Source organism: Panthera onca, chromosome B2 (genome assembly GCF_046562875.1).
Source record: "Panthera onca isolate mPanOnc1 chromosome B2, mPanOnc1 haplotype 2, whole genome shotgun sequence".
Lineage (NCBI taxonomy): Eukaryota > Metazoa > Chordata > Mammalia > Carnivora > Felidae > Panthera > Panthera onca.
Window position 1 is genome coordinate 105,548,331 of NC_138343.1, and position 144,179 is coordinate 105,692,509.

Below are 144,179 nucleotides of genomic sequence, written 5' to 3' on the forward strand. Positions count from 1 at the left end.
TTGCGGTTTTAATTTCAATTTTTAAAAAATTTCTATGTTGATTCTTTTTCAAATATGCCTTTTTTTTAAAACACTTGCAGTATTTTCTTGGGCTTTGATTCCTTCGTTTAATCATTTGAAACATACTAATTTCATATCCTCTTTCTGATTGTCTTGTTTCCTTCATCTCTGAGTAAGAGCCACAGTGTACGATGATTTATAAGGCTCGGTCAGTGCCGTGCAGTAGAACTTTCATAATGAAGGAAACATTCTCTGAGTCGTTCAGTGTGGTTCTCGTTAACTACACATGGCCATCGAGCACTTGAATGTGGCTGGACTGAGTGAGGAAGACATTTTTGGTTTCCTTGAACTTCAGTTTATTTGAATGTAAATAGCCGCATGTGGCTACCGGCTGCTGTATTGGACAGGACACGTCTGTGACGTGCACCCCCCCACCCCATCATGTTGCCACCCGTCAGACCTTATCTCCTACTTCTTTGTTCGCCCCACTCCAGCCACACAGGCCTCTTAGCTGTCACTGGAACATACCAGGGACACACCAGTCCTGAAACCTTTGCATGTGCTGCTCTCTCTTCCTGGAAAGCTCTTCCCCCAGATATCTGCATGCATTCACTTCCTGCTAGTCTGCACTCAGACATAATCTCCATGGGGTCCTCTTCCCCCCCCCCCCGCCGTGTAAAAACTACAGAGTTCTCCCCCGCACAGTTCGTATCTCCCTTCCTGCTTTACTTTTCTTCCGAACATTTATCGCTGTCTAACACAGTGCACATTTGTGTTTATTGTTCTCAGTCTCCTGCACCAGGTGATATCCCGTGAGGGACAGGAGTTTTGTTTTGTTCCCTGCAAGTCCCCAGCACCTAGAACAGTGCCCGATAAATATTTGCTCAATGAACGAATGAGAATTCTTGAGGCTCTGTCCTGTTGTTCCTACTGATCTCGTTCATGATGGTTTCTGTCTTTGGTTTCACGTTTCTTCTTGTGACCCTTCCCGTAGCAGGGCTTTTTCCTCCTTGTGAAAAACCTCATGATACTGTCCTGGCTGGGTGGTTTTGCATCTCTGGCAGGTACACCGGGTGGGGCTGCCAGATAAAATACAGGATATCCAGTTAAATTTGAATTTCAGAGAAACAACAAACAATTTTTTAGTGTATGTTCTGTGTAATATTTGGGGCATATCTATACTAAAAATTATTCATGTCCTGTACTTAATTTTTTTTAACGTTTATTTTTGAGAAAGAAAGAGTGCGGGCAAGGGAGGGGCAGAGAGAGGAGACACAGAATCCGAAGCAGGCTCCCGGCTCCAGCCCCCTACGCGGGGCTCGAACCCAGGAACTGTGAGATTATAACCTGAGCCAAAGTCGGACGCTTAACCGACTGAACCACCCAGGTGCCCCACGTGTCCTGTATTCTTATTTGCTAAATCTGCCAACACTAACACCAGGAATATCAACCCTGCACCAGTTTTTAGTTTAACTTTTGGGTTGGTGGTTCCTAGACTGTGCCAAAAACTTAGACCCAAACCTGTGTGAGGCACAGGCCCTGGGTTTTAGTCTCTCAGAGTAGACTTCCTTGTCCTCCAGGGCCATTCATCCTTTGTTGTCTGTTTTATCGGGCAGATTTTTTTAGGTTCATCCTTTCACTGTTCCAACTCCTGTCATGCCTAACCCCAAATCTTGTCTGCTATCCCTTCAAGGAGGTTAAATAGCACCTGACTAACCAAAAACCTCCCACCATCTGGGGATGTCCAGAGCCTCCACTCCAGTGTTTGTCACTCTGTTTTAAAGTTTCTTCTCTGAGTAATTCCCTTCTTTCTTTTCCTTTTCTCCTTTTCCTTTTTTTCCCTTCCTTCCTTCCTTTCTTCCTTCCTCCCTCCCTTCCTTCCTTTCTTCCTTCCAGGTTTATTTATTTTGAGAGAGAGAGAAAAAGCATGAGTGGGGGAGGGGCAGAAACAGAGAGAGAGAGAGAGAGAGAGAGAGAGAGAGAATCCCCAGCAGGCTCCGCACTGTCAGCTCAGAGCCCAGTGTGGGGCTCGAACTCAGGCACCGTGAGATCATGACCTGTGCCGAAATCAAGAGTTGGCCGCTTAACCAACCGAGCCATCCAAGGCAGCGTCCCCTTATTTTTAAAAATTAGCTGGACCTTCTAGAGAATTTTGGTTTTCTTTTCTCTAACATCCCTAGGAACTTATAGACAGGTTTTTATCTCATCTTGCTTGGAATGATGTCTCCCCAACAGGTAGGGAATACCATGTTTATTTCAAACAGTACAGGATTTAGAACTCAGGTCTAACCTGGGATTTAATCTTTTTAACCACATGATTTCAAGCGCATTTTTGGTGCTCAGTTGAACAAGAAGCCCATTACTGAGGTGGCTGTAATGCTATGGTGGCCTACGTATGCAACCCAAAGTCTAAACCTGTAAGTGTCCCAAGGTTTCAAAATCAAATGCTAAGGACAACCGGTGACGAGCAGCCAACTAAGATTTAAGCTACAGCCAATGAAATAATGTCCTTTCTTTGCTCCCACACGTCCTCTCGGTCTTTCGTTTCTTTGGTGGAGCGCTCCTAAGCACTCCTGGTTTGGCACCCCCCCCCCCCCCCGACCAGCAGCTAGAAATGATCAAACTTAAAATTTTTAGTGGGGCCCCAGTTCACCTCTTGACATTTGTGATTTCTGAACCCACTTCTTAATCCCAAAGTAGAAATGATGACACAAGGGCTGCCGGGAAGACTAATTTATGTCGGTCTTTTGCGTACAGCAGGCGATCAATACCTATTAACTCCTTTCTCCCCACCCAATTTGAAGCCTAAATGCCCTCCGACACCATTTCCCTTAGAGTCCTTTTCAACCGGAGGTCACCTTGTCTCCTCAACAGTTGGCTGCACTCGCTGTGGCCAGGGGGCATTACATGCCTTCCTCTGACACCCACTTCCCATCCATTCACCCTCTCTCTCCGGCGTGCAAAATCCTCTCCCTTGGTGACACCCATGCCCCCCAGCTCTGCCACCTTCTTCCCTCCCCCCCCACCCCCCCCACCCCCCCCGCTGTGGCATCTAATATCTTCCAAACCAGGTGCCCCATTCACTGAGGACTTTTGCCTCACTCACGGTCTTCCCCGCTCCTTCCCTATAGTCACACTGAGAGGTCAGTGTCCAGCATGGTCACTTGCATGGTTTTCTGACGTCTCCTCTAGTAACCTCCACTCCATTGAAACTACCTCCACACATGTCCACACTCTTGTTGTCGGATCTGAACTCTTACTAATTCTGTCTGCCCCAAATCTCCTATTCTTCGGATTCCTCACCTTTCCTCCTACTTATTCGTGGACCTCATGAAGATATTGGATGCCCAGATATCATTTGCCTCTGGTTGTTAAACTTTTTTTTAATATTTATTTTTGAGAGAGAGAGAACATAAGTAGGGGAGGGGCAGAGAGAAAGGGAGACAGAGGATCCAAAGTGGGCTCTGTGCTGACAGCAGAGAGCCCAGCCCGATGAGGGGCTCGAACTCACAAACTTGAGATCGTGACCTGAGCCGAAGTCAGACGCTCAACTGACTGAGCCACCCAGGCGCCCCTGGTTGTTAAACTTTTTAAGTTGCATTTCCTTTCCATCCGTCACTTGAACTGTTCTGTCTTAGCATTTTCACTCTGTTGTCTTCCCAGAAACCCCAATCCTTCAGGACCCCTCAACATACCATCCCCACATGTCCACAGCAGCAGGAAAAGATTCGCACGGACTCTTACCAACTCCTAGTTTCCTCAACCTTATCCAACTGATCTTTGATCCGCTTCTTTTCCCATCCCCCTCAGCAACTGTTCCAAAGCAGTGCCACTCTCCGCACCTTCCCCTTACTGAGGCCTCGCCACGCTCCTTCACCTAGTGGCCATTAAAATCTGATCCTATAACTGCCTCTCCATCCCTCTTCCCACAGAAAACTGCGTCCAATCCAGTCCTTTTCTTCTCCCCTCTGTCTCCACGGGAAAGGCGTTCAAAACCTTCACCGGTGACCTAATCCCCATTGCCTTCTCCCTCACCTCAGACTTTGCTCGTTATCTATCCCCCTTTCCCTTGTCTTCATCTTCTCCCTCTCAACCGATGACTTCCTCTTGGCCTATAAACTTGTTCAAATCTCTCTCAAGTGTAAAGCATTCTCCCTTAACATCCCAAGCCCATTTCATTACCTGTCCCCTTTCTTCCCAGAATGATCTCTTTGACTTAGAATTTCCATGTGTCTCAGCTTCATTCATTCTTCATCTGATGTAATCGTTGGTCACACATGGCTATACACTGGTTATATGTCCAAAACGTAGTAATCTTGTCCATTTGTCCAAGGCTTCTTTTGCATCCCTTCGGGGCATTTTAAATGGTTCTCATGTAAGTACTGCACACTTTTTGTTTAAATTATGTTCAGGTGATTTTTGTTGTCGTTACCATCGTGAATGGTAGCACGCCCCTCCTTTTATAGATCGAGGACCAATATGGCTTTAGAGGGGAAAAGTATGAATTCTGGAACTGGACTGCCTGCGTTCAAATTCTGCTGTAGTTATATGACCAAGAAAGCATTATTTTACCTGTCTCTGACTCCATATCCTTATTTCTAAATGGAGATGGTAATAGAATATACCCCCATGGAGTTGTGAAGATTACACTGGTTCTTACATGTAAAACCCTGAAAACAGTGCCTGACCCATAGTAGGCACCATGTTGGTATTAGCTATTGTATATATATGGGTATTTTTTTAATTAAAAATACCTTAAATTATTAATTTTTTTTCTTCCTCTGATATTTTTTAACATTAAAAAAATTTTTTTTCATAGTGCGAGCAGGGGAGAGGGGCAGAGAGACAGAGAGAGAGAGAGAGAGAGAGAGAGAGAGAGAGAATCTCAAGCAGGCTCCATGCTCAGCACAAAGCCCGACACAGGGCTCCATCCCATGACCCTGGGATCGTGACCTGAGCCGAAATCAAGAGTCAGATGCTCAACCAACTAAGCCACCCAGGTGTCCCATGATTTCTGCTTATATTCTCCTTTACTAAATTTCCTTGTTTCCAGTAGTATTTAGCTAATGCTCTTTGTTTTTCTGGGAATGTGATCACATCTGCCAATAGGGTTATTGCAGCCTCCTTTACAACATGACATGTACACTTAGTTCCATTGGCAATACCTCCCCTACCATGATATTCAATGCTTCTAGTATCTCCCTACTCGGTATGATGCTGGCTTAGGGGTAGTAATAGATGATGTTGAGGTGTATATTAAAAATGCATCCATTCATTCCTTTTTTTCCTCACCAAGAATTCGTGTCGGATTTTTATCAATGACTTTTCGGCATCTATGGAATTGGAAGCAAATGATTTTCTTGCCTAGAATCCCTTTCTAGATGCAGCCATATGATTAATTATATCATTGGATGTCCTACATAGTTATGGCATGTGTGTCTATGCTGAATTCACATCGGTAACATTTTATTTAGGATTTTTACATGAATGTTCTTTTGAGAGATGGGTCTTCTCATTTTCTTTGTATCAAGCTTTATCGGGTTTTATTAGCTTGACAAAAACAATTTCATTTTCTTCTTTTAGGTTCTTCTCTTGCTAGGCACTGAAATTATCTGCTCTTCAAACATTTGGTAGCATTGCCCCATGAAACCATATATTTGTGGTACTGGGGGGAGGCAAGCACTGACAATTTTTTTCCACGGAGATCTGTTTAGATTTTAAAACTTCGGTTTTGGAGAATGATAAATCACACTATCTTAGAAAAATTTTCAAATTTGTTCATGTGGAATTGAACAAAATAGTTTTTTATTATCTTTTCATTTTCTGCTTTTGTTATGGTGATTTCTCCCTTCCTATTTTGTACATTTGCCTTTAGTCTCTTTTTGCATTATTAGTTTAGCCAGCAGTTCATCTATTTGTCTTTTTCCCTGGAAAATTCGTTTTTGATTTTTTTTTTTTTAGTTCTATTTTTCTGCTTTCAGAAGCAGACAACTCATTTGTTACAGCCCTAGGCAGATGTAAAAAATGCCCTTAACAATGGTGAGAATGACACAAATTGTCACAAATACCCTGTTGCCACCTTGCTCCCTAGAGATGGTGGGAACCCTGTGCAGAAGAGCAAAGAGCGGGGGAGGAAATGCTGGAGTCTGAAGGGTCTGTGGCTCTGCTGTGTAATGTGAGGATTTCCTGCATTCTAACAGCCACTCAACTGCAGAAAAGCTATTTCTAGTGAAATTCAAATCCAGTTCAACCATCACTCTTAAAAATCAAAACTGAATCAATCCTAGGCTCCATCAAACCTTGCACCATTTTTAAAAAATAGAAATAGGGGCCCCTGGGTGGCTCAGTTAAGCATCTGACTTTGGCTCAGGTCATGATCTCCATGAGTTCAAGCCCCACATCTAGCTCTCTGCTGTCTGCACACAGCCTGCTTTGGATCCTTTGTCTCCTCTCTCACTCTCTCTCTGTCTTCCCCTCTCCTGCTCATGTTCTCTCTCGAAAACAAACATTTTTTAAAAAGAAGAAGTAATTACTGGGGGAGAAAGACTGAAAAGCCAACAATTTTACCTGTATTTCCCTTTCTCCCTTTCAACGTGGCCTATTAAATTAGAATCAAGAGAGGGGTTTGCCTCTGACCCTTACTAGCTATATAACCCTGCACAAATAATATAACTTCTCTAGTTCTCACTTTATTCATCCTCCCAAGAGTATTTTATTTGGCAATCTTCATAAAGCCTTCCAGCTCTAATAGGCAGTAGAATATCACATTTGGAATCTGCTGCCCCCTGCTGGCATTTTGACAAATTGCAGCCTTTACCGTTCCAAGGCATAGAATCCCAAGTTTGTGTCTATGTGTAGTTTACACTTCGTGGATCTAATTTTCTTTCTTACAGTTCCATTCATTCATCTCCCTACTTATAAGCCAGAAGTCTTTTACAATCACATAGTGTCTTAACTTGAACTTTAAAACAATCTTGTTACTTTTGCTGTTCAAATCTTCCTTCCTTCCTGAATTCTTTGGAAGTTTTGTTGCAACCTCCCACTGCTGTGATGGCTTTTTAGAATTTTCTAGTGGTTGTTAATTTTTCTTTTATATATTTTGAGGCATTTTTAAATTTGTATATACAAGTTAGAATTATTTTAACTTTGTACTGAGAGTTGATTCTTTAAGAATTTAAGTAGATTTCTCTATCACTGATAATGCTTTTTGTTCCCTTGAAGCCTATTTTCTCTGATTTGAATAATTATCTAAGCTGGCCTCTGGAATATATGCCCAGTGTTATCTTCTTGATCATTTCACTTTCAAATGTTCCGTATCCTTATGTTTTAGGTGTGGATTATTTTTTTCAATTTGAATTCTTTTAACAGTTTAGTCTTTGATCAAGCAGTCTCAAAATCCAACCCCAGTAGCACATCCTTGGCACCTGCCAGTATATGCGAGCTAATTCCTACACTTTTGATTTCTAGTCTCTTTTCTCCCTTACCAGACCCAGCACATCCACAGCCAGGCTATGCTAGGATTTAAGCCTGTTACTGGCCAAGCAGCCAAGAGTAACAGTTACGGTCTGAGGGGGAGGGGGCGCTTAGAGGGGCCCACAGCACTAAGCATGGAACTACACTCGCAACTATATTACAAAGAACACCAAGCAAAATCAGCAAAGGGAAAAGGCATATGAACAAAGTCCAGAGGAAACCAGGCACAGGCTCCAAGAATCTCCTTCCAGTTAAGTCACGCAGAATGAGCTTAATTCTCCAGCAGTGACGTGTAACACATAAAATACTGTCCATCAGGGAAGCTTACCTGAGCCTGGGCATGGAGTCCAGGGTTTTTATTTGGCTCAGTTACATAGGCACTGCCTAGCATGTATCAAAATTCCAGATTCCCAGAAGGAAAGCTGGTGTTCAACCTAAGTCTTATTGTTTGTATAAAGGTTTCAGGCACAGTTCTTACCAGTTACGGAATGGGGGTGAAAGCGGGGGGTACACTCCTGAAATCCAAATTGCTGGACACTAGCCAAAGGTGAACTTTGCAGGTAGGCCTTTCTAAGGATAACAGGTTCAGGCACACCATCTAAGAAATACTTAGTAACTGAGCCATGACCTCATGCCAAGGACTATATGTAGCCCCACTTACCGAGCAGGTCATTCTCTTCATCCTCTGGGTGGGACATGAGCCAGTTCCTAATCTATTAGCCTGTTTCCTCAGATCTCACTCCTGGTCCACTTGTGTTAGCCGGGGGTCCTCCAAGAAGCAGACACCAAGACCAAGAAGGGGTCCACTGTGTAACAGATTAGGGGCAACACTGGTGAGAAAAACTAGAACAGAAGCTGGGTTTAGGGGGAAGCTGGAAGCAACTAGACTCTGATGCAGTTATGAGCTCAACTGAATGAAAGGAAGGAAGGAAGGAAGGTTGGGTGAAAGCAATTCAGGGGCACCTGGGTGGCTCAGTCGGTTAAGCATCCAACTTCGGCTCAGGTCATGGTCTTGCGGTTTGTTGAGTTCGAGTCCCGCATAGGGCTCCATGCTGACAGCTCAGAGCCTGGAGCCTGCTTCAGATTCTGTGTCTCCCCCCTCTCTGCCCCTACCCTGCTCATGCTCTGTCTCAAAAATAAACAAACATTAAAAAAAATTTAAAAAAAAAAAAAAAAGCACTTCAGATGATCATGTAATTCCACAGGAGTCTGGCAAGACCGTCAGGGAGTCCTCAAGCCAAAGTCAAGGGCTCATGATACCGGCGTCATGGCAGCAGCTGGAGAAGCGGGAGTCTCGGTGTTAAGGCAGGACTGGATTTCAGAGCCCAGCAGCCGGCAGGGCGGCCTGGAGTCGCTGTGCTCCTCTTGCTGGAGATCCAGGAGACACATTCTCCTGGCTGCCATCACAGGGCTACAGCTCTCCAAACACACCTGAAAAAGATTTATCATCAAATATTTAGCACCAACAGCACATGGTAACTAGCAACACTTTCAGTTTAAAAAAAAAAGTTGTAAAACCACCTAGAATAGAACACTGGTTAAGAATGAAAAGGTAAATAATCTTTTACCTTTCATAAACTAAACATGCTATGCAGATGAATTCTGGGGAAAAGACTTCCAAACTGCTTAGTGAACTGGGAGTTTAAGCTGACAGCGTATCGTATTAGAACTAAATCAAGGTTAGTCAACGACCAAAAATACGTATTTCCAAATGTTCATAACTCAAGTAATTTTCCGAAATATGATTTGTATTCATTAACACTTAGAGGAAAATATCATTTGTAAGTTTATCTTCCTGATTGACCTCAAAAACCCTTTAGCAAAGAAAAGGTATTTTACCCCCAGTTCTTAGGCTGACTGTAAGCGACCACATGTTAAACTTCTGAGACAAGGAAACGGAATAATGTTTCCAGAGGTTTCTAAAGGTTATTTTACACATAATTTGGGAACTTCCAAACCTGTAGGCTCAGGTGATAAAATGGAAGACTGTCCTCTTACATGGTGTATCTAAGAGGATTGGTTTTCTAGTTTGTTTCAATGTTATCCTCTGAGATAACCGTTGACTATCAAGATTTGCAACACAAAACTAACCCAAGGAGGCTGGAGTATTTGCCATCTGCTAAGTTTCAACAAAACACTGGTCCCACAGTTGCTCTGACAGATCTGACAGATCCTGCCAACCAACATGTTTTTAACTAAGCCAGAGTAAACAGTTCCTAAGATCAAACAGTTAACTACTACAAAAAGAAAAAAGAAAAAAAAAAACATTTCAATATAGGAACTGGGTTTCATCCTTTACATGGACTTTAGGACCTCTTGGTGCAAATGACAGAAGTTACTAGAAGTAAAGAAACCAAAATATTGAATGTGAAAGAAACTTAAAATGTTTATTTTTTTAAAAATGAGATCAACACATTTTAATGTAGAAGATGCCATCTTTATTTACAGGCTAATAAAAAAATATTAAACTCAACTTAACTAGATATAATACATTTGTCATAAATCCTATAGATCTGAGGCCAACCGTAAGTGGAAGACTGAACAGGTGGAATAGTGGATTACATAATAAAGATGTCAAATAATGTGCGGCTTACACACGAATCAATATATTTTGTTTTTAACAGGAAAACAAAGTAAGTCCACCGTGTGGGGAATAAAACCAGCACCAGGCACAAGCTGTGTTACCTTGTGACAACTATTCAGTTGTAATTACCGAGACTCACAACATTTTCATCTCTCTTAAACCTGCTTTAACAAGCCTCAAGACCCAAATGGTTTTGCTCCATCATATTCACAACAGATACCACCGAAGAGAATTTTAGAGGCGAAAGTGTAAACATATATACGCACATACACACAAGCCTCACGTTCTGTCGAACATTTTTTCTCAGCTATTCCACTTGTGAATGTGTATATTTTTCTTTTTCCTTTTAACCGTGATGGCTTTGCAACAGTTCTTTTCTGTTTGGTTTTGCCCTAGAAACTTGAGTGTTAGAGATTTCTTCCCTATAAATGTGAAAATATAAAAGCCGCTTCTCATTAGTTTATAATTCTTAGCTCACCCCCCAGAGACCATATATTCTAAAATGAACTTTTAACTGGGTACTTTCTAAACACCTGCCAGGAAGCTCACGGTAGCATCTGAGCAACAGGGCTCTCACGTAGACTTTGCAAACCAAGGTGAAGCAGGAATGAAAAGGGACGGACTTGTGCAATTTTAAACTATCGGGGAAAATTTTCATTCTGATCTTCAATCCTTGAAAGGAGTTTATGTCATAACCACCCCATAGGATTCCTATTAAGCAGCGTCTAAGTAGAAATGCCAATTGAAGGTTCTTAGAAAAACTCTTTGTGGACTTTCTAGATTGTTCTTGAAAATCAAAAGGTTTCAGCTAATATTTCCTAAGGATTCTACCTAGTGGATAAAGGATATTCTCCAAAAAAAATGCCATGGTCATCCCATCCCAGGCTGCATTTTAAAAAAATAAGAATATGGTTTTGAGTCACAACAAAAATGTTTTCAGATACGCTACAATGTAATTTTTTTTGGCTAAATGAATATACCGGCTGAAATCTAGTTTGCAGATCCCATGTCAGTCCTGGGGTATGTGTTTGGTACAGGGGGAAATGCATAAGGGAAAAACTCTTTTCTTCTTTTAAGAGGCCTAGCCTGTCAGGAACAAACAATAACATATAGCTTGCTTATTTGGTTGTACAATTAAATACTAGCTTCCGCTTGGAGGCAACGTTACACTATAAGGTATTTTAATATCAGTAACAACATACACTAGGAAGTGCATTTCTATTATAAACTAACATGGTGATATACAGATGAACAAAACCACCCAAAACAAACCATAAAGGAGCAATAGTTAAAACATCAAATTTATAAATAGCAAAACCACCAAATAAAGTATATACATTGTAAAGATTTACCTATGAACAAATATATAGTGCATCTAGGAAAGAAAAAAAAAATGTGTTTTACATCACATAACATCTGACTATTAGACATGAAGGTACTGATAATACTCTAAAGCCTGCAGGCTTTCCTCCACTTAATATTCCCTTAAACATACATCCTTTAAAACTGTGATATTGGCAAAACTATCACCTCTTTAAATGCAATGTTTTCACTTTCCCCAGCAAGGTACAGTGTGGCCTCCAAGAGCAGTAACTAAGAAAACAGGCCCTCCATGCTTAATCCCGGGATAAGAGAAACAAATCTGTAGTTTGCATATGAGAGCACTTCAGTCAAACACTGAGATGAAAAGCCAACCAAAACAATTCCGGTATTGAAATGTCTTCGCCTTATCTTGCCCACCAGTGCCTTGGCTTTTTAGATGACTGGCAAATTAGTTACTCTGAGAGAAAACTGCTGTTTGAATGAAATGCACTTCACTGACAAATAAATTTGAGCTTTTACTGCCAGAAAAATGTATCTGTAAGTGCCAAGACTATCACAACAAGACAAACTTTATGAACAACTCAAAATGTAGAAAACTGTCTTTCGTGGATTCCAGAAAAAAAAAAAATCTGACTCTAAACATTAATAATGTAATGCTCCAATACCATGCACACAGATCAACATAATTGAGAACAGATATTTTATACTCATCTGCATTTCTTTTAAAAACCAGGAAAAGTACAATGTACAATAACTTTTCAGGAAGTATTTCTAGTGCAGCATTGATTGATAAAGGATTGCTTAAAGAAAACTATTTTGTACTGCATTGAATAAAGCTGAAAGGCAAACTCATTACAATAAATGATCATTAAGAACTGATTTAGATATCAGGATGCACAATAAATTAAATAAAAAAACTAAAACCATTCTTCTAGTTTAAAAAAAAAATTAAGTCAAGCCTACATTTCTGCAATTCATTGAGTTAAGTTCTGTCCTCTGAAATACCACACTTAACATTCTGGAATATATAATATGGATTCATTTATTCTTGTATTTAAAGGCTATTTCTTATAAATGCCGGTTAGCACGGTCCTTCTACTAACTAGAAAAGGAGCCAAATAAAACAGTAGTGCTTCATTTGGTACTTAAGAGCCTAGTAATATCCCTTTGGGAAACACATGCTTTGGTGCTTTACAATTTTAGGAAAATCAAAATCGCTTTACATGCAATAGCTAATTATGGTATACCACAGAAAACAGGAGTTTTATGCATTTAGAATTGTTCACATGAAGCCCTGAGGTACCCGCCTTTCATTTAGGCTACAAGCCTCCCTTGATCTTGTATAGTCTCTGTCACCGTCTTCCCTAGTGCCCCAAACTCAGAAGAGTCTGATTAAGAATCTTGTCTGGAGAGACAGTCAATTTAGTAAGATTTTTTGTGATACAGACTGTGCAGATCGTCTAGTTTAGAAGCACTGTCTTCTACAGGAGGTTCACTTGAAGTTCCTAGATCTCCATTTTCATGTCCATCAGTTACTGCCTTCTTATTAAATCCTGAAAGAAAGAGAAAAAAAAAAAAAAAGATAGAACCTTTCTATCTAATCTGAAAGGAGTCTTGCAATTTTACTGAGCAAAAACAAAGGAGTACCCACTATAACTAGTAATAGTAATGAGGTAAATAATGGGGCCTAAATTAGTCAAGTTAGCAATTTCTGACAGAGGAATTCTTTCTTCTTACAGCAGATATCAAACACTGTACAGATTTTTCATATTATTTATTGGACCTATCAAAAAATTGTATAAAATGTCCTACCAGAATTTCCGTGAAACTTGGAACTGATACAAACAATCGTAAAATTCAGTTAATTCCACTTATACAAATATATATTGAACAGTAAGTTATATGTTTCTTTTACATTTTGCTTTCAGATTATTTAACTACAGTGCACTAAGGCACAGGCTAGCCTACTGCTAAAAATCTAGGCTGTTGGCAAGACAACGTCCAGATAACATTTAAAACAAATTTTGGTAAATCTAAAAAATACATACTCGGCTTGCAAATAAATCAGAGTTGATTATGTCATCTACTTAGTGAGCTATGAAGTCTGGACATGTGCTAAACAGTAACCAATGGATATATTTTGTGGTTTGAGTCCGTTAATAGTAATATATCATAAGAGCATACATTTTAGTTATATGAGTCACACTTTCAGTGGTCTGCAATTCACACAGGTGACAGAGAAGTCTTTTAGCCTCAGCTGCAAAAAAGGGAGGGACAAAGCCTTCTAATCCCAACAGATAGTAGAAAGGATAAAAGACAATGAAATCATAGGGAAAGCAGACCAACAGTGTAAAGTTTTGACATACTGCCACAATAGTTTTGATCAAGATGCACGGGGAGAACACAACTGCTACTGCTGTGTCCACGTAGAGAATTCACAAGATCCAGGCTTATCAGAAGGGCATCCGTTCATCAGTTCACTAAAGAACTCTATACCAGACGTTCTCAATTTTTTTTTGGTGTTAGGATGCCTTTCCACTCTTAATAGGTCCTGAGGGCTCCAAAGACTTTTGTTCATGTGGTTTATTAATGTTATGTGGGTTAATGGCGTTTACCATATTAGTAATTAAAACTGAGAAATCTAAAAAAATTATTACTTTGTTAAAAATGAAAATAAGCCCAACAAATGTTAACATGAACAGCATTTGCCTTAGGGAAAATAACTCCATTTTCTAAAAATTCAGTCAGAAGAGGAGCATAATTTTCAATTCTACAAATATCGTTAAAGTCTGGCGTTCTAGAAGCTGGATTTTCTTATTTGCCTCTGTTCCATCTGTAACAAGTGTATAAAAAGTTCATCCTCACACAGATATATAGCTGGAAGAGAAGACTAGGTTTGGTTTTTTTTAATGTTTGTTTATTTTTGAAAGAGAGAGACAGAGCATGAGTGGGGGAGGGGCAGAGAGAGGGGGAGACACAATGCGAAGCAGGTTCCAGGCTCTGAGCCCAACGCAGAACTCAAACCCACAAACTGCGAGATCATGACCTGAGCCGAAGTCGGACGCTTAACCAACTAAGCCACACAGGCACCTGGAGAAGACTAGTTTTAATAGCCTTTTCAGATAACTGTCAATATTCTTTGATATTATACCAAAATTTGACACCATAGACTTGAAACCATATCAGTAAACTGTTCACATTCTGTTACATCAAAATCCCTTGGTCTATCTTGCGATTTGAATGGCTTTTACCCATGCAGGATTTTGTAACATCATACACTGGTCATTTGAGAAATATTAGATCACTGAGTCATGTAGCAATTCCAAAGGTTGACAAATTTCATTTCACTATATCAAAAAAAAATCACATTTATTAACATTACCACCAATCTTACTTTACAAGTTAAGCACTGGAAAGCTATCAAGCTTATGGTGGGGTGATGCATGTTTTACAAAATTCTAATTGTCACTTGAAAGCTGACATTTTATCATTGGCAATAAATACTGTCAGCTGTTTTCCCTGAAGTGATGGACTCGCTTTGTTCCTTTGAAAGAAAATGGCTGCCAAATAGCCTGAACAACCATAATTTATCATTCTTCAAGTAAAAAATCATCTTCCATGAAATAAATGGCTACTTCAGCTAGCTACTTAATCACTAAGTGCTCTTCTTTGAGACCAGCATCCTAGTTCAGCATGCAGACTCGGTGCTTTATGCATCCTTCCCATCTTGTAACACATGGTATTAAAAAAGACATGTACTCAAGGGTCAAGATTTAATAAAATGAACAGTTAATTTTACTATTTCATGAAACTGTCACTGTCTTTTTTTTTTTCTTACTCAGAGTAGATGGCAAGGAAGAAAACGATTCCTATAGTAGTAGAACCACTGCCTTGATTCGTACTAAGGCAAAAGTAGCTTTACTCCCATTGCTTTTGCACCATCAGTGCAAATATCGATTCAAAAAACCCACAAATAATGTTTTAGCATTATTATTAACAGTTTTTATCTCACGAATCCCCTAGAAGGGTCTCGGGGACCCCCAGAGATCCATGGATCACAATTTAAGAACCACTGCTCTACGTAAAAAAAAAAAAAAAGAAAAAAATTCTCTATGTAGAATTTTTCTTTAAAATATGTGTAAATAATAGCAAAGGAATTAACCCAAAAATCCTCAAGATCACATATCTGGATTCTAATAACAATCACCACAGTCTAATAACATATTCATATTTAGTCTATAAATCACTGTATTATGAGAGAAGAATCTGCATTAAGATAGCAAGATGACACTAAGATAAATCTATTCTAAAAGGCATATTGGTTTTTACTTCAGTCCCGAAAACTTGAATTTTTTTTATTTTTCCAGGATCTCATGTAGTTCAGTAACTGGTAATACACTTGTCTTAAAGTCCAAAAAGAATCCAGAAGAACTTCTATGTAAATAAAATTTTGGCATAGTGACCAGTGTACAATAAAACTATAAGCAAAGTTTCTGTTTGCTTATAGTTTTCTGTTCATTCTGTTCATTCATTCATTCTGTTAATGATGGCTTCCCCATCATTAAAACAGTGTTACCAAAGAAATCTAAAATCTGTATTTTAAAAGTTTATTAATAATAGGGATGCCTGGGTGGCTCAGTCGGTTAAGTGTCCGACTTTGGCTCAGGTCATGATCTCATGAACCGTGGGTTCAAGCCCCACATCGGGCTCTGTGCTGAAAGCTCGGAGCCTGGAGCCTGCTGCAGATTCTGTGTCTCCTTCTCTCTCTCTCTCTGCTCCTTTCCCACTTGTGCTCTCTCTCTCTTTCAAAAATAAGTAAACATTTAAAAAACTTATTTAAGTTTACTAACAATAAATATATTAAAAATAACTTTTAGAGTAATTTTTACCTTGCAACACTTTGATTTCCCCGCTTGTGTCCTTGCAACTAGCACCAGGATTACTACCTCCCTCTAATTCATCAAGGTACAAACGGTAGCGATGTCCACTCTCATCTTCGTACTCTACATTTTCATCATCAGAATCCACTTCAGGAGCCACATAAACTACTTCAAATTCAATCTCTCCTCTCTAAAATGAGGAAAGAAAATGAGGAAGTTATTTTAATTGTACTCAAAAAGGATTTCCAAATTCCTTGGGGTAACAGGCATGAGGAGAAAGAGAGTTCAGATGTAGCTCCCTTTCAAGACAACAAATAATGAAATTCTAGACTCTCAAGAGGTGGAAGAGAACACAGAGGTCATCATGTCCAGACCAACCCCGTGAATCCTAAGTAATTTCCTTTTAATATTACAGTAGCTCTTTTTACTGATGACAGTATTTTTGCTAACAGATCTAAACTAAAAAAAGGATGCTGAACTACTCAACTTACAAAATTCTGGAACAAATATTCACTTGAATAGTCATTTTGCCATATTGTACTTTACACAGCAATTTGGCAAATCCATCTAAGTAGGCAGATAGTAAAGTTGCAGTTAAGGGCATCACACAAACTTTTCCTTGACTAATTCAAGAAACCTTTACATGACGATTTCCTGGTTGTTACTGAACAGGTCTTGAACCTTTTCTTAACTTTCACTGAGTACCAAAGTGTTAAGGTAATCTGGTCACTAATAATAGTAATTATCATATTTATTATACGAAACTATATCCTTCAATCTTCAGAATAACCCTATTGTAGTATAGTCTCCTTTACATGAATGAGAAACCTGAGTGAGTCTGGAAAGAGCAGATAATTCTCCCAATATGATGAACAAGTGAAACAAAAAATAGAAATTTGACTCCAAAGTCCTTGCTTTTTCTACTAGACTAAATGTGTAATATCTGTACCCCTATTCTTGAATAAAACCTTGCATATGAGAAAAAGTTACAGATTATTTTATGTTTAAAAAACATTCCAAGTCATTTAATAAGAGACTATAACCACTATACGCAAGTCTGGTATTTGCAATTCTGAAAATTATGTCCTGCCTTTGCTCCAAAGAAAGTATGTCATTTTTTACTGCCACTCACTAAGTCAGTCTCTTTGGTTCTCCTCTTAATTATAGTCTTAATATAGTCTTAATATAGTCTTAATAATAATCTCCTGCTTCAGAATTTTAAAATGTGCTTGGCATTTCCTTAAAAGTTTATGACTGCCTGTCTGTATTTCCTTTATCACAGCTGCCATTCATCTCATTCTTACACTACTGGATATAGCCAAGTTTGGTTAAGAAAACACTAACAAAGAGGATAGGGTTGCATTCTTAGATCTCTCTTAGCAGATAAGCTTTAAAAATACCATTTTCGGAGGATAGATGTGTAATTCAGTGGTCTTCAGTAAAGTTCTAGATTAAAGAATTAGGTCTGTGCATAATAGTCATGAAAATGGATTCTAGGCTTAATATGAGGAAGAGCTTTCTAAAAATCAGCAATATACAGCAACAGAATGGACTACTTTATCATCAATAGGTCCCCCTCTAATGTAAATATTCGATTAGTGATATCATAGAAATTTACACCACATGTATGGTTGGACCAAACAAGCTATAAATTCACTTTCAACTTTCAGATTCAATTCCGTACTGATGACCCAACAAAAATCTCAATGTACTGTCAACACCTAATTTCTTCAGCTCTATTCTTGAAGGAAAAAACAGAACAACAACAACAACAACAACCCACCTTAAATTAACCTGGTAACAAATATGACTTGTGGATATGAATCCAAAGTCTACAATTTATTTGCTCTGCAACCTTGAGCAAATTATTTAAATCCTAAGAACCTTAGTTTACTCATTTTAAATAAGAGGGATAGGCTAAATGATTTCTAAGGACTCTTTCAGTTCTAACATTTATGACTGTGAAACCAATCTATGTCTAGCATATTGTTTTTTCTATAATACCTTCTATTTGTATAGTGTTTTTTAGTCATTAATGATGTTTTGCTTCCTGAGTACCAGGTCCTATTCTGAGCATCCTAAATGAATCAACATACTTAATCCTGACAGTTCTCAGATAAGGACACTGCAGCAGGGGACTTAACAAACTTGCTAAAAGTTACACAACTGTGGAAAAAGGCAAATAAAAGCTTTTTATTCAGTAAATCTGGATGAATGTGTTCTATAAAAGGCCCAAAGCAAAGGAACCTAGTATCCATATATGAACACTTTTATGACTGGAGAAGCCTCCTAAGGAAGTACAAAATATTCAATAGATTCAAAAGGAACCAATTGATAGATCCAATTTTCATTACATAAAGGGAACTTACCTGCTGGGAAAGAATGGTTACAGCTTCTTTATGCTTTGTGTCCCTTAGGTTGACTCCATTAACAGCCAGAATAGCATCTCCAACATGTAGCCCTCCACATCTATCAGCAGGTTGCCCTGGGTGGATCTCAGAAATGAGGATTGGAACACCATGTTCTTTCCCACCCTGGCCAAAAATAAAAAAAAAGCGGGGGGGTGGGTGGTGAAGGGCAGTCAATTAGTTTACTCTTTGTATAGTCACATACCATTCTAACAATAAAATATCTTCTTAAAAATGCATTTCAATAAGTATCTATACTGTATAAATGCTGAGTGAAATATTACTTGCTACTAGCACTCTCAACAATAGCCAAATTATGGAAAGAGCCTAAATGTCCATCAACTGATGAATGGATAAAGAAACTGTGGTTTATATACACAATGGAATACTACGTGGCAATGAGAAAGAATGAAATATGGCCTTTTGTAGCAACGTGGATGGAACTGGAGAGTGTGATGCTAAGTGAAATAAGCCATACAGAGAAAGACAGATACCATATGGTTTCACTCTTATGTGGATCCTGAGAAACTTAACAGAAACCCATGGGGGAGGGGAAGGGAAGAAAAAAAAAAAAGAGGTTAAGAGTGGGAGAGAGCCAAAGCATAGGAGACTGTTAAAAACTGAGAACAAACTGAGGGTTGATGGGGGGTGGGAGGGAGGGGAGGGTGGGGGATGGGTATTGAGGAGGGCACCTTTTGGGATGAGCACTGGGTGTTGTATGGAAACCAATTTGACAATAAATTTCATATATTGAAAAAAAAAATATTACTCGCTACTTAGGTAATGGTAAATATATTATTACAAGTATCAAAAAGTTTTCTCTGAATAAAACAGTAACATGCATGTGGTTTCTTAAACACATTCCAAAGCCAAAATATTGGCTAAACTCTTTTAAACATAAATAAAAATATTCTATGTATTAATATTCCACAGCACTGTTAGATTTTATCAACTCTACATCACTATGAATGGTAAGACATACCATTATTTTATGTACTACAAAAATCATTCTAAGAGTGTAATCTCAATTTCAGAGATACTAAAATGTGAAAAAATATGCAACAAAGAATTGATGAAATGCAGTTATTTGGTGCCTTTCATTTTCTAGCTTGTTGTGTGTGTATGTATATATATGTATTATATTTGTATATATGTGTATTACTTCTCCTAAAATTTATGCTCTTTGAGGGCAGTGCATTCAAAAAGGTAGGTAGGTAATCAATAAATCCTTAACAGATAAACTTGTTATTATAAAAATAATTTCTACATTAAGCAATACCAAAAAGCAAATGAACTTATATAGTTCTAAGTGTCTAAGTATTATACAGTGCCTAAGTATTACCAAATCAAAGATAGTTGTAAAGCCATCTTATTCATTCATCTGGAACAAAGCACTAAACAACAGCAAATGACTCCAAATATATTACTTTTTCCTAACAGGTTGCTCTCAGAAATGTTGCCCAAGATAAATGTTTGTAAAGGCATCAGATTTAGAAAGGATATTTGGACCCAAGAGCCAGTGAAATCTGACAGCAAAGAAATGAGACAAGAGAAAGATAACACATACACTCCAGAGAAAAGAACAATACAATATGGAGCCATTTAACACAGAAGAAAACAGATCCATTCCCAAAGGCTCCTAGAGGCAATAATAGGATATTGTATAGAACTATGACCCAAGGCATAATGAAAATGTTAAATTACACTGAAAAAAGTAATAATTTTACTAAAGTAGTACTTAATGGTCATTAGGAAGATTTACATACCAAAAAAAAAAAAAAAAAAAAGTTTACACAAAAGTGTTGGTGCCCAGGGGGATAAACTTATTTACTTAGAGAATATATCCAGAACGCTTTGTTTCCCAAGGATGTCCAACACAGAAGCATGATTAGACTACATAACTATAGAAAAGGAGACTGGAAGCACTACTTCTTACTGTAATTGAAATGCCAAGGCCTTCATGATCTTCCTTAAGGAGGAGAACTTTTCTAATTGGACCAACACCTTGGCTTTTCTTTAAAGAGTCTTGATCCTTATTAGGGGAAAAAAAGAAGAAAAATTAGTACTATTTAAAAGATATATCAAATAGAATAAACCCATGCTATATAAGTTGCTTTTAGAAATCTTTATTAATTTCTTGGAATGGATACACAGTAAAGTGTTAAGAAATTAATTACTAGGTAAAATGGGAAAATGAAAACAGTTGTTCTGTTAATATAGTGAAATGTATAGATGATTTTCTCACTCTTAGGGTAATTTTTTTATACTGCTCATCTTTTATTTTTTTATTTTATTTTATTTTTTTTTAACGTTTTATTTATTTTTGAGATAGAGAGAGACAGAGCATGAACGGGGGAGGGGCAGAGAGAGAGGGAGACACAGAATCGGAAGCAGGCTCCAGGCTCTGAGCCATCAGCCCAGAGCCCGACACGGGGCTCGAACTCACGGACCGCGAGATCGTGACCTGAGCTGAAGTCGGACGCTTAACCGACTGAGCCACCCAGGCGCCCCTACACTGCTCATCTTTTAAATGGTAGGACATTACAAAGGAAACTATTGCCAGGAATGAACTGATGAGCACATATCTTCAAGAAATAAAAGTTGATAAAATGTTTATTTTCATTATAAAAATATCATAAAGATCTACAACCATTTTAACTAATGGTTCCTCACTGACAGTGCGGAGCCTGCTTGGGATTCTCTCCCTCTCCCTCTCTCTCTGCCCTTCCCACTCTCTCTCAAAATAAATAAATAAACTTAAAATATATTGGAAAAAGAAAGAAAAGACAAGAAAAGAAAAAGAATAGGAGGCCAAGGATGGAAAGAAACTTTTATGGAGTGAGGGAAAGAAATGGATCATTTAAAGGGAGGATTCTGAGATGGACCTGAAGAACTGAAAAACAAATTCCTAATTGGTTCACTAATTACTTTTCCATTCTACTGAGCTCTGGAGTCTACTTCTTAAATAAAGGACTTTACTCCATTAATAATTCTTTCTCTGGTACCTTTATTCTTTCCTTTCTGTTAAGCTCCAGCCCTGTTCTGCATATAAACAAATTCTAAGCCTTTTCCAGCTTTAAAACACTATCCACGTAAAAACATGAAACAAAACAAAATAAAAACCCTGCAATCACCTATTATTTTTATTATCTGCCTTCCATCTTTCCTTAACCTTTACACGAAGTCAAACCTAACTACATCTACTTCCTTGCCTCTCACATTCACTATTCCAGTCACTGTAATTAGGGTTTTGCCCCCACCTGCTCCATTAATTAAAACTGTCTTCTCTACAGTCACTGGCAACCAACATGGCTATATCTAATGCACACTTTTTAGTTACTACCCTACTTAAACCTTGCACAAAATTGATACTGTTCATCACCCTACCTCCTTGGAACCCTCTTTTCCTTGGTTTCTATTATAGTACTTTCCCAGATGGCTTATATCTGACAGGTCCATCTCAGAATCCTCCCTTTAAATGATCCATTTCTTTCCCTCACTCCATAAAAGTTTCTTTCCATCCTTGGCCTCCTATTCTTTTTCTTTTCTTGTCTTTTCTTTCTTTTTCCAATATATTTTAAGTTTATTTATTTATTTTGAGAGAGAGTGGGAAGGGCAGAGAGAGAGGGAGAGGGAGAGAATCCCAAGCAGGCTCCACACTGTCAGTGAGGAACCCTATATGTGGGGCTCGAGCTCATGAACTGTGAGATCATGACCTGAGCCAAAATCAAGAGTCGGGCGCTTAACCGAATGAGCCACCCAAGAACCCCTATTCTTTTTATTTTCCACACATTTCCCTGGGTTAATCAATTCCATTGTTTTGATTATAACAGATAGATGATTTCCCTCATATTTCTTCAACTCAGACTTCTCCTAAATTCCAGAGTCATATATCCAATGGGACACATTTTGTTTGACCCAATGGGACCTCAAACACTACATGCTAAAACAAATCTCATCATATTTCCCCCCAAATCTTCCTTTCTTCTGTTTGCTTTATAAACGAATGCCATCATCTCACTGAACTGCCCACACCAAATACCTAGACTACTCTTCCTTCTCATTCACCTACTTAACCAAAAGCAGTTAATCACCAAGTCCTCTTGATGCTATTTCTCTCAAACCTGTCCTTCCTCTCAAATACACTTCCTCTTTGTCCATCACTCTCTCCTCAGCTTACTAAAGTATCTTCCTAACGTATCTCCTCGACTCTAATTAGGCCCTCTCCCGGTATATCCTCTTCACTATACCAAAGTAATTTGTCAAAATAATGTTAAATCTTCAGTCCACCATTTTATTAAAAAATCCCATGTTTATCAGATTAAAGTTCATAAGCCTTTATTTAGCATAATTTTTGTCATTTGGCCACTGCCTAGAAGTTAATGGTCCCCAATGTCTGACATTGTAATTCTCACTCTTTGCCCACCAAGTTCACGTACATATCAATTCTTCTTATGATAATCTTTGCAGAGGCAACAAATACTTTAACTGTTTAAGGCCATGCTTTATCTGGTATGAAGATATGCAAGCCATTGGGTAGGAGTCAGACATGCATAAATTTTATTATGGTAAGGCTTTTATTATCAGGCAGCTGTAGTAATGAAATTTAATAAAGATTTATCCAGATAGAAAAGCTCTTGTACAATGGTAGCTACAGAAACAGACGATTGGACACAGATCTCAAATTCCACCTTAATTCAAGACCAAACAGGTGTAAATGTTAGTTCAAAAACTACAGTTAAATCTAGTTACCAAAAACTATTTTATAAACTACCCCCCAAATACTTGCCAATTTATTAATACGACCACAAGTTCTCTGCTAAGCTTGAAAAACAAACTTAAACATGCCTAATTATGATCCAGGAAAACTCTGAAATATGAGCCAAAGTAAAAGTAATATATATTTGCTAGCAACAGTTAAGTTTTCAGAAACATCACTTTTAGGGCATTTCAGGATAAGTCAGAAAAGAACTATATGTATCTGCTCTAAGTAAGTTTAATTCCGCTTTTACTTTTTAAGTAATGGTTTTAAATACCACTAGAATAAAAAAAAATGGAAAGGATTTCTGACTAAAGAAAAGAAGAGGCTAAGTAAGAAACAGGAACAGAGCAAACATACGTGGCCTGGAGGAGCTTGCATTGGTCGTTTCAGATCATTACGTCCTCTACAGGCTCTGATCACAGTTTTGTGACGATGCAAATGTATTTCGGCTTCCAACTGGTTCCAAAGCTTATCATGAGCTGGTCCCTTCATATCTCGTCCTAGTAATTGTATTTGTTGGACCCTTTATATTGGGAAAAGAGTTAATTCAGTTAGTTTTTCATTACTATAATTTTTATTACAGAGAGAATTCACAAGAATTACTGAATGCAAGTAGCTTTTACATATACCTAAGTTAGTATTAAAACTACTATTCAGGAACCTCCTGATGGCTTTCAGATTTGTAAAATATGAAAACTCTGAAAAGAACAGATGTCTTCAAGGGAAAACCAGTTTTAAAAACAAAGAATGAATGAGACCTTTTCTAATCACATACTTCATTCAAATGCATCTAAAAAACAACTTTTGAGACTAATGTCAGTGAACATGTTTCATGTCTTGCGTGCAGTCAGGGCAGGGCAATAAAATCAGATACTACTGACTACTAGTCTTCACATGAAACTAACCGTACAAAAACATTTCTTTTAATGATAGCTTCTTTTTACAAAATGATTATTTTAAATATGGTAAAAGTTACTAGAAAATCTTCAACATGACAGAAATTATTTTTATTTGTTCCACATCAGTTCTTAACATGATATCAAAACAAGGAGTAAAAAATTATTTACCAACAATAATAAATCACCAAAGTTTGTGAGTAGTTATTTGTAAAAAAATTAATGCAAGCAGAACTGTTTTATTATAATAAAATCACTGCCATTCAAACATGTTTTAAAGGGTCAAGAAAGACTGGGTTTCAACGATCACAGAAAAAATTTCTTATGGAAGTCATGCTGTATATGTGAACATCATCTTTTATGGTTTCAAGGCACGAAATGGCTGAAAAGTGCAGATCTGGAGTTATTAGCATTTCATAGTAAGTTCCTATCAAGTGTGTGTGTGCACGTGTAAACCAGAAATATTTATGTAGTACAGCGAAATAAATCTGCAATTTTTAATGCTATCAATATTAAGTTAACAGTAAGCTATAACAAACTGTAAAATAAGTCTTAAGGTAAAGATTAATGTTTCATTTATCACAAGAGGTTAAGAGTCAACCTCATTAAACACCCAATTCATTACCTAAGAATATAAGGATACCCGTTTTTTACACACCTTCCTGCCAGTTCCTTATCTAAGTACTTGGCAGCCAGTCTTGCCCCATAAACTTCAGCCTGGAGAACAGCTATATGTCTACGAAGGGCTTCATTCTCTTTTCTCAACAACTTCACTTCAGCTTCAAGTTGAGCTTCTTTCATTTTTTCTTTTTTGTTTGCTTCAAGCTCTCTCTCCTAATTAAAAAAATAAAAAAACCAGCACAATGTAATGAAAATACACTTAAGGCTTTTTAACAACAGACCAATTTCCTCAGAATACATAAAAGCGCACAATCTACGATACCAACAATGAAAGCATATGATAAAAGTTACCACTTTGTTTCTGTAAAATGGAACAAAGATTTGGACACAGTTCTTTTTAACTAGTACCAGAAGGTACTGGGACCACTTCCACATAAGATAATTGCATGCCTTGGAGTACTTTGACACTGAGGATACTAAGAGAGTTAGTCTTCTCTAAGCTAATATCATATACTAATAGGAGTGGTTTCAATGAATAATTGAATCTGCTCTCTATTTACTTTCTAAGAATGATGCAAGAACCTAGACTAAAATAAAAATAGTCACACTGGTGGTTGTACCCAAACATTTATTTAACTTTAATGCAACAATTCTATAAACAAGTCAAAATCCTTCAGCGGTGGAATAGATTCCACAGCTAATTTACCTGAGAGGACTACAAGAAAGTTGCACTGCTTAAATTAGAACACATATTCTAATTTTTTAAAGAACATTTGATGGAAAAAATAAATAAATAAAGAACATTTGGTGGTCATGGAAAAATGCTGGTAACAACTGCATTGAAACATACGTTAAAAAATTTCTCTACATAAGCATATGTATGGTACAGATTATCACTGAATTGGGGGATCTGACTCATCTATTTGTCCATATGTTAAAGTGAATGAAGAACTGTTTGCTGAGGAAAACAGGGCCCCACTTGCCTATTATAAGTTAGGACGGACATCCATTTTTAGCTCTCATAAAGGGATACCATCGTATGCTCCACTTGGTAAACAGCCCATATATGTGAATCACAAGTGTTAGCCAGAGTATAAAACCTCAAGATCTTTGCCATCAAATTTTTATCACAAGCTCACATGTGAGAAATAATGTTCAATTTACCTTAAAATTATATAAAGTACAGTATGTCTATTCCTATAAATCAGGAGTTACTAATGTAAATGCCTTCAGGACCCAAACACAAAACAGACAGGCCGATACAAAACAAAGTAGAATGGAAAACAGAAGGTACAAAATCTAAAGGCAGTCAAGTTCAAATACACACACAAACTCTGTGGCCAAACAAAACTCTTCTGAGAGTTTAATAATGGCCCTGATAGATATTTTAAGTGTTACTTTTGGATCAAGAAAACTATCCAAACACTGTAAACTTCCATTTATTTATCCTAAGTAGAAGTGTTTTTACTGCCTTACAGAACTGTTTTTACCAACTCACTGATTCACAGAATCAGTGACAATGTGGCTATATTTGTTGACGAGCTGTGAAGACACTGTTTACTATGTCCCCTTTGTGAGACTTAAAAATCTAGGGGCACCTGGGCGGTCCAGTCAGTTAAGCATCTGACTCTTGATTTCAGCTCAGGTCACGATCTCACGGTTATGACATCAAGCCTCACGTCGGGCTCTTCGAGGAGTACAGAGCCTCTCTCCACACCCCCTCTCTCTGCCCCTCCCCATGCACGTGTGCACTCTCTCTCTCTCTGAAAATAAACTTAAAAAAAAAATCTTATTAAAAAAAAAAATCTACCTCAGCACCAGAAAGATTTTTATCTTGAGCAAATGGCAAGTGATAGTTTCTACTGTATGGGTACTGATTATTGTAATTATTTCCCTTTTTATTCTGGATATTAAGAAGCTGAGAAATAAATTCTAAAAACTTTTAACAACTGATGGAATATATTTTGGTACTAATTTAACTGTCTGCTTTGGTCAACTGTTCTGACAATAGTATATCAATAAATGATATAAACATCACTATATGATATATTCAAATACAAGGCTGTGAGTACCACAAACTTAAAACACAAAAACATAATATACAAGCTAAAATGAGTAACTACCAAATGTTGGATATACTTATCACGTCTTTGATTAAAAATACTTGTTATTATTATAAACAGAAGAAAATTAATTAGCAGCCTTTTTCAGCTTCTGTAAAAAAAAAAATGTAACCATTAAAACCTAACTTCCAGATACTGTTTTTAAAGAATTTGAAGAATAATCTAGAATCCTCCTTTTATAACAACTTTGGAATTACTAAAATTGCAATTTATTTCAGAACCTATTTCCTAAAAGGCAAGTATCAATTCCAAAAAACCCCCCAAAGTTTGGATAACATGAACAAAAATCTTTTTTATGACATTTACTGGGGTTAATGCTGTTTGTGTCAGAAAAAAGAGTTCTTAGAAGACCAGGTACTCTTTGGTTTATGGGCTAAATAAACTTCATGTTAAGAATTACCTACTTAACAATTACTTCAATGATCTATTTACATAATATTTATTGAATGTGAGAAACACATATTAAGCCACCACTTTGTCTTCACAATTCAAACACCTAATGAATCTGGCAAACTCTTAGGCCTAAAAATAACATTTGCAAGCATGAAAAGGACAAAGAAAACTGAAGTTAATCACTTTTAGATTTAAAAAAAAAAAAAAAAATTTGCTAGCCTGTTTATTATTAGGTAACAACCAAGAAACTCATGTTGTATTTAGATAGTCAAACACTGTATTTTGAAAAGAAATAAAACCATAAGATAAATTGGAGGCTGATTAGATTGGGAGAGTGGGAAAAATATTAAGAACTTACATATTGTTATTTTCTAAAATAAATTCTGATAAGGAGTTTCAAAATTCAGTTGTTTCAAAGGCCACACAATTATTCCAAGACTACTAAAAGGTTATGGCACATGCAGTAGATGAGTAAGAAACCAACATGCACATTCTTTTCCTGGGGATAAACTCAAATAGAAGAAGAGGAAAAAGCTATTTCTGCTTAATGTATCTTTGAAATATTCAAGTGAGGAAACCAACTGCTCTTTTGAAGTAGAGGTTTGAGCAAGTTACAAGGCTCAGGAGTTGTCAAACATTGATGGGCTCTGCAAATAATGGTTATAAAATTACAAACAAAAGAAAAATCTTTAACACCATGTAGCGAATAAGAACGAAGGGCCACCAACTGAACTTTTCAGGTACTGGCACATGAAAAAATCACCATCATGACCATCGTTTTCAAATACAAAATGACAACACGCAATATGCAAATAAGACACTAAGAACACTTCAGCATGACATATTAAAGCAAAACAGAAACGGGACACTTACCAGCTCCTCCACAGAGGGGACAGACTTAAGATATAAGAAAAAAGTTTCATAATTAGAAAAATGTCAAACAAATGAATTTATCTAGCGGTATAATCATTATAAGGAAAATTCCCATATGTTGAATATCATTTGGATGAAGTTCATTAGAACAAATATATTTGCAAATCCATAAGCAATAGTAACTATATAGCATTAAAATTTTTTGTTTTACCAAAATTAGTCAACTCAACTAGTTCAGTGCCTTTTGACTATAGCACCCTGATAAAGATCTAATGTTAACACTTCAATTCTTTTCTACTGAAAATGTACATTGTTGCTCAATGTTAATATCAAACATCCCAAAGAAGCAGTTACAAATCTAAGTCACTTCAGTTAAACAAAACAAGACTACCAACTTAGATCCATAGAATTTCTGAATTGTAAAGGTTTAAGGAGCATGTAAACATTCATTTAAAAAAATTCTAACCCATCAGTATTAGAAACTAATCAACCAATCAAATGGAATTAACTGAAAACAGGGAAAACTTAAAAATGTATTACTATCATCATCCCATTTCACCTCTCCCAAGCTGTACCTGTCTTACTGCTGTGTCCCCTGTGGTCAACAAAGTGGCACATAGTGCACACTTAATATATGAGAGATTAAGCCGACATGAGACTTAAAAAAATTTTTCTATTTAAACAACCTATATTATGAAGGCAAAGGTTAATTATGGAAAATTTATGTAATGAGTATTATACAAACATTACAAAATGTTTAGTGACAGGAAAAGTGCTTCTATGAAGAGCAACAGAAAAAATGTGCCACTGGTTGGCACCCAATTCCATTTTCCCCTTCATCCTTATTAACAGAACTCCAGTTTTACTGGAGGGGGTCATGTGACCAAATAAGAGGCCGAAATGCAAGTCTCAATAGCCAACGAGATGGCTAAACTGATTGGTAAAAATCGCTGAGGAGGGTTTCATGAAGAGTTCCTTAAAGAAGGCTAATGAAGCCTGGAAGCATCCTTTTGCCCTTTTCTTAGATTCTTCCTTCTTCCTGCCTGGAATAAAGAAATCCTAAAGATGGAAACTATGAGCTAAAAATGGCAGAACACAAGAGTAAAAAGAACCTGGACACCCAGTCTCTGTAGAGCTATCATACCAGCTCTAGACTACCTACCTCGGGGCTTGAGAGAAAACAGTTTGTACTATTCAAGAATAATCCTAGTGTTACTTGGATTTCTGTTATGTGCAGCTGAACTTAATCCTAACTGATCCAACAGGGGAAAAAAATGTTTATGTGTTATAATCACAAATATCTTTTAAATGTATGTACACAGAGATTTTTCAAAGAAGAAAACAAAATCCTATTCTAAGTATCAGTTGCTTACTGATGTTATCACTTATCACCCCCAGGTGATGAGACAGTGGATGATCACGAAGATCTTTACATCTCCTGTGTTTTCTGAATTTCCCACCATGAGCACATATTACCTTTTATAGTCAAAAGCCTCATTAAAAACCGTGCTCTTTGCCCTCTAAAATATATGTAAGTATATGTTACCTTCTAAACTACTTACCAGTTTTGCCTTAATGGTACCAGAGTCAACACTCTGGCCAGTTTGAGCATGAAGCTGCAGCTGAATAGAGTGCAACTGTAAAAGCTGATCGTGGACTTCCTTCTCCAGCACGACTTTTTCTGCCTGGGTCTCTGTCAGTTCAGATTTCAGATCTACCAACTGTGCCTTATGAAACAACAACAAAAAACATCAAGTAAGCTTAATTTTATTTTGACTCAAATAATAATTATTCAAAAAGGACACAGGCTACCTGTAAAATGAACAGAGGAACACCAGAATGAAGAGATGAAGTGACTGAGCTCTAAGACATCCATCTAAATAGTCATAAATGCAATAGCACAGGTAAGATACTGGAGTGGTAAGAGAACTAACTCTACCATCAACAGCATCTTCTTTTATTTTTTTTTTTTTTCAGTAATCTCGACACCCAACGTGGGACTCAAACTCACAACTCCAAGATCAAGAGTTACATGTTCTTCTGACGGAGCCAGCCAGGTGCTCCCATAAACAGTAATACAGAATGCTACTTCCATTTTACTTTGCTTACTTTAAGAGGGCTTTTCACTGTTTCACCTTTACCTACAAAGTTTATGAAAATATAAAGGTATGGGATGGCTCATCATCCTTAGCGATAACATGTTTTACAGTGGTTCACTAACATTAATGGTGTATTAGAGGAGAGACCAGGAAGTAGCCACCCCAGAGAATACTAGCTCATATGAGCCCATCCACTATCTATCTAGTAATTATTTTAGGTGCTGAGGTGTGAACCACTGAGGTCACAATGGGCCTAAATATCAGAGTTAACTATAAGCTACAGTTAACTGTTACAACATAGCAGAACAACCCCTCAAAACCACTTATTCATTCAAGTTGGAAGTTTTTCATTTTTTACACTTAAATGTTTTATAGTTGTGCACGGGATGTCTCGTGTGTCTGATCTTCCCAATCACCAGTAGATCAAAGATTAAGAAAAAGGCCTTAGTTTTCTATTTAATTCAATGTAACTGTACTAAGCATCAAGGGGCTCAGAACTATATTAGCTCAAGGAGAAAAAAATTGTGGAAAATAATTTTAGAATTATAGATTATAATTATTTATGTCTTGGAGAAGCTTTCTTATTTATTAACTGAGGTAATATATATGCAAACCAACTAAAGAAAAATGTGGCAAGTTACAGGCGTATTTAGAATCGGTCATCCAAAGGAATTCAAAGCAAAGGAAGATTTAAAGAGGGTTAATGAAGGAAAAAGAGTCTAGAGGTGCTTTGAAGTTAAGTGACAAGGACAAAATTGTAGTAGTAAAACAGTCTAGAGATGGACGACCAGAAGAGGCAGAAAGAGACCAGAAGCAACTGAGGGAAATTCTCTGGGTATAAGCGACCAAAGGACTAATACACATCTCTACACCCCAACTGCACCAATCAGTGCCTAGGACATAAAAGATGCTCAATAAATATCTTTAAGTTGAGATGAATTCTAATACTGTAGAAGTGCTCTTGCATGCACACTCTCTCTCTCTCCCCTTCCCTCCAAACATACACATATACACACAGGCGCACTTCTTATCGTGAGTAGGAGAATGGGCACAAAGGGGTAAAGGGGACTGGAAGCTACAGGCTTTTAGTTACAGAATTTAAGTAAGTCATGGGATGGAAGGTACAGAATAGGGAACATAATCAATTGGTATTACCATAGCAATGTATGGTGAGAGACGATAGCTACACTTGTGATGAGCATAGCACATAAGAGTTGTTCAATCACTACACCTGATACTAATGTAATATAGTGTGACAACTATACTTCCATTAAAAAAAAAAATTAAATGCGAGGCACCTGGGTGGCTCAGTCGGTTAAGCGTCCAACTTCAGCTCAGGTCATGATCTTGCAGTCTGTGAGTTCAAGCCCAGCATCGGACTCTGTGCTGATAGCTCAGAGCTTGGAGCCTGTTTCAGATTTTGTGTCTCCCTCTCTCTCTGTCCCTCCCCCCTTTGTGCTCTGTCTCTCTTGCTCTCAAAAATAAATAAAACATTAAAAAAATTTTTTTAATGTAAATGCTAAAAGAAATAATTACATTAGTAGTTGACTCTGTTCTTTAAATGTAATGAACATATACAAGAGATTACAGAAGAACTTCATTTCCATTGCCTTCTAAAACAGTGTGTAATACTTTTACAAATACTCCTAATTGAAAAACGTAGAAAAAAAAAACCTTACATGTATGATAAATATGTCTTACAGATCTTCTTCCCTTTAACAAAAAAAAATGCCCACCAAAGAAAATTATAAACATTTATAATCACCTCTTACCAGACAATGTTCAGTACATTTTGAAGACTGCTCCTTTAAAGTACAACTAAGTCTTGCCTAAAAAGTTCTTCTTAGTCAAAACAAAACAACCTACAGGTTTTTACAGTGTTTGAAACAAGATAACCATAAAAGGAAAACAAAGATTTGAATAATATGCACTCTTTTTAAGCAATATGAAACTTATGCTAGAGTGAACCTATATGCAGAAAAGGTTTAACATTAAGTCATTTACTCTATAACAACCCTCACCTATTTTTTCATTACATTCACTTTCAGTCTGCATTTACCTTATTATAATATACTCCTCTATTCCTTACATTTCCTATAAACTGGAAGTTAGATCTAAAGGTTTAATTAGAGGCACCTGGCTGGCTCAGTCAGTAACACATGGGGCTCTCAATCTTGGAGTTAGAAAGTCAAGCCCCAAGTTGGGTATAGAGAATACTTAAAAATTTAAAAAAAAAAAATCTTTAAAGGTTTAATTAGATTTACTTACTAATTAAATCTTTGTGGCAAGGGATATACTGTATGTTTCAAAAGGCATACACTGCCTGGTAGTCCCACAATGATTTACCTTTCAAATCAAATATCTCATGAATCATTAACAATGGAGTAAAACTTCTGGAGTTAAGAGATTGAAGAGGCATAAGTGGTATTCATTAATTAATTCGGCAGATTAATATTCAAGTCAGAAATGATTTGATTTTATTCTAAAAGGGAAAACAAAAACAAAAACAGGGTAGTACACAGGTTTTTTGAATGTGGCCCATTACAAATATGGACTCTTCATTAAGTCCGTTAATTTCTCAAGAGGTTGCTCAACTTAAAAAGTAAGAAAAAATTCTTTACAAGGAGAACATGCAGATATTAAAATTCGAAGCCCAGTTTCTCTGTTCCTCCTTGTTCAACTAACAGTCACATCTCCTTGTGCAGTGCCAGCCAGATCCCTGAGAAAGGATGGTTAAGGTCAGAGAAAATGGATTTGGCCACATAGGACACGTGGTCACCAGGGCAGCTTTTAACTCTGGCAAAGTTAATATTGTTGACATCAATGACCCCTTCACTGACCTCAAATACATGGTCTACATGTTCCAGTATGATTCCACCCATGCAAATTCAATGGCACAGTCAAGGCTGGAAACAGAAAACCTGTCATCAGTGGAAAGCCTATCTCCATCTTCCTGGAGGGAGATCCTTCCAGCATCAAACAAGGTGATGCTGGTGCTGAATATGTTGTAGAATCCACTGGTTTCTTCCCTACCATGGAGAAGACTAGGGCTCACTGGAGGGTGGGGCCAAGAGGATCATCATCTCTACCCCTTTTGCTGATACCCCCATGTCTGTGATGGGCATGAACCATGAGAAGTATGACAACTCCTTCAAGATTGTCAGCAATGCCTCCTGTACCACCAACTGTTCAGCTCCTTCAGCCAAGATCATCCATGAAAACTTTGGAATCATGAAAATACTAATGACACAGTCCAGGCCATCAATGACACCCAGAAGACTTTAGGTGGCCCCAATGGGAAGCTGTGGCATGATGGTTAAGGGGCTGCCCAGGTCATCATCTCTGCTTCTACAGCCAAAGATGTGGGCAAAGTCATCCAAAAGCTGAACAGGAAACTCACTAGTTTGGCCTTCCATGACCCTACCGTCAATGTGTCAGCCATGGACACCAGACCTGCTGCCTAAAGAAAGCTGCCAAACATGATGACATCAAGAAGATGGTGAAGCAGGCATTAGAGGTCCCCCTCAAGAGCATTCTGGGCTCCACTGGGGACCAGGCTGTCTCCTGTAACTTTAACAGTGATACCCACTCTTCCACCTTTGATACCTGCGCTGGCACCGCCCTCAATGACCACTGTATCAAGCTCATTTCCTGGTATGACAATGAATTTGACTGTAGCAACCAGGCAATAGATTTTATGTTCCATATGGCCTCCAAGAAATAAGAGTCCCCTGGACCAGCCCCATTGAAAGCATAAGAGAGAGAGGGAAGCCCTCAGCTGCTAATGAGTCCTTGCCACAAATCATCCCCTAACACAAAGAGACCCCTCTTGACCTTGACACAGTTTCCATCCCAGACCCTCTGAAGAAGAGGGGCTTAGGGAGCCCCATTTTGTCATCCACATCAATAAAGTACACTGTATCTTCCCAACAAAACAAATACAGTAAAATTAAATTAAATTAAATTAAATTAAATTAAATTAAATTAAAAGCCAATCTTATTTTTAAAACAAGTGTTTCATATTTACTTTAAATTTTGTAATAGTTAAGTAACTCTTTTCTAGTCCATGATATAAGCATTTTAGCTAAGAAAACTTAGTCACTGATAAATTTTATGTCAAAATTAGAAATTTACATATTTTATATAATGGTTATCTTTCTAATACCACCAAATTTTAGAATTCAAAGAGAACATAAAGACTACAATTATGACAGTTACTATTTACATAATGAAACCAAGGCCAATAAAAGTTGCTTTTATATCCAGGGCTACCCCACTGGTCAGCAGCAAAACAGCACTTTGAACCCAATTACTCCCAGAACAAGGTAGTGGAAGTGTTATAAAGCAGCTGGTCATAAGGAAAATAAAACTGTTTCTATAGCGACAATACATATGTTTAACTTACTAACAATATTCACAGCTACCACAAAGCAAGCATCTATATACCATATGGCAGGTATATACACACCACACATGATCTGTAATTCTTACCATACTCTCCAACTTTTTCTTAATAGTTAAGGAAACTGGAACTCATAGTTTAAGCAATTTACCAGAATCACACAGCTAGTAAGTAATAGACTCCAAATCGTTCTGACCATAGAAAAAGCCTAAGCATCTTTTACCTCGCTGTCTTACCCTGGCCACACTGTAACTCGTAAAGAGCCAAAGTTTAAAGGAAACAGGTGATTTCAACCTTCAACTCTTATTTAAATTTTCAAGTGATATCCCAAAAATGTTTTATTTTTTTTTAATATTTTTATCTTAGAGAGATAGCATGAGTGCACAAGCTGGGAGAGGGGCAGAAGGAGAGACAGAGAGAATATTAAGCAGGTTGCACATGCAGCGCAGAGCCCCACACGGGGCTAGATCCCACGACCCAGGGATCACAACCTGAGTGGATTCAAAAGTTGATGTGCAATTGACGGAGCCACCCAGGCACCCCCAAAAGTATTTTAAAAAGCAAAACCAAAATAGTTAAAAACCATGTTACATACAGACTTAATTTGGGATACGATCTTTTCCCCTTCCTGCACTTGATCTTGGGAGATTCATTTAGAGAAAAAATAAAACAAAAGCTGATCATCAAGATACTCTATCCCCACACAGTAAGGAAAAAACGATCTCATTCTAGGAGGGTCTCTGGGTCTTAAGACCATAGCCTTGGGGCACCTGGGTGGCTCAGTCAGTTAAGCATCCAACTCTTAATTCAGCTCAGGTCATGATCTCATGGTGAGATCGAGCCCTTTGTGGGGCTCTGTGCTGTTTGCAGGGAGCCTGTTTGGGATTCTCTTTCTCTCTCTCTGTCCCTCCCCAGCTCATTCCCTCTCTCTCTCTCTCTCTCAAAATAAACACATAAACATTAAAACAAATAAACATGGGGGCACCTGGGTGGCTCAGTCAGTTGAACGGGCGATTCTCGATTTTGGCTCCAGTCACAATCTCACAGTTGTGAGTATGGCCTTCACTTCACGTGAACCAAGCCATTTAAATCAACCACTGGTGAGATTTTCTAAAGCAGTGATTCCTAGCATGTGGTCCAGCTGGAATGGAGTCTGGAGATAGATGAAAATTTGAGGCATATTTTGCAAAGTAGGAATGAAGTATTCCCCAAAATGAAAAAGACAGGCAGTCTATCTAAATAACACTGGAGTATTATCATCACCACTTATTTGTATTTAATGCAGCCATTACTACTCTATTCTCATCTCATACTCTTTCGAAACATCCAAACTTTTCCAACAAGGTAATTCCTTTCTAAAATAATCCTTTATTACTAGATTCCACTGTGCAGCACCAAAACCAAAGGAATTTTTTGTTCAGTTTCCATTTTGTCCAGACCTTAATCCTCTATGTTATCTGCTAAAAATACACAACACTTGCATTTTTCTTTCTAAACATAAGCTAATTTTTACTTAACAGTCTTATGGAGAAAAATGACAATTACTTTAACTTAAGCACCCTTCAAAAACCTCTTTGGGAGAGGATCAGACTAAGACAAGAAATTAGCAAACATCAAGTTGTATGGCAGGGAACTTGGATGTAGCTCAGTCATTCGTTTCAGCACATCATTCAGCTCTTTTAGTAACATTTTAAAAGGGCCAATCTAGGAACCTAAAAAACCCTGGTAAAATATCTTTATTTCGCACATGAGGAAACTGAGGCTCAAAGATATTGAGTGGCCCCAAATTACAAATCGCATGGCATTAAAACTCAGACCTCCTGACATCTTTTGTAATCCGGCAGTAATAGGGACATGGTGACCAAGCAGTCCAGGGCCCCCAAATAAGATCACATCCCCAGACCTCAGACAGGGCTTTAAGCAAGAGACTCAGAACATTCCTCATCTAGCTAGCAACTCCTTCCCCGCGCCCAACAGTGGAACTCATGTGTGTGCACAGATAGACACACATGCAGGAACAGAGACACGCATACACATAAAAACATACATTCCCCAAATTGTTTAAGAATTACAAAAAAAATAGCTGACTCCAAATAGCAGCTGACCTGTAATGAACTGTAGCACAGAAAGCTGCTGATAAAGTAAATATAATCTCACCTACAAATTTACCTACAAATGTTTCTACACCTTCTGTTTTAAAGTACGTGCACAAAAGGTAATCACTTCACTAAAAAGAAACAAGTATGCTTTTAAAAGTCTGTATGTTTTTTTATGTTTGAAAATGCAGTTTAGGATGAAAGTACAGATTAGAATTTAAATCTCTAGCAATTATACCATTTAATGTCAATATCTAAGACTTATCATCTATACCCACCTATTTCCCGAAAGGCTGTAAAGCTCACAAGATAAATAAAAGAAATGTAAAAAATAAAAAAAAGGCTGTAAAGCTCACAAGATAAATAAAAGAAATGTAAAAAATAAAAAATAAAAATGTAAAAAAAAAAAAACTGCGCCTGGGTGGCTCAGTTGGTTAAGTGTCCGACTTCGGCTCAGGTCATAATCTCGCGGTTCATGAGTTCAAGCTCCATATCCGGCTTGCTGCTGTTAGCATGGAGCCTCCTTCGGATCCTCTGTTCCTCCTCTCTCTGCCCTTCCCCCATGCTCTCTCTTTCTCTCTCTGTTTCTCTCTCTCTCTCAAAAATAAAGTCAAAAAATAAAAATAAAAACATATAGAGATGGCAAGGTTTCACTAAAAAAATCCACCTCAATACAGTTTATTGTGTATTAAATTTAATAGTGAGTTTCCTATCAATAGGAAAACCTTTATATATTATAGAATTCTCCTTGACTCATTAAAAGAAGCAATGCCATTTTATCTGGTGAGACTCCTTCTTTCCTGGAACTAAACTTTTTAAAAAAAGTATCATAGGAATTGTTATATATATAGGATCCTGAGCGACAGCAAAAGCAGAACAGAGCCATTCTTCACAGGGACTTTTCTCCTGTGAAAAAAAGTCACAGGGAAAATGCAACTCATGAAAGCATTTTGATCCATTCCGTTTTTTCCTTCTACTCCTTCAACAGAGCAGAACAACGTCTCAGCCCTAATCTGAGTTAACCCATACCTCTTATAAAGAATCTCCCTCTGCCTTCCTGTTCCCCGCTGTGCCTGAAGTACTTAGCATTGCTCCAACCACCCAAGAGTACAGAAAGACAACAGATCCGATTCTAAAACAAAGACTGTGACCAAACAGAAAATATGTTCAGAGGTCAAATATAAAAACCTCCGCCACCCCTCAAGATAGGAAATAATATTCCTCCTTATTACAAGTCAGCTCCTGAAAGAGCCTGCACATCTGGCTTACAAAAGTTCTGTGAGAAAACTGCCTATTCGCTCCAATTCCCTCTATACAAGCATAAAAGACCACTAACTTCATCTGTCATCATTCTTCTCCAAACTGCTCTGCAGTTTAAGACCAGCAAACTTGTTTTTGTTTCTAAACTACATTCATTCAGCAAGTATTTATCAACTACCAACCACATGCCAGGCACAGGCTGGGCTCTAGGGAGACACTGGTAGGTGAAACAAATGGGGATCCCGGCATGCAAAGCGTGTAGTAGCCTTGTGCAGGAGGCGGCTTGTGAAGAAAATGAGTGGCATATGTAACAGCACTAATGGCATTATATGCCAGGTACTTTTTGGAACATATTCATACTTTAATTGTCTTAATCCTCATGATAATCCTCTGAGAGACACATTTTTTGTACAGAGAAGGAAACTGAGGTGCAGAGAAGTCAGGTAACTTGTCCAAGGTCATTACAAAGCAAGTAATATAATATATACTTACCAAGTGTAAGCTGTATGAAAGAAACTAAAAGAAGGGGATTCGTGGGGTGGGAGAGTACACTTACTCTTCTGAGAAGTGTTCCAGTTGTTGTCAGAGCAGCAATTCTCACAGGCCTGTGGGACCTTTTCAGGGCATCCACAAGGTCAAAACTATTTTAATACTAATAAAGCATTATTTGCCTTTTTCACCATGATGACATTTGTACTGAAGGTGCAAAAAGCAATGAGTAAAATGTGTTTGCAGTTAAAGAACAAAAAGTTCATTTAAGAATGCCCGTGATGAAGCAATAAAAATTATAAATTTTGGGGGGACGCCTGGGTGGCTCAGTCAGTTAAGTGTCCGACTTCAGCCCAGGTCATGATCTCACAGTTCGTGAGTTCCAGCCCCGCGTCAGGCTCTGTGCTGACAGCTTGGAGCCTGGAGCCTGCTTGGGATTCTGTGTCTCCCTCTCTCTCTGCCCCTCCCCAGCTCATGCTCACACTCTGTCTCTGTCAAAAGTAAGTAAACTTTAAAAAAAAAATTATAAATTTTTAAAAATCTCAACCCTTGAGTACTTCCTTTTAATATTCTGTGTGATGAAATGGGAAGTGTGCATAAAGCATACATGCTACATATCAAATCACGTTGTCCCAAGAAAAAGCACTTACGCAATTGCTTGAGTTGCAAAACCAAACTGTTTGCATGGAACACCATTTTTACATGAAAGAAGAACAGGGATCCTTGGGTGGCTCAGTTGGTTAAGTGTCCAACTTGAGTTCAGGTCATGAGCTCGCCTTTCGTGAGTCTGAGCCCTGCATGGGGCTCTGTGCTGACAGCTTGGAGCCTGGAGCCTGTTTCAAATTCTGTGTCTCCCTCTCTCTCTGCTCCTCACCTGCTCGTGTTTTGTCTCTCTCTCTCAAAAATAAATAAACATTAAAAATTTTTAAAAAAGAAAGAACAAATACATTACTATTGGTAGACATATTCTTGACAACGATTAAGTGAATCTGTTACTTCAAGGCAAACAACTGAGAGTATTATTGCCAATGATAAGAATTTGTGTTTTCAAATGAAAATTAGAATTCTGGAAAAACTGAAGCTTGACAGCTTCCAAACACTTAAAGGATTTTCTGATGAGGCTAGTGATATTAACAAATATGACTTAAAAAAAATTTTTTTTAATGTTTATTTATTTTTGAGACAGAGAGCAAGCAGGGGAGAGGCAGAGAGAGAGGGAGACACAGAATCCAAAGTAGTTCCAGATTCTGAGCGGTGAGCACAGAGCCTGACACAGGGCTCAACCCCAGGAACCATGAGATCATGACCTGAGTCAAAGTCGGACCCTTAACTGACTGAGTCACCCAGGCACCCCAACAAATGTGTTTTTTTTTAAATATTGTACAATGTGGTGTACCCACATTTAGAAAATCTGCATAACTCAGCAAACCAGTATTTTCAAATGACCAATCCATAATGTTAACATCAGGACTCAGTAAGAGATCCATTCAATGACTACATACATAGACCAATGTATTTTACTTTAACAGTGGATGAAAACTTCATTGATTAGAGTTTCAGACTCCACATTGTAACTAACCTTTAAGAAATTACCTTTTTTTAAAAAAAAAAAAAAAAAGTTTATTTATTTTGAGAGAGAGTGAGGGCACAAGCAGGGGAGGGGCAGAAAGAAAAAGAGAGAGAATCCCAAGCAGGCTCCACACTATTAGTGTGGAGCCCGAAGTAGGGCTCAAACTCATGAGCTGTGAGATCATGATCTGAGTTGAAACCAAGAGCCAGACACTTAACTGACTGAGCCACCCAGGCACCCCAAGAAATTACCTTTTAATATCAAAGAAAAATCTCCACAACTATCTGAAAAGGTTATTAAGATACTCCTCCCTTCTCTAACTATATATCTCTGTGAGGTCAAACTTTCTAGGCTACAACCCACGCCTCATATCACAAATGTTTGAATGCAGAAGCAGATGTAAGAATCCAGCTGTCTTCTAGTAAGCCAGATATTTAAAGATTATTCTTAAATGTAAAACAGGGCTACTTTTTTTTGGAAAGTTATTTTCTCATTAAAAATGATATCTATATGAACATATAATAGACTTACTGTTACTATTTTCAGCTGATACAGGAAATATTTAAAGTTTTCTCAGTTTTAATTTCTAATACAGTAAATGCCTATAGACCTAATCCACATTTTGGGGACTTCATAATTTGTAGAGTGGAAAGGGGTCCTGAGACCAAAAGCTTGTTGTCTTGAAGTGTGAAGGGAGGCCCATGTGGCTGCACCATATACAAAAGAGAAAAGAATGGTAAGATATGTCATTGAAGAGATATCCAGAGGTCAGATCATACAGCTTGACAGCCATAAGAAGTTTGAATTTTACTCATAGTATAATTGAGGCATTTTAAGCAAAATGACATGATCAAATTTATGTTTTAAAAAAGGGCAGCTATGTATAATACAGGAAACAAAGTGAATGAATTATGACTGGAGGACTTTCAAAAAGAAACGGATAAATCTGTGATGTATTTTTGAAAGTTAAATTACTTTGATGTTAAGCTCAAAATGAAGTTCCAAGCAACATAAAATGTTTCCTGTTTCCATTTGCATGTTAACGCAGTTGGTTCTATGATCAAACTGGAGGTAGGGTGAAGAGAATCAAGCTACCCTATATTCTAGAAATGTCACAAGTACACTAAGTCCATACACGATATGAATGCTTACACGATATGAATGTTTAATGTTACTTTTAGTCACAGTTTCAAATTTTTCTTAAAATGGAATACCATGAAATATTAACTTACAAATCCTGTCCTTGTGGATCACATACCAGGGGAAAAAATGAACCTGCAGATTTAGTCATTCAACAATGTAGTGGACACTGTGTTAGATACCACGGATATAGACAGAAACCATCCCAGCCCTCGTGAAACTTGTATTATAGAATGATTACTGGTAATCTTTGAGGATTCATGGTAGAACACTAAAAAGTGTTTCAAATAATTTATTCATTTAAATAAATATTTATTGAGTACACACTGTGTGCCAGGATCTGGAGACAAAAAAGATGAGTAAGACATGGATTCTGCCCTTCAGAATTTCACTGTCTGGTAAAAAGAGACAAAATTACACTTCCAATTATGACAGGGAGTGTCATAAGCACTGTTATAGAGCCCATGTGTGATGTACCAATTCAAAATGGAGTGAAAAAAAAAAAAAAAAAGGAAGCGAAAGTCTGGGTGATGTATGGAAGTGCTGAATCACTATCATCTACACCTGAAGCCAGTATTCCACTGTATGTTAACTCCCTGGAATTTATATAAAAACTTAAAAAAAAAAAAGCAGTGAAAAAGTCAGTCAGAAAGGAGAAATTTACCTGAGTACTAAAGAGATCAGCTAATATATAAAGTCTGAGAAGTGAAAATCCCTTGCAAGTGAGACAGGGATGTAAATAGGGCAGAAAGGTTGGTATTTAATGTGTGAGTTTCAAATTTCCAATTTTAAAAAGGGGCCAAACAACAATTCTATAATCCACATATCCGTCAACTGGATATCCATACTCAAAGGAATTGCTCACTACTCGATAAAGTTTGAAAGCACTATAGAGAAAAAAATTACCAACCAATTCCTAGAGACCAAAATGAGTTCACAAAGAGATAATATTCCCCCCACCTAAAGTCCGCTTTCCACAAAGCACTTGATATTATTTCACCTAAGACATAGTCTTGACCCTCCAAGAGATTACCTTCCAGAGGCAGAGAGATGTGGCAGCCACTAATGACAGAACAACGTAACAAATTTAACAGTCCAAGTGAGTTAAAGGTGTTATGACCGGCTCTGCCTATATAGAGCAGAGAGAAATGGGGTGAGGAAAGCCTTCACAGAGATGGTGAGGTAAGTGGTATCTTGAAAGATGAGTGGGTGTTTGATACTGTAGACAAAGGGGACAGAGAAGGCACTATACACAAAAGCCTGTGTTAAAGCAGTGATGCCATGCAAAGCCTACTTACAGAGCTGCAAATAGACCAGTTTTATTGAGAGGCAAAAGGAGCCAAGAAGGGGTGACAAGAGATAAAGACAGACACACTGGGCATTGATCACTATGCTAGAGTTTGAATTTTACCCAGTTAGTAAAAGAAAAGTATAAGTGAAAGAAGAGTGACCAGAATCAGAGTTGCCCTTTTTTGATATGAACAATTAAACTGAAATATTTTAGAATGACTCTGACAGTGAGGGGCACCTGGGTGGCTCAGTCGTTTGAGCGTCCACTCTTGATTTCAGTTCAGGTCATGAGTTCACAGTTTGTGAGATTGAGCCCCACGATTGGCTCTGCGCTGACAGCACAGAGCCTGCTTGGGATGCTGTCTCCCTCTCACTGCCCCTCCCCCCACTCACACGCGTGCTCTCTCTCTCAAAAATAAATGAACATTTTAAAAAATACTTAAAAAAAAAAGAATGATTTTGAAAATGAAAAGATGGTTTGGAGGGGGTAAGAAGCAATTAGGAGACTATGTTAGGAATATACAAGAAAGGATAAGAAACTTAACTACATACAATCTCCTAAACTCAACTCATCTTTCCTGCCAAACCTGCTCCTTCTCCTGGATTCTTTACTTCAGTAAATGGTGTAAGTCTCCTAGGGCTGTCATAACAAATCACTACAAACTTGGTGGCTTAAAAGAACAAAAATTTATTCTCTCACAGTTCAGGATGCCAAGAGCTCAAAACCAAGCTATTGGCAGGCCTGTTTCCTTCTGGATACCCTGAAGGAGAAACTGTTCCATGTATGTCTCCTAGCTTCTGACAGCAATCAGGATTGACAGCAATCCTGGGCATTTCTCAAGACTGTTGACATGTCACCCCAATCTCTGATTCTTCCTCCACATAGCCTTCTTCTCCGTGTCTCTGTGTGTCCTGAGTGTCTCTTATCAGGACAGTCTCATTAGATTTAGGGTCCACTCTAATCTGCTATGATCTTATTTCCACCCTTGAATTATTACATCTGCAAAGACCTTATCTCCAAATAAGGTCACATTCTGAGGTTCTGGGTGTATATGAATTTGGGGGGAGACTACTATACTCAAACAGCTACCACCTAATCCATTTCTCAAACAGAAATGTGGTGGCATCCTTAACCCCTCCTTGTCCTCATCCTCTGCACATACATAATTATTAAATCCTGTTTCTGCTTCTTTAATTGAAGGTTATTCCTTTTCTTCATCCCCATTACCATTTTCATTTCAATAACGCTCTTGTCAACACAGCAAACTCCTTGCTACAACACTGGATTATTACTCACATTACTGTGCTTGTTACTAAACAAGTATTGTTGGAGAAAGTCACACAACAAGGCAGACTGGCTGTATCATGAATTTATGATAACTAACTCCAAATAAGTCTCCAACATTGCCTGGCGGTCCCTCTATTTCTCTGGCCAACTGGCTCTTCCATTCTTCCATAACTATTTCAAATCTTTTCACTCTCTCCAAGCTCTTACTCTCACCCACTTTCAGCAGTTGTCCCCAGCTCCAATTTCACAGAGAACAAAGAAGCCATCAGACAAACACTCTCAACCTCCCACCTCCTGCTCTCACAGTCTCCCTCTCCCTCCAAGTGTAACAGCTGGCCTTTCAATGTGAGGCCATTCTCTCTACATGTATCTTAGATCTCCTCTTCATTCAGAAATCTTACTACTACTATTACTTACCCTTGTCTTTTGCTAGAATATTCAGCTTCCCTCTCAACTAGATGCTTCTCATTGGCTTATACACATTTATTGGCTTATACATGCAATACCCCCCTGGAATTCTACACTCCTCCTTCCTGCTACCTATCCAGCCACACTCACTCTTTCTGCCTGCTTTTCTCTCTACTTCCTCCTTCCCCCACCAGGCATAAATATGTGCTTTGGGAGAAACTGGTTTCTCTAGTTCTAGAGCTTTGGTCCCCTTACTTAATCCTGGTAAAATGGGAATAATAATAGTAAACCTATCACACAGGACTGTTGTGAGAATTACATGACTGAATATATGCAAAACACTAAAAGCAGAGCCTGACCAATATTAACTGATCAGTAAGGTTAACAACATAACTATTAATAATAACTCATGTCCATCTATCTGTTCAGCCAACTGACATCTTGGAGTCATCCTAAATTCCCTCATCTCTCCATTCCAATCCATTTCTAGACTTTATTTTTACCTCCCAAGTCTCTCTTGTTCTGTCACCTCCATCTCACTATCCTACCCTGCATGATCATCCTCTCATATGGATCAAAATAAGAATCTTCTAAAGGATTTCCTGCATTCATTCTTGTCATTATCCCAAACTCTCTCCTTAACCCTAGCCTCAGTGAGCTATGCTAATCTCCTATCTGAGGTTACCATCCAGTTTTAAACATCTCCCACTGGTATGATAGAGCCCCCAAATCTACTGCATGGCCTATAAAATCATGTAGATATCGTCCCTAACTACCTGTTCAAACTTATCTTGCATCTCACTCCTTGGGCCATCTGCTCTTATAACACATACCAACTCTCTGTCAGTTCTTCAAGTGCATTATGCACTTGACCATCACAGGGTGTTCCACTTTCTGTTCTCTCAACTGGAATGTTGAATGATATTCCTGTTTCTCTTGGCCTAATTAATTCCTACTTATGCTTTATGTCTTAACTCAATGGCCACTTCCAGAAGGAAGCCTTCCTTGATCCCCCAGAACAAGCTCCCATTACACTATGTACCTTTCATAATACTCATCAAAGTTGGAATTTCACACTTATGTGATAATTATTCCAATTAACTCCCCAACAGAATTCAAACCTTGTAACAGCAATAACTATGTCCATTTTGGTCTCCATTGTATCCCAAGTACCCAATACAGCATCTGGCACAGAATTAGTCCTCAATAAATACAGAGTGAATCAATAGTAACCTTCAAGTTCAACGCTGCAAAATGGCCTTACCACTTGTTTAAAAACAGAACAGTGTTAAAGCAGTAAAAGGACAGTACATCATCAGTTCATCATAAACATGGCTCTAAACCAAAAGTTTCTCTTCTGATGGTTGTGAACAGTAAATCACTTTAAAAAGATATACTGATTCAGGGGGGCCTGGGTGGCTCAGTCGGTTGAGTGTCTGACTTCGGCTCGGGTCATGATCTCACAGTTCTTGAGTTCAAGCCCTGTGCTGACAGCTTGGAGCCTGGAGCCTGCTTCCGATTCTGTGTCTCCCTCTCTCTCTGCCCCTCCCCCGCTCATGCTCGCTCTCTCTCTCTCTCTCTCAAAAATAAGTAAACATTAAGAAAAAATTTTTTTTAATAAAAAAAAAGATATACTGATTCAGCAATTGTTGGGGGAGGGAAAGGAAGATGTGACAGAAGATATATTGTTTTGCTGTTATTTTATTTTTATTATTATTATTTTTTTAAGTAGGCTCTATACCCAGCACGGAGCTCAATGTGGGACTCAAACTCACAACCCTGAGATCAAGACCTGAGCTGAGAGCCAGTCAGATGCTTAACCAACTGAGCCACCCAGGTGCCTCATGTTTTGCTGTTATTTTAGAGAAGGGGTAAATAGGCAGAAAATTGCATTTCCAGATAGACAGGTGGGTTTTTCTAAAGTATTGGTTCTCAATCTTTGTACTACTCTAACACACTACTATAACTATTACTATTACTACTGCTCTTACTATTGTCCCAATCAATACCTGTGACTCCAGCACAGCTGTCACCAAGTGGCTCACTAAAGCAGGAATTCTCATGCATGTGGGAAGTATAAGAGAGAGGTGAGTAACCTGAAATATCTCAATATATTCTGATATTCTTTGTCCTCCCCTTCCCCTTATATATAGCCCTCTCCCTACGGCAAGCAGCAGTCACACAGGCGTCATTTATATTTACTTTTTATTTTATTTTACTTTTTTAAATTCTATTTGAGAGAGAGAGAGAGAGAGAGAGAGACAGAGAGAGAGGGACCGTACACATGTGTGTGAGTGGGGGAGAAGGACAGGGAGAGAATCTCAAGCAGACTGGGGGACTTGATCCCACGGCCCTGGGATCATGACTTGAGCCGAAATCAAGAGGCTCAACCAACTGAGTCATCCAGGCACACCATTTAGTACTTAATTTTAAATATAACCTCTGACTTTTTTTGCAGCAAAATTGTTTTAACTACTATATTGATATTGAACATGGTATTACCTAAAGGCACAATAAGTAAGGCAGAAGAAAGAGCAATCTGGAAAGATACTCAAGACCAATTAAATGTAAGTTACCAACACTGGAAGTATCTGTGTCTTGATTATAAAAATGTTTTATAACGGTAATATAGTTTAAGGTATTAATCTCTAAAAACACCGAACTTTGGTGCACACCTGTTATATCACACTATAAATGGCCTCAAATGTTGAATCTTAATGCCCATATCCTTAAAACAATAGAAGTAATTCAATCCACTTACTAAGAAATAAAACAGGGCAAGAAAGTATGGAAATCTTTTCTAAAGATTTCAAGATCTCAGATTAATAACAGTATATGAACCTCTGAAATTCTGCAAATAATCCAACAGCAGGTCTGCTTTGAAAGGCACTGCTGACAACGAACCTCTCTCCTCAAAAACACACAACCGGTTCCATGAAAACCGTAAAAACTGCTAAATGTAGAAAGATTAACCCACAAATAGGTAAGTTAACTGTAACAGAAAAACACACAAACAAGATGTCCCTTCCCCATTTTCTAAGATCTTTAAGTCAAGGGTTTCAAAGTATGTTGAAGAAACATGCTCACATCACGACAGGCTAGCATTTCTTATTTTGAGAAATAACGCCACCTCCTAAGCCAGGATGTGGAGTCAGAATATGTAATTACAATTTCTGAGAAAAAGGATATACATAATTTATTATAGCTCTGAATACTCATCTAAAATATTTAAAGATGAAAAAGACTGAGTACCACATCCTACTCACAGAATCATCCTTTCTCCAAAATTAGATTTTATATCCGACATCAAAATATCACTGTTCAAAGAGTCCTCTGGTCATTTAAAAAATTAGATATTGTTTCACTTTTTAAAAGCTGTTTATCCTCAGTAGGTACTCGCAGTTGGAAATGATATGAAAGTTCTCATGAGGCAAAAGCTACTCTTGCTCTGTCATTTAAAGCTAAAGCACTATTTCTAAAATCCATTAAATGCATTTTTACTACCCAAAAAATTAACTACCTTCTAGAAGTAAGCAGCAATCAAGAAATAAAAAATCATTTTCATATACCTAGAACAAGACGTGATTAGCTTCACATCAGCACTTCCATTGGAAACTCTTCAAAAAGGATGGAAGAGATGAACAGTCCTTTCAGTGGAGAAGAAACAAAATCTCTGATTTGCATCTGTGCTAATCACAGATGAATTAGACCACCTTTTCTGTGGCTGACAGGAAAGAGGAAGACTGCTAACCACTAATCAAGGAGAGGATACATACCTGATATTCATATTGATTTGGATCTAAGGAGCACTCTCAATCATTGTAACTGACAGCAATGATGCTTTCCGGGGTAACTTCATGTTCAAAGAGCTTTGCACATCTCTGATTATCCTATTTTTATGTACTTTAAAATGAAAGACCCATTCTGTTAAATTATCTAGTTAGAGAAAGCTCTTTATGTAATAATGTCAACGTGCCATGTTTCTAAATATTGTAATAATGCATTAATTTAACTTTCTGCACAACGTGGTAGGTTTTTGGGTTGTTTTTTTTTTGGAACCACCACTACTCCACTCCACCCACACCCACACCCACACACAAGATTAGAGACTAAAGCAAATGATCATTCTTCACATACTCTCACAAATAAATCCAGACTGTGGGAAATATAGTAAAGGACAAACAAAACTTCACTCAATGTTATAAGTCTTTTGAAAAATTGTAGACAACTCTTGCGGTGTCTGCCTGTAATTTAAAGACCAACTATAAACCAAGAAGGACACTGATACTATCCTGTTTATCCCACTAAATTTTCCTAAGAGCTTTGATAGAATTCCCCTAAATAGTTCATGCATTCAGGGAATAGTATGTCTGTGTGAAACAAGACACGATGGTCTGAAATAGTTAAAAAAAACCATCAACACTGTATCAGTCTGGTGATATACAAACCTAGTTCGTCAATGTCAAAATCGATATAAGAGAACTCAAATGTTGAAAGGTGGGCTAAGGTATTCTTCTGACAATCTTTGAGCTTAAATCTTAGGTTTATTAATGATGCATGTACAAGTAGGCTGGAGTAACTAGTTCCTGTTTCCTCCGCATAGAAATACTAGGAAGGTGGGTGACAGGACTCCAGGACACCCACACGTCGATCTACACCCCCTTTTTCTACTCCAACCTCACCTCACTCCTTTGCTTTACACATACACACACGCACTCTCCTGTCGCATCTGAGCCCAGGTGCCCTGGTAGGTAGTTTTCTAGGGTCGTTTCACCAGTGCGTAAAATGGGATCTGATGCCTAGGGCTGAATGCCACCTCCTCCAGGGCCCACAGCTCACCTCCAGCTTGTGGTTAATTTGGGACACAGTCTGGGCTTTATGGCAAAGCTGCGCAAAGCAGGAACTCAGGCTGGTCATCTTCTGTCGCCCCTCATAAGTGATGTCCGCCTGGTCCGGATCGATCTCACCCAGGAGCAGATCCACATCCACGAAGGCCTTGTCGAACTCCTTCTCCAGCACCTCCAGCCATCGGAACATGGATACCCCGCCGGGGGAGACCCCCACGGCGCAGGAGGCGCCCCCGGGGCCCCCTCCGGCTCCTGCCGGGCACGGGCCGCCCGCCGACATGGCGCCGTCTAGGGCCTCCCCCGACTGCTGCTGACCCCCGCCGCCCACCCCGCGCGAGAGGAACTGCTGGGACTGCGGGGACCCCCGCGCACGCACGCTCCGTCGGTCCCCTCCCTTCCCCTCGCGCGGCTAACGCCGGCAATGCACCCCTGAGTGGCAAGAGCAGTGAAGCTGAGGCGGCGACGGTGGCACACGGAAGAATCCGGCCGTCCCACCTCCCGGCCCGCCCCCGCTGCGCATGCGTAGCGAAGACTTAGGCCGACGCAGCCTGGAGGGACGAAGTGGGCGGGGCTAGGATGAGACCTTGGCCTATGAAAAGCCTCTACTTGGGACCTGCCCGTCAGCGGCCATATTGACAACTGGCAAACTCTAGCTTGAATCCCCGAGAAACAGGCACGCATCGTGTCGGCTTCCAAGTTGGAAAGGCCGGAGGAAGAGAACGGTGTCCACGTCGCAGAGACGAACAGTTTCCGCCCGCTTGACTTCACAGTGGGCGGGAGCCGTTCTAAAGACCTCCGGGACAGTTGCTGCGGCGACGTCCAGGGCGGGGAAGGGAATGTGAGGACGGGCGGTGTAAGCATGCGCAAGGGCCACGTTTTACCTTTCCTTACGGTTCCTGTAGAGGGTGAGGTGGGTGGACATACGGGCTCTTCTTGCTAAACCAGGCCCTCAACTCCGAGTGAAAACTGCTTGGAGCGGCGACTTGAAGGACAGCGGCCGCCCGGGTTTTGCTGAATTCACACGGGACCTTTTGTCTTGCCTTTAATAGGCAGCCCTGAGTTCGAATCTTGCACCCTGTCATATTAGCTGTCTTGTTTAGTTGTGTTCTTTAACCTTGAAGCCTTAGTGTCTAAAGTTTACTTCGCTCAGTACTGAGGTAAGATGCTTAACTTCAGTGCCTTCATCCTGATTATTAGCCCCCAGGTCATACGTTTCCGAAGAAACTATTTTTAAAAGTACTTATTTCAACAACTACGGTGTTCCCACAGTGACCTTTCATAAAAACAAAATTATGAAGATACATATCTTCATAAATATATTGAATGCAGAGCCCTGTTGAGGCACTGGGGACACAAAAACGAGTGAGACGAGCCTCACGCAAGCCGAGCTCGTAGGCTAGTGAGTCTAATCCTAATAGCTACTACTTCGATTTGAATTTTGTAGTACCTTTGGGAGTGTTGACAAACTGCCCTTTACCATTAGCCCTATTTGCGCTCAACTCCTTTCCACTTCTAGACTAGCCCAGTCTTAAGAAAGGAGAAACCAGGGGCGCCTGGGTGGCGCAGTCGGTTAAGCGTCCGACTTCAGCCAGGTCACGATCTCACGGTCCGTGAGTTCGAGCCCCGCGTCAGGCTCTGGGCTGACAGCTCGGAGCCTGGAGCCTCTTTCCGATTCTGTGTCTCCCTCTCTCTCTGCCCCTCCCCCGTTCATGCTCTGTCTCTCTCTGTCCCAAAAATAAAAAAAAAAAAAAAAAAAGAAAGGAGAAACCAGATATTGGGTTAGGCTGGTGAGAACTGTCTCTTTTGCATTGCGTAAGGGAATACTTTACTAGCCCACCCCAGACTCCTGTGATATGGAACAGACTCTTCCAATTGATCACCACCAAAGCCTGCCCCGTGCACCTCTCGCCAACACAATGCCATTGAGGAGTAAGAAAGCTTAGCTCTAGTTTGCTCTCTGGATAGTGCAGGACAGGCTAGCTGCCATCGATAAGTCCTTTGGCTTCAGCGAACTTAGTTAAGCAAAACTATGAGATCTTTGCCTTGAACTTAAATAGGCACCTTCACATAGGTTTTAATACACAATAAGTAACATAAACCTAAAATATCCGTCTTTCCTCATTCCCTTCCAAATTAACTTTATTTTCATATGCAGTACTTGCAAGAACATCATACTACAGTTACCAAGGCCCCAGCCCCTTTCTTTGTATTATAGTTAGCAATGCATTTTAAGGAATTTGAAGTAAATAATTTAGAATTGGAAGGGTGAACATACATGGAATCACATTAAGAACAGCTTTCAATTGTTGAAAACATACCATGTGTAAAGCACTGTGCTATTTAATTTTTTGACCCTCACAAAATCATAAGAGGTAGCTATTACCACTTTTTTTTAATTTTTTTTTTTTTTAGCGTTTATTTATTTTTGAGACAGAGACAGAGCATGAACGGGGGAGGGGCAGAGAGAGAGGGAGACACAGAATTGGAAGCAGGCTCCAGGCTCTGAGCCATCAGCCCAGAGCCCGATGCGGGGCTCGAACTCACGGGGCCGTTAGATGGTGACCTGAGCTGGTCGGGGGCTTAACAAACTGAGCCACCCAGGTGCCCCTATTACCACTTTTTAATAGATAATTCACAAAGAGCTAAAGTATCTTGGTAAAGTCATACAGCTAAAAATCAAATGAGGTGAGATTTCAATCTAGGTATCTTTTTCTCCAAAGTCTTAACCTATTAACGAGGAAATATAGAAGGATGAAGAAATCCATTTCTTTTTGTATAAGTTACCGGCATAATAAATTGGCAAATCAGTCCAAAAGTTTTTCTTTTTAAAAAAATGTTTTTAATTATTTTACATTTGTTTTTGAGAGGCAGAGACAGAGCACAAGAGAGGGAGGGGCAGGGAGAGAATGAGACAGAATCTGAAGCAGGCCTCAGGCTCTGAGCTATCAGCACAAAACCCCCTGATGTGGGGCTTGAACTCCTGAACCATGAGATCATGACCTGAGCCAAAGTCTGAGGCTTAACCAACTGAGCCACCCAGGCACCCCAATCCGAAAGTTTTTCTAAAAAAATAATTTATTCCCAGTTTTTTTTTTGTTTTTTTTTTTCAACGTTTTTTATTTATTTTTGGGACAGAGAGAGACAGAGCATGAACGGGGGAGGGGCAGAGAGAGAGGGAGACACAGAATCGGAAACAGGCTCCAGGCTCCGAGCCATCAGCCCAGAGCCTGACGCGGGGCTCGAACTCACGGACCGAACTCACGGACCGCGAGATCGTGACCTGGCTGAAGTCGGATGCTTAACCGACTGCGCCACCCAGGCGCCCCAATTTATTCCCAGTTTTAAGCCATAAACAAATCCATTGATATGGAATAAATATTACCAAAAAAGTCATTTCCTTTTTTTAAAGATTTAAAAAAAATTTTAATGTTTATTTATTTTTGAGAGAGAGAGAGAGAGAGAGCAGAGTGTGAGTGGGGGAGGGGCAGAGATAGAGGGAGACATAGAATCCAAAGCAGGCTCCAGGCTCTGAGCTATCAGCACAGAGCCTGATATGGAGCTTACACTCACTGACCTCGAGATCATGACCTGAGCTGAAGTCGGACGCTTAATCGACTGAGCCACCCAGGCACCCCTACAATACTCACATTCTGTTATTACTCTCTTTAGTTTGGATGGACGACACTCGAAATAAAATTAATTTATTTAAAAAAGGAACATCCTTCAACTTCCTACTATACTGTGAGGGCACAGCTGAAATGCATTTTGAGTGTTTTTAGTTTCCAATGCTCTGATTCTTGGTGAATACCATTTTCAGGATTGTAGAACCCAGCTCCATTTCTGTTTACAACCTTTACAACTCCCAACAAATCACACTCTGTGTCTCAGAAGACTTACTATCTCATGTTGTCCCTTCTTGTAATCACACTTGTAGCAGTCGCCCGTATCTCTGTGTGCTTGCTATCTTAGTACTATGTGACGCTTTCAAATGTTCATGAGGTGCCCTTTGTGTAGAAATTATCTTCTGCCCATTTAGACCAGGGATTTGCATTTCTGCAAATCACAACTTAACCTACAGTATAAAGCAGGGTTGCAGGGTTTGATATTCAAGTGCTGCCATCTGTTGCCAGTGTGCTTTGTCTACATTTATTGCCTCCCCCCACCCATGGACTTAATCAGTTAATTAATTTTGAATTGCCTCATCTTGACCTACTCTAGAATTTGGAATTGTATGTAATCTCAATTCTTGTGGGATTTATTTTCCTAAAGATAATAAAATCTTGATACTTCTATTCGCAATTGCATTGGCAGAAACTTCTGATAACTGTTTCATGAATCATGCTTATGTGATTAAAAAATTTCTAATATAACTTAAATGTGATAGTTTTGTTTTAGGAACTCATCCCTATAGAGTTTTACCACAAGGTATTACTAAGAATAAACAGGGTGGGGACTGAGGAAACGGGGGAAAAACAGAAGGTGCTAAATATTTCTTTGGTGAGTACTGGTACTTAAGCAGACATTTATCAAAGCATCTCTTAATTGCAAAGGCACTGTATTGAATGGACATAGATGATGCACTTTGGATTGGAGAGAGAGACTGCCATTTATTGAACTCTACTATGTGTCAGGCCCTGTACTATGCTTCACATGTTTCATTTACTTTCTAGTAACCCCACCAGGAAAAAAGAAAAGGCAAATTAGGTGATGTTGGGTCACTATAAACAGTTGTATGATAAATAAAGCCAAGGAACATCCACTACCATTTTACTTGAGCAATGCAGATCAAGTCTTGGAATATCAGGTCTATATGTATTATTTAAATTATATTTATTTGTATTTACTACCAATTTGAAAATTTGAGATATTCATATTGAAGAAGTAAATCTGGGCATCCCAAAGTGATTTCTTAGCCTTATTCTCCTTCCGATCATTTCTTTTATATACTCATACTTCTTTTAAGAAGCCTTCTTCTTAAAACCGGGAATTTTAATGCAGTGATTAAAGATTAGCTCAGACACCTCTTTCAGGAAAACTTCCTTTTTTCTTCTCATGTGGAGCTATGGCTACCATCACCATTTAGTTTCCTGCAAATACCTGCTACAGCGCTGACCATATTTTTTGGAGCCCCTCAGACTGTGAGCTCCTTGCAGCAATAACCATATATTACTTAATCTTTGAATGCCAGGTCCTAACACAGAACATAGAACATGGTAGAAATGATGTAAGTATTTGTGGAATCAGTTTAATATTTAAAATATTACAACAGTCTACTTAGAAATCTAAAAACTGTCACTTTTCAAAACATACCTTTGATACCTGCCGGAGAGCATAGCTAAACATTTTTTATAATGTTTAATGTTTCATAGCTCAAGAGTTAGGAATATCTACAAAATACATGTCAGCCTTTAAAATCTAAGGAATATTTTTTCCCAACCTAAAGAGAAATGTTTATTTAACAATAATCTGGTTGACTTGACTAACAATAAATCCAGTATAATTTAAGCTTTGAGAGTTATTTTACCTATTCCATAGTTAAAATTTAAGACCTACTACATTTTTGTGTGGTGTACCCAAACCTAAAGACAAAACATAATGGGGCACCTGGATGGCTTAGTTGGTTAAGCATACGACTCTTGGTTCCAGCTCAGGTCACGATCTCACGTTTTCATGGGTTCGAGCCCTGCATTGTGCTCTGAGCTGGCAGCTCAGAGCCTGCCTTTCATTCTCTGTCTCCCTCTCTCTCTCTCTGCCCTTCTCCCACTTGCACCGTCTCTGTCACTCTCAGTATAAATAAGCTTAAAAAAAAAAAAAATAACAAAAAGCAATTTTCAAAATCTCTATCACTGTGTTTTTTCCTTACACTCTCAACGACCAACTACAACTGCTTTTCCACTGTTACCTGATTTACATTCTTTATTTACCCTTTCCCACAACTCCAGGTTTGATTCAGCATTATCTAAAACCACCATTTAGCAACAATGGTATCAGAGTTTACTAATCATTGATTCTTCCTCTTTCATCACTGTCAAGTCACTGTTTATTTCTCAGATTGTCAGACTTTACAGATCAAACACAGACTTCCCCCTCATCAGCCCCTGTCATTTATGTTTCTTGTAGATTAATTCCACGAGGGGCCCCAAACAATTGCATTCTGAACACTGTTAAACATTAGTTATCTTTTTTTTTTTTTTGCACTTAGATTAAAACTATAAGAATACCTTTAAGTATCTTTTTTAGAATTTTCACAGTCTTTCAAAGAAACAAGTCAGAAAGTGTGGGGAAACAATTACACAAAAGCCAAGTCACAAGCATTGTTGGACAAAGAATTTGGCCCCATTTGACTGTAACTCACTCAAAGTTCATTTGGCTTTTGTGGCCATGGTAAGCAGAGGGAGTGGGGATGAAAAGATTTTTATAGTGGATATTTGTCACTATAAATGCAGGACTGCCCATATTTAAGCCCCCCCTCCTCTATTTAGGGAATTCCCTACCTTACGTAACTTGAATATGATAAACTGACTCTTCTTCCCATAATGGACTGAAAACGTCAGACAAGCCCACTCCCCAACTCTTGACAGCGGGAGCACAGGCATATGATCTGGGGTCAGCTAACCAAAATAATCCACCTGGAATTTTTACCTTGGAGACAGTAAGGCAAGCTTGGGGTAATTCTTCCTAGTAGGGAGGAGAGATGGGAGTTGGGGTAGCAACATCCTTTTTGAGTAGTAGCGGGGCCAGCAAGTGGCACACAATTTCTGGTTCAGTGGTGCAGGCCAGGGCATCCGTGTTCTGTGGTGACACCAGACTGAAGTGTGATTTTGCCTGAGATTCTGGCTACAAAGGCTTGCTTTTATTCTTGCCATTTCCAAATCTGGTTCTGTAGGTTTTCACAATTCTGTATGCTACCCAATTGTCAATAATTCCTCTTCTGCTTAAATTAGCCAGATTTTTTTTTTCATTGCTTGTAACTAATAATCCAAACCAATACAACTATCATGTATTGAGACTCCCTTTTCACCCATGGACTTGACATGCCTTAGTTCATGTCATCTATTCCTTTCTGTAGAGTGGACATTATTTCCTCACATTTTATCTTCACGTATAGAAGAAAACATTAAGATTTAGAGAGGTTAAACAGTAGAAAAAGTATTTTTTTGTCTTACTTCAAAGTTACACTTTTTCTGCAACATTTTCAAGAAGGAAATAAAAGTTAAAAAGAATCATATTCATAATTTTTTGAGTCTTTAAAATTTCTTTTCTTTTACCTCAAAAGGAGATTTTCATAAATTAAAGCTTCTTTCTCACTTTTGGCTGATCAGTTTTATAATAGGAATCACAAGCCAGTGCTTACAGACCCAAGTCAGGAAGATCTTGGGTTAGTCAGCTTCTTCTCTGGAATTCAGTTTCCTGTCTACAATGGGAACTAGACCTTTGCTTTTAATAAACCAAGGAAGGCCAATATCCATTGCATTGAGACACATGTTTGTATTTATTGTGGGGTTTCCTGACAAGGCACTATTGACATTTTGGACTAGAGACTTCTTTCTTGTGGGGCAGTCCTTTCCGTTGTAGAGTGTTTAGTAGTATCCCTCACCATTACTCTCTAGATACTCATAACACTGCCTATCCTCTCCTGACCATTACCACCATTTATTGTCATAAAAAATGTCTTCAGACATCGCCAAACTGCCCCTGGTTGAGAACCCCTGGGTTATAGAAAGGAAGAAAGGAAGGGAGGTGAGGAGGGGGCATAAAGATAAAGAAGATAAGAAAGCAAGTCAAGGAGGATCCTGGCTTGAGAATCTAAACAAAGACATAAATCTAATTCAATCCAAATTCAAATGCAAAGCATATTCCTTGAGATTGCAATCCTCCTTGTGCTGAAAGATTAAACCTAGATTCTGGGGTATATTTTGAACAGTTGCTGGGTGAGTCATTTGAGTTTCCATTCTTGAGAAAGGCACCCATGCTTCTTTATTAGGTTTCTTCTCGCCCAAAGAAGCCAAGCAATAATGATGAGATAAGGTGTTAAATCTTTTCAGAGAAAAGAACAGTCTGTCTCACACTTAGCCTTAGGAACCCATAAACTCAAGACCTAAAAACTCAGTCTAGGGAATTTTACACTCAGAGCCCTTAGTCAACATGTGAAAATTCCAAAAGTCAGCAGAAAGTATGCCAGAAGCTGACCAGTAATGGCCGTTTTGTGGCTGCGGCTTAGCACAGCATGACTGCAGAGGGGACTGTCGCCTCCAGTGCAGGTACAAGAAGACATGCATGTCCTTCAAGCACCCAGTCTGTACCTTTGTACTATACTTTCTCTGCAGTTTATGGTATCAATAAGACTTTGCCTTCTACCTGGAAAACAAAAGACTTCTCAGCTTAACTCTAACTAAATAGGTGTGGTCTAGGGGAACAAATGGAGCTTTTATTCTTCAAAACATTTTCAACTTTTTATGATCAAAACTATTTATATTTGTAATATTAAAACCAGGAAACAACTTAAAACTCCAACACTTAGTAGTTAATCAAATCTGGACAATACTCTTGAAAGTCTATTAGACATTAAAATTTATGTTTATGGAAACTATAAAATAATATGAAAAATATAATAGTAAAAGGTACAGAATATAAATTATGTAAGTAGGTTTACAATTGATAAAATAAAAAAATAAAACAAAACTATTTACTATTGTAAAATAGTAACATTTTAGAGATAATGTCGGCATTACAGGAAAGCTATAGAAATACCATGGAAGAAAAAAATATTATACAGTGTAATTTCAGGGCTCAAAGAAAAGGGTATACTGCAGTGACCAACAGAGGGTAGAAAATGAAATCCATCGCTATGCTGCATAACAGAAAAATCAGCTGCCTCTAATGGCAGATGACACCAAAGGATTTTGTAGACATTTCATTTTAATTAACTATGAATTTACTCTCTCCATTTTAATTAACTATGAATTAACAGAGAAGAAAAAAAAGTGTTCCATGAGTATTTCTCTTGGTTTTTTCAAAGCCTAGGCAGAGAAAAGAAACCAGAAACGTGTTTGATTTGGGGACAAGACTAACACTGATTTTTTTTCCCCTCCTTGCTCTTTTTTTCCAAATTTTCTTTTCTTGAACATTACTTTCCTATCTGAAAATTCTAAAAATTAAAAAAAAAATAATTCTCTTGTTGAGAAATTAGTAATAAAGTTTGTTGAAAATCAGAATATTGATAGAAAAGAAATCCCTTATCATTCCTTATCTCAGATAGTAAAAGAAAAGAGGACTTAAAAAAAATCAAAAGAGAGGAGTAGAAAAGTCTTTTGGGAAAAGCATACAGAAATCCTTACTTACTCTGGAAATAGATTATCAGAGCAAAGGAAATTTGGCTTCAAAATGAAAACTGCAGCAGAGAGGTAGGTTGAAGGGGACATCAGAAAAGCTTTTCAATATTAGAAAGCGTTTCTTTGGAGCGATGGGCTCAGGCCAACCAGCATAGGGAAATTCAGGTCTTCCATTAGGGAGGAGAGAACTTCTCTATATAATCTTTTGCTTAAAATGCTTTTAAATTCCTCAGCAGGGATGAGCACAGCAAGTAAAAGAGCCTCAACAAAAGCGTGCCTGGGACAAATGAAGCCTTCCCTCTGCAGTCAGGTTTCAGAACACACAAGTTCCTCTGAAGACACTCGAGGCCTTTTCTTCCATTATTACAAATAGACGAAGGTAACTGACCCATTTTGATGTTTTGTTCTCATCCAAGTCAACAATATTTTTGAATGACAAAAATATTGTCCAAATTTGATATTTGAGTGGACCAAGTGATAGATGAGTTGAACAATTTATCTCTGGCTCTAAACCCCTCTTCTTGGTAGCCCATTGTTTCCCTAGCCATAAAATGTTACTGAAACAACAATAATAAAGAGAAAACCTGCTCATTTTCCCATACTAGTTAATGGGAGAAGAAAACACCTGCCTGCTGCAGTCCTACAAAAATCGTTGTAATATAGGGTCACAGAAAATCCAAAGGTTTATAGCCCACTATAAAACAGCTCTTTGTCTTTCCCCACTAATTCCCTAGTGTCAGATTTAACAAAACAAGGAAACTACAGATAATAGACGTGTTTGCAGATTAGCCTTCCAAGCCATAAATAACAGAGGGGTTTGCTCACCTACAAATATTAAGGCAGCTTATCAATGTTTAAGCCCTTTGTAATGGTTGCTAACATTTTAACCCGGACAAAATTGGAATTTTTTCTTCCCTGTCTCCTTACATTGACAGAGCACACATTCATAAGATTCTATGATCAGATTTCATGGTATAAAGAGTGAGACATCATCTAAACACTTGGCTGCTGCCTGAGAGGCCCTGTTTTGGAAGATGCATCTGCTTTATGCCTTCCTTGCTTTGCTCTCTCTTACCTCTGGTTTCCATCCTAACTGTCCTGGGAGATGTAGCTGCGATTCAGTGCACTCGGTACAATGCTACAGGCTAACGGAGGTACCGTCAGGCCTTCCTTCCACCACCAAGAAGCTCTACATTAGCCACAGCAAAATTCAACACCTCCAGGTAACCATTCTACAGTCAGGTTGCTGCAATTTTATTTTTTGAGGCAGGGTGAGGGGCAAGTGTGGGGCTGTTGACGTTTAATTTAAATAATCCAAACTCAGAACTAGTGATTATCAAGTTTGCGTAGCGGCACTATCATTTTGCCTTCTACTGCAGAGATGGGTGTATGCCTCTGGATATTTCTTTGGTCAAAAAAAAAAATCTGAATCTATAATTAATGATATTTTATTTGTTTTTATTTTTAACAAATGTAATTATACTGTTGCAAAGTAAAAGAAGTGGCTCTCTCTCTCTCTCTTTAATGTTTATTTTTGAGAGAGAGAGAGAGCAGGCAGAGGAGGGGCAGAGAGAGGAGGACAGAGGGTCCAGAGGCAGTGAGCCTGATGTGGCACAAATCATGAGATCATGACCTGAGCCAAAGTCTGACACTCAACCCACTGAGCCACCCAGGTGCCCCAGGAAGTGGCTCTCTCTTAACAAAAAGAGTTTGAGAGCAAATGGCTACTTCCTGTTCCCAGGATTAAGAATAAGTGCTTTCAGGGCCACCTGAGTGGCTCAGTCAGTTGAGCATCTGACTTCGGCCCAGGTCATGGTCTCACGGCTTGCTTGTTGGGCCCTGTGCTCAGAGCCTGGAACCTGCTTCAGATTCTGTCTCCGTCTCTCTCTCTCCCTCTCTGTCTTTCTCAAGTATAAATAAACATTAAAAAAAAGAAGTGCTTTCAGGGGAAAGGGGAAAAAGTAGTTTTGTTTGTGCCATAAAAAAACAGATGACACTTAGAGCATCATAAGACCATCAAGATGAACCCAAGCATTTGAGAATTATTTATACAAATCCTACAAACATGCCAGGCCTCAGTGTCTTTGTGGACACCTCTACAGAGGAAATACATGTTTATGTTTGGGCACATTACTGCCGTTCTCGTTCTATGCACTTTTAATTCTAACATTTTTATTTATGCCTACCTATTCAGAGTGCTGTAAAGAATGCTATAGATTTGCCTGGCTTTTGTAATATGAAGGAACTTTTTGGCCTTTGGTATTTCGAAAGGTATCAAGAGATAAGGGTTCTCATCTTCATTTTCTCCCTAGCTAGAGATATAATCATCTGAAACAAGCAGTTAAAAAAATCTCCAGGCCTCACTTTTTACCTTTGTGAAGTAAGAAGCCTGGGTGTGATGGTGATCCCAGGCTCCTTTTCCCTGGCAGATTCCATGGCTCTCTGGTTTTGTTTTTACTAGTCACTGCTTCTCCCTCATAGGCCAAATCCTGAGATAAGGAAATACCTCTCTGTGATCCAGGCACAGACAGTCAGCAGGTGAATGTACTTTCCCTTCAAAAGACTCACCATCCCCTTTCATTTGGTTAAGACATTTTAACGTACGTGTGCCTAAGCAGGGAGACTTTCAAATATGTGGCATGGTATTTATTTCAAGGCTCAATAAGCAAAATTGCCTAGTCGTCATGTTTACTTTGCTCTTGTAATCCCGTAGTGCCTAATGCCAGAGAGCAAGTCTGACCTTGTCAGGTCTCAGCATTTAAGCGGGACAGCTGGTTAAAGGGCGAGATGCTTAAATATTTGTTCTGAGGGCCTGAGACGCCAAAAGCTGAAGTGTCAGCTAAGCCGGATAATGATCCCACACTGTTGCCTTGCAGCTGATAAGATGAAATTATCCCTCTCATCAAATTCAGTTATTGAATGAGTGCATTTGTCGTGGGTTTAGGTTCACTGAACAGCAATATTGCCTCTTCCCCGAATTTAACCCAGTTAACCGTCTCTTGGAAGGACGGTTCCCAGCAGAAACGTTGATGAAAGACATGATTGTTTTGCGAAAGTAATAAAAAGCTCTAAGCAATAATACTTCTATTTTAAAAACCCTTAGGTTTTAAATTGACCGTATTTCACGAATGTGAGCTGTATCTTGTGAATATGCTGTATGTTCTGTCCATTTGGTTGGAACTACAGAATCGGGTGCCTTTATTTCAAGAAAAAAATACCTTGAAAATACCTTCAGATTAATAGCAATAGAAATTACATATGCACACACATATGTGTATCTACACATATATACAACATACATGTATGTGCACACACACCGCATATGCATGGATGTGTACAACATACATATATCCATGCATAAAAGTAAAAATGTTTCTATTACTTATCCATATGTTTTGTGTTTCAGTTTGTGAATGCTGTGTTTGAGACTAGGGATATAATATGAAAAATTCACAGTTCTTGCCCTCACAGGATGAAGGCCTTTATTTATGCGTGCATCTGTAAAAATCTCTCCTTATTTGAGGCACATCCATCAGACTGTAACACTCCCCATTTGTTCTTTGCTTGCCTCGTACTGTGCCTTGGCCCCTTCCCTCCTGGCTCCTGGTCGTCCTCTCCATCCTGAGTCCCGCATCTCCTTTGTGCCTTCAGTGTCCGACGTGTAAGCCTCATGAGCTCACAAGAAAGTGTGTATCTACATTCCTACTTCACCACAGCCGTCTGCCCTCTTGGTCATATCATAATCATTATACCCAAAATGCCTCCACTCAGAAATCTCGAATTCCTCCACTCCCTGGTCATTATCTTCTTTCGTCTCACCTGCCACCCTCTCTACTTCTCTTCCATCCACCCCATGGAGACTTTGAACCCTAGATCTGCCCATGTTTTCTCAGATAATTAGTTCATTTCTTATCCATCTTCTTTCCCTATCCCTGCCTTTTTTGCATCCCAAAATTAATGATCTCAACACCTATCCAGCAAAGCCTCAGTCTTAGATTAGGGTGATCATTTTCCTTTTTCTCCTATGCCTGGATACCCAGATGCTGCTGGAGATGGTCACACAACCTCTCTGCACACGTGCATATGTATGTGTGGTTTGCAACAACCACAAATCCATAGAACCACCACAAGTTTAAGGTCTCCGGCCTCATCTGGGTCTTCAGCGTCACCCATCTGCCCTTTCAGTTCTTCTTCCTGTGTTCCCTTGACATCTTCAAAACTTCAGTGCAGCATTGGGCTGCTTTCACAATCCCCGCCATCCTTGCTCTCCTATCACCAACGACTGGTCTTCCCTTTTATTGACTATTCTTGACAAAACTGAGGCCATTAGTCTTGATCTCCCTCAACTCCTGCTCACTGTGTCTTGTCTCCATTCAATTCTGCAAACTCTTTCCTCCAGACAGAGAGGATGAGATCTCCCTCTGTCTGCTCAAGGCAACCTCACACCCATGCCCTGGAGTCCACCTTCCTCACCTCTCCCTGGAGCTTGCTTCATCATCTTCCCCATACCCGTATCTCCAGTGGCTCTTTCTTTATAAGAGCCCTGTTCTAGCTTAGAAATAGGCTCCTTTCATTACAATAAAAATAACATTATTTTAAGTCTGTGTGTAAAAAAAAAAAAAGGTAATCTGTACTTACTGTTTCTACTTCTTTACCTCTTTTTTTTTTCTTTTTGAGAGAGAGAGAGAGTGAAAGCTGCAGAGAGGGGCAGAGAGAGAGAGAGAGAGAGAGAGCGAGCGAGAGAGAGAATATTAAGCAGGCTCCACACTCAACACTGAGCCCAATTCAGGGCTTGATCCCAAAACTTGGGGATCATGACCTGAGCCAAAATCAAGACAGATGCTCAACTGACTGAGCCACCCAGGCACCCCATCTTTATCTACCATTTATTCTTTAATTCACTACTGTCTGCTTTCTACCCACTTCATACAGTTAAAAACTGTTCTCTCCAGGATGTTGGCTCCCTCCTATTTCTTGAAATTCTCTCTTTTGCCTTCCGTGGCACCATACTTTTGTGTCCTCATTACTCCTCTCTGATAGTTCTTTTCTGCCATTTTTGTAGGTTTCTTTTCCTCCACTGCCCCTTCTTTTTTTGTCATCTCCAGAGAGTCTCAATCCTTGGTCATTCCATTTCTTACTATGTACACTCTCCTTAGGAGAGTGTACTTTAAGGAAGTGATGATGGCTCCCATAACTGAATTTCGGATTCATGCCTTACCCCTGTGTTTCAGACTTATCCAGCTTCCTCCTAGACCTCTTCATTTTGGTCTATGATCTCAAAATAACATGCCCAAACTGTAGTCAATCTTTCTCCCTAAACCTGTGGTCTTTTGTCATTGGCTTCTCTTACTTAAAATAATGTCCTTAAGGTTCATCCATGTTATAACATATGTCAGAATATCCTTCCTTTTAAAGACTGAATATTTCATTGTATGCATATACCATTTTGTTTATCCATTCATCAGTTGATGAACACTTGGATGGCTTCCTTTTTTTGGCTGTTATGCTCCAAAGAACATTCATGTACAAGTTTTTGTGTGCCCATATATTTTCATCTGTCTTGGGCATATACCTAAGAGTGGGATTTCTGGGTAATATGGAAACTATGTTTAACATTTTGAGGAACTGCTGGACTGTTTTCCAAAGTGGCTCCATTGTTTTACATCCCTATATGTATGACAGTTCCAGTTTCTCCACATTCTTGCTAACATTTCTAATCTTTTGTTGGATCATAACCATCCTAGTGAGTGTCAGTTAGTATCTCATTATGGTTTGACTTTTTTTTTTAATTTTTTAATGTTTATTTATTTTTGAGAGAGAGAGAGAGACAGAGCACAAGCAGGAACGGAGCAGAAAGAGAGGGAGACACAGAATCTGAAGCAGGCTCCAGGCTCTGAACTGTCAGCACAGAGCCTGATGCTGGACTCGAACCCATGAACCATGAGATCATGACCTGCACTGAAGTTGGACACTTAACCGACTGAGCCACCCAGGCACCCCATCATTATGGTTTGACTTTCTTTTTTTTTTTATTTTATTATTATTTTTTTTTTATTTATTTTTGGGACAGAGAGAGACAGAGCATGAACGGGGGAGGGGCAGAGAGAGAGGGAGACACAGAATCGGAAACAGGCTCCAGGCTCCGAGCCATCAGCCCAGAGCCTGACGCGGGGCTCGAGCTCACGGACCGCGAGATCGTGACCTGGCTGAAGTCGGACGCTTAACCGACTGCGCCACCCAGGCGCCCCTATGGTTTGACTTTCATGTCACTAGTGGTTAATGATGTTGAGCATCTTTTTGTGTGCTGATTGAACATTTGCATATCTTTTTTGGAGAAATGTCTATATGAATCCTTTGCCCATTTTTTTATTGGGTTATTTGTCTTTTAATTATTGAGTTGTCAGAGTCCTTTATATATTCTAAATACAAATCTCCTATCAGATACATGATTTGAGAAAATTTTCTCCCATTCTATGGTTGTTTTTGTTGTCATTGTCATTGCTGTTGTTCATTGTCTTACTGATGTCCTTTGAAGCACAGAAGTTCCTAATTTTGAGTAAGTCCAATTTCCCTGTTTTGTGGATGTGTTGTCACTTTTGCTTTTGGTGTCATATCTAAGATAGCTTTTACCAAACCCAAGGTGATGGAAAGTTATGCCTGTATTTTCTTCTAAGAGTTTTATAGTTTTAGCTCTTACATTTAGAGAACAAATAGGAGTGTCCTTATGACAGTAGCCAATTAAAATGATTGTGCAGGGACGTCTGGGTGGCTCGGTTGGTTAAGCGTCTGACTTTGGCTCAGGTCATGATCTCATGGCTCATGGGTACGAACACCACATTGGGCTCTCTGCTCTCAGCACATAGCCTGCTTTGGATCCTCTGTCCTCTTCTCTGTCTGCCCCTCCCCAGCTCGCTCTCTTTCTCTCTCTCTTTCTCTCTCTCTCTCTCTCAAAATAAATAAACTTAAAAAAATAGATAAAATGATTGCTCTTTACATATTTTGTGGAAGGGAAGAAGCTATGTCAAATTCCTCTGGGGTAAGAAATATATAAACAGAGTTTATCACCAAATGGGGGGATTATGGATTATTTTTATATTCGTTCCATACTTTCCAGAAGTTTAAAATTGTTTACAGAGAACAAGTGTTGCTTTGATGATCAGAAAAATAATTCCAACATTGTTTTACAAAACTTTTACTGGCTTAGTTCACACATGTCTGAGGCTGTAACTAATATTTCAATTTCATGTGTACATTGGACCTATAAGGAACCCAAGAAAGGTCTGTGGCCCTCCAATGCTTGGAGCAAGGCCTGCCCAAAGGAAACCAGAAACAAAGCCTCTTATTGGGAAACCAGCAGAAGTTGTTTCTTTGCTCTACTTCATTTTACTTGCTTTGCTTTTTTAAAAAATTTTCATATTTTATTGTAGCTTTTATCTACATATATATTAGGTTCACTAAACTGTAAGACTGTATGGCAGGAATTATATTTAGCTAAACTTCCTATGCCTAATTTTTAACACCAAGCCATACTTGCCTTGTTTTTTAAGCAACATTGAAAAACCAGCAGCCTCAAAACCTTAAAAACAACAACAACAACAACAACAACAAAACCAAAGGGTGAGGGGGACACCTGTGTGGCTCAGTGAGTTAAAGGTCCAAATTTGGCTCAGATCATGATCTTATGGTTTGTGAGTTTGAACCCCACGTCAGGCTCTGTACTGGTGATGTGGAGCCTGCTTGGGATTCTCTCTCTCTCACTTCTCTCTCTGCCCCTTCCCCACTTGCACGCTTTCTCTCTCAAAATACATAAATAAATAAAAACTTAAAAAAGGAAAGAAAGAAGAAGCAGTAGCATCAAGTTAGCTCAAGGGCAAAAGCATCTCTTTTTACATATCTGGAGCACACCTCAGCTTAGTCCAGGAAAATGGAAAAACTAGCCTCGCAGAATTATTTTCCTTTGTCAGCTCTGTAAATCAACGGAAAAGTTGAAAATCAGTGGGCATCTTCTTCACTGTTTGTAGTACCAGAATTCTATATTCTTCTGCTAAATTCATGTTATAGCAGTAAAGTTAAAATAAAAATATGTGTGTTGGGGTAAGATAAACCTGGGTGGGAAGCTCAACTTTTACACTTGCTACCAAGATATACTTGGACTGGTTATTTTACCTTCTTGAGCCTTAGTTTCCCTTTCTGAAAAGGTAATAATCATGCTTGCACACAAGGCTTTATAAACATAGTAAATACTTAGACAATGGTAACCATTTTTTAAAAAGATTTTATTTTTAAGTAATCTCTATACTCAACATGGGGCTCAAACTCACAACCCCAAGATCAAGAGTCACATGCTCCACTGACTGAATCAGCCAGGCACCCCTAGAAAATTGTAGCCATTTTAATTAATAATAATCAAGAGTAATCGGCATTGACTGACAAAAAGAAAGAAAGATCTCCGTGCTTCAGCTACCCACTGGATTTGTTTAGGAACATCAACAGTCTACTTAGGCCAGTCTGTACACTTCATGAATAGAAATAAAGACAAATTGAGGCTCTGATACCACACTTTGCCTAGTCCCCAAATAAATTGCCCATTCAGAGCTGTGTCATCTCTGAGCCTTGCTACATAAACAGTAATCTTTTAGGGTTTATGGTCAGTCAGATAAATGTGGAAGTACTAATAACACCAAGTTCTTTTGGGAGATCAACAATCTAAGAAATGAAGATCTATGTCTAGAATCACATGTGACTTTATATGAAGGAAAGTCTAGAAAGGACACTTCAGGATGAAAAGTATTTCAGGAACAGTTGAGCAGGTCATTAAAAAAAATTTTTTTTTTTTTTGCCTGAAATTCTAATGGGAGATTTGAACTAGGTAACCTCTAAAGTTTCTGATTATCTTTTTTAAAAAAATTTTCTTTTAATGTTTATTTTTATTTTTGAAAGAGACAGGAAGAGTGTGAGCGGGGGAGGGGCAGAGAGAGAGGGAAACAGAATCCAAAGGCCCCAGGCTCTGAGCTGTCACCACAGACCCCCAACTCGCTCAAACTCACACTGTAAGATCATGACCTGAGCCAAAGTCAGATGCTTAACTGACTGAGCCACCCAGGTACCCCTAAAATTTCTGCTTTTCTAAAACTCTCTGATTTGTGTCTAGATCTTATCTTTTTTGGAAAACCATTAACTGTAGACTAAATGCAATAGAGAATGGTAAGTTGAAGAAGAAAGGGCTGTAGAGTCCAATAGACCTTGTTGAAATTCTCAACTCTCAAAAGTTTGATAATAGCAAATTTGCTAGTTATTAGAAGAACTAATGATAATATGTTGTTAAAACACAAAATGCAACTGAGTACATTTGAAGATCTAATAATAAGTGATGCATGAATCAGGCAACATCTCATCTAGCAAGCAGAGATGCTCTGAGAAGTTGTACCAAATGGGAGGATTCATAGGCAGGAGGGTAGAGCAAAGGAGTTATTAACAAAACAAAAGTAAGGATGGTTTCAGGCAGGTCAAGTTTCTTTGGGGAAGAAGGGACGGAAAGCGTTTTTATCATGGTGATTGCCTCACTAATGCTGATGAAGAAATGTCAGATTGACTCTTAAAAAGTCACATTTAAAAAGAATTTTTTTGATGTTTATTTATTTATTTTTGAGTGAGAGACAGAGAAAGAACGAGCTGGGGAGGGGCAGAGAAAGAAGGAGAGAGAGAACCCCAAGCAGGCTCCGCACTGTCAGCACAGAGCCCCATGTGGGACTCTATCTCATGAACTGTGAGAGCATGACCTGAGCTGAAATCAAGAGTCTGAGGCTTGACTGACTGAGCCACCCAGATGCCCCTAAAAAGTCACATTTTTAGGAGAGGTCAAAACTATAATTAAGTCTTGATTTGCCATCATGGGTGGGGAGCAAATGACTCCATTTGGGGCTTATGTTTTTTTTTTTTTTAACAATATAAAAAAGTACTTGGCACTTGTAGATGTTCAATAAATGCAAGAAAAAATTATGATTATTACTGGGACTAGGACTAATTAATACATCTGATTAATCATTAAGAAAATATCACATGTTAGCAGCCGCCAAAACTATTATGATTAGAAACATCTGTTATGGAAATTTTAACATGAGGTTTTTCTAACAGAGTATCATATTAGGAGAAGCTTTGAAATATACCATGATTCGGTGCCTGGGTGGCTCAGTCAATTAAGCGTCTGACTCTTGATTTTGGCTCAGGTGAAGATCTCTCGGTCATGAAATCAAGTCCCGCGTCGAGCTCCACACTGGGCATGGAGTCTGCTTGGGTTTCTCTCTCCCTCTCCCCGACTCCTTAAGAAAATTAAAATAAAATAAAATCTACCATAATTCACATCACATGTCTTCCCGGGATAAATAAATATATGGTACAAAATCAACCCACTTTGAAAGTGTTAATCATGCAATTGTTATTACAAAAGGGCTCAACTGCATAATTAAATCAAACATTTAAAACCTGTAGCTAGTAAGGCATAAAATTTTGCCCTGAAAATTTTAGCAATTGAATTCTAAGGCAGATTGAAAATTTTTGTGAAGTTTTACCAAGCTGAAGAAAATCTGGAACAATTCCTCTTTCTGCCTAGAGATGATCTTACTCTAAGAACAAAATACCAAGAATTACATCATTCAGAAGAAGACCTAGATGGCAAGCTAGGAGGTTGACAGATATGCGGAGAGGAGAGGGGTACTTGAACTTGCAACCTATGGAGAAAGCATATCAGATTTGATCATTTCTAAAATCTAGGACAAGAGTAGCATTAGATCTGGGGTATATGCGTGAATGGAATCTTTGTTCTACAGAGATCGAGACACGTGTATCCTGTTTGTTTCTTCATGGATCTTTTGCATCAGTGAAGTACAGTTTGAACAATAGGGGAATATGGAGGCTAGTTTTTCAAATTATAACATAGTTGAAATGTTTCTCTAATAGGCCCATCTTAGTGATAGCAGTGTCTAGGACATTTAAAATTTTTATGGTTAGTGCTTAAAATTTTTTAATGTAATTTATAACTTAAAAATATATAAACAATGCAAAATGAAGATAATGAAAACCTCTAGTAATCTTGCACTGTAGAGTTAGCAGCTGCTAATAGTTTGGTGAAAGATTTCCAGATTGTTCCCATTCGGGGCTATTATAAGATGATGCCACAAAGAACATCCTGCTTCATAAATCATTGTGCAACTAGTAAGTACTTCTGGCTAGAAATAAGCTTGCTGGTCAGAGAATGTACAGCAACAGTTGACCAATATAAAAAAAAATTTTTTTAATGTTTATTTTTGAAGGAGAGAGAGAGAGAGAGAGAGACAGAGCATGAGTGGAAGAGGGGCAGAGAGAGAGAGAGAGGGAGACACAGAATCCAAAGCAGGCTCCAAGCTCCAAGCTGTTAGCACAGAGCCTGATGCAGGGCTCAAACCCACGAGCTGTGAGATCATGACCTGAACTGAGGTCAAGACACCGAACCAACTGAGCCACCGAAGCACTCCAAAAAGTTGGCTAGTATTATGTCTACCAATAGTGTGTAAAAGTGCTTAACATATTTTTAATATCCTTCATGTTAGCAATCATGAATAAAACTAGTCAGGACCTGGGGTGCATGCCTGGCTCAGGAGGAGGAGCATGTGACTCTTGATCTTGGGGTTGTAAGTTTGAGCCCCACGTTGGGAGCAGAAATTACTTAAAAATAAAACCTTCAAAAAAAAGTAGTCAGAACCTGAGTTTCCATCCTTTTCTAAAAAATAATTTTAAAGAGGTCCTGAAGGGAAATCTGAAGTATCATTAGTATTGAATGACAACTGCATTTCATTGTGTACGTTTTTTTTTTTTTTTTTTTTTTTTTTTGTAGCTGTCTAGCTTCACCCGAATGTTGGCTCTAGAAGATTTTATTCTGCTGGCCAGTGGAACAGAGTCAGTAGAAAATGACACTTTCAAAACTCTGAGTACCTTGAAGACCTTGGAACTCTGGAAAAATAAGTTAAGACGAGTCCCCAGGGTTCTGCCAGCCAGTCTTGAAGTGTTAAAACTAAATGAGAATTCAATAAATGTCCTACACGGATCTGATTTTGAAGGACTGAAGAAATTAAAAATCCTTGAACTTAAAAACAATCTGATCTCTTCTCTCTCTCCCAGCACACTCTCTTCTTTGATCAGTTTGCAGAGTTTGATGTTGGATGGCAACATTATCGAATCTGTAGCTGGACCACTGGTACTTCCCCACCTGAAAAGTATGAGCCTGGAGAATAATAAACTGCATCTTATACCAGCTAGCTTCTTTGCTTCTCTTCAGGCTTTGCAATTTCTCAGTGTCAGTGGTAATTTTCTGACTAAAATTCCTATTAATCTGCCCAAATCCCTGCTCTCTTTAAAAATGGAGAGAAACCAGCTCAAAGTGGTAAGGTTTCGAGACATGAGACACTTGGAGAATCTTTCCCACCTTTATCTGTCAGAAAACTCACTCTCCTCCATTGATGGGGCACAGATCCTTGCCAATTTAACTACTCTTGAGTTGTCCCAAAACCAGGTTCAAACGTTGCCCCTTAAACTACCAGCAAGGCTACAAAAACTAGATATTAGCAATAATCTGATTCAGAGAGTTACAGCCCAAGACTTCCAGGACCTCCGAGACCTGAAACACTTGTTTCTGGACAACAACATTGTCAGCTTGTTCGAAGCTGGAGCCCTGCAGATGTGTTCCCAGCTCTCCAACCTGGCCCTGGAACAGAACCTGCTGTTGTCTATACCTCTAAGGTAAGGGAGAGTTCTCACTTATGTTGACTCCTTTTAACGTTTTCTGAAGATTGGGGCAATTAAGCACAGCATACAAGCAAGAAAAACAGAGCAAACATAAATGATCTGATCAAGGCTATCCAAGGGTTCCAGGGTAGAGGTTTTAGACGGGCTTTTGGAATCCCCAGCCCTCTAACTGAATCTGCACTAACTTAATTGCTCTCACCTGTCAGACAAGACACCAACAGGGGCGATCTGTATTTGAAAATATACGACGCCACTTTGGCGGAGTATGCTAACAAACATAATATGGGGATGATATTTGTAAAAATGTATTTTGGTTTTTAAGCATGTGGCCTGAGATCCAGCAACAGGTACACAGCCACTAGCGAAGCAAGGATATGTAAAAGAAATGAGAGGGAAGTGTAGTAAAATATCTATATTTTTAAAAGCATTGAAATAGTAGCTATGAAAAAAATCAGAAGTGTATAATCTCATCTTGTATTTACTTGGAATTCTGTTTTTGGGAGACTCGTTTTCTTCTCAGGGCTGTGATCTTTAAAGGACTTAATCCTGGTTCTGCTTCTAACTGTGTCTGCCTGTGGGTGTGTGAGTCCATTTGGGGTGTCTTACCTTGTGTTCTCGGTTGTCTCCTCAGTTCTCTCTCTCACAAACATGCATACGCACACACTCCTGCACATATGGACACAAACACATACATATCCTCATACTCTGACACTTAATTTCTCTTTCCAAATATCCCTCCCTCTGTGCCCAACCCACCATCCTGTTCCCCCACCCAGTCATAACTATGACTAATGTACATGTTGACATTAATTGATGCTTTTTATGTAAACTTTATTACATGTTCTACATTTGTAAAGTAGATAATAAAGTAGAAGAATAAAGCCCTATTATTCTCTTAAAAAGATGTTATGTTATTTATTATATGTGCCTATCAGTGGACTCGTTTTCCTTTTGGTGCTTTATAGGAAAAAAAGGCATCTTGCTCTGTTGATTATCATTATCAAATTGCTTGTAATTAATATACCAACTTCTGGCTTCTGTAAGACCCTATGGCACTCAATTTACTTATCTGCATTGCTAGTTACAATAAACAACTTTTTTTATGAATTAAAAAGGGAAAAATTATCTTTGATATGTACAGATGTTCATTTTTTCTTTAAAAAGATTTTTTTAATGTTCATTTTTGAGAGAGAGAAAGACAGACAGAGTGAGCACGAGTGGGAGAGGGGCAGAGAGAGAGGAAGTCACAGAATCCGAAGCAGGCTCTAGGCTCCGAGCTGTCAGCACAGAGTCCGACACGGGGCTTGAACTCACAGACTGTGAGATCATGACCTGAGCCGAAGTCAGACACTTAACCGACTAGCCACCCAGGCTCCCCCAGATGTTCATTTTTTCTAGTTGAAAAAAAGAAGTTTGTTATATAGTATGGTAACTGTACCCAATGCAAAACATGAAAAAATGATTTATCCAATGGAAATCAAGATTTTAAAATACATATTCAGGGTTATTTGAAATTAAGCAATTTCTTTTAATGTATAAGCATATGCATACATACAATTAATTTACTTCAACAAATAAGTTTTGAGTGTTTTCCTTGTGCCAGGCACTTTACCAGGCACTTGAGATACACCAGTGCAACAAAAATAAAACTTCTTGTTCTATACAGCTTAAATTCTAGCAGGGAAAGAGTAACCATAAACACAAGGTGTACGTATATAACATTTACATGGTGTTAGGTGTTATAGTTAGCAACAACAAAAAAGGGTGGCTGGTTGCCATTTGAAATAGGGTAAGCATGGTAACCCTCACAAAAATGTAAGCTTTGAGCAAAGACTGGAAGGAGGTGAGGGATTTAGCTGTGAAGCTGTTTGGGGGTGGGGGTGGGGGAGGAAAGTGTTCTAGACAGAAGAGCTGATACAAAAGCCATAAAGAACATGCCTGCAGTGTGTCAAGACTCTAATACTTGTAATTTCAGTCATTTCTCTACTGTATTTCAAGCCTTACTTTCTATCACTATATGCCCCTTTTCCAAGAAAAAACAAATCACGTATAGACTAAAAACTCATGAAAGAGATTGGGGAATGACTCTCTTGTCAAGGATTCTCAGTGGGCTGTAACAGCCATGGCAAAACTGTGAATCCAGGGGACTTCTCTATTCAGGTAGCTTTTAGAAAGCATTTGGCTAAGTAATCCTGCTAAGTTTAATGAGTGAAAAGTAGCTTAATTATTTACTCCCGCCAGGGCATTTGTGTGTTTAATAAGTGACTACAGAAAGCACAACGCTTTTACCCAATGGAGTGTATAATAGAATTGCAAGCCTGAGCTAGCCATAATTCTTGAATCTGACTCCACATTACAATTATCTGGAGAACTTTAAAAAAGCATACTTAGGCCCAGACCTCACTTCAAGCCAATTAAAGCAGATACCCAAGAGTTTTTGCCCAGGCATCAGCATTTTTAAAAAGCTCCCAAGATCAATTTAATGTGCAGCCAGGGTTGAGAAGTAATGGGCAAGAATAATGGGGCAAAGGACATGAGATGAGACTGGGCTTTTCCTATGAGGATTAACTTAAGCATCACAGCTATCTACTTTGTCAAAGAACTTGGCCAGCTGTGAGAGCAATCTGCTTCTTGTGGAAAGTGATTTTTAAATCCTCCATCACCCCCCACCTCCCCAGCTTTTCTTTGAATTGGAAAGTGTGAATGACCCAGAAAAGGTTCTCTGTGGTTTTCCTCCCATAAAGCATTAAAACACAGTACGATCTATTGTTTTTGTTTTTTTTTTTTAATTTCTGAATGTTAAGACTTTTATCCACAAGCTTAAAACAGGGCACTTTTTATTTTCATGGGTTTTATTCATACACAAAATTGTACTTTAAAATTCAGTTTTGTATTAATAAACTATAAACACAGGCAACCTGTTACTAGTTGCTAACCTAACCTAATTTGTTGCTTAGTTGCTAGCTATGTATCCTACCACAAATCACAAACCCCTTCTTTTGCCGACCATCCTCCATTCTACATTGTACCAAAGAAGTAACAGTGGATGTTTTCAGGTGCACGTATATTCAAATATCTACTACTTTTGCCTCAATACATTATTCGAAATAGAAAATAATACCTAGGGGCTTCTGGGTGGCTCATTCAAACATCCAACATCTGCTCAGATCATGATCCCACGATTCGTGAGTTCAAGCTCCACGATGGGCTCCGAGCTGACAGCTTAGAGCCTGGAGCCTGCTTCAGATTGTGTCTCCCTCTCTCTCTGCCCCTCCCCCACTTGTGATCTCTCTCTCTCTCTCTCTCTCTCTCTCTCTCTCTTTCAAAAACAAATTAATAACCATTTAAAAAAAAGAAAAAATAATACCTAACATAACATTAAGTACTGACTAAACCAGCAGTGAGTTCATATATGCATGTTATTTCCGATTACTCTTTACAACAAACCTGCGAATGTACGTACATTTTTTAAACTATTATTTCACAGATTACAACATTAAGGTTAGGAGGTATCAAGAAACTTGCTCAAAATCGCATCGTCAGTAAGTGGTGGAGTCAAGATCAAACACAGTAGTCTAACTCCAGAGTCAGGGAATTTTAGCCACCACGTGAGATTTACCCACCTCTGAGATTTACTCTGCTATAAACAATATATTATACTACTTAAAACTTAGAATGCTCAAGACCTGGGTCTCACTTTTGCTGCTTTTCATTTCACCAATCTGTAGCTCAGTGAACAAATATAAGTCACATCACCTTTTCTTTATCCACAATTTGGATAATTCAAATCCAGAATAGCTTTCTACAACCTAACACAGGCATAGCATTTTACCTTACTTACACTCAGGTGCCATCTACTGGTAAAATGGGGTGTACCCCTTTTTACTTTAAAAAGCCACAGACCCAAAGAACACACAGCATTTTTAGAAACATGTTTGTCTTAAAATCAGGGAAACTTTTTGAGCATAAATCAGACTTATAAAGACAAAGTATATCAAAGCAATAAATGACTGCCCTAAGTTCACAAAATCAGGACATTAGTGATTTCTCTTACAGTGTCATTTTGGTTATAATGTCCATAGAAACACAGAAGAAAAAAAAAAAGGAAGAGCAGGTATAAGTTTTAGATACCCACCCTAGAACTGTTCATTATATTTGTTTAAAAGAAAACTTGGCTTTCTCATTTTCATTAGCTAACATTTATTATGTGACTTCCGTGTACTAGGCACTTTCATCTATAGGGTGGAAAATCAGAAACTTTAAGCCAAATAACTTACCTGAAGTTGCGTACTGGTAAAAAAGAATGGCCAAAGTTAGAACTCAAGTCTTAATTAGTAGACTGGACTCTTTGGTTTACTTTATCATATCTTTCCTCAATTTCTCTCCCTTGTACTCTGAAGGGTAATAGTGTCTTGCTTACTGCTACACCATCTGCTAATAGTCCATGTTTCCTTGGGGAAAAAAGCTATACGTAAGATTTTCTGTATAACTTTTAGGGATGTACCTTATGTCAGTTGGTATGTACATAAAATACATTGTCTTGGGGACTGACTTCAAATTAAATTTAACTATCAAACTGTTGGCGCTCCTGGGTGGTGCAGCCGGTTAAGCGTCAGACTCTTTTTTTTTTTTTTTCCCAATATATGAAATTTATTGTCAAATTGGTTTCCATACAACACCCAGTGCTCATCCCAATAAGCGTCCGACTCTTGATCTCAACTCAGGTTCCTGAGTGCAAGCCCCGCATTGGGCTCTGCACTGATGGCCCAGAGCCTACTTGGGATTCTGTCTCTCCTTCTCTCTGCCCCTCCCCCACTTGTTCCTCTCTCTCTCTCTCTCTCTCTCTCTCTCTCTCTGTCTCTCTCAAAATACATAAAATTTAAATAAAATAAAAAATAAATGTTATATAAATTTAACTATCAACCGTTAAAATGAAAGAAGTGATTTTTCCCTGGTAAGTTCATCTACTTTTTAAGGTAAACTTTATTCCAACTAAGGCGACAACACCTTAAATAAATAATCAAAATCACAAATACTTATATATGTATATTCACTGTACAGTTTAGGATATTAACATAAAATATACAATCATCATATAACCGGGACCACCACAGTAAATGTCACTGAATACTAAAAGACATGAGTGCACATTCAGGGGGTTCACACTCTATGGAAATAGCATCTGGAAATAGGAGAATATGAAGCTGTTGAGTAGCAGAAAAATTTTCAGGTTCACAATTGGGCTTCTGTTTTTTTTTTTTTTACTTTTTATCAATAAGCATTAGCATGACATTTTTCACATTGGTATCCACAGTGAAAAACTTTTTTTTTCCTGATTATAGAGCAGTTCCTGTTCAAGACTGAAAACTTCATCTGTTGAAAAATGAAATATCATCCAAGAATTGCTCAACAAGAGCCTATGTCTAGACATAATTTGTTTTTATGTATTTGAGATCATTTAATTTTGTTTTTTTTTCTATTTTTTCCATTGAACATTATAGAGTATTTTTCTCTCCCTTTACCCTTTCTACTTTTTCTGAGTATCACTATGGACCTAAGGAATCTTAATTTTTTCAGTGTGTTATGATCATTTCAAGTTGCTAGTCTCTTTTGATTCTCAAATTGCTCCAAATTTGTCTAGTGGGTGCCCCTCCAAGGTGGTCCCTGTGTTCATGAGACCCGATTCCATTATTTCTCTTAAAAATTTTTTTAATGTTTATTTATTTTTGAGAGAGAGAGCTGGTGAGCGAGTGAGTACATGTGTGCCTGAGAGCTAGGGAAGGGCAGAGAGAGAGGGAGAGAGAGAATCCCAAGTAGGCTGTGCACTGTCAGGGCAGAGCCCAATGCAGAGCTTGATCCCACAAACCGTGAGATCATGACCTGAGACGAAATCAAGTGTCTGGTGGTGCTCCTCCATTATTTCTCTTTTTTAAAAATTGAGGTCAAATACACATACAACTTGCTTAACCATTTTTAACTGTCCAGTTCAGTAAAATACCTTCTTATTGTTATGTAATTGGTCTCCAGAACTTTTTCATTTTGCAAAACTGAAACTCCACACTCATTAAGCAACTCCCTGTTTCCCCCTCTCCCAGCCTCTGACAACCACCATTATACTTTCTGTTTCTATGAATTTGACTTCCCTAGAAATCTCATATAAGTGGAACTATAGTAGTTGTCTTTTTTGTGCTAGGCTTTTTTCGCTTAGCATAACGTCCTCAAGGTTTATCCATGTTGTAGAATGTATCAGAATTGCCTTTGGTTTTTTTGTTTTGTTTTGTTTTGTTTGTTTTTTGTTTTGGGTTTTTTTCATTTTTTAGTTTGTTTTTTAATGTTTTTTAATGTTTATTTATTTTTGAGAGAGAGAGACAGAGTGTGAGCGGGGGAAGGACAGAGAGAGGGCGACAGAATCCAAAGCAGGCTCCGGGCTCTGAGCTGTCAGCACAGAGCCTGACACGGGGCTTGAATTCATGAACTGAGCTCAAGTCAGGGCACTTAACCTACAGAGCCACCCAGGTGCCCCGGAATTTCCTTCCTTTGTAAGGCTGACTATTCCATTGTATGTACATCTTGTATTTTGCCTATCAATTCATGGTCAATGTACATTTGGATTGCTTCCACATTTTAGCTATTGTGAATTTAATATGGGTGAATAACATGTAAATAATGTACAAGATTATTTAATATGTAAATATCTCTTTGAGACCAATCATGCTTTCAATTCTTTTGAGTATGTACCCAGAAATGGAATTGCTGGATCATGGGGTAATTCTATTTTTAATTTTGGGGGGAAGCACCATACTGTTTTCCATAGCGACTACACCATTTTACATTGCCTCCTACAGTGCACAAAGGTTCTAATTTCTCCATATCCTCATCAACACTTGTTATATTCTGGATTTTTGATAGCAGCCATGCTGATGGATATTGCTTATCTTTGAATATGTCATTGCATTCTGGCTCAGATGTTCTAGCTTACCTTGCTCCAGACATAGAATAAGCCATTTCTCTAAGAAGCCTTGCTTCTTTTAAGTGGAAACTGGAATTCTGAAATTAAGATCTGGGTGTTCAGTGTGCTATGCTATTGGAATAGCATTACCATTAGAGTGTAACTTTATTTCTAGATCCTTCCAGTATGCAGAATTAGGAAATATGTATTTTTAAGCTATGAATTCATATTAAAGTCTCCAATTCACATTTAACATTAGAGGGTTTTTCTTATTTTATATTTGCATATCTTCTTTTACAATGAAATCTTGGTTCCTAATGATATGAATACACTTACTGATTTGTTTTGTATTAGAGCATTCATTTAAAAAGTTTCAAAATTTCATTACTAGGTGGTGTTAATAATAAGCATGCTAAGAGAAGTTTCCTTGCAGATCCTTTTGTCCCTAGTGTCTAAGGCTTAGATATATCCACCAAGGATATTTAGTCAGAGTACTTTTTCTTTCCTTTATGGGTTATACACCAACATAAACATTGATTAATTAGATATGTTTGTTTCTGTTTGTATTCAGTTTTAGGGCTTGTTTTTGCTTTGCCGTTTTTGTTTTGTGAACGTGTAAAACATTAATATGATTCAGAAGTTAAAACCATATGCAAACACTTCCTATAAGTAACCAGTTTTATTCACTTCTGGTTTATCATTCTTTTTTCCCCCAAACATAAGCAAATATATGGGCATGTATTTTTATTTCCCTCTTACACATACTGTACATACTATTCTACTTTTTGCTTTTTCCCCTTAGCCATACTTTCTGGAAATCATTTTGTAGTAATTCATAGGAATGAGTCCCTTCCTTTTTAAAGACTGCATAGTAGTTTTTTACTGTTGTATTTGGTTGTTTCCAATCATTTTGTATTATAAGTAATACCATAATAAACACATATATGCTGTTTTATATTTGTGAACCGTATATGTAGAAGTGAGATTTCTGGGTTGAAGGGTGAATACACAGGTTATTTCTTTAGGCTTTGCTGAATTCTCCTCCATAGGGGCTATGCTACTTTAGTCTCTGTGTATGAGAATGTCTGTTCCTTCACAGCTTTGCCCACAGAATGTGTTGCTAGAAATTAAGATTTTTACCAATCTGGTAGGTGAGAAATGGCATCTCTCTGTGGTTTTATTTTTCATTTCTCTATTTTGAGTATGGTTGAAGACTTCAGGGCTTTGCTTTTCTGTGGTTTGGTTTTTCTTTTAATTTATTTTGAGAGAGAGAGAGCGAGAGCTCATATGGGCTAGAGGTAGAGAGAGAGGGAGACACAGAATCTGAAGCAGGCTCCAGGCTCTGAGCTGTCAGCACAGAAACCGATACAGGATTTGAATTCACGAACTATGAGATCATGACCTAAGCTGGAGTTGGACACTTAACCGACTGAGTCACCAGGTGCCACACTTTGTCTGGGTTTTAAGGTGCAGATATTTTCCCCCAGTTTATAATTTATCTTCTGACTTTGCATATGTCTTTTGCTATAAACAATTTCTTTTTTTTTTAATTATGTTTAATGTCATTGATTCATTGATCTTTTATAGCTTCTGGATTTTCAAGCCATAGTTAGAAAAGCTTTCTCATAGAATTAGTACTTCAAAAATGATTTAAGTATATGATTTTTATTGTCACATAAGTTTATTATCTCTTAATTTACATATTAGGAGACATTAGTCTATCCTTTTTTTGCTGTTATAAGTATAATTAAATATGTGACAAACATGTTTGCAAATAAATCTGTTTGCTTCTGTTATCTCCTAGTTGAAAGGTATGACATTATTTAAATTTGATACATAGTACCAAATTGTTTCCAAAATGGTACCAATTTAAACTCCCACCAATAGAGTTTAAGTTCTTACCTTACAACCTCTTCAGCAGCAATAAATATAAAAATTTAAAACCAGGGTGCCTGGGTGACTCTGTTGGTTAAGCACCTGGGTCTTGATGATCTTTTGATTTTGGCTCAGGTCATGATCTTATGGTTTCATGAGTTTGAGCCCCACATCGGGCTCCTCACTGTGGGTGCCCACCCTCTCTCTCAAAATAAATACACACTAAAAAAAAATTAACCAAAGCCATGTTCTAATTTCATACATAAAACATTGCATCACTTTTTCATTGCCTTTTATATTCATGAAGAACAACACTTTTTCATGTTTTTATTCAATACTTTTTTTCTCGTATAAATTATGGATTCGTGGCCTTTGCTACCTAAAAAATTGGGAACTTTTTTTCTTATCAATTTGTTTCTGTGATCCTATTTGACAACAAAAGAAATTAAAGAGTTTTATGGCTAGGAACCAGAAAACTCAGAGGGTTAGAAAACAAGACCTATGAGAAAGGGTTAAAGACCTATACATAAGACTTAATTTTTCAAAACAAGTCTTGTTTTCTAGCTTCAAACAGGACATGGTGGTACAGAAAAGGCTGGTGTTGCTCAGTCTGGGTTGCCTAGGTAGTTATGGAATGTTGATCATGGCTTCCTCTCACATCCTGTTTCCATACTTTTGCAGGCTTCCAGGGACCTTAGCCAGGCTGGACCTCAAAGGCAATGCCATCCAGGATATTACTGAGAGGGACCTCAAGGATCTGAAGCAGCTTCAGGTTCTAAACCTTAGGAATAACAAGATTTCTGCCTTAGACCTCAAAGCCTTGGAGGGGTTGCCTCGCCTCAGACATCTGTATCTGGATGGAAATCCGTGGAATTGTACCTGTAGTCTCATAAGAGCGAGGGAGATCCTGAAGGCCAAGGGCACAGATGTGAAGGGGGGACAATGTGCTGCACCAGCAGAACGACAAGGGGAAAGCTGGATGTCCTCCAAGAAGATCATGAGACAATGTGAGCATCAACTACATCTAACCGAGAAAAACAAAGAAACCAAAAAGAAATCAAAACCAGAAGAGCACTCCAGCATCAGAATCAACATGGATGATGATTATTATGATTATGAAATAGATTAAGTATGAGCTTTGCCTACAGGTTAGAAAAAATTTTTTTTCTAATAGACTTCATTTTAGAGCAATTTTAGGTTCATAGCGTAGTTGAGACCAAGATATAGAGAGTTCCCATATACCCCCTATCTCCACACATGTATAGACTCCCCCATTGCAAAATCCCCCTTCAAAGTGGAACATTTATTACAATTGATGAACCTACATTGACACATCATCATCAACTGAAGTCCATAGTTTACATGAGGGTTCACTCTTGGAGGCATACATTCTGGGGACCTGGACAAATGTATGACAACATGTGTCCATCATAAGAGTGGCAGAGTAGTTTCACTGACTTAAAAATGCTCTGTGCTCCAGATGAAGTTTTATAGCGTTCAATCTCTTAAGCAGAAATATACAATAAATTTAGATACGCAAGAGTCTTTTTTGTAAGTTTTTTTTTTTTTTTAAAGAATGAAATCAGAGGGGCACCTGGGTGGCTCAGTCAGTTAACCGTCTGACTTAGCTCAGGTCATGATCTCACGGTCCGTGAGTTCGAGCCCCGTGTGGGGCTCTGTGCTGAGGCTCAGAGCCTGTGCTCAGAGCCTGGAGCCTGCTTTGGATTCTGTGTCTCCCTCTCTTTCTGACCCTCCCCCATTCATGCTCTGTCTCTCTCTGTCTCAAAAATAAATAAACATTAAAAAAAATAAAAAAAAAAAGAATGAAATCAGAGTTGAAGTAAATTGAGGTGGGGGGAGGAAAGGAGAAAGGGACAATGGTAAGAAGATATAAGATTCCTTCCACTTAAAAGGTAATTAGTGTTTTATACTGAAATCTACACAAATAATAATGCCAAATAAATTGCCATCTCACTAACTTCCTGCAAATAGAGTAGCTCATTTTTTCACATAAGATGTTGACTTTTGTATATGAAGCTGATGCCTGCAGGTCTACGCTACTGGCTTTTGACTGTAAGCAATAGAGACATACTCCAACTTAAGCAAGCAAGAAAGTATTAGAAAGATTGGGAATAGCCCACAGAATCAAAGGAAAACTGAAGAATCTGGGAAGAACGGGGATCAGAACTGCTCCAGGGCCCCAGACAGAATGATGTAATGGAGAGGCCCTCAGCTTGTTCGAGGTTCTCTGTGCAGAATGAAGAGCTCTTGCTATTACCAGTGTTCGCTTCCCTCTTCTCAAGAGTCATATCCTCAGAAGGAGAGGCTAATTGGCTTAACTTGGGTCACATGTTCATCCCTGCTAAGGGACAGTAGGTCTTGTGGGACAGTCTTATCAAGACCAAAGGGAAACCAAAAAAAGGGAAAGATAAACTGGCACCTTAAATATTACAGATGTCCCTATAATGGCCTCCCTGAAAAGAGTTGTGTTTTGAGTTACAGTCTGTTTTCCCTGAGTTGACCACAATCCCACACTGCCTTCCTTTTGATGAACTGCATACTTTTGAGAATTGCCTGTCTGGTCATAGAGGTGTGACTATAGAATAATTTTTTTAATCAGTATTTTTTCTATCAATCTACTAGCAATCTTTTTCTATCAATCTACTTGTAAATAAAATCTACAGGCATATAAATCTGAAACCCCATCTAAATTGGCTCCTTTCCTAATTAGTAAGATTTACCTATTGCAGCATTTTACAAAGACTTCCATCAAAATGCTTCTAAAGGCAGAGAAAGGAAATAGTAGAGATTGAGTGGATGAGTAATATGCCCACCAGAAGCTTGAACTTTCACCAAAGTGTCATGTTTTAAAATTTTGTGCAGAATTTGTATTACTTGCTTTATGTCCACATTTTCTTCTCCCAAAATCTTTATGAAATTGACATTCCTTGGAAAAGAGCCCTATTTTTATTGTGGCTTCTAGAACTCCTTGGCATAGTGACAGGTTTCCCAACAACATAAAGCACAGAAGTACAGAAATAAAGGAACTCTTACGTGATTTTCCTTGTTATGGTGTGGGTTTCAACTCTTGTGATGTGTCTGACCTATAATTCTAAGAAAAACCAGTGATTTGTGATATGTAATAATATATAACCACTACCATTGCCTGGGTATTAATAATCAGAATTTCCAAGCTATGAGGGCCTTGAGAAAGAAGCTTAGCCTTTTACAGATGTGAGAGCCAGTCTCATAGGGGTGAAGTCACTGTCAGGTTCACGAACAAAGAAACTGGCAGAACTAGGGGTGTGCCTGGGTGGCTCAGTCAGTTAAGCTTCTGAGATTTCGGCTCAGGTCATCATCTCATGGTTCTTGGGATTGAGCCCCGCATTGGGCTCTGAACTGACAGAGAGGAGCCTGCTTGGGATTCTCTCTCTCTCTGCCCCTCCCCCACTCTCTCCATCAAAATAAATAAATAAACTTAGAAAAAAGAAAGTGGGAGAACTGGAACTTGATTGCACCTGGGTTTTTTGTTTTTGTTTGTTTTGTTTTGTTTTTTTACTTCCATTCAATACTCCTACTACAGAATTTGCTGTAAGATTCACTTAGGACACACTTTACTCACAATGTCCAGAATAGTAAAATGTTCCATAAAGTATGTGTATTTATTTGCTCTGGTGGCCATAACAAAATACTATGGCTAGGTGGCTTAAACAACAGAAATTCATTTTCTCACAATTCTGGAGGTTTAGAAAGCCCAAGATTAAGATGTCATCAGGGTTGATTTCTAGTGAGGCCTCTCTTCCTACGTTGTAGACCACTGTCTTCTTGCTGTGTGCACACACATGGAAAAAGATCTTTCCTGTCTCTTCTTCTTGTAAGGATACTGGTCCTATTGGATTAGGGCCCCACCCTTAAGACCTCATTTAATGTTAATTATATCCCTAAAAGTCCTATCTCCAAATCCAATCATATTGGGGGTTAGGGCTTAACATAAGGATCTTGGGGGACACAATTTAGTCCATAACAGTATATATATATATATATATATATATATATATATATAGATCAGTATATATATATACTGATCTACTTACCTATTTACCTATACTATCTATCTCAGTTTGGGGTTCTTGATTAAGTTTATTGATATCTTTACAGAAAAAAGAAAAAGAAATAAGAAAAAGGAAAGAGTGGGGAGAACAAAGTAGAAAAGGATCAGGAAATTTTAAGGCCCAATTATCGCACATTTATACTTATGTAGAGATTTTTAAAAATCAGATATTTAGTTGCTAATCTGAGAAGACAGCTAGCGGGCAAGGTTGAGATATAAGGCAGGTGAAACTTAGAAAGAAGAGTGAAATATAGATTGTGAGATAATGCTTCATGATCCTGGAAGACAGGTGTAGGTTGAGTGTTTTGGATTTGGAGAAGGGGCAGTCATCCTGGGCACAAGGGTACATTTAATATCTGAAAAAAGGGATTACTTTGTGGTAGATAAGGAAAAGGGGAGATTAGTGTCCAGAGACTAGTTTTTCCTTTTACCTTTTAGTGCCACTGTTTCCTCATCTGTAAAATGGGGATTGTAGTATACCTCCTAGCGTTCTTTTGAATTAAACCTATATGGAAGAAAAACATTTCCTTAATTGCCCCCATAATTTGCAAATCCTCTTGTCTCTCCAAATGGAGACATTGTTCTATACCTCAGAGGCCAATCACACAGTAGCATATGCAAATGCCTCGCCCCCGCCCCCCCCCCCGCCCCCCCCCCCCCGCCAAGGTTATGCAGTGGATAGCATGTGTCCATACTGAAGGCATTTTTCTTCTCTCACTGCTTTCCTTCTCCCTTTTCAAATCATGCCTGCTTAGACCTTCCAAGAGTCAGAACCGAGCCACTGCCTGGTCAATACTCTCCTACTGTGACTGTTCTCTTGGTAATACAAATCCTGGTTGAAGCCTTTAAATTGCCCCCTGCAAGGGCTTGATTGGTCTTTGATGAAAGACTAGTCTTCTACTCACCCTTGGAAAAGGGAGTGAGAAAAACCGAAATGAATAAATAGCTGAAATGAATGATCTGAAAAGAAGGCACTGAAGCTCCTTTCTAGAACATGCACATGGTCACATGCAAATGTACTACTTTTATCAGAGCTGATATTCTCATTCAAGAGCATACTTAGTGTCTACTTAGAAATACTCAGAATTTACCAACTTTGAAGAGTTTTTCCTCACAGACTTTATAACTTTCTGTTACACAATATGTGCAATAGCAAGAACTTTGGACTTGCCTTCTTGTGATGTGTAGGCTTTCTGTTAATGCCTTTGCAAAGGGGCTCACAAGTTTCAAATTTTCTGCTTTGTTGCACCTCTGAATCTCTTCCCTTACTTCATGGTTCATGGATGTTCTGGTTTTAGATGACAAAGATGTCTCTAAGGCCAATGCTCAGAAAACTCTCCTTTCTCTAAAGAAGTTCTTTTTTTTAATAGTTGTTCACTATGTCCCCTTATCAAATAATGCTCTGATATTGAGGCTGTAGCCAAAAATTCTGGTAAAACAACCATGCGGGGGTGGGGGTGGGGAAGGTTGGAAGAGGGTCGGTTGACATTTAATGCTTTCATCCCTTTTAATTTTTTCATTCCTTTTAAATACAGGTTATACAGATTTCACCAGCCCTGAGAAACAGAATAATCAGTATGTTTTTAAAGCTCTACTTTGCCAGAGGTCACGGTTCAGTTATATCACCCATCATTTAGTTAATTAGACATTTTGCTCTTAGCTGAATTTGCTTAAACAAATATGCACACAAATGAAAAACTACTATCTTTACAAATCAACCAAAAACTCAATGTTTCTCCATCATATAATTGTGTAGTGAATGTTAAAACTTGGATTCTTGCCAGCTTATTAGTCTGAAACCTCAGGGAATGTGTAAAAGTGCTCCCAAAGCGCAATTTTGTAAGAATGAACTTCGTGGAACTTCCTGGTATCATTCCAGTAATAATAATGGATTATCTTAACAGTTTGATTTTGTAACATTACTAGCATCGTCTCTGAGCTCAAGGATTACCTTTATTCCAGATGGTATCTGTTTTTGACAGGGAAGAGCTCCAATGATGGATTTCTTTATGTTTTTCCTCTAAGGTAGAATACTGTTCCAATATTCTCTATAGGCTGTCACAAAACACTGTTTTTAGGAACCCAATACAGAGGATTTTATTTAATAGCCATTATTCAACTTCTAAAACTGTCACTGACCATTGCCTCTCAAGTATTTGCATCCCAGTCTATCTTGGTTTCATAAAATACCTAGTGTATCATCATTCCTTCCCACCTGCTCTCTCCCCACAACACAAACTCCCCACAGGCTGCCCCACCCAGTGTTGGATCATTGTTATTCAGACTTCTAGTACTCATTTCTGCTTTAGGATTAACTTATCAACCACTTTTTAAAAAAGAATCACAAATGCCAGGGCGCCTGGGTGGCTCAGTCAAGGTTAAGTGTCTGACTTCAGCTTAGGTCATGACCTTACGGCTTGTGGGTTCAAGCCCCGCATCAGGCTCTGTGCTGACAGCTCAGAGCCTGGAGCCTGCTTTGGATTCTGTGTCTCCCTCTCTCTCTGTCCCTCTCCCACTCGTGCTCTGTCTCTCTCTCTCTCAAAAATAAACAAACATTTAAAAAAATTAAAAAAAAAAAGAATCACAAATGCCACTGAAAATAAAACTGTCTGACAGACAATAAAGGTCCATGTATTACATGAAAAGTAATCCATGATAATTCTTCCCTTGGAAATGTGATGGAATTTCAAAATGGGATTCCTGTGTTAAAGGTTATGTGTATTTTTAATTATAATCGATAATATCAGATCATTTTACAAATATTACCTCCTCCAAATGTATCAACTCATCAGCAATGTTTTTAGATACCTGTTTCTGCCTGGTCATCATCATTTACCCTCAGTCTTTACTTTTTGCCCAACTGATGAATGAAAAAACAGTACCTCATTGTTTTGATTTTCACTTTACTGACTACTTGTGAGGTTGAGCATATTTTTATATGTTTGTTAGCCTTTGCATTTCCTCTTCTGTTGGTGATCTGTTCACTGTGCCCATTTTATTTTTTAATATGTATTTATTTTCAAGAGAGAGTGAGAGATCAAGCAGGGGAGGGGCAGATAGAGAAGGAGACACATAACGTGAAGCAAGCTCCAGGCTCTGAGCTATCAGCACAGAGCCCAATGTGGGGCTTGAACCATGAACCGCAAGATCATGACCTGAGCCAAAGTCAGATGCTGAACCCACCGAGCCACCCAGGCACTCCAGGTTGGTCAACTTTTAAGGTAAATGACCTAAGAGTACATATTTGTACAATTCATGCACAAATGAATGTGGCCGTGTTCTAATAACTTTTTAAAAACTCATAGTTGACTTATAGTTTATGATTCACCATGTAAGGAGCTTGGAAGTTGTCAATCTGTTGCAACCACAAATAAAAAAGCTGAATGAACTGAAAATCAACAACTCTTTTTTGATCCAGAAGGAAAGTGAGATCCCAATTAGAGAGCCAGGTGAATGCAGAGAATCACAGGAGCAGAAAGCCCTGAGCAGAGGCCTCTGCAGGAACCTGTGCTATGGCAGAAAAATCTGACCTGTGATGGATAATTGCTAGAGGCTCAGAGTGGACAAGTCTGAGAATTAAAAGCTCTGGAGGGGCTGGCAGACACAGGAGGTCCCCCACACTTAGGTAAGCTTCACCTTCAGGAACTCAACCAGGTTCTCCAGTGAATATTAGGGGGAAAAAAATCTCCTCATGCTTCTGATAGCAGGAGGAGAAAAAGAGCCATTTTGAAAAATGCCAGAGCATTCTGTTCTTCTTAACAGGGGTACTCTCAAGAGAAACTATTTTACCACAGTCTAAATTATTGGGGTTTTATCCAATCTAAGGGGAAGGGAAATACCCAACGCCAGCCCTGTCTAGTCATCCTGGCCCACATAAGACGGGGGGTGGATTAGGGAACTGAAAAATACTTGCGAGTTCACAGACCAGAGGCACAAGGCTCACTAAAAGACTGAGATCTGATCATAGGATTGCAGAACGCTTCCCACCCTCTGCACCTTGACACCACATTACTAAAGGACTGTTCCTTCCACCCAGTACATCATGTCCAATCACCAAATAAAAATTACAAGGCATTCTAAATGGCAAACAAAAACAAAAACAAAAACCCAAAAAACAGTTTGAAGAGAGAGAGCAAGCATCAGAACCTGACTGAGATATAACGAGGATGTCAAGGTGACATATCAAAATGTCATACACTTGGAATCACAGCATGTTTGTCCCCATAATGTTTGAGACTTACCATATTTCTGAGGCTGTAGAATTCTTTCTGCATTTATCTGTCCCTGGTAGAACTTGGGTGGTGGGAATTATGCTTAAGAAGTTCAAAATTTATATTACACTTTATTTATATGAACACCTAACATTCCTAAAAGTGCCACATTCATTGCTTTTTTTCTTTTTTTTGCAAGTGACAAAATTAGAAATTCTTTTTTTTTTTTTTTTTTTTTAACGTTTATTTATCTTTGGGACAGAGAGAGACAGAGCATGAATGGGGGAGGGGCAGAGAGAGAGGGAGACACAGAATCGAAGCAGGCTCCAGGCTCTGAGCCATCAGCCCAGAGCCCGACACAGGGCTCGAACTCACGGACTGCAAGATCGTGACCTGAGCTGAAGTCGGACGCCCAACCGACTGAGCCACCCAGACGCCCCAGAAATTCTTTAGAAAAGAGACAAGTCCTTAAGCTTTGGATTGAATGGATATACATAATAAGATAATATGTTTTCCTATTGTTCCAGAATTGTGGCAGAAAACAACAGGCATCAAATCAAACCTCCTACTTTTTTATTTTTAATTTTTTTCAGCTTATTTATTTTAAGAGAGACTGAGACAGTGCATGCAGGGGAGGGGCAGAGAAAGAGGGAGAGAGAGACTCCCAAGCAGATGCTGCACCGCAGTGCAGAGCCAGATGCAGAGCTCGCACTCACAAAAATGAGATCACGACCTGAGCCGAAACCAAGAGTCGGACGCTCAACCAACTGAGCCACCCTGGTGCCCCCAAATCCAGCTCCTTCTAAGGGCAGAGAAGTAGCTGGAATTTGACACTTCCATTCTCAGCCTACTGAAAGATGGCAAAGAAGAAAAGGGGGGAGCCCTTGCCTATCTCCTTTCAGGAGGCTGAACATTTTGAAGTCAAGAGACCTGTTACCCTACCTACGGTTACTCTTGGAGGAAAAAAACAAACAATTGAGGACAGGAGGCAGGGTCTGCATGTTGGGGGTGGTGGTGGTGGGATACTGTCAGACAGAAATGGAGCTAGAACCCCTTTGCTTAAGTTTGCAATTCAAGGAAGTACAAAAGTTGCAGCCTGCATGTGCCTGCAGACCTGAGAGCTGACCATGGAGAGATGAGACTGATGCCTCTAGTCTTGCCAGAAGTGGCAAACATTGGGGCATAGAGGTGAGTAGAACAGAGAAATGTAGCCGTGTGTGTGTGTGTGTGTGTGTGTGTGTGTGTGTGTAGGGGGCTGTCCCTTGGAATACACAGCCAAATTTCAGAAGGATGCTGGTGCCTGAAGAGCTTCCTTAGCAGAGCATCCCGTAGTCACATAAATGGCAATGGCTAGTGAGGAAGAAGACTGCAGGCTTTCCTGGTCACCACCTTTCCTCTCTCCCTCCTCTTTGTCCATCACCAGACAGAGGGACCGGAGAGATGTAGAAGGGAGTGAAGGGCGTGCCTGGTGCTTAGCCCTTACTTCCCCTGGCTGAACTGCCAAAGGGAGAAAAACTTTGACATGGACATGAGATTCCAGTTTCTTTTTTTAACGTTTATTTTTGAGAGACAGAGAGAGAGAGAGACAGAGCATGAGCAGGGGAGGGGCAGAGAGAGAGGAAGACATAGAATCTGAAGCTGGCTACAGGCTCTGAGCTGTCAGCACAGAGTCCGATATGGGGCTTGAACCCATGAACAGGTTCGAATTCACGAATCATGAGATCATGACCTGAGCCGAAGTCGGACGCTTAACCGACTGAGCCACCCAGGTGCCCCTCCAGTTTCAAAATAAAGTGAAGTGATGGGAGCCTGGATGGTTCAGTCGGTTGTGTCCCACTTCGTCTCAGGTCATGATTCTCACGGCTTGTGAGTTTGAGCCCCGTGTCGGGCTCTGTACTGACAGCTCAGAGCCTGGAGCCTGCTTTGGATTCTGTCTCTCTCTCTCTCTCTCTCTCTCCAAAATAAATGAACATTAAAACTCTCAAACATCTCTTAAAAATAAATAAATAAAATGAAGTGAGTCTTGGACAATGAGACTAGTCCAAAAAGTGACAATGACTGAAACACTAAGGTATGTGGCCAAGAAGTTAACAGATGTTTCCCGTGGGAAAAAGGGCTTGAGAGAACAAAGACTAGGTAGGCATTACAAAAATGCAATTATTTTATACATGCTATATGCAACATGCAATATTATATATATAAATATCTATCTATCTATATTTTTATATATATTTATATATATACATATATATATTCACATTGAACAACCCAGGTTTAGCTGTGCAGGTTCACTCCTACTGGATTTTTTTTTTGATACATTTTTTTGATAAATGTATTTTCTCTTCTTTATGATTTTCTTAATAACATTTTCTTTTTCTCTAGCTTACTTTATTATGAGAATAAGGGATATGATACATATAACATACAAAATATGTGTTAATCCAGTGTTTGTACTGCTGGTAGGGCTTCTGGTCAACAGTATGCTGTTAATAGGTTTTGGGGGAGTCAAAAGTTATATGAGGATTTTTGACTGAGGGGAGGGGAGTTTTGGCAGCCTAACCCACTATATTCCTCAAGGGTAAACTGAATATGAAAATGGAAAGTGTAATAAGTAGAGCCATGAAATTTGCAAAAGTGGTGAGATTTACAAGGAAGAAATGACTTCAGGCTAGGAGAGCAAGAGAATTTTCACTGAGGACGTGGCCTGTACGATGATGCTCGGGAAATGGGTTGGGGCTCGGGCAACACCTACTTGGGAAACAGGGATTAAGGAGAAGGCAAGAGAGCAAAGGGGGCAAAAAAGGTACAGAACTCCTGCAGGTACGGAATTGGCCTGGAGGAATACTTTGTGGTCCAGATGGGCTGGAACAGGAGCCTGTGTGAAGGGGATGATGTCACTGCATGGGCAATTTCCACCAGAGAGAGGTGGTTACTCAGGTCGCTCATGCTGGTAGTCGGCGATCGCGTGCTGAACGAACAAAACAATAAACTGACTGGATTGCCAGGCCGTGGAACCCCCTTTTCTGTATTAAGCAATGGACAGCCAGTAAAGATTCCACTTAGAGGGGGAGGACATGGGCAGAACTATGTTTCAAGAGCACTCCTAAAGATCCTCATTCACATTTTGGGAAGAATTAGCCTCAGGTACAAGGTTTGACTAAAGAACAGGAGCAGGACCTCCGTAAGGCGCACGCTTCTGTCTCCGCACCCCTCCTTTCCAGGACCCTCGTTGACCCCCAACATCAGCACTTGCTGAAGGCTACCTTCTGTTCCTAGGTTCTTTCTGGCGTTTGCAATGTAATGTAATCCAGTTGGGCCACTTTTATCCCTTAGAAACCGTTTCTGGCGGGGCCGTGCGAGGAGACAGGCAGTAGAAGACGCCCAAGGCCTCGAGGGACGCGGAGTGCCTGAGGTGGCCCATTCCAACCTTGAAGACAAGTGCCTTTCTGTCGAGTCCTGCGGGCAAGGGTTGGCGGCGTCTGTTCCTCGTTCTCCACACGACTAGGGGGCGCCCTCGGTCCCCAACCCGCTTAGTTCCCAGGAGCTCGCTCTCCTTCGCGGCGTCTGGTTAGGCCACATCCTCGGACTCAGAAGTCGCGTCAGAGTTCCGCATCGACCAATCAGAACTGTCCATGTACTAGTGGGGGCGGGGCTGCCGAGGCAGGAGGAAGATGGCGGCGGGGGCGAGGTGAGGTGTTGGCAGTGGAAAGGGGTTCAGGCGTGGGGGGCGGGGGAACGTGGAGTGATGGCCCGCGCCGGCCGCAGGGCTGGATAAGAAGCCGTCGCACCGCGGGTGTGGGAGGGCGGGAGGAGAGGGCGCCTGGACGCCACGGGAGTATGACGGGGCTGTACGAGTTGGTGTGGCGGGTGCTGCACGCTCTGCTCTGCCTGCACCGCACGCTCACCTCCTGGCTCCGCGTTCGGTTCGGCACCTGGAACTGGATCTGGCGGCGCTGCTGCCGCGCCGCCTCTGCCGCGGTCCTAGCGCCGCTCGGCTTCACGCTCCGCAAGCCCCCGGCTGTCGGCAGGAACCGCCGTCACCACCGGCATCCGCGAGGGAGGCCGGGCCCGGCCGCCGCCCACCCCCGGCTGCGCTGGCGCGCGGACGGCCGTTCCCTGGAGAAGCTGCCAGTGCACATGGGCTTGGTGGTCACCGAAGAGGAGCAGGAGCCCAGCTTCACGGACATCGCGAGCCTCGTGGTGTGGTGTATGGCTGTGGGCATCTCCTACATTAGCGTCTACGACCACCAAGGTGAGGTCCGGCGCGGGTAGGGGGACCCGGGCGTCTCCGACCGGGGTGGACTGCACATCCGGCAGGTGTATCCGCGGCGCGCCGCGCACCGCAGCGCTCCCTGCTCTTCCAGTTGCCCCATCCCACGGCCCTTCAGGGCAAATTATGGTGCTAGCGCTTTCGAGGAAGGGAGATAAGCTTTATTGAACACAAACACCAACATCTGAGCTTCTCCACGTATTTGCCCTCCGCCCCAACCTTTTTTGTTGTTTGTGGTTTTTACTAGACTGTTTCTTCAGAGAGATTCAAGGCACTGCTCTTAAATCATTGCTAGTCTGTGAAGGCGCATAAGCTGAGTGGTTGGGGTCAGGTAGCGTTTGAACTGGGCTTACAAAAAGTATGTGAGAGTCTGGATAGGCAAAATGAAAATAGTCACGTGTGTCTTCAGAGGTCTGGGATAGTGTGCAATCCTTGATCCTTAGTGGCTAACACAGTACTTGATATAGTAATTGCCGTTTTTTAAGGTTCGATTGAGGGAATGCATTTAACCATGGGGAATTTTTTAAGTACGAGAATTCACCATTTATTGGGTGGCTACAAACCTTAAGCACTATGCTAATAAACACATTCCTTGTAATCTTACTTTTAACTCCATGGATTCTCAGGTTTAGGGGAGTAGATACATAAGTAACTTGTTGGTGAATAGCAAGAAGTGTTGGGAGTAAGTAACCACGATGAGAATGGGGGAGAGGAATTCTGAATTGGAGGAATTTGAGAAGTTCATGCAGAGGAAATGGGCTTTCCTTTGGACTGAAATGATGACTAGGAGGTCAGGTTGAGGAAGGCTCTAAATGGCAGGTTTGGATTTCAGTCAGATCCTGAAAGTAGTGTCATTTCCTTTCCTTAGATATAAAGATGTGACGATAACAATGATTTAGGTGTATGGGTATGAAGGAAAGAAAACTAACGTTTTCTTCTCTGTTCAGTAATGTAAATTACTGGTATGCTCCACAGAGGCTACGGTTTGATTTTTTTTTTTTTTTCCTTTAAATCTTTGTCACATAGGCAGGTGTAAGTGCAGGGTTTTGTCCGAAAGGGTACGTCAAGGTCAGACAGGAACTCTTGCAGGGTATTAGAGTAATCTTTGACTGACCTGTCACCTTCCGTGCAGTCAGCAAGGAATATAGTGACTCAGTAGTCTGTCATTATCAACTGATGATATAACCTGTAGGGTAAAGTTTAATAGGGGCTGACATTTTATGGAACTTGCCAAAGAACTGAGCAGACCAATAGAAATACAGGACTGTTAGGAAGCAACCCAGTCTTTGCTTAAACCAATGCAACAGAAACACTGTGTGGGGAAAGAAACAAGTGAAGCAGAAATGGAAATCAGTTAAAGCCATTAAACAATAGGGTGAATTAACTTATAAGTGAATCCCTTATATACAGGTGATTCTTTTAAAGCAAGTACCTTTACGTTCTAGTAGGAAATGCAGATGTATATAGCTACATAGTTTAACTTGGTGACTGTGCCTACAGATTGTAATATTGCAACACTTTCTTCTTCTGATAATTCCTGTTCTTGAATTGCTGATATGGTTCAGAAATATCTTGTGCCATATTTGCTAAAAGAAAAGTGATTGTTGATGAACAGGGAGAAGTCAAGCTAACCAGGTATTGACTGAAAACCTGAAGGAGTTTTAAGGTCATTTCCAGGGAATTGACATAGGGCACTTTGTGCCCAACTGTAAAAGCAGTTTTAATTATTTTTAAGGGGATAATTTCATTGTTTGAAACAAGAGCCTTTTTTTTTAAAATTTTTTTTTTAATGTTTTATTTATTTTTGAGACAGAGAGAGACAGAGCATGAACGGGGGAGGGTCAGAGAGAGAGGGAGACACAGAATCTGAAGCAGGCTCCAGGCTCTGAGCTGTCAGCACAGAGCCCGATGCAGGGCTTGAACTCACGGACCATGAGATTATGACCTGAGCTGAAGTCGGACGCTCAACCAACTGAGCCACCCAGGCGCCCCTGAAACAAGAGACTTTTGACGTACCCATTCTTGGTGTTCATTCATTCATTCAACAGTGACAGTTGGCTGTCTATTAACTATCAGGTATTCGTTTGGGCATGGGGTACACCAGTGCACAAAACAGACAAAAATCCCTATGCTCATGGAACTTACACTTTAGTGGAAGCCTGACAAATATTATATAAGAGTAAAAGAGTGGTAAATTAGATCATAAGTGAAATGAGGAAAAATGAAACAGGGAATGGGAATGTTGAAAGGCAATGGTGGGGTGCAGCGTTAAGTAGGGTGGGCAAGGAAAGCCTCGTTGACTTTTGAGTATTGACCTGAAAGAGGTGAGGAAACGACCTGTGGATATGTGAGAAAAGTTGTCCTTTTCAGGGGAGGTATAGCTGCTTACGCTTTATTTAGTTTTCCCAAACAAACTTTTATTTAAACCCATCTCTTTATAAGTTAAAAAAAGTCCCATTGACATATTCACAAATGCCACATCTATTGAGTACCTTATGGTGTAAAGCACTGAGATACAAAGGGATACAAGAACTTGTGTTTCTTAAGAAAGTTAAAGTACCTCGATGTCTACTAAAAATTAATACAAGCTAATATGTAAATGGTAAGTGAGTGGCAGAGACTTTATTTAAGGAAAGAAAAATCCCTGCAAAGCAGGGTCACCCCCATATGCCCCTGATAAGGAAGGAGGTGACACTTGAGCTAGGCTTTGCCAAAGTAGGTAGAATTTGGATTAGCACGAACAGCAGTGTTCTCTCTCCCTCCCTGCTCTGTATGTGACTAGGGAATTCCCTTTTGGTGGCATTCCTACCAGACAAACCTTAACAACGGTGCTGAGGACTGTGGGGAGCCGTAAATATAAGCAAGTTCTTATAAAGAAAACTTGAGAAATGAGGTAGGGTGAAGGTTTCCGTGACTGTTCCAGTTATTTACCCCAGGGCATAGTGTTTTAAAACAACAGCTTATATGTTGACTCAGTTCAGTTGGTCATTTCTTTTTGGGGGTTGGTCACTCATAAGGTTGTGGTCAGATAGTGGCCAGGACATAAAAATTTCTTGTCATGAGTCTGATACCTGGTTCGTAATGGCTGGAATTGATGAGGGCAGGTTGGTCATCTGTCTTCACACAGTCTTTCTACCTGACATGCTTAGGCTTCCTCATTAACAGTGGCCTCAGGGTAGTCAGATAATAGAGTTGGCTTCTCCCAGAAAAAGTTCTCAAAGACCTAGCCAAAGGCCAAAGCTTACACGGTTTCTTTGACTTAGCTTAGGAAACCATGCAGTGTTACTTTTGCTGTACTCTCTTGGTTTGAGACATCACAGGTCTGGCCCAAATCAAGAAAATGGTGAAATAGACTTTACCTCTCATTGAGAAAATAGCTTATCCAGAAAGGTGCAAGGGAGACAAGTGTGGGAAGGATGGGGGTCAGGCAGGGGGATTGATGGCAGGGATCTCCGAGACGAGCTACTGTACCTCCTTACATCTTTCCCTGTCCTGTATCCTGTCACTTAAGAATTGGAGTTTACGTAAGTATTCATTCTAATTAATTATAATTGAAGCTAGATTATATTTTATTCTTGGACTTAAAAAACCCCTTGATATTTACTTTGGTTTGATTGCCAGCAAACTGAACTTTTTATTTTCATTTACCTGCCATATTTCTTGATTGTAATAATTTTTGCCAGTAATTCTTTCACATATTAGAAATTGGAGTTGTTTTCTCAGGATTTCTTAAGCCCAGAATTCTAGTAAAGAGGTTCGCCCAATTTGTCTCCATGATTATAATTGAAGAAATGACCATAATTGGGATGGCACAAAACCTGGAGTTCAGGGACTTTTGGTATTACCACCTTAGGGGTGTTGTGCTGGCCTGGATCTCACTTGAAGTATGCTGGGCTCCACATTATCTGGGTATGTATTATTCATCTTCAATGATGAAGCCTGTTCTTCGGCCCAGTTATATTGGTGCCGTGTTGGGGACCTTGCTGTAGGGCAGTATTTTTCAAAATGTGGCCTGTGGACCATGTGAGAAGGAGTTTCTGGGAATACTTGTAAAAACTACAGATTCAACACAATTATTGATCAGACTGAATTAGGGGAGTGGGACCTGAGCATCTCTTTTTACCCAACTGCCTATATACTGCCTTTGTGCCTTGAAGTTTGACCCTAACACAAATTGAGGGATACTCTGCTGCTTGCCTTGCCTCAAAGTATTCATTCTTCATGTTCCTTGTCATGAATGAGGAAATCTGGGTAGGGTTTTAGTATTGCTCGTTATAAATTGGAGTGATCTAGGATAAGGCATTGCCTTCCGTGTGAGGATCCAGCAACAAGCAAACAGAAATCTTTCACGATGCTCTTTCTAGCGTTACTTCCGTAGTTGTTAATGTGTACTAGGTGTCTTCTGAAATTAGTTTTGGGTACAGATTTCTCACACTGGCATTAAAAATGTCTGTCCAGTGTACTCACGGCTTCCCTAACCTACTTCTCACATTTTATATACCTTTTGCCTCATCCACATTTAGGTTACTTGATGTTCCCCTCCCCGGAATGGCTCTTCTCCTTTTCCTGACAAATGGCTGTCTCCCTGTCAGAAGGCTGTCATTGATCCTTGTAAGTCTATCCTGTCACCTCTTATGTAGTCTCTCTTGACTGTTCCATTCCTAATCTTGCTCTTTTCTTGAATCTCCTCAGAACTTTGCATCTTGAAAGGTATTTGGATTTTCTAAAATAGTAATCATGTATATGTGCCTCAATTTTCTTACTAGACTTAAGCTCCCCAAATACTGTCCATCCTTCTCATCTTTGCTTCTCCTACAGCGTGTAGGTAGCTTGGTGTTCTCCGTGTAATTTGTTTCTGAGCACAAGTACCCAGGAACCTTAGAATAATGGAAGGAAACGAACATAGTTTCCCCTAGTTACATATTTGGCACACTGACGGAGATGCTGTTGGGAAGCATGGTCTTACTAAATACTTCTTCTTCTCCTTATGTTGAAATACAGAGTTGGAAGGAGGGTTGAAAATCCAGTTGTACTGTGATTACATGTTGACACAACGAGCAGTACAAACTAGGCTACTTGTCTTCCCTCATGTGGAAACTCATGGAAGGCAACATCTGTTCCTAATCTTCACCTTTGTGTAGTTCACATCTTGTACATAATTTCACATATATCCTAGCATCCTGGAACGTCTTCTTCATTTTGTGCCAGAGAGTTAGCTACCTGTCAAAAGGCTATCATCAATTCTTGTAACGTCCGTTCTATTACTTCCTAGGTAACCTCTTGACTTATTATTCCATCCCCAGTTTTGCTGACTTTGAAAAGCTTTATTCTGCTTTTGGCAACTTTTGAAATGACCTTCTCTTGAGTACCCTTCTGGTTAACCATAGTACTGGATCTATTTATGAAAATAAACCTTTACTTAATAGGAATAATTAGTCTTTGTTGAATTCTTTCTGTGCAAAGAAGTCCGTTAAACCCTTAGCAGTTTTACAAATTAAGAAACTGAGACTGAGAAAGCTAAGAACCTATATCTGGTAAGGAACAGGTCTAGAATTTGAACTAAATCTTATTCCAAAGCTTTTATACTTAACCATTTTGCTATACTGACTTACACTCCTAAGAGAATGGGACTACAATAGTCACTTTTAGTACTGTTCCTAATTATGTTAGGTCATCTGAAAGCCTCGGTAAAGTGGTTCTTATCTACAGGTGATAGAAATGATTTGTAACATAATATGAAGGCAAATAGAATTTTCTTCCTACCACTAATATAAACGTTCATCCTGTGACTGATAAGACACTTTTTTTATTATTTTTTTTTTAATTTTTAAAAAAATTTTTCATTTTTTTGAGAGAGAGAGAAAGAGACAGAGCACAAATAGGGGAGGGGCAGAAAGAGAGGGAAATAGAATCTGAAGCAGGCTCCAGTCTCCGAGCTGTCAGCACAGAGCCCAACGCGGGGCTTGAACCCACAAACCGCGAGATCATGACCTGAGCCAAAGTCAGACGCCCAACCGACTGAGCCACCCAGGAGCCCCATAGGACGCTTTTTTAATCAACTAAATGTAATATCATGGTATTCCTGCTCTGTACTGAACTGTTTCTTTGTCAGGTGAGCAGAGTCTGTGAAGATACTCTCATTTTTAAAATGTGTACCCAGGGGCTGAGAGAGGCCACATGGCTTGTTAATTTTACACATCTATCCTGCTGAAGAGCTGGGACTTGAAACACAACACTCGTTCCATTATGCTGTGCCACCATCACACACATACCTTCCCTGCTACAACACGCTGATTCCTAATCCTGGGGCTCTCTCTTGAAATAAAACTGTTTAATGGTGTATAAGATTTATTTTTTTTAGGACTGCTTGAGTCATATAAAATTTTAATGGTAGTTTTTTTTTTTTAATTTTAAATAATTGCTCCATAAGTATTATATTTTCTTCACTGAAGATTGCCTCTGATAGTGTTGTAAATGGATTGTTAGAGAAATTAAATGAAGGTAGCCACTAGGTAACTTACTTAAGTGTCTAGTTTAAAAGGAAAAAAGGTAGGCCATTTTGAAGGACAGGCATTTATTTTTAAAGAAGTATTACATTAATTCCATAGCTGATGAGATGCTTTATAACTAGGAGAGATTGTTTTAGTGTTTATCTCACTTTTCTGTCTTCCCTTCCTGTAGCCTTATAAATACTTGATGTTAGTTATATCTTAAAGTCTGTTTCTGTAGAAAGGAGGGAATAACCATGGTAAAAATTCTAATTTCAGTTAATTTTTTTTTAATGTTTGTGTATTTTGGGGGGAGAGAGGCAGAGAGAGAAGGAGACACAGAATCTGGAGCAGGCTCCAGGCTCTCAGCTGTCAGCACAAAGCCTGATATGGGGCTTGAACTCATGAACCACAAGATCATGACCCGAGCTGAAGTCAGATGCTCAACTGACTGAGCCACCTAATGCCCTGTAATTTCATATTTAAAAGAAAATATGTTAAATATGTGCTTTAAAAGTCTCATTTTATGGAATTGATTATTCATTTCACATAAATTTTAGAAGAAGCAGGATTTAAGGAATAGAGATAAGATTTGCTGACTGAATATTTGTCTAATTAAACTCCTTACTTGGTTTCCTGAATTTGAAAAAAGTATGTATGTCATGGGTGTATTAGCCAGTTAACGTGTACATGAGTTGAGTGAAAGAGTAGACTATATTGAAACCTATAATTCTAAAATGTCATTTTGATTGGTATAGTAAAGATTTCAAAGGACTCCAGTAAGGTACCTGAATATAGCATATAATCGAATGGGTGGATAGAGCATGCTTAATTCGCCTCTCTTTGAAACGTACGTATGCTTGGATTTCTTCCTGTCTTGCTATATGTTCCTTCTGAGCCTCTGGCTTCTCGTTTTTTTCACTTCTAAATTTTGGGGGGTCCTAGAGTATTGTGCTGCATATATGCCTTTGTCCTTCTGTTGTTCTTGCTATCTCCTAGGTCAAGGGTCAACAACTTTTTCTTAAAGGGCCAGCTAGTAAATATTTTAGGTTAGTGGGTTATGGGTTTCTGTTAAAACTACTCAACTCTGCCAATGAGGCCAAAAAGCAGCCATAAAAGAATGGATGTGGCTGTGTTCCCATAGCAGTAGTTTGCTGACCCCTGTCCCAGATGATTTCTCTAACCTTATCATTTTAAAAGTCCTTTAAATGCTCATGCCCAGATTTGTATCTCCAGTCCTTATCTCTCCCATAATTCCAGATTCCATATCTAATTCACTGCCTAACAGGTTTACTTTTATTAGGCATCTCAGGTACTTAACATGTCCAAACCATGTCTCGAATTTCACTCTCCTCAGACCTCTCTCACAGTTTTTCCCATCTTAAAACATACTAGTAAGTGCTCAAGCTAAAAACTTAGATGTCTTCTGTGAGTCTCTTACATTACATTCCACCTATAATCTACCAACAGGCCTCCCTGGCCCTACTTCTAGAATATGTTCCAAATTGGATACTTGTTTTGGTTTTTCGTTGTAGCCACCTCAGTTTGAGTTATCATTATCTTTCACCTGGATTATTGCTGTAGCCACCTGATTGGTCTTCGTTTATATTCTGGCCCCTGTATAATCCATTCTTTACTCACCAGCAAAGTGATCTTTCTTGATAACATCATTTAAGCTCTGAGTAAAACCTTCCAACGGCTTCCGTTGTACTTGGAATGTTTTCTCAGCTCATTACCAAGGCCCACAGACCCCTTTGTATTACCCCTTTGCCTGGCCTCATATGATGGCCTTCATTCCACTTAATTTCTATGTTCACCAATTATATTGGCAATATATTTTCTTTTCCTTGAATATGATGAAAACCTAAATGCTGAAAGAATATGCAATAGCTCTAGTAGTAATCTTAATCCTGGGAGTATTGATTTTTATATTTTGAGAGCTGGAACGAATCAGCAAAGGCTTTTCTGTTAAATAATGCAATTGTTGTAATAATCATGAGATTAGCACCGAGGAAGAATACATATTATATAAATGGAAAAAGCAGGATATAAAATTGCATAATCATATAGGCCAGTATTATACATGGGTGGGAACAAAGACTAGGAATAGGAAACACTAAAAACTGGAAGTGTTATGGTGATGAGGTTAGGGAATATTCAGTTTAGGATGAATGGTTACCTTATTGTCTAAATGTTGAGCATCTTAAGTAGTTTTTAATACTAGAATTCAAAATAGATATTTCTTAGAATATGAGAAGTTTACATTTGGCCCCCAAAGTGTGTAGCTAATGTTTGTCAAGAAATACTAAAAACATTGTAGTCTTTCTGAGGTCCAATTTTTCTGGCATAATATTTTATTTATTTTTTTACAGAAATTGTAGATGTTTGTGTGTGTGTGTGTGCATGTGCGTGTTTTAAAAGATAGTTCTTTTATATATATTATACACACACACACACACATACAGTTTACACTTAGGAAATTGAGAATACATGAGGTATAGTTGTGGAGCAACAAAATATAAAATTCTTGAAATCATTATTGCAAAATCTTATGTTTTCTTTTTTCTTTTAATAAAACTTTTTTTAATGTTTATTTGTTTTTGAGAGAGAGAGAGAGAGAGAGAGAGAGAGAGAGAGAGAGGGAGAGGAGCGTGAGCAGGGGAGGGGCAGAGAGAGAGGGAGACACAGAATCCTAAGCAAGATCCAGGCTCTGAGCTGTCAGCACAGAGCCCGACACGGGGCTCAAACTCACAAATGTGAGATCATGACCTGAGCTGAAGTTGGACACTTAACTGACTGAGCCACCCAGGTACCCCAAACTTATTTTTTCTTAATTCAAATAATTGTCAGCCCTGTGAAACCTCCTTAAGAGTCTTTTCAAAAAGGGCTCTAGTTTTAGTTTTTTCAAAAGATACTGCTTATTTGTAAAAAGGCCAGTTTTATATATTTAATAGAGTTCAACTTTTAGGGAGGGGAATTCAGAATTTAATGGGTGTATTAGTAAAGTGGGTTTAGCATCATTTGTTTATCAATGTTAGAAATAGTTACTGAACTGAATAATTAGAATCCAGGAGACCTGGATTCCAGGCCAAAATCTTAGACTCTTGGCCAAGGACAGTTGCTTGACCTTTTTGGGTCTCTTTCCTCATCTGTGAAAGGATGGTTTAAAATAATTATTTCAGCTTATTACTGTATAATTCTGTAAATTACGATTTTCTGAAAAATGTATTTACAAATGTTTTTCCCTTAGGTCAGTTATTTCTGAGCGAATGTAGTCTCAACTTCCTTTTACATAAAATGACTTTTGTCACAGTTTCTTTTATTACACCATTTTGGCGTTAGTTTAGATTCTGTGAAGGCAAACAAGATGAAATGTGATATGAGAAAAAGAGCTCTGCAAGTATGAATACTTGCCTAATACCATACTATGATATTAGTGGAGGAATTGCCTATCAGAGACAAAGGCACTCTTATATCTTTCTGCATTTCTTGTGTATCGTGAGAAGTATGTATGTGTAGACTTTGAATCCTGAAGAAAATTTTAAGATGATAGTATTGCCTATGGGTAAGTGAGATAGGCAGCATAGCATATAATCAGATTTCTGGAAGGGGCAAGCGTGAGTGATCAGGAATCATCTTGCTGATACTCTGTTTTATCTATACACTTCTCAGAAACTATACTTGTGCATTTAATTTCTCCATCCAAATTAGCTGAGACAAAGGTTGTGTTTAAAATAACTTTATGAACTTCTTTATGAAAGATACTTTGTAACTGTGGCTCTGTGTATTCTTCCTTTTTAACAGAATTTCTGCCTGTATGCAATAAGGAAGTGCCTGTTTTTATTGTGAGAGGTTCCTGGAAACTTCTTAAAAATTCCACTTAGTGACCTATCCATTTAGGTTTTGTTGTTAGGTGGCACTTTGTGCACTGATTAATTCAGTTTATTAAATAAACATTGAACTCCTGCTATGTGGAAGGTACCTTAGGGGAAAAGAAATGAGTAAGCCACAAGTTCACAAGGAAGACTACAGTTCAGTAGGGGGATTAAGCTGTAATTATGGTACAAAGTAGAATCTCGTTTATTATGGAGTTTGAACAAAATGTGTGTATTTGGAGGAGGTAAGGGTGAGTCAGAGGAGGAATGGGGCATATCTGGCTGGGGGATTGGGAAGAGTCTCTTAAGAGTAAGTGACATTTTAGCTGGCCTGTGAAGAGTTTGTAGGTGTGGGGCTGGGGAGGTAACATAAAGGATGGAGGTTAGGCTCATGTCATATGTTTTGAGGGGAATATACGACAGTTCTAATTTGCTGGGGACAGAGTACTACAGAGAAATAAATTCATTTGTTTCATAAACATTATTTCCACCCACCAAGTGTGGAAGCGTAGGCTGGAATCTTAATGCTGATCTGAGCAGTTTGTTCTTAGTATATTAAGCATTTTGGGAGCCATTGAAGATCCTAAATTGGAATATGTCAGGATTAAAGATGAACCCAAAGATTAATCTGGTTGTCAATCTAGTGATACATGCTAGAAGGGGCAAGAAGACCCATTGGAAGATCATGTGATTGTAATATTTTAATGAAAAAGAAAAACTTGAAACAGTTGGGGACAATGGACAAATGGAAATGGATAGGAGAAATATTGCTGTAGATGAGTATATGGGTTTAGCATGTTAATAGGGCATTGGAAGTGGTAGTGAAAATACTAGAGTAGAGAAGATGTTTGGGTGACTGGGCAGGTAGTGATGCCTTTATTAGAAATAGAACAACATGGGGCAACTGGGTGGCTCAATTGGTTAAGTGTCTGACTTCGGCTCAGGTCATGATTTCGTGGTTCCTGGATTTGAGCCCTGCATTGGGGTCTCTGCTGTTAGCACAGAGCCTGCTTCAGATCCCTTGTCCCCTACTCTCTCTGCTCCTTCCCCACTTGCATGCACACATAAACACTCTCTCTGTCTGTCTCTCTCTCTCTCTCTCTCTCTCTCTCAAAAATAAACTTTAAAAAAAAAAAGGAACTCAAACAACAAAAAAGGCTGGTGTTTTTTTTCTTTTTAATTATATAGTTTTACCCCAATTACCATTTTAAATCCCCTGTTGTCCTATCACCCTTATACATTCACTGTTGTCATATAGCCTATTCCCTTCCAAGCTTGGTTCCTAAGTGCGTATAAATTTTACAGTTATGGTACTGCTCCATTTTTTTGTTAAACTAGATATAGGGGTACCTGGGTGGCTCAGTCGGTTAAGCATCTGAGTTTGGTTCAGGTCTTGATTTCACAGTTCATGGGTTTGAGCCCTGCGTCAGGCTCTGTGCTGATAGCTCAGAGCCTGGAGCCTGTTTCTGATTCTGTGTCTCCCTCTCTTTCTGCCCTTCCCCTGCTTGCGCTCTGTGTCTCTCTCAAAAATAAACATTTAAGAAAATTAAAAAAAAAAAAAAAAACAACTTGATATAAGTGAGAGCTAGTTTTATTTAAAAAATTTTTTTAAGTTTGTTATTTTGAGAGAGGGAGAGAGACAGTATGAGCAGGGGAGGGGCAGAGAGAGAGGGAGAGAGAGAGAATCGCAGCAAGCTCTGCATTGTCAGCGCGAGACCAGAGCTGGGGATCGAATTCATGAACTGTGAGATCATGATCTGAGCCGAAGTCGGACACTTAATCAACTGAGCCACCCAGGCTCCCTGAGAACTAACTTTAAGAGATCAGCTGCTATGTTTTAGGTATGTTTCAGATGCTTACAGAACTTCTGGGTAGAATGAACTGGAATTTTCTTTTTTTTTTTTTAATGTTTATTTATTTTTGAGAGAGGAAGAGACAGAGCATGAGCAGGGGAGGGGCAGAGAGAGAGGAAGACAGAATCCAAAGCAGCCTCCAGCTGTCAGCACAGAAGCGGGGCTGGAACTCACGAACCGTGAGATCATGACCTGAACTGAAGTAGAAGGCTTAACCAACTGAGCCACCCAGGCGCCCCTGAACTGGAATTATTAAATGCTGATCCTTGTTTTTACTTAAAATTTTAATGTTTTGTTCATCATGGGATGTTTTTGCATTAAGTTGTTGAAGATAATGCGTTATTCTTTATCTTAGAGTTTTTTGATGCCAACTTAAGTTTTGCTTCACTTATCTCACCCTTGTCCTGGCCCTGAGTGGTTTTAAAGTCCCATGAGTGACTAGACTCAGAGAAAGAGGAGCACATGGACAGAAGGAGAAGGCTGAGATAGCAACTCTAGGAGTAATCTTCCAGTTAGAAGTGGGAAGAGGGAAAGGATTCAGTGCAAAGGGAGAAGGGGCCATTCAAGGCGCAGGCTGGGAGTAGAACCAAGAAAGGGAGTTTAGACAAGTTGTGGGGTAAGGATGGAATTTTGAGAATGGAGCAGCTTGGTCATTAATGGTAACACTTCAGAAAGATTGAGAAGGAAAGGATACAGATTGAAAAGAGGTAGTGACCATTTTGGTGACAAAGAATGTCATCCATTGATTTGGAGAGAGCAAGAGTTCCTGAAATGTGTTCCTATTTTAATCTGGAAGCTAAGGCAGAGATGAGTGAATTAGCGAGCACAGAAGCATAGGTCTTTGGAGTATTGAAGGAAGGGATCAGTGTCCTGTAAATGGACAAAAGCAAGGGTTCCTAGTGGTGGGTTACTATTAAAATGAATCTACATTCTAGTAAGTTCATATGTTCTAGCAGTGTTGTGGAGATTTTACATTGTTTTTGAAATTCATATGCCTTCCATAATTTATTTATTATTTTATTTTATTTTATTTTTTGAATTTACATCCAAATTAGTTAACATATAGTACAACAATGATTTCAGGAGTAGCTTCCTTAGTGCCCCTTACCCATTTAGCCCATCCCCCCTCCCACACCCCTTCCAGTAACCCTCTGTTTGTTCTCCATATTTATGAGTCTCTTATGTTTTGTCCCCCTCCCTGTTTTTATATTATTTTTGTTTCCCTTATGTTCATCTGTTTTGTCACTTAATGTCCTCATATGAGTGAAGTCATATGATATTTGTCTTTCTTTGACTGACTGATTTCGCTTAGCATAATACCCTCCAGTTCCATCCATGTAGTTGCAAATGGCAAGATTTCATTCTTTCTGATTGCCGAGTAATACTCCAGTGTATGTGTGTGTACACACACACACACACACACACACACACCATATCTTCTTTATCCATTCATCCATCCATGGACATTTGAGCTTTTTCCATACTTTGGCTATTGTTGATAGTGCCGCTATAAACATTAGGGTGCATGTGTCCCTTCAAAACAGCACACCTGTATCCCTTGGATAAATGCCTAGTAGTGCAATTGCTGGGTTGTAGGTTAGTTCTAGTTCTATCTAGTTTTTTGAGGAACCTCCATCCTGTTTTCCAGAGTGACTGCACCAGCTTGCATTTGCATGCCTCCCATGATTTATATCTATGATATAGACCAAAGTGTGGTCTAAATCATTTTTTATTTTTTACTTGCATAAACAACTGGAAGTCTTATAACATTAATAAGCCTATATCATGTAGCTGTCTTATAGTACATGCTTTTTTGTCATACATGTGAATTTTATGACTGACTTGAACATAATGTTAATATCTACACATCTGTATTGTTGCACAAGTATTGCTGTCCTCAACATTGTTATTCCAATAGCTTCTGATATTAATCACCTTCCTTTAAAATTTTTGTTTGTCTTTGGGACTATGTATTTTTTGTTGCTTTGCATATGGGTACTACACAGTGTTCACTTTTATACTTCCTAGCTTTTGGTCTCATGACTGTGGGCTTTCATAAGGTGTCACAGCCTTAGCCCCCTGCTCTTCTTCACGTATGCTTCTTTACCTTTGCAGATCTTATTTTTCACTTCTTGTGTGTCTGTTTGGCTTCACCTTAAGGATGGTGACTCCCAAATGTGTGTCTGTATCCCCATCTTTTGTTATGTTACCTTCCCAGCCTTACCCCTGTAGAATTCTCCTAATTCTCCATGGGCTAGATGAAATGTCACTTACCCTAAAGAGGTCTTTTTAAGTCCTCTAGACAGTCTCTGACTGTTGCCTTCTTTCGGCAGACATTTATTTGCTGAGTGTCTGTTCTGTGCCAGGCACTGTGCTAGCCCCTGGTGAGCAAACACAGTTAAGATCTCTACCCACGTGGTGCTTATATCACCTCTTTTGGTTTTTTGTTTTTTTGTTTAAGTACGCTCCACACCCAGTGTGGGGCTTGAACTCATGACCGTGAGATCAAGAGTTTGATGCTCTATGGACTGAGCCACCCAGGCGTCTCTATGTGACCTTTTTTGAATGTCCTTCCTTCACGTATCTTAATCACTTTTTCAGTACCCCTGCCCAAATATTCTATCATCAGGTGTCTAAAACTTAAGCTTATGTTTTCCTTCAAACCAGTTCTCTGCTAGAAATTCCACACTTTAAACAAAAGTTATTATTTTCTTTTAGCTAGGATTAATACCATGGAATTTTCTCTGTTCACCTCTCATTAAGTCATGCTTTTCATTCTCTCAGTTCTTTTGTAATGAACTCCTTCCATTGTTTCATCAAATTACGAATGGACTATTGCAGTATTCTGCTGCCTGACCTTCTCTATACCGTTGCCAGCTTAGTTTTCCTAAAGTTATAAATTTCCACCTTCCCACATGGCTTAGAAATTGTTGGTTACCCACTTGGTAGGCAACATGAAATGAAAACTAGGTCTGTCCCCTTTTCTCAAATCCTTTGCACCAGCAACATTTGTCTGTCTTTTGAGTATTCAGTGTTTTTTTCTTAAACATTTTCCCAAACTAAATATCCTCTCCATCGTCTTTAACTTTCTAAGGTTGAAGCTCAGTTTTCTACCTTCCGAAAGCTCAGCTCAAGTCTTGCTTATTTTACAAAGCTTTCCCTACCAAAGGAGAATTTTTTTCTTAACCTTTGAACTGCTATTACACATGGACTAGCAACGTAATGTGTATGCAGCATATTCACCAGATTGTGTTATTTTATATATTTTTAACTATATTCTCTTTCCCAATTAATCTTTGAAGTACTTTAAAGTCAGATCTGACTGAGAGTACAGAGTAGGAACACTTGGTAAAGATCGAAAAGGCAATGACCAGTAAAAAAGCTGCCCCTCTGAAAATAGCTAAATAGTTGTCACTTGTTTTTAGTTAGAACTCTCTTCATTAGTTTCATGTTAAATTTATGCCACATAGTTACTTCATCTTTTTCAATGACATAATAGTCGTTAAAAGTTTTAGCTTTTTTTGTGCATGGTTGAAGGATCAAAAACAGTTTTAGGGAGAGTATTTCCATGCTTTGCTGGTATTTACTAAATTTTGATTTTGCTACTTTTGTGTATTCTATTTTCTACATAATTCTCTTTTTAAAAAAAATTTTTAATATTTATTTTTGAGAGAGAGCGAGAGAGAGAGAGAGCATGAGCGGGGGAGGGGCAGAGAGAGAGAGGGGACACACAGAATCCAAAGCAGGCTCCAGGCTCTGAACTGTCAGCACAGAGCCCAACGCGGGGCTTGACTCAAGAACCTTGAGATCATGACCTGAATCGAAGTCAGATGCTCAACCGACTGAGCCACCCAGGCGTCCCTACATAATTCTTAATAGTTCCTCTTACCATTAAAACAACGAATCGGGGCGCCTGGGTGGCTCAGTCGGTTGAGCGTCCGATTTCGGCTCAGGTCATGATCTTACAGCTCATGAGTTTGAGCCCCAGTCAGGCTCTTTGCTGACAGCTCATGCTGTCTCTCTCTGTCTCTCAAAAATAAATAAACATTAAAAAAATAAAAAATAAATAAAACAACGAATCAAATAGAAGTAATAATATTGAATGCACGTAGTGGGTCTGCAAGGAAAGTGCATCAGACTGGGAGTCCACAAGGTAAGGGCTCTGGGCCACTGCCACAGTTACAGATTCTTGAACAAGTCTCTTAAGGACTCTGGGTCCCAGTTTCTTAATCTGTAAATGAAAATTTCAAGTAAAAGATAGCTTAAAATTTCCTTCTAGGTGTAAATTTTTTTCATACTCATATTGGCTCCAAGTAGTCACCTCTATCCTTTTTTTTTTTTTTTTTTTTTTTTTTTTTTTTTTTATGTTAGCCTGACTCCAGACTCTTATGTTAACAGAGTTTTGTTTTGTTTTTCTTTTAGACTCCGGTTGAGGCATAGTCAGCAATGCTTCATGTGGAGTTTGTTCAGTTCTGGGTGCAGTGATGTTTTCACAGCAAATATCCATTAATTGTTGAAGAGGATAAATTAACCTAGTTGGGATTTACTTGCTTTTTTTCTTTTTAAGGTATTTTCAAAAGAAATAATTCCAGATTAATGGATGAAATTTTAAAACAACAGCAGGAACTTCTCGGTTTAGATTGTTCCAAATATTCACCAGAGTTTGCGAATAGTAATGACAAAGACGATCAAGGTAAGCGTGAGTAGCAAATTGAGTATCTAACTTACACAGATGTATTTTGTGTTTCAAGGCAGGTCCTGTCACTCATTCATTCATTTTGCGCTGTTAGTCTTTATTGTCATGCTTCTTTTATCATCAGATTTAGACTTTTCTTTCTTCATCTTCTTCAAAGAATTTTCAGAAAAAGATAAAATCGTGACTTTCATAGATATTAAAAAATACACACATGTTAAAGATTTTATTTAACTAATGAATAACCAGGAACCAGGCAGATTTTGTAACCAGTTCAAAGAGAGTCCAAAGAATGGACACACTTACAGGTAAGTAGTATTGCAATGAATATGTAAATGGAGGCAAAACTGGTTTTTCTGTTGGGTTAGAGGGAAGATAATTGAACCTCTACCAGACAAGAAAGAATTTGCATTCTTGTCTATAGACAAGAATTTGGCATTCCTGTCAGGTACCTAGAATCCTGTCAATTATAAAATAGCTCCCACAGAATCAGATTCTGATAAGGTAGACAGTACCTGTTTCATTGAAACACATTTTTTCCCCTATATTCTTCATTTTTATCTTTTGTGTTACTGCTAACTGTACTATGATTGTAGATGGCATTTTAGGTGAGTGAAAATTGTAAACTAGCGTATGATTCCTATTTTCTAGAGGATTTATTCAGAGATACAAGGTCTTTGAGTACTTTGAGAGGAAGGTACTATATAAATATACACACAAATGTGATGTGTGGGTCCTTTCAGAGGGGAGCAGATAAATATGTTTTGATATTCAGTTTGAAGGACTTAAATGATCCATGTTTACTATAAGAACTATACTTTTATTTTAGTCTGAACTTAATATTTCTTGAAACAGATTTTGAAATATGTCTGGAACAGGATTTTTTTTTTTTTTTAATAACTTGTTGTTTTTTTTTTTTTTCAGTTTTAAATTGCCAATCAGCAGTGAAGGTGCTCTCCCCAGAAGATGGAAAAGCAGATATTGTGAGAGCTGCTCAGGACTTTTGCCAGTTAGTAGCCCAGCAGCAAAAGAGATCCGCAGATTTGGATGTAGATATGTTTGGCAGTTTACTTAGTAAGTCATATATAGACAAATATATATGTTTTCAGTTGTGTCCTACAACTGTACGTGGTTTACGAGGGTACGCTATGAAGGAGAGCATCTGGGTTCCTTTTGCACCATAAAGCCTGATTTTGTTGTTGTTGTTGTTGTTACACTTGTAATGTTTCTGAAATTTTGAAGCCCCACATGTTGAAAATGATTTTGAGATAATGAGATTTGTAGTCAGCTCTGTAGTCAGCTCACTTGCAAGAGAACTTACTGGTAAAGGAGAGGATATAAGAGGATTTTGTGGGGGGCTGAAGAATGTTCTTGAATATCGGACTTCTGCTTGTCAGCCTTCCTGTGGGATGTTTTCCTACACCGTGAGTTTTCCAATTCTCCAGACACCACATGGGCGTCCAGCAGTTCAATTCACTTCTGACACTAACCACCCAGAGATAGTGTTTGATTCTGTAGGTTGAAGGTCTCAGTCACACAAAACGGCCCCCACTTCAGATGCCAGTTGCAGTTTTCAGGCCGCCTGTACAGGCCACCTGATCAACTACCTATAACTAGGAGGTCCCTATGACTCTCTCCTAAGGTTTGCTAATTTGCTAGAATGGCTCCCAGAACTCAGGAAGGAACTTGACTAAACTTTATGTTTACCAGTTGATTATAAAGGACACAACTCAGGAACCATCCAGCGTAAGAGGCATACGGGGCCAGGTATCGCCAGGGGATGCAGTCATCTTCCGTGACCTCTCTGGGCTCATCACCCTCTCAGCACCTCAGTGCATTCACCAACCTGGAAGCTTTAGGAGCCCTGTCATTTAGGGGATTTTGTGGAAGTTCCTTTATGTTAGCATGATTGATGAAATCATTGACTATTAGGGATTGAACTCAGTCTCCAGCTCTTCTCCCCTACCTGCAGGTTGAAAGGTAGGGCCGGAAGTTGCAGCCCTCTAATCACATGACTGGTTTCCCCAGCAACTAGCTCCCATCCTAAAGCTATCCAGAGGCCTGCCCAGAGTCACCATTAACAGAAACTCAGCTGTGGTGGAAGGGGGCTTATTATGAATAACACAAGATACTCCTCTCACTCCTATCATTCAGGAAATTCCAAGGATTTTAGGAGCTCTGTGCTTGGAACCTGGACAGAGACCAAACACGTATTTTTTTTTATTATAATATCACACTCCTCTTACTGTTTCTTTTTAGTTTGAACTATCTGTTAAGTTTGAATTTAACAGCTATTTAGGAGGCAGTCCCAAGAATATAATCTTATTAGCATTCGTCACTTTATTTTTAGTGTTCTTTCTGTTATGTGATATGAAGTATACTCACTGTATTTGTCATGTTATACCAAATATAACATTATAGGGTTTTTTTCCTTCAACTATTTATAAAAGCCTTTAATTTGTTTATTCTCTGTAGAGCCTCCTAGGAGCCTTTTGCTTCAACTTTATGGTCCTTCTGCTTACTGGCATTATCCTTGATCCATTTGTTTTTTGTTTTTTGGGTTATTTTCTTTTGTTTGGGAGTGGGCAGAAGGGTAGGAGAGATGGGGTGAGGGGAGGCTCGTAAGTAGGCTGCTTGCCCAGCACAACCCCTGATGCGGGGTTCGATCTCAGGACTCGTACATCATGACCTGAGCCAAAATCAAGAGTCAGATGCTTAACCAACTGAGCCACCCAGGCACCCCATCCTTGATCTTTTGAAGAAAGGCAGTGCTTCTAACAAGTTCATGTCCATTAATAGCTTCTATAGCTATGCAATTTCAGACATACATTTTTTGTTCATTCAAATAGGGTCTCCATTTACCTTATTTATTAATCATGCATTTTTTTTTTTTGTCTAACTCAGTCATTTACTTGACTCTCCATTCTTGTTTCTTCCACATTGACACATGTTCATCATACAGCACATTTGCTCTCTGACCTCCGGTCTCATCAACTCCTGTCTTTCACTGACTACTCATTTCTTTCCCTACTCTGGTATTCTCTCTCATTGCCTGGCTGTATTTAGGCTGAATGAATAGACTTAAAGTAGACCATTGTAGGGACTCATTGTAGGTTACTGGATGTTGACTGTTTCCCGGATTCTGTAAGGCCCCAACCATAGAGTAATTTATGAGGGTGTCCTAAAAGTGATAGAGGGACCAAAGGTGGTCCTTCAGGGAGCCTATGGAGAAGTGCCAAAGTTTTGAGACCAGGTGTTGCCTTCAGGGGTGGCAAACTCACGATAAGTGAAAAAGTACACAGTCCATAAGTTAACTTACTAATCTGACAGAAGCAGACCACCTGAATACTGTTACCCCCAAAAGTTCGCTTATGATTGCGAACTTCACCATTCCTACTTGCATACAAGGCAACTACATATCTGTTTTTTTTCTTTTACTATACTTTTATCTTTTCTAGAAATGTTATATAAATGAAATCATATAAAATAATCTTTAATGTCTTGTTTTCTTTCCTCAGCATATTATTGAGGTTCATCCATGTTGCATGTATTAGTAGTTCATTGCTTTCTGTTGGTGAATAGTATTCAGTTCTGTGGATGTACATTTCGTTTATCCATTCACCAGTTGATGTGCATTAGGTTTGTTTGAATAATGCTGCTGTGACTATTCACATACGAGTCTTTGTGCAGACATGTTTTCCTTTCTTTGGTAGATGACTAATAATGGAATTGCTAGGTTGTGTTGAGTTGAGTGAATGTTTAACTTTTAAGAAACTGCCAAACTTTTCCAAAGAGGCTATAGTATTGTTATATTCTACCAGTGATGTAGAGGAGTCTAGATTCTTCACGTCCTTGCCAAGACATAGTATTGTCAGTTTTTTGTTTTTGTTTCTTAATTTTAGCCATTCTAGTGGGGATGTAATAGTATCTTATTGTGGTTTTAATTAACATCTTCCTAATGACTAATGTCATTGAGCTTTTTTCATGTGCTAATTTGTCATCTGTATCTTCTTTGGTGAAATATCTGTTCAAGACATTCTGCCTACTTTTAATGGGTTGTTTGTCTTAGTTTTAAGAGGTCTTTATATATTTGGGGTACAGATCTTTTTTTCAGTAGTAAGATATGACTTAGGAATATTTTCTCACAATCTATGGCTTACTTTTTTTTCCTTAAAGTATTTCATCTTTGGGTAACTGGGTGGCTCAGTTCGTTAAGTGTCTGACTCCGGATTTTAGCTCACATCATGATCTCACAGTTCAAGATTGAGCCCTGCCTTGATCTCTGCACTGAACAATGCAAAGCCTGCTTGGGACTTTCTCTCTCTCCTCTCTCTCCCTGCCTCTCCCTCTCTTCCCCGCAAAATAAATAAATAAAAACTTAAAACAAAAAGTATTTAATCTTTATGAAATCCAGTTTATCATTTTTTCCTTTTGTGGATCATGCATTTGGTGTCATATCCAAGAAATCTTTGCCTAACCCAAAGTCACCATTATTTCCTTCTAGAATTTTTATCACTTAACCTGTTCCGTTTAAATCTGTAAGCTATGTTGACTTACTTTTTGTGAATGGTGTGAGGCAGACAAACTGAGTTGTTCTTCTGCCACCATTTTTTTCTCCCTTGAATTACTGTGACTCCTGTGTTGAAATCCAATTTACTATAAATCTTTGAATTTATTTCTGGACTTCTTACTCTCTGCCATTGGTCTGTACTGCCTGTCCCTTCAAATGCCCCAAGGTCTTGATTACCGTAGTGCCTACTAATGATAAACTTTGAAATCATGTCCTTAAAGTCCTTCAACTTTGATTTTCTTTTTTGAAGTGAAACAACTTTGGCTAGTCAGGAACATTTCATTTTCATGTAAATTTTAGAATCAGCTTCACCAACCCCAAAGCACCTGGTTTTGGTAGGGACTGAATTGCATCTGTAGCTCAGTTTGGGGAGATTGACCATCTTAACAATATTGAGTCTTCTAATCCATGAACATAGCATGTCTCCATATTTGGGTCCTAATTTTTCTTTTAACAGTGTTTTATAATTTCAGGATTTGGGATTTCTGCTTTTGTTAAATTTATTCCCAAGTATTTTATGCTTTTGGATGCTGTTATTAATGAGATTGTTTGCTTAGTTTTGCTTTTAGATTGTTTGTTGATAATATATGGAAATATAGTTTTGGGTTTTTTTTAATATTGATTTTGTATTTTGCCACCTTGCTAAAATTCACTTACTAGTTCTGATAGTTCATTTGCAGAGTCTTAAGATTTTTTTTTTAATGTTTGTTTATTGTGAAAGAGACTGGGGGAGGGGCAGAGAGAGGGAGAGAGAGTCCCAAGCAGGCTCCGCGCTGTCAGATGTCACAAACCATGAGATCATGACCTGAGCTGAAACCAAGAGTTGGACACTCAACTGACTGAGCCACCCAGGTGCCCCTTAAGATTTTTTTTTTTTTTAATGTTCATTTATTTTTGAGAGACAGAGACAGAGTGTGAGCGGTTGAGGGGCAGAGAGAGAGGGAGACACAGAATCTGAAGCAGGCTCCAGGCTCCAAGCTGTCAGCACAGAGTCCAACGCGGGGCTTGAATTCACAAACTGTGTGAGATCATGACCTGAGCGAAGTCAGACACTTAACCAGCTGAGCCACCCAGGCACCCTGCCCCTTAAGATTTTTTAAATACACAATTGCGTTGCCTATATATAAAGATGACACCCGTTGCCTCTTCTCAAATTTTCTATTTTTAATTTTATGTTTTAGTCTCACTTCTTGTGTCTGTCTAGTTTTATGTGTCAGACTGTCATTTGCACACTGGTTGTGCTCTAACAGCTTGAGTTTGGAAGGCTCCCCTGATCTGTATGATGTTGGCTGCTGGGTTCAGAGTTCCCACCAGTTCTCAAGTCTTCTTGGTTACTTTTCCTTGGTTACTTTCCTCCTTTGCATGTATGCAGTTTCCTCATCAGCTATGGGTATGTGGAGGGCTTAGCTGAGCCCTTATTTTCAGGATCTGCCTGGTAAATTTCTGACCATTAGACTGCTTGCCCTAACTGGGACCACAACATCAAGCCAACAAGCTGTGTGTTTTCCTCATTTATTTCCTTTTGAGTTTGCCGCTTGGTGCTTTTAACTGGCAAAACCCTGGGCTTTCATCGTTGCCCCCTCCTGCCCACAATCTCCAGTTCCAAATTGAGTTCGTATCTTTTGGCCACAGGTAACAAATCTACCAATTTTGCCATCAGCCCCATGCTGGTAAACGTATAATTTTTTCCATTTGATTGGGGGTAGAGGCATGGGAGTTAGGACCATTCCCAGGCAGGAAAGACAAAGACCCTTACCGTTCTTACCTGAAGCCCTAGCTGGTGTTTCATTTTTTTGTTATTAAAAGAATAATTGTCTGCTTCTGGCCAGTATCCGGTGCCCTTAAATGTTTGGTTTTGTCAGTTTAATACATATTTTTGGGGGGAGGATTCATCACCTTCTTCACACTACTCTTAGCCAGAAATTCCTTCTTGCCATTTTTTATTTAATTTTTTTTTTTAACTAAAGATAATTTGCTCTTTAGCAGTTAGAGGAATATATATTCTTCTTAGTCCACGCACTTTTACCAATATGGACTTTAAAGAGACTTTTTTATGGAAATAATTCTTAATTACTGCTGGATGAGCCTGTCTAATCTAGTCTCCTTATTTAACAAGTGAAACGACTAAGCCCTGGAGAGGTTGTGCGACCGAAAGTTAATGGCAGAATTGAGGTTATTAGAAACTGTTGCAGCCTGGGTTTCTTGGATAATAGCATCTTTTCTGTTCTACCAGTGACTCTGTTAATATTTATTTTACTTTATTTTTTAAGCAGTTGAACTATCCTCATCCCCTTTTTTTCTCAAACCAGGTCTTGTATGGAAACCAGTTTGTGAGACTGAATGAATGGCCATGCCTTTGTTGAGGCAGGTGTCTGGTCTTTTCCCTCCCTAGGCTGGAGCTCTGGAGAAAACATTTATACTAGATAGCTAGGAGTTGGGTTTTTTTGTTCTCAGCTATAAAATAAGGGGTAGTGGGGAAGGAAGGGTTGTAGTTACTTTTATGGTTCCTTTTCATCTCTGAAGTTCTGTGATTCTATGGCCAGAATAAGCATTTGTGCCCCTAAAACAGTATGGTTCTCAGGGTGCCAGGAGAACTTTGGAGTCTTGAAAGATGGATGGGATTTGGGGGCTGTCTGGTTTAGGATGGGAGTGGGGTACCCTCTTCTCAGGTAATCCATTCAGTCAAATGGTCTTTAGAGAAAGCGTTCACATTTGGAAATAACATAGATACTAAAGTATATGTTGGGCAGGGGGGTGGTGGTATGGAAACATACGAGTGAAGTTTGTGAAGAAAACAGATAAAGCATAAAAAGCCAATTTGATGAACAGATTTTGCCCTTGGTCATTTTATTTGTGAGCAATGCATGTTAAATTCCTGTGTATTTCTTTCTTTATAAGGTTCAAATGGTTTCCCCGATCCTGATTTAGTACTGAAGTTTGGTCCTGTGGACAGCACATTAGGCTTTCTTCCCTGGCACATCAGATTGACTGAGATTGTGTAAGTAATTAAAAGTGTACTGACTTTGATTGAATTCAGCAAGTGTTTCTTGAGCCTAGCACTGTACTAGGTATGGTGAGAATTCCCAAAGACTTATAATACTGGTTCTTTGCCTCAGGTATTTCACAGTATCAGTGGTAAGCTAAAGACTCAGACACAAGAGAGAGTGCTTGTGCAAATATCTGGCATTAATACAAATTGTCATAGGAGACGAGTGAGAGAGATATGCCTGTGGGTCAGGGTTGCTGATTTTATTGTGTTGTATTGTGGTTTTTTTGTTTTTTTTTTAATGTTTATTTTTAAGAGATGGAGAGACAGAGTGTGAGTGGGAAAGGGGCAGAGAGAGAATGAGAGAGAGATACAGAATCTGAAGCAGGCTCCAGGCTCTGAACTGTCAGCACAGAGCCCCATGTGGGGCTTGAACCCATCAGCTGTGAGATCATGACCTGAGCCGAAGTCGGATGCTTCACCAACTGAGCCACCCAGGTGCCCCCATAGTTGCTGATTTTGAAGAAAAGGTCTGACATACTCCAGGGCATGTAAAATGGATAGAATTTTTGTAATTACAGAAAGGGTGAGAAGTATAGGGGATGATGGACAAGGAAAAAAGAAAAGCTGGGAAGTGAGGAGTGAACATCTCTTTTAGAGAAATCGTGAGGGAACCGGCCCTACCAGAGCACAGAGATTTGGCATTATGACATTAGATGGTAGTACACTTGACCCTGGAACAATGTGGGCATTAGGGGTGTGGACCCCCTGTGCAGTCCAAAATCTGTATATAACTTTTGACTCCTCAAAAACTTAATAGCCTACTTTTGACTGGAAGCCTAACTTAATACATATTTTATGTGTTATATGTATTATATTCTGTATTCTTACAATAAAGTAAGCTAGAGAAAAGAACGTTATTAAGAAAATTATAGGGAACAGAAAATACATTTATAGTACTGTACTGTATCAAAAAAACCAAAGCTGCGTACAGATGGACTCATGCAGTTCAGACCCATGTTGTTGAAGGGTCAGCTCTGTAAGATGAAAACAAATAATTTGGGTGTATTGATGCTGGGAAGGTTTTAAGTACCAGCACTAAGAATATGCATAACGGTTTAGACAGGAAGTAGGAAACCACTGAGCCTGTAGATAGTGTGGAAATGGTGATTTTAGAAGATTTGTTTGGCACCTGTGTACTAGAGTAGATTGGATTTGGGAAAGAACCTGGTAAAGAGACAAGTGAAGAACCCTTGGCTATGATTTAGGGCATAATACAGCGCGGAGAATGAAATTGCTTATCTAGAGCAGAGTTGGGTAAACTTTTTATATAAAGGTAAGATGGTAAGTATTTTTGGCGAATGTGTGATCCATACAGTCTCTTTGCAGCTACCCCTCAGCACTGGCAGTATAGCTGAGCAGCCACAGACAGCGCAGAACAAATGTGTGTGACTGTGTCGTAATAAAACGTCATTAAAAAAAAAAAAAAAACAGGTGGCAGGCTCATGGGCTGTATTTGCTGACCCCTGATTTTAAAGAGACTTAGTAGCCTTAAAATATATTTAAATTCTGAGTCTTAGGAGGAACATTCTATAAATTCTGTCTCTAATGAGAATTATTTATCAAGCATAATTACAACTGTGCTAAAAGTCCAAGAAGAAATGAAATGACTCCTAAGCTGTTAAGCCTAATTATGACGTTACTGAGAGAAACTACAAAGTCAAGGGAGCATTGATTTTGAAAAAAAAAAAAGGTTGATTTCAAGGATAAGATGATTTCAAAGCCATAGTCTGTTTCGTGGAAACACTTACAAGGGCAGATGAAGATGCAGATGGTCCATGGATGAGAAGTCAAGGGGCTAAAAAATGTATATTTAGAGTTTGACAGTACTTAGAAGTAGTAGTAGTTGAGTCTGTGAGAATAGAGGAACTTTCTCAAGTGTATATAGAAGAGCACAGTATCAAGGGATCTTTTGGCCTTTTAATAAATGCTCCAAGTTCAGGGGCAAGACAGGGTAAAGGTGTCAAATAAAAAGGCAGAAAAGAACCCGTAGCATTGTAGAGTCAGAAAGGGCTGTAGATCATATGGTCCTGCCTCCTCATTTTGTAGGCGTGAGGAAAATGGGGAGGAGACGTAGCTCTTACTATTGCTTGTAGTAAAGTGGAATTAGAACCCACATCTCCAAACTCTGGCTTTCCTATGATGGGTGTATGTTTCTCTTGTTTCTTTTTCTCCAGGGGTTTTCTGAGTTAATTTCAGGTGCCTTGTGCATTGGGCTCCAAGGAAGGTAGCAGTGCTGCTTTGTGAGGTTGAGAGTAGTTTGAAGGGAAGAGTGTGTTTTAGAACAGATACATCTCAGTTTGAATCTTGGTGATGCTTTTCAGTAACATGACTTTGGATAGCTTTTAAACTTCTCTGTATTTGTAAAATGGGTATTTTAATAAGAAGTTGAGGATTTAAGTCAGATAACGGACATCAGATACCGAGCACATAATAAGCTTTCCTGTGGATCTTTGTACATATGTCTGTCATGGCCCTATCACGTTATATTAAGGTTTGCTTTGGATTTGTCTACTGCCCACCAGACCGACCGTAAGCACCTGATGTCTTAACGTCTTAATCATAACATGGAGAAGTAGAAGGGTGGAGCCCTAACAGAACAGACAGGAATGGCAAGACCACTTTGGGGGCAGTGAGGAGGTAGTGGCGCTAAGTGCTTCTTGAGTGATAGGAGACGAAGCTATTGATGAAGAGGATAAAATGGGAAAGACTTAGTCAAGTGGGTTGTTTGAGGAGGACATCTGAATGAAGCAAGCTTCAGCAAGAAGAGTGTCGTTGACTTGTCGTTTGAGGATATCTTGTGAGGGTATCGCTGCAGTGGAGTGAGTAAGATAAAAGGTTGATGGCAGGATTAATAAGAGAAGGAAATGGAGGAAAAGGAGACTTGTTTCAGAATTTTTGGCAGTTGAAGGAAAAAGCTTATAAGTCAATTATATTTCAGTAAAGCTAGGGAGGGGAAAAGGAAGGACAAAGAAAGCCTAGCTACGAGAACCAGTACATGGTCAGACAGGAGTCTGTTTGTGGTAAGTTTGTTCAGTCTTTTTTTTGTGATGTATGTGCCTGGAGCTCCCAGTGCGACTTGTACTCTGACCAGGTGTTTGGCTCTGATACAGTTTGGAATTCCCAAAGCCTCACAAGAAAGCTGTGTACGTTAGAGAATTGTTTATGTCGATTATTGAAAATTATTCTAAGTATTTAAAACACCTAACAGGGAACCTTCTGGCTGTACATTTCATTCTGCCCTTAAAGTGTCTTCACATCGCACTGTGATTGCCGCCTTGAGCGAATGGAAATGGTAGAGATGAACGTTCATTTGTTGGTTGCTCACCGCGTGGCTTCGACATGCAGTCGCGTGAGGGTGCTGTGCTGCTCTGCCAGTGCTAAGCCTGGCTTTCATAGACCGCTTCACGCAGTGTGGGCTTCGCTCTGGCAGAGAGGACTTCCTAACGTGAACGTGAATGAGATCCTTACAAATAGGTCTCCAGTTCTGCATTGATTTAGACTTCGGCTGATACAGGTTCTGAATCTCTGTCTTGCTACAAGTTGCTTTTCTCTCCTTAGGGAAAGAAGGAGAGATTATTTTGTACTTGCGCTGTTTCCCAGTGAGTTTAGCTGTCATTTAGTAGAAATGGTTTGACATACTCTGTGTTTATCATTTACTTTCTTCTGTCCTTAACGTCTTTTGGGGTATTTTCCTTCTGGTTCCCCCCTCCACATTACAGTGTATCATCTAATTGCTTTTTTTCCCCCTGTGCTTTCTTTTCAGCTCTTTGCCTTCCCACCTAAACATCAGTTATGAGGACTTTTTCTCTGCCCTTCGTCAATATGCAGCCTGTGAACAGCGTCTGGGAAAGTAGTGATCCCTGGTTGTGTAATTTGATTTCAGGCTTTTGGAGAAAAGGACCCAAGTGACTCTGATGTTTACAAAGCACCTATGAAACCCTGTACACACCTAGTTCATAATCCTCATAATTTATCAACAAACACAAAAAAGTGTCTTACTTGAGAGTAAGGGTATGTGTGAATATGTGTGTGTGTGTGTGTGTGTGTGTGTGTGTGTGTGTGTGTGTGTGTGTAAATAAATTTATAAATGGGGGAAGTATTGGAGAAGGAAATACATAGATCTGCAACTTTGAGCAAATAGCAGCAGTGTTTTAGGAGCTGAAATTTCAGATTTAAAGACTTCAGCCTCAACTACTTCCCTATTTTTGTGGGGAGAGGAGGGGGTAACTAGAGCTATTTGGTTGTTTTGAGCGGAGGGGAATCGTTTTTGTTCAGTCTTTCCTAGTGACCAAACTTAATTTTTAAGAATAATGTATTGACTTATTAAATGGAACCGTTTTGAGTTTGAGGGATCTCCGGAAGGATGGAGTTCTGTGTTGGTCACATGTTAAAAGTTTGCTCACCTTTGGAGTAGAGGGAATACCTATTTTCAGATATCCGTCCATTTTCATCTCATTATAGTTAAACAATGTGACTTGTGAGTGTTGCTCTGATGTCTGTGTTCTGGGTTGTGAAAATTATTTGAAAAAGAACTCTTACTACATTGAAATGTAGAATTTAAAAAATTTAAATATCAGTCAAAAAAAGGTGAAAAAGTTATAATCTTAAAGGATTATAAGTTGGAAAATTTCCTAAAATAGGAAATAAAGTTTGATTCCCTTTTTTATTTGGTGGGCAGTATGTACCCAAAGTTGGTTTAAAAAAAGATTCCCATTAACTTTCTATTTAAAAGAGCATTTGAGGAAAGTTATCAAGGCAGCTTTTTTCCCCTAAAGTAGTAACCTATTACTCTTTGGAATAGCACATTTAGGTCTATGTTAGTTCCCAGGGTTTTTACTCAGTAAATCCTGATGGTGGGGGACTTTGCCTAAAAGATCTTTAAGTAAGATTGAGGCCTGTGTAGGTAATAAAATATTACCAAAGTCTACAAAAGTAATTTAAGTTAACCTTACATGTTCTCTTTCATGACAGAGAACAGCACTGGTTCTGTTATTTTTTAAATGAATAAATGATTTTTTGATGTTTAGTATTTCTTCCCTCACTACTGATCCTTGGACAGAAACCATTCTTTATACTTGATGGACTGTTTTCAGAAAAATCTTAAGTGTACAATAGTTGTCTAAAATTGTACATTTAGAATGGAGTAGCTTAAATACTAGGTCTCAGAAGTCTAAAAAATAGCAAGGAAGACTGGGCTTGGAAAGCAAGGTCTAAAGTTGCTTGTCATATTCTAAAGCTCTGAGGAGGAATAAATGTTTGGACTTTGGACTATAAGACCCCATTTATGATTTTAAAAACTACACTTGAAATAAAATGATTAAACTAAATTTTGGTTCAGTGACATTACTTTGCACTTCATAGTCCTTTGTACATTGTAAGACTTTTTTTAAGTCTTAATTTATTGCTACAAGTTTTGTGTGAAACTATAGCATATCCCTGAACTTTACCAATTTCTGATTTCTGTTCCCCTGTACTGTGATCCACGTTCAGTTGAGGGTTTTTTGCCTTAGTCTGAGACTGAATTTATGTCTTTTATAAACATGGTATGTGTCTTTTATAAACATTCTGGAATATGTATGGCTTCAGTGAATAAATTTAATGGGTCTGGTTGAAGTGAAGGGATTTAATTTTGGTAAAATGAAGTTAATCAAACATTGCCCACTGGGATGTAGCCAAAGTCTCTAAAAGTTTAATGGTTAAGCCTCTGTACTTTTATTTTCTCCTTCCATTTCATAGCAGTGTAGTATTACACATCAAAGTAAATCTGTAACCTGTGACTTGAGTCTGTTATAGTCCTAGAAAGAGACCCTTAACACAAGTTGCTGAGGATTCTGAATTCAGATATAAGCATTCCAGATCCTTCTCCTCATGAGTTTAACTGCTTGTATGGTCTCCACAACTTGAATGGCATTGGTCATTCTGGAATTCCTGCCAAAATCATCACAAGTTCCACATCATCAGGGCTCCCTGGGTACTCCCAAGAAGAACTGATAATCTTAAAGTTTAAACAAACTGTTACCTTTAGGTGTACTCAAGGTATTTGTCTTTAAGTTGTTTCTTCTTGACACCCCTGACAATGGAAAAATTATCAAAGTAAACCTACTCTAAGGATGGCAGGTTGGAGCATAGCAAAAAGTTTGCATGTTTGAATCCATTCCCAATTCTGGTTGTATTTTGTTTCTTACAACTGATTACTGTTACAATAGAGTTTGAAAGCTGCTTTTGACGTGAATAAAAGAAATCCTGGTATGTTGGGACTAAAGCTTAAGAATACTTGTCTCTGAGAGGAAGGTGTTCTAATGTTAAGGAAACAGTGCCAAATACACTGTGCGTATCTACAGTTTAATCTTTGAATGTATGTTATTTGATTAGCTCCCTCCTGTGTGATGGCACCATGCATAGAGTCAAATCTTTGTGATGTTTTGTATGGCTATAGACTTTGGCAACATGTACATAATGTGTAAAGCAAGTTTTTATGATTGAGGAATCAAATTTATTGAATTTTATTATTGAAAGTTGAAACAACATGTATGTACAAAAACAATAAAAGAATATACTCTTTTCATGGACTATAGTATTATGTGAATGCTACATTTATTCTAAACATTTAGGGCCTGCAGAAATGTACTGAGAAACTCATGGCTAGATAGCAATACTGTTTTTTTTTTCCCCGATGGTATGTTTTTGATTGAAATATATTCTCATTTTAACCAGGTTAAGCATTTGGAATCTTAATGGTATTTACTTTTTGCTAGATAACGGCAAGATAAAACTCAGCTTTGCCATTGCTAGAGTTGTCAAAATTCCACAGTAATTAAGATCAAATTGATTTTTACTGAACACGGAATGCCAAGTTAAAAATGTATGTGTGTACTCTTTTAAGAAATTTGACAGTCCTTATCAAACTAGGAAATAGAATGGTAAGAACCATGGTTTGTCTTACGTTGCATAGAATATTCGTTTTCTATGTATCTAATTGCAAGACAGATTTTCGTCTGAAATCAGGTTTTTCAAAGGGCACATTTTTAATTTTGGTTAATAGGAAATGCACTTAACAAAAATTAGGAAGAGTTCAGTATAGTTTGAAATAAAACCCAGGAACCAAGAGTAATGTAAGCACTTGTCCAAAAATCCTACTTGATAGGCCACAAACTGTGATAAAATTGGTGGGGAAAGGGAGTGCAGAAAGAATTTGCTTGTGGTTTTATTTATTTATTTATTTTTATTTTTTATTTTTTGCTTGTGGTTTTAAAAAATACTCATTATAGAAAAAAATAGAAAATTTAGAGAAGCTACAGTAAAGGAAAATAATTTCTAATACCATCATTCATTGGTTACATTTTTGGTGACAATCAAATTTTTTTGTACTTCTATTTGAAAAAATGAATTCTGTAACAGGTTTAATAAAGAGATTCTTTTTAAGCTACAAACTATAAATTGAGAGTCTTGCATTCTGTTTTGTATTTAATTATTGTGTCCCGATACAAACAATCACATGAGCACATGAAAATAAAATGGGAGAAATTACAGTCCACGTTCAGTTACCCTTAATGAGTATTTAACCTTAGTCCAAATTCTTCAAGTAATTTTGTACTCCTCTTTTTTTCCCTCCATCTGTCTTGTAGAGATTTGGGAACTATACATAAATTTTAGCATCTAGATTCATACATCCGGAAGAATGCAAAAGATAAAAATTAGATCTACTCCGAGGTCAGACTATTTGGATTACCTGCTACTGACCGTGTTTATACTTCCCATCATTAGTTTTAATCATCATTTAAATTTTAATGAGGACCAGGAAAACAGGATGTTTGGCTCAGAGAAGGAAAACCTGAGCAAAATGAAAAGATCTGAAGGTAGGGCAGTCATAACAGCATAGTTCTACTTGTATAGAGTATCTAATATTTCCATTCTGATAAAGATTGATTTCAACTGCTCTATCTTTAATGGATCTGGTTCTATGAAGCCTTCCTTTCTTTTTAGTAAATGTATATTTTGCAAGGTTATTCCTCAGTAACAGTTACTCATAACTGCCTTAAATTTCTTATTTTTACAAAATTTAATGGAAAAGTAAATAGATAATGGGAATAGTAACCAACTGTTTTAACCAGAGAGGAATCAATATTTTAATTAGATTTCAGATAATTAAACAATGGAACATCAAGAAAAACGTGGAAGTTACTTGACAGATGTTTGACAGCATTTGTCTAGAGCAGTGGTTCTCAACTGGAGTGATGACACCCCCCAGTGGACATGTGAAAACATTGGGAGACATTATTTGTCACAACAGGGGGCATACTACTGGTATCCAGTGGAAAGAGGCCAAGCTAGGGGTGGTGATGGATAGTGCCTAAAATATGCTGTAGCATAACTTTAAAAAGCAAATCAAGTTTACTTGAATCTATAGTTCATGGTTTAAAGATGAAATACACATTTGCTTGTATATGCATATTTTAATTCTGTGAAATGATACGTTAGCTTCTTTCCATGCACGAGTTCTCATTATTTTCACATTTTTCCTTGATGTTTTGAAACACCAGTTTCCCAAAGCCTGTCAGCTTGTTGTCTAAGCTTATTTGAAAGAAAGCAGTGTTTTTTGAAAGATGGTAATGCTTTACCCATGTATGATGTTATAAGAAATTCCATGCTTCAATTACCTGTTGTATAAACATCAAATTAGCACATTTTCCCCCTTAATCTGCATGTAGTTGATTTCCACATTATAACCACCTAATAATGTTCTTAAAAATGCTTGTTGTAACATCCTGTGCTTGTTTTTGAGGTCATATTTCCAAGAATAATGATTAAGCATTGTTATTTTTTTATAATTTTTTTTTTAATGTTTATTTTTAAGAGAGACAGACACAGAGACAGAGTGCAAGCTGGGGAGGGGCAGAAAGAGAGAGGGAGACACAGAATCTGAAGCAGGCTCCAGGCTCTGAGCTGTCAGCACAGAGCCTGACGTGGGGCTCAAGCCCACGAACTGAGATCATGACCTGAGCTGAAGTCGGACACTTAACCGACTGAGTCACCCTGGTGCCCCCTTTTTTATTTTTAAGTAATTTATCTGGTGGCCTTTTTTAGTCTTCTGAAAGTGATATTCAAGTGGCTTCAATCTAATGTGATTTTCCTAAATATTACCTGTAATTCAAATAAGTAATTGGCGTGCTTCTCATAAAAGAGCTTTTTCTTGGCCTGGAGAAAGATGACTTCTCTGAGGGAAAATTACAGAGAAATAAGCCTGCTTTCGTTCAGGTGTACACGGGATACATATGTGTACGTAGAAATAGTCCCGCCAAGTCTGTCACTGGCTTGGGAGTGTGAGATGCAACACCAAATATAAAGCATTCGGGAGATGAATAGGAATACACAAAGCATCTCCAGGCAAATGATTTCATTAAATATTAATTTATGAGTTACTTGGAAGCAGAAGCTCATCTATACGTAAATATGCAGAATACCTAATTACTTGCAAAATCAGATGCTATCAGATGTATTCTGAGGTCCTCAGCGTATCAGGTGGAGAAGACCAGCCATGATGCTCACAGAATATCAATTTGTGATGCTTTTAATTAATTTAGAAGAAAATCATCGCTGACCTGCTGCCTACTCATGAGGGCCCAGGCAGGGGAAAAGAGAAGTTAAATAAATGAGTACGTGTGCTTTGGAATGTGAGTTTTTGTCATCATAAAAAAAGAAACAGATATCACACAAAAACTAGTACTACTTGAATCCTGAACTGGTGATTATGTCCAAGAATTCTCTGGAATTCTAGTATTTTCTAATCTAGCATGTTGTCCGAAAAGATGAACCTGAAACTTGCTAGTTAGGCCTGGTTTGAAGAGGGCTTCTCCAACCTAGATGTCAGCATCATTCCTTTTTACCTCAAAATCTCTGTCTGTCTGCAAGCTGTATGAGGAAAGGACGTTTCTTCGCGTCACAACTAATCCTCACACTGTACCTCTGATACCATCTCTTCCTCTCTTCAGGACCTTTGCGTTTTCCTTCCCATTTTCAGTCTCTGTCTGCTAAATACAGGGGATTCTTTCCCTGAGTTACAAATGTTACATTTCTAGTTTCTGGGATTCTATACTCTCCTGTATACTTGGAGTTTATGATTCATTTGTTTTCCTAAGAAATGAATTCTAGAAAGACCCAGTATTAGTTCCCTAACCTGTTTTTGTTGTTTAATTTAAAAATCTGCAGACCAGGGTGCTTGGGGTGGCCCAGAGGCTTAAGTGTTGACTCTTGGTTTCGGCTCAGGTCATGATCTCAGGGTTTGTGAGTTCGAGCCCTGAGTTGGGCTCTGTGCTGACAGCAGGGAGCCTGTTTGCAATTCTCTCTCTCCCTCTCTCTCTGCCCTTCTGCTTGCTTACTCTCTCTCTCTCTCAAAATAAATAAATAAGCTTAAAAAAAAAACTTGCCAACCATTATGGCCATCTTTTTAAAAAAATGTTTACTTATTATTATTTTTTAATCTTTATTTTTGAGAGAGAGAGAGAGAGAGCAGGGGAGGGGCAGAGAGAGAGGGAGACACAGAATCTGAAGGAGGCTCCAGGCTCCAAACTGTCAGCACAGAGCCCGACGCGGGGCTCGAACTCACAAACTGTGAGATTATGACCTGAGCCAAAGTTGGATGCTTAACTGACTGAGCCACCGAGGCACCCCGTATGTGTATTTATTTTTAAGACAGTGCGAGTCGGGGAGGGGCAGAGAGAGAGGGAGACACAGAATCCAAAGCAGGCTGCTCTGCGCTGACAGCAGGAAGCCCGATGTGGGGCTCGAACCCACCAACCGTGAGATCATGACCTGAGCCGAAGTCGGATGCTCAACCAACTGAGCCACCCAGGTGCCCCATGGCCATCTCTTTCATTCCAGGTATTATGCTAGATACTGAGGGTATGAAGACAAATGACAAAGACCCCACCTTAGCACATACAGTGTGAGATTAGTCTTGATAAGGAGGAACACTTTTACCCCAGAGACAGGTCAAGATATAACTCGCGGGAAATGGGTGGTACCTAAGTGGATCATCAGGCTGCAGTGTGATAAGCAAAATCATGGTCACTTTACCATTTTGGAGTAAGGATGTCTACTCCAGGGCAGTGGTTGGAAGGACAGGAAAGGATTCAGGAAAGGAGTCTGAGCTGCATAAGAATTGCTTATTGACAGTGAAGGCAGCTGGGGTACGTCCAGCATCTCAGGAAAGCAAGACGTGAGCATGGGAACCAACAGCTGACACTGGAATATAAAGTGTGAGACAGAAAGTAATAACAGGGAGGCTCCAGAAGGGCTCGGTCTTGAATGCAGAGTTTAAAAGCTTGAACCCCGGCTGTAGTAGGCAGTAGGTGAGGGAGTGAAACGGTCAGAATCGCACCTTGCATAGTTCTGGCAGCCATGGAAAGGAGTCCTGGGAGGGATGATACAGAGACAGAGCACTTTGGGGACAAGGAAACCAGCCTTCAAGCCCCTCTCATGTCCACGTGCACTCCTCCAACAATCTCACCCATTCTCACGGTTCCCACTACCTCTTTACATAAATAGCTCAACCTATATTTTACCCACCATCACTACTGACTCACTGATGCCTAATTCTACCACACGTTGAACATCTTCACATGGAGGTTTTCCGGACACCTTACACCTCTCACCCCGTTTTCCCTCATTCCCCTTCCCCCATGGACTTTCTGATGTCTCTCTCTGCTAGTTCATCTTAAATCCACCCAGACTCCCTCTCTTTACATTTGTAATACTTATTTCTTTGCCCCCCAATTCACTTAACTGTCCAATTTTTATCGATTCTTCATGCCCCAAACTTCTGGCTTTTTTTTTTTTCCAGTTTCCATGCTCAAGACTTTAGCTAAATCGTTATGTCCTCTTACTAAACCATCACGCTAATCTCCCAATAACTATCCAGCTTTATATCTCCCTTCTGATGTCTTCTATAGACTAGTATCAGAAGAATTTGCTAAAGCATAGTTTTGCTTTCTTTGTTCCCCAAGTTAGGTCCTCCTATTTTCTAACCAGTAAATTCAACTGTTATACTGCCGTTCAAGAATCCTATATATGAGTCCAGGCATTATGTTTAGCTATATTTCCTCTTACTTTTTAAAAAAAAACACCCAATAGTCCAGCCATGAGGTACCACTTCCTATCTCTTAACTTAATAATCTCCTGCTTCCTTTCATTTGCTCGAATTGTTGCTTTTAATTGGAATGCTCCCCTTCTGTTTCTGCCTGCCACAGCAGTTTTCATTCTTCAAAACCCATCTTACCAGTGCTACTCCTTCCATGATGTCTTTTCCATCTCTTCAAACTAGATATAGTGCTGTCCTCATCTGACCGCCTCCCCCAGAGCATTTCCCCCTTTTTGATGGACTTACATCACAATGATATAGTAATTTATATATCCCTTTGGTCCTGTACAAATGTAAGCTTCATGAGAGCTGGGACATTATCTATCTTGCTTAACCCCATACTTGGCACATACTAGGTTCTCAATAAATATTTTTTAATGTTTTAAAGATTTTGTGAACAGAAATTTAATGCTATTATTATTTTTTTCATCTCCTGCCATATACAACATGGTGCTTGGCATGAAGTAAGAGGTAAATAAACTGTTCGAAATAACTCGATGTCTTGGGATCTCCTATGTACGTATTACCATATTCACCTTTCTAAAACGTTCTTTTCATATCACTTTCCTACCCACGGACCTTCCTCTAATCTATGACATAAAGGCAGACTCTTAAAACAGACATCCAAAATCCAGGATACCTAAGTCCAAGTACTCAATCTCTTCTGAAAAGTTACTCTATTCATTGATGACAACCATCATTGTCTGTTGGGGGCCAGTCTCTTCCTTGCTGCCTAAACAAGCCATGGCCAACGTCATGACTAGGATGCCACACCATCTTCCAAACCCATGCCCTTCCAAATTCTATCCATCTCCAAAGTTGCACCCAACTCAAGTTTTATCTCAGTTATATTGTCTTGCCTCACCATTGTAGGCTCTTTCTCTTCTTCAGTATGGTTTAGTAGAAATAGCAGGGACTCTGGACTCAGTTAAACCAAGGTTTGAAAACCAATTTTACTGTATGATTGTGGGCAAGTTACCTAACCTCTACGAGACTCTTTTCTTATCTCTGCAGGAACAAAAAAGTGGTCACAAAGTGTGGCTATGGGTTTAGGTGAAATACTATACCTAAACCATCCTGGCACTTAATACATGCTAATTTGTCCCCTTCTTTTTTCAGTCATTCTTGAGAACGGACATTATTGTATTATTGATCATCTTTTTATTTTTTTGAGAGCAAAAACTTTCCCCCATTATTAAAAAAATATTTTTTTAAGTTTACTTACTTTGAGAGAAAGTGTGCATGTGCGCACATGCACGTTGGGAAGGGGCAGAGAGAGGGGGGGAGAGAGAGAATCCCAAGTAGGCTCCACACTCAGTGCAGAGCCTGATGCAGGGCTCAATCTCTCAACCATGAGATAACAACCTGAACCAACATCAGGAGTCAGATGCTTAACCGACTAAGCCACCAGCTTGGTACTAAATACTTTCTTTTGTTTTTTTTTTTTTTAATTTTTTTTTAACGTTTATTTATTTTTGAGACAGAGAGAGAGACAGAGCATGAACAGGGGAGGAGCAGAGAGAGAGGGAGACACAGAATAGGAAGCAGGCTCCAGGCTCTGAGCCATCAGCCCAGAGCCTGATGCGGGGCTCAAACTCACGGACCGCGAGATCGTGACCTGAGCTGAAGTAGGACGCTCAACCGACTGAGCCACCCAGGCGCCCCGGTACTAAATACTTTCAATACAAGTTTTCAAACTTTAAAAATGTTGAAAGAATGGTACAACAAACATCCATATACTTTCCATTTAGATCCAACAATTGTTAAATATATTCCAGTATGTAATTTATCTATGTATCCATCTTATGTGTATACAGATAGATGTATAGTTAGATGTATGTATACATACCTACACTGTATATATACATGTGTGTGTGTGTGTGCCCGTGTGTGTATACAAGTTATATAGTAGTCCCTCCTTGTCTGTGGAGGATACGTTCTAAGACCCCCAGCAGATTCTTGAAACTGCAGATGGTACTGAATCCTATATATGCTATGTACTTTCCTATACCTACAAACCTATGGTAAAGTTTAATTATAAATTAGGCACAATAAGAGATTAACAACAATAACTAATAATAAAATAGGACAATTATAACAATATACTGTAATAAAAGTTATGTTAATGTGGTCTCTCTCTCAAAATACCGTATTGTATTCTACTGAGCCTCCTTCTTTGATGATATGTAAGATAATAAAATGCCTAGGTGAGGTGAATGATGTAGGCACTGTAATGTAGTGTTAGGCTACTATTGACTTTGTGATCATATGTCAGAAGGACTACCTGTTTCCAAATGGGACAACTGTAGTTTCTTTTGGTGAATAATTTGAGAGTAACCTGCAGACATAAGACACTATATGCCTAAATACTTCAGCAAGTATGTCCTAAGAATGAAGACATTTCCCCACATAATCATATTGTTCTTTTTTTTAATGTTTATTTATTTTTGAGAGATACAGAGACAGAATGCAAGTGGGTTAGGGTCAGAGAGAGAGGGAGACACAGAATCTGAGACAGGCTCCAGGCTCTGAGCTGTCAGCACAGAGTCCAACGTGAGGCTCGAACTCATGAGCTGTGAGATCATGACCTGAGCCGAAGTCGGATGCTCAACCGACTGAGCCACCCAGGCACCCCAATCATATTATTCTATTTCCCTGACCCATACCCAGAATGCCTCTTTTAGTGGACATGGTATTTAGAAACCAAGAAATGGACAAGAGGTGTGCTTATTATTACTGTCATTGCTTCTAGGTCCTTTCACGGAACAGAGGTAGAAAATAAGTTTTGTGTTTTTTTTTAACCACAAGGCAAAATTGATATTTCCAATATCAGTGGGTTTGTTCTGCATCTTACTATTTTTACTTATACTGGAAATATTTCTTTGCTATGACATAAAAATCTTCCTAATTATGGCTACATGGTACTGTGTTGTTTGGATGTTCCATAGGTTATTTCAGTAGCCCTATTATTTGGATTGTCTAGTTCTTTGCTATTACAAATAATACCATATATATTCTTGTGTGCAAGAATTTTATTTATAGAGGTAGAAGTAGGGTTATGATTGCTGTGTCAAAGTGTAATTATTGCTAAATCCCCTTTATGGGACCTTTCACTTGCAATATATAAGAGTGCCTATTTCTTCAGAGTCTATGAGCAACTTCTAGATTTTTGCCAGTTTGATGGAGGGGAAATTTTTTGTAGTTTTAATTTGCATTTTATGGTAGATTGTATTTCCAAGGATGGCTGTTAACAATTCCCACCCCCATGCTTTTTTTTTTTTTTTTTTTGACAATGTTACCTTGCCAATTTTCCATAAGGAAGTACAATCTGTTCCCCCTTTCCTTGACACTGGGCTGACCAGTGTGACTATGATTAATCACCAGAAGTGACACTGTGCAACTTGCAAGCCTGAACCTTAAAGATCTTGCTTCATTTTCCTTGCTCTTGGAGCCCTGAACTGTCACATAATGAGGTCTACCTTACTGGAGAGGTCACATGAAAAGAGAGAGAGCGAGGGCAAGAGAGAGAGAAAAAGAAAGAGAGAGAGAGGGAGGGAAGGTGCTAACTCAGTCAGCTCTCAGGTTGTTCTAGCCATCCCAGACAGGTGGGTGAAGGCTTCTGGGATATTTCAGTACCAGCAGAACCCAGCTGATGTGGTCTCAGGAGTGCCCCCAGGCCACGTGGAGCAGAATTATCCAGCTGAGCCTTGCTTAAGTGTCTAACCAATAGAATCATGAGCAAATAAAATGGCTATTATTTTAAGCCAGTGAGTTTGGGGGCAATAGAAAACCAAAACATTTTCTCTTATTACAAATAAGGCTGACAACTTTTTCATAGGTTTATAACCCATATCCTTTCTTTTTATCTGTAAATGTACATGTCTTTGTTCATTTTTAATTCTGTTTTCTACTATATGTTTTCCTCTTTTTTATGAGCTCTTTACAAATTAGGGACATTTGTCCTTTGTCTGTAATATGAATTGCAAACCCTTTCATTCCAGTTTATCATTTACCTTTTGATCCTGTTTTTAGCTTTATCTTTTACATGCAAACTTTTTTTTTTTATTTTTATGTTGTTTAATTTATCAATCATTTTTAGGTTCTAAATTTTGATTTATAGTTAGGCAATATTTCCCCACTTACAGGTTATAGAAAAATTCACCCCTATTTTCTTCTAGTATTTCTATAGTTTCTTGCCCTCCCTCCCTCCCTCTTTTTCCAAATGGCTAACCAATTGTTACATTTTTCCCAGGTCCATTTTTTGTCCAGTGATTTGAGATGCCATGTTTATTGTACAGTAAATTTTGATTTGTCTTTGGATCCATTTTTGTACTTTTTAGGTTCCATTAGTCTGTTTACCCATGCACCAATACCACACAGTTTGATTGTACTGTCTTTAATATTTGATAAGGTTTGGCATCCCTACTGTCCTTTTTCGGGATTTCTGAGCTATTTTTGCTTACTTACATAATTAACTTTAGACTAAGCTTATTTACTTCCAGAAAATAACTTGTGTTTCTTTGTTATTTTTGTTGTAGTTTAAATTTATACAACTTGGAGAGAATTGACTTTCTTATGATGTTGAACGGACTTTCCAAGAAGAGGAGACATCATTCCATTTGTTCAAGTTTACTCATGAATTTTTCAGTCCTTCACACTTGTTTAAAATTTTTATTCCAGGGGTGCCTGGATAGCTCAGTGGGTTGATTGTCTGACTTTGGCTGAGGTCATGATCTCACGGTTTGTGGGTTCAAGCCCCGTGTAAGGCTCTGTGCTGACAGCTCAGAGCCTGGAGCCTGCATCTAATTCTGTCTCCCTCTCTCTCTGTCACTCATGCTCTGTCTCTCTCTCAAAAATAAACATTAAAAATTTAAAAAAAAAAAGAAGGGGGCGCCTGGGTGGCTCAGTCAGTTAAGCGTCCGACTTCGGCTCAGGTCATGATCTCGCGGTTGGTGAGTTCAAGCCCCACGTCAGGCTCTGTGCTGATGGCTCAAAGCCTGGAGCCTGTTTCAGATTCTGTGTCTCCCTCTCTCTCTGACCCTCCCCCATTCATTCTCTGTCTCTCTCTGTCTCAAAAATAAATAAACATTAAAAAAATTTTTTTTTAATTAAAAAAATTTTTTTTAATTAAAAAAAAATTAAAAAAAAAATTTTTTTAAATAAAATAAAACAAAAAATTTTTATTCCACGTATTTCAAATTTATAAGTTTATTTTTGTAAGTATTTAATTTTATTTTTTTCTTTTTCTTGATCTTTATGTTTATTTTATATTCTACTACCTTACTGAATTTTCATATTGTTTATATTAGTTTTGCTTTTGTTTCTCTTAGGTTTTCTAGGTATTCTATCACATAATCAGCAAATAGAGATAATTTTACCTCTTCCTTTCCAATATTTGTCTTTAGCTGTTTGTTTTTTTTCTGTTCTAATTTTGTTGGCTAATATCCTGAATATAAAGAGTGGGGGAGATAATGGTAATACATTTATTGACACAATTTCCCAGTAAGTCTGTGCACTGCAAAGGAGAGATTCAGCCTAAGACTTCCAAATTCATGTTCGAACGACCCACCTAAGCAGTTTATAGCTCTGTAGCACTGCTACATATTTCACTTTTCTAAACAAAATTCTCAGTACTGATGACACTTTCTAGTTTTCATTTGCTCTAAGATCATAAGTAAGAATTATTTGGCAGCTTTATCAAAAGAATATGGCCACCCTAGCCAACAATTTAAAAATGTAGCTGGGTGCCTGGATGGCTCAGTCAGTTAAGCATCTGACTTTGGCTCAGGTCATGACGATTGGTGAGTTCCAGCCTTGGCATCTGGCTCGATGCTATCAGCACAGAGGCTGCTTCAGATCCTCTGTTCCCCTCTCTTTGCCTCTCCCCTGCTCTCTCTGTCTCAAAAATAAATAAACATTAAAAAAATATTTTTCAGAGCTCCTGGGTGGCTCAGTCAGTTAGGTGTTGGACTCTTGGTTTCAGTTCAGGTCATGATCTCAAGGTTCCTGAGTTTGAGCCTGCATTGGTCCCTGCTCTGACAGCGCGGAGCATGCTTGGGATTCTCCCTCTCTCCCTCTCTCTCTGCCCCTCCCCAGCTCACACACTCTCTCAAAATAAATAAACTTAAAAAAAAAATGTAGTTTCAAAATTACTTAAGAGCAAAATGACAAGCTTTCGAATAGGAATATTGTATTTTTATTATACAAACAAGTTCTAATGACCAGGCAGCATGATCTAATGATCAGGCCTGCTAAAGCAGCATGTTTTAGGAGGAAACTACCAGAGACAGACTAAATAATATTCAAGGGATCCCATGCTCCATTCAGTCTAGAGAAATGCACAGAGCTAAATATATGAATGCAGGGCTAAATATTCTATTCCAGGAGGACAGTTGGATTATTTTGCTGCTAGGCTGCATGAATAAGAACGTACTGGGCTTCCCTGCTGTGATCAGGGCCAAGGAGAATGTTGACATCAGTCTTATTCTAATAGCTCAGACTTTGAGTCCAGGTATATTTATGAGGGTGTGGGTTGAAGTATCTCTCCTTTTTTGTGTTCAGGGACTGGGTCCAAGTCCTATGTGGTAAGCTAATAGCAAGATTTACCCATCTCTGTCGTGGTATAACCAGAACACAGGGGTCCAAGATTTGGGGTTGACTGGGAATGATTCCCTTAAGTACAAGACATAGCCTATGTCTGTGGAATTTTTCATATTCCAATTCCGTCTCTGGGAACCAGTCTCTAGGAAACCAATACTAGACAAACTAACAATTAGTCCTCAATTTCCATCACAGAAAGACCATTATGTTGTCATTTCATATGTATTTCACTATATATTTATATAAAAATCTGTAAACATTTGAAATGGTTTCCACTGATAAGTCACCATATTATGATTTGAACCCAGTCAATTGTGAGAAAGTTACTTTTGACTGTAACACTTAAATTTGGATGTTTTTAGTATGGAAAAAGAGAAAAATACAAGTTATCTTTAAAAGGAAGTAAGTGCTTTGAATATAAAATTTGCTTCCCTGAGGGCAAAACGTAGTTTGCTTACTGCAAATAATTTTCAGGCTACAATATGCTTCTGCAAAATTTCTAAACCTAGTTTTTATTATAATTCAATTGATCTAACAAACAGCAGTAGGTAAAACAATTTTGATATATTATTAAGCTATAAACTGATTCAGAATAGGAAATCAGAAAGGAAGAAACTTTGGGGATCTGTGAAGATGGTTTTTTAATTAATTTCTTCATATATTTGAAAGTAAAATATAAGTAACTGAAAAAATGAAATATTGATAATCGTTTTGTTTCATGCTTCCTAAGCTTTCATAATTTATATTATTTTTTTTATTAAGGAACCTATATAGTAAGAATATTTTATATTAAAAGAGCCAGAGTTTTATATTTTCTGTGTATGGCATTATTTTGTTACTTATATAGATTTTTTTTTAATTTTAAAATGTTCTATATGATTTTGCATTTTTCTTTGATTAACCATTAAAAAACTCAAATGTGTTTGGTATTTTCATTGACTACAAAAAAATTAATTTCTGTTGGTTTAAGCCACCAAATCTGTAATTTATTGCAATAGCCACAGGAAACTAATACAGATGGAAAATATGGAAAAGTTATTAAAGTGATTATTAAATTGATCATGGTGGTAGAAAATAGCCTGACTGGTTAATGTAGATGTGTCAACTGATGTGGGTATGTCAAATAAATTTACAAATAACCAATTTGTCTTTCTATGTAATTAATATTTAAAATATTCATGTAATCTGTAACTATTTGTCTATATAATCTCTGAATTGATTCAAAGTATTGTGCTAATATAGACTTAAAAGTTTTTAAGACAAATTGCTTAAAAGGCAGAGTTCATTTAAGGCTGAGGGGAGTGTGAATTTGGCTTTCTCAGTAGGTCATTGAATGGACAGCATGAAAATTACTTTTTCTTCTTTTTTGATTTTTATTTATTTTTGAGACAGCACAAGTTGGGGAGGGGCAGAGAGAGGGACACAGAGGATCCGAAGCCAGCTCTGCATCAACAGACTGATCAGCAGTGAGGCTCAAACTCACAAAACTGCAAGATCATGACCTGAGCTGAAGTTGGATGCTCAACTGAGCCACCCAGAGCCCTGAATATTACTTTTTGAACAAATAGTTGTAAGGTGGATGCCAGTCTCATGTTGCTATGTCTAACAGTTCAAAGATGTATTGGATAGTCAGCATTTCTTTTTTTTTTTTAATATATTTTTTAATGTTTATTTTTGAGAGAGAGAGAGCACAAGCAGGGGAGGGGCAGAGAGAGAGGGAGTCACGGAATCTGAAGCAGGCTCTAGGCTCTGAGCTGTCAGCACAGAGCCCAACACGGGGTTCGCTCAGGAACCACAAGACCATGACCTGAGCCAAAGTCAGATGCTTAATAGACTGAGCCACCCAGGCGCCCCGCATAGCCAGCATTTCTATGGCATTTCCAAACTTTCACTCCTGTTAACTCACCGTTGGTCTCGATAGAACACAGGGTCCTACCTCCCATTATAGTAACCACAATGGCCTGATTCTCTTTCTCCTCTCCTAGGAGCCAGGACATGGTCACGTTACTTGGGTTTGGTTAAACACTCCCGCCCAGGACTCTGACTCTTTGGTGACTGACGTTTACGTAGAGACAGGCGTAATTCATAACAGCAGGGGCAGTTATTTCTGCGAAAAGCTTCCTTTTTCTGCCCTTTAACACTGCATTGGTGTTGGCCATATTCCAAGTTTGGTCTTCCAGAAGCCCACTAATGACATCAACTCCTAATATTCTTTGATAAATCCCATTTACTCAAGAGAACTGGTGTCAGTTCTGTTATTTTTGCTTTGGAGGTTTCTAATACGTATAACAGTCTTTCCTAGTATTTTAGTATCTATCTTCAGATTTTCTTTTTTTTTTTTTAAGTTTATTTATTTATTTTGAGAGAGAGAGAGAGAGAGAAAGAGAGAAAGTGGGAGAGGGGCAGAGAGAGAGGGAGAGAGAGAGAGAATCCCAAGCAGGCTGTGCACTGACCGCACAGAGCCAGATGTGGCGCTCAAACGCACAAATCTTAAGATCACGATCTGAGCTGAAACTGACTCCAATGCTTACCTGACTGAGCCATCCATGCGCCCCATATCTTAATATTTTCTTAGGAGTTCAGGCTTCAGTAATCCAATAGGATTTCTAACTCAGAGATTGTGAAGGTGAGCCATCATGTACAGCCCTAAAATTGTTAATGTTGATTATCTTTTCGAGACATACCAAAATGTATAAAGTAATTGAAACATCTATGCAGGTCTTTGTGACAATGTAGCAAGTGTTTTAGCATCCCCATGATCTGTCAGGATAACTAAAATTCTGCTTGATATTTAATTTGTATAAGATAAAAGTGATAAGGTATTTTGGTTGATTAACAATATGGTGCAGACTGGAAACAATATAATAAAATTTATTATTGAATGCGCACTTCATGCCAGTCATTGTCTGAAGCATTAAACACATACTATCTTATTTAATCCTCATAATAATCTTATGAGCCAGGTACCATTAAAATTCTCCAAGGAATAGAGACACCGGCAAAAGATAAAAGAGGGGAGGAGTCAAGAGTTCTGTTATTTCCCATTGTTCAAAACTTTAACCACTATTAATGAGTCATTTCTGTAAGACTTTCTGACTTCTCAAGTGCAATCAGGTCTAGAAATTCAGTCAATGCAAGACTTAATGTGTCCTTTTACCGACAACTTAAGCATGGCTCTCAAAAAAGCACCATCTACAGATGGTGTGGCTGGAGTGGCAGATATAGATTGAAGCCATCTGCAGAAATTCAAAAATAAATCTGTAGTTTAATTTGCTACAGATGTAATGATTATAGAGAGGTAATACCTGTGTGCTATCTTAATGTTTAATTTTTTTAAATAAACACCTCTTTATTTAGGAAATCATTTGGTGGCACAAAAACAGACACTCAGATCAATGGAACAGAATAGAGAACCCAGAAATGGACCCACAAACATATGGCCAACTAATCTTTGACAAAGCAGGAAAGAATATCCAATGGAATAAAAACAGTGTCTTCAGCAAGTTGTGCTGGGAAAACTGGGCAGTGACATGCAGAAGAATTAACCTGGACCACTTTCTTACACCATACACAAAATAAACTCAAAATGGATGAAAGACCTCAATGTAAGACAGGAAGCCATCAAAATCCTCAAGAAGAAAGCAGGAAAAAACCTCTCTGATCTTGGCCGCAGCAACTTCTTACTCAGCACGTCTCTGGAGACAAGGGAAACAAAAGCAAAAATGAACTACTGGGACCTCATCAAAATAAAAAACTTCTGCACAGTGAAGAGAACAATCAGCAGAACTAAAAGGCAACCGACAGAATGGGAATGGTGGCTAACAGGTACATGAAAAAATGCTCAACATCACTCATCATCAGGGAAACACAAATCAAAACCACAATGAGATACCACCTGTCAGAATGGCTAACATTAACAACTCAGGCAACTGACACATGTTGGCAAGGATGAGGAGAAAGAGGGACCCTTTTGCACTGCTGGTGGGAACACAAACTGGTGCAGATGCTCTGGAAAACAGTATGGAGGTTCCTCAAAAACTTAAAAATAGAACTACTCTATGACTCAGCAATTGTACTACTAGGTATTTATCCAAGGGATATAGGTATGCTGTTTCAAAGGGACACATGCACCCCCATGTTTATAGCAGCACTGTCAACAATAGCCAAAGTATGGAAAGAGCCCAACCAAATGTCCATTGATGGATGAATGGATAAAGAAGATGTGGTATATATATATATATATATATACACACACACACACACACACACACACACACACATTGGAGTATTACTCAGCAATCAAAAAGAATGAAATCTTGCCATTTGCAACTATGTGGATAGAACTAGAGGGTATTATGCTAAGCGAAATCAGTCAGAGAAAGACAAAAATCACATGACTTCACTCGTATGAGGACTTTAAGACACAGACCAGATGAACATAAAGGGAAGGGAAACAAAAATAATATAAAAACAAAAGTAATATTAAAAATATATAAAAAATAACATAAAAAATATACAAATACAAAACATAAGAGACTCTTAAATATGGAGGACAAACAGAGGGTTACCGGAGGGGTTGTGGGGGGGGGATGGGCTAAATGGGTAAGGGACACTAAGGAATCTAGTCCTGAAATCATTGTTGGACTTATGCTAGCTAATTTGGATGTAAATTTAAAAAATAAAATTTAAAAAATTAGTTAATTAAAAAACACAACTTCAGGACATATGAATACATTGTTAACTTTTACTCATTACTGTACCATAGGGAGATATTAAGTAAACTATGCAAACTTAGATTGTTTTGGATATGGAAAATATTACTCAATTCTTGGACTATAATTATAAAACTCTGTTGTCAATATTCTGGGGTAAATAAGTAACAGGTAGAATTTTATTGAATCTGAGTTTTTTATTTAATTTTTCTTAAGTTCTTTAACTGAAACAAATATTTATTGTTCAAAAAAAAAGAAAACCATTTGGGATTGCTTAAGGCAATCTCAATTTTGTAGCTCACTGAAAACCTTATGGAGAATCTTGATATAGAGGTGTAGACTAAAAATAACTTTTAAAGTAGTCAATGTGGCTTAGGTTTCATGGTCAAACTGGTAGAAACAGCTGGCTTTTAAGTCTGTTCTGTTTTCATCCCATACTTTTACCCAATGATAGTTTACCTCTTTATTGCGGTGGGCTGAAGGCCATCATATACATGGGATGGATTGTCTGAAGCACGTCTATGATTCAGGCATCCTCCTGCTTCCTCTGGATCATATATACGCCTCAATTTCCTTTGTTCTTTCATCTTCTATTCATTCTCAAACAGCTTCTTACCTCCTTCTCCTCCTGGCCCCAACTTTCCCTCTGCAGCTTATTCCATTAGGTGTGTTTCAGTTATTTACTGCTGTATAACAAAGTACCCAAGATTTACTGGTGGAAAACAAGAACTGTTTTGTTATTTCTCACCATTCTGTGGGGTAGGAATTCAGACAGGGAATAGCAGAGATGACTTTTCTCTGCTCCATGTCATGTCTGCTGGAGCTACCATGTCTAAGCAGTTTCCTAACTTGCATGTCTCATGCCTCTATTTGGAAGTTGTCAGTGGTAAGGGCTTGAATGACTCTGCTGGGGTCATGTTTAGTGCCTTGTTCTTCTTGTTGGCTGGGTTCCCCAGTTCTTCTCCATATAATCTTATGACCTTTCCTCTCCCAATGTTGTCTCCATATGGCCTCTATATGTAATTTCTTCAGTAGGGTAGACAGACTTCTTACATGGAAGGTCAGGGGACTTCTGCCTTACTTTTGGTTACAATAGGTCATGGGATTGGCTCGGATTTATGGGGAGGAGATTACACAAGGACTCCTTTGAGAGTCACCAAAGAAATACACCAAGTGTACCAGTGATGTAACGGTAGCATTTCAGCTGCCTTTTGTACCCAACCATTATGTGCAGAAACATGCAACAAAAGCTTTTTTTCCACTCTTGCATCAGTTCAGATCAGTATTATCTACTCACAGATGCAAAAATAATTACTTCACATACTATTCTTTTAATGCTGTCATTGCTTCTTTGGGTTAGGTCCGATTTATAATAGCTTTGGTCAGAGGTTAATACAGAATTTAGAACAATGAGTTGTGCCTTAAATTCACAATAAAGGTCAGATCAGGGAAAAGGGAAAACAAATTTCTAAGAAAAGGAATACGTAAATCCTATGGGTTGATTTTATTAAACTGACATTCTTAAAGTATAATTTATGTAATATAATTTAAAGTATAATTAATAAAAACAAAATATATAGATCCTGAGTTTTGACAATATCATCACATATATAAACGTTACCTAAAACAAGACAGATCATTTCTATTACCACAGAATGTGTTCTCATGCTCCTTTCCAGTCAGTTCCCTCTTACCTCCCAAAGCAGCAATTGTTCATATTTTTATTACCACAAATTAGTTTTGCTGGTTCCTGAATTTCATGTAAATGGCATAGATAATGCAACCTTTGTGCTTAGATTTGTTTACTTACCATGGTGTTTTGAACTTTATCTGTTTAGTTGGTGTATAAGCAGTTGGTTCTTTTATTATCTGTTCCTTTCTTAACGAGTAATTTTCCACTTATGGATATACGACATTTTGTTTAACCATGCTCCTATTGAACTGGTAGACATTTTGTTTGTTTCCAGTTTTTGGCTACTATAAACAATGATGCTATACCCATTCTTGTACCTCTCCCCAACCCCTTCTCTCACACAGATCCACATACTTGCAGAGTCAAAGAGTAACTTATGATAAAGTATGTGAAGTATATATTCTGATACAAGCCCTATGTGTTAAAATTATTTTTATTCCCAGACTATGGATCCTTATTCATTTTCTTAATGATATCTTTTGATGACCAAAAACGTTTAATTTTGATTAAATCCATGTTATAAATTTTTAATTTTATGGTTAGTGCTTTTTTGTTTTGTCTAAAAATATTTTAACAGTCTAATATCACAAAAGGTATTTTTCCAAGTTTTTTGGTAGATACTCTATGATTTTAGCTTTATATTTAGGTCGAGTTCCATTTAGGCTAATTTTTGAACTTCCATTTGAATTAATATAGTGTGAAATAAATGCTGAGGTCCATTTTTTTATATTTTTCTCCTATTGAATTACCTTGGCACTTTGGTCAAAATAATTATATATATATATATATATATATATATATATATATATATATATATAGCTTCTTGTCTAATGTCTTTGTTCTGCTTCACTGACCTATTTATTTATTTATTTATTTTTTTTTTTTCACTGACCTATTTAAGCTCATACCAATGTCACACTCTCTTGATTAATGTACTTTATATTAAGTCTTAAAATCATAGGATGTAATTCCCTCAACTTTGTTCTTCTTCATGTTTGTTCTTCTTCAAGTTTGTTTTGGCCATTCTGGACCTTTGTCTTTTCCTTTTCTTTTCTTTTTTTGTTAATTAAAAAATATTTTTAAATTTAATTTTTATTTTGTAATGTATATTTTTAAAAAGTTTATTTATTTTGAGAGCTAGAGAAAGTGAATACAAGTCGAAGAGGGACAGAGAGAGGGAGAGAAGGAGAGAGAGAGAGAATCCCAAGCAGTTTCCACACTGACAGCTGGGCTGGCATACATGACTTTGAGATCATGACCTGAGCTGAATTCAAAGAATTGGCTGCTTAATCGACTGAGCCACCCAGTCGCCTCAAGACCTTTTGCTTTTTCATATAAAGTTTAGAATCAGCTCTTCAGTTTCTGACAGAGTTTCTTGGAATTATGATTGAGATTGCATTGAATCTACAGATCAATTTGGGAAGAATTCAAATCTTAAAATTTGAGAGTCTATCAATCTATGTACATGGCATATCTCTCTATATAGATTTTCATGAATTTCTCTCTGCAATGCTTTGTGTGTGTGTGTGTGTGTGTGTGTTCAGATTTGCACATCTATTAAGTTTGTAGATAATTAATTTTTTTGATATCCTGTAATATGGGTAATTTCACTATTAATTTATTAGTTTTTATAGATGCTATAGTATTTTCTTTATAAACAATGATGTCACTTGTGATTAAGGATAGTTTTACTTATTTCTCTCTCATATTTATGCTTCTTATTTCTTTTTCTTGCTTTATCAAACTAGCTAGGGCTTCCA

The 144,179-nt window shown here is 38.7% G+C and overlaps 3 protein-coding genes and 1 pseudogene across 9 annotated transcripts; 3 read left to right on the forward strand and 1 right to left on the reverse strand.

The window, feature by feature from the left end:
- Window positions 1-9,888: 9,888 nt before the first annotated feature.
- On the reverse strand, window positions 9,889-49,692 carry GOPC (golgi associated PDZ and coiled-coil motif containing). Of its 2 annotated transcripts, XM_078447252.2 has the most exons (9): window positions 49,218-49,692; window positions 29,899-30,063; window positions 28,337-28,360; window positions 24,985-25,160; window positions 23,788-23,953; window positions 20,605-20,700; window positions 18,630-18,794; window positions 16,270-16,450; window positions 9,889-12,933 (listed from the first exon to the last, which is right to left on the reverse strand). In XM_078447252.2, exons 1-9 carry the CDS (start codon window positions 49,503-49,505, stop codon window positions 12,803-12,805), a joined length of 1,392 nt encoding a protein of 463 aa, XP_078303378.1. In that variant the 5' UTR covers window positions 49,506-49,692; the 3' UTR covers window positions 9,889-12,802. The 2 variants fall into 2 exon arrangements, with proteins under 2 accessions (XP_078303378.1, XP_078303379.1); XM_078447253.2 differs by lacking the exon at window positions 28,337-28,360.
- On the forward strand, window positions 33,165-34,159 carry LOC132667566 (glyceraldehyde-3-phosphate dehydrogenase pseudogene; annotated as a pseudogene).
- Window positions 49,693-49,780: 88 nt separating the features above from the next.
- On the forward strand, window positions 49,781-81,970 carry LOC132674871 (nephrocan-like). 6 transcript variants are annotated; one of them, XM_078447250.2, is made up of 6 exons: window positions 49,781-49,971; window positions 50,353-50,382; window positions 58,791-58,936; window positions 59,493-59,780; window positions 70,427-71,328; window positions 80,840-81,969. In XM_078447250.2, the coding sequence occupies exons 4-6, from the start codon at window positions 59,592-59,594 to the stop codon at window positions 81,285-81,287; spliced, it is 1,539 nt and encodes a 512-aa protein (XP_078303376.1). In that variant the 5' UTR covers window positions 49,781-49,971; window positions 50,353-50,382; window positions 58,791-58,936; window positions 59,493-59,591; the 3' UTR covers window positions 81,288-81,969. The 6 variants fall into 6 exon arrangements, with proteins under 6 accessions (XP_078303376.1, XP_078303375.1, XP_081651901.1 ...); XM_078447249.2 differs by having other exon boundaries at window positions 58,794-58,936; XM_081795775.1 differs by having other exon boundaries at window positions 49,781-50,382.
- A 10,166-nt stretch (window positions 81,971-92,136) lies between these two features.
- On the forward strand, window positions 92,137-124,561 carry NUS1 (NUS1 dehydrodolichyl diphosphate synthase subunit). The gene is made up of 5 exons (XM_060616506.3): window positions 92,137-92,732; window positions 109,534-109,659; window positions 110,584-110,733; window positions 117,128-117,227; window positions 121,042-124,561. Exons 1-5 carry the CDS (start codon window positions 92,318-92,320, stop codon window positions 121,130-121,132), a joined length of 882 nt encoding a protein of 293 aa, XP_060472489.1. The 5' UTR covers window positions 92,137-92,317; the 3' UTR covers window positions 121,133-124,561.
- The last annotated feature ends 19,618 nt before the right edge of the window (window positions 124,562-144,179 follow it).

What these genes read in the sequence shown, in the direction of transcription:
- GOPC (XM_078447252.2), bottom strand. Translation starts at nt 49,505, where the DNA reads ATGTCGGCGGGCGGCCCGTGCCCGGCAGGAGCCGGAGGGGGCCCCGGG. An exon ending in GTACCATTAAGGCAAAACTG is followed by an intron (nt 28,361 to 29,898) that starts GTAAGTAGTTTA and finishes TTATATCTTAAG; the next exon opens with TCTGTCCCCTCTGTGGAGGA. An exon ending in TGCAAGCTCCTCCAGGCCAC is followed by an intron (nt 20,701 to 23,787) that starts GTATGTTTGCTC and finishes TCCCCTAATAAG; the next exon opens with GATCAAGACTCTTTAAAGAA.
- LOC132674871 (XM_081795775.1), top strand. Translation starts at nt 59,592, where the DNA reads ATGCATCTGCTTTATGCCTTCCTTGCTTTGCTCTCTCTTACCTCTGGT. An exon ending in GCAAAATTCAACACCTCCAG is followed by an intron (nt 59,781 to 70,426) that starts GTAACCATTCTA and finishes TTTTTTTTGTAG; the next exon opens with CTGTCTAGCTTCACCCGAAT. An exon ending in CTGTTGTCTATACCTCTAAG is followed by an intron (nt 71,329 to 80,839) that starts GTAAGGGAGAGT and finishes ATACTTTTGCAG; the next exon opens with GCTTCCAGGGACCTTAGCCA.
- NUS1 (XM_060616506.3), top strand. Translation starts at nt 92,318, where the DNA reads ATGACGGGGCTGTACGAGTTGGTGTGGCGGGTGCTGCACGCTCTGCTC. An exon ending in TAATGACAAAGACGATCAAG is followed by an intron (nt 109,660 to 110,583) that starts GTAAGCGTGAGT and finishes TTTTTTTTTCAG; the next exon opens with TTTTAAATTGCCAATCAGCA. An exon ending in ATCAGATTGACTGAGATTGT is followed by an intron (nt 117,228 to 121,041) that starts GTAAGTAATTAA and finishes CTTTCTTTTCAG; the next exon opens with CTCTTTGCCTTCCCACCTAA.